Source organism: Festucalex cinctus, chromosome 1, assembly GCF_051991245.1.
Source record: "Festucalex cinctus isolate MCC-2025b chromosome 1, RoL_Fcin_1.0, whole genome shotgun sequence".
NCBI classification, from domain to species: domain Eukaryota; kingdom Metazoa; phylum Chordata; class Actinopteri; order Syngnathiformes; family Syngnathidae; genus Festucalex; species Festucalex cinctus.
In genome coordinates, this window is record NC_135411.1 from 57,009,330 (window position 1) to 57,126,266 (window position 116,937).

Consider the following 116,937-nt stretch of genomic DNA (forward strand, 5'->3'; position numbering starts at 1 on the left):
GCGACGCAATAATATTATTTTATTATGTATTTATTTTGGCAAACATATCATAATGGAATTGGCGTCCCTGCCACAAAGTGTAAAACTAAAATAAGCCGATTCAGAATGATGACCATAAAGCAGTTTGGCTCTTTCTTTATACGCCAAAATAAAAGAACAAAACGTTTACAGTTCTCGTGTATATATTTTATTTCCAAGCAGTACCGGAAGTGTACGTATTACTCACGGCTGGCTTGACGCTGGCTCGCCTCCCGGCCACTAGGAGGAACAAGGGATCCCAGCCAGGTTCCCAGCGTGGACTGGGAGGAGGGGGGAGGAGGAGGAGGAGGAAGAAGCGCTCTTTCTGGTTCTCTTTCCCTTTCGCCTTCCACACCACAAAAACAAATACCATCGGACGGGACGGGAGTGAAAGTACCAGAGTCCCCCCGCTCGTCTTCGACGAGTTACTGTTACATGGGGACACGCCATGACGTCCACAGCAAGCGAAAGGCGGGCGTTTGCTCACAAAATCAACCGGTGAGAAGTTATTGTTTAGCTGTGGTGCCGCCGTCTAACGCGCGTTCGTAAAGGTTAGCTCAAGCTTATTATCGTCATGACTTAATTGAACGGGACAGTGTTTGGCGTTAGCGTTAAATAAAATGATTTAATGAGCTGTTAAATTGTGATTAGTGGTGTCTCGTGCAAGTGTCATCCCACTGTACAACTAAAGCTAAGCCGCTAGTGTGACGTCATTTGCTAGTGGCTAATTGTGACAGCGTTGTGTTTTCCACTCGTCTGCATAGACGGGCATGACACCTAGCAATCGAGCTGTCAACAAACACTAGTAGTGTGTTTTAAGCTATTTAAAGCTTCAGCTTCCTGTTTGCCAACTTCTTATTGAGGGGTTTACCTGCAAATCACCTTACCTTCGTTCTTAATTGAAGGGTTTGTCTTAGGGCCCCAGCTTAAGCTTGCAGTCTTTCCACACAACTCAACAGGAAGCGTCACTATTGATCTCGCCACTCATTCCCGAGGAGTGTTTATCATCTTGCCCCACACGTGATTGCTTTTTGCCTGGCACTGCATAGCAGCACTGAGAGATGTTCCAGTCAGTGTATTGTTTCCCCGACTTCAGTCTCTCCTCAGCTGGAGTATTGTGTCTTGCCGGATGCAGGAAAGGGTGGGAAGTTATGTGCAGACTATTGCCCCTGTGGTTGATAGCTTTTCCCATTTCCTGTTGTATGGAGGTGCTCAGACCGAACTGCAGGAGGCTTTTGCACAACTTTTAAGCCTAGTATTCCACTAAATGGGTCCCCTTTTGTTTTTTTTTGTTTTTATTCTTGTCTTTGTGTACAGGATGACAACTGGCCATGCCAACACAGTAGCCTTTAGGGCTGGGTATTGCCGCCAACCTCACGATACGATACGTATCACGATACAGGGACACGATACGATACGTATCGCGATACAAATGGATCCCTATACATGATCTTAAAGGCGATACGTATCCCGATATTTTACATTAATTTACTTGCATTTTATAATCCCAGTCATATGTATACCTAAAGGATATGTTTATTATGCTGGATGACAAAAATGTTTTTTTGTTAGTAGCTCTTCTGGTTTACCACCAAGCAGCACACCGGGAAAATTTACTAGGCATGAGCCGATATGAGCAAAAATATAAAAGTATTAAAATTACAGCTCTAAAATGTGCTTATTTGAAATATTTGGGGAAATAAAAACAGCATTTTTTTCATGTAACACATTCTATTTAGTTTTTTAAAACAAAATATAGGAAAATTGGTACATTAAAACACGTGCCATGTTAAGTTTATCAGTAAATAAATGTTGATATTCTTCCTCTGCTTTCATTTTTCTTAGCCAAGACACAGTGTCCAATCACCGGTGAGCTATTTTTGCATTAATTGAAGGCAAAGACGCTGCTGTTTTTTTTTTTTTTTAATAGGTACAATGCAAGCTGCAAAGGCAAACATTACCTGCCTATTTAAAGTTAACAAGCAATATCGATTCTGACGCCTGCGTATCGATACGTGTATTATAATGAGGCCCGCAACGATATATTGCCGTATCGATTTTTTTGAGCACACCCCTAGTAGGCTTGTAGTATTTATCACATCAGCCCCAAAGTTTGGCAATGTGAGAGTCGCACAAGTAGAGTTTACATGGCTTTTTGGGCTTCCAAACTCACATCCCCATTATGTGCATGTTGGGCTTAGTGAATACTCTAAATAGGCTGTAGGTGATTGGTTATTAATGGTTGATTGCACCCTCTGATTGGTTGGCAACCCGTCCAAGGGTTTACCCCACCTCTCGTCCAAAGACAAATGGAATGGATGGACTTCAGCTCACCTGTGTTACTAATGAGCACGGTCCTAATAGAAAATGACTGAGTAAATGAATAGTTTGCCGCACCAAATAATTTGAGTGTTGAGAAAAGATTGGTTAACGTATGAGCCATGTCTATGTAATCATGAGGCTTTGCCATTGCAGCTGTCCAAGTGACACACTGACATTTGGTAACTTTCTAGTAGCAGCTGCTTGCCGTCTCATTGAGAGGATTGTGGTGGGGTTGTTTTTTCCCCTCTTCTTAAAGCCTCTCATTTGCTGTTATTCCATCAAAGAGACGAGACGGAGCTTTGGCTCCGTGCCCATAAGCCAGCTCGCCTCCTTTTTTGTGTGAGATGTGCTTGAATGTCCATTGAGAACAGCTGTTGGCTGAGTATCATCTTGTCAAAACTGATGGCAGAAGGCACAGGAAGCACAAGCCTTTTAACTGGAACACTTAAGAGTGAACACATACTATAACTCCAATACTGGCCTCTCTCCACTAGCACTTTAGAGTTCATTTCCAGATTGTGCGATTTGTTTTCCAATCTTGAAATGGTCTCGACTCCTGTCTTAAAGGGATCGTTTGGCTTTTTTGACATGAATCTCTATTTCATCCTCACCTCCAGTGTGTGCGATCAGCACTGACTTACCCCTGACAGCGTTCTGTGACACGAGTTCTGGTCCGGTGTTGGACGAGAGGAAAATAGTCCAGCAAGCTGGCTGGGGTCACTGAAATAAAGCATTTTTCTTCTAAAAACAATTTGTGTTCAAAAGAGTGATACATTTGCATCATTAAACTCCTTTTCTGAAAAAAGTCATACACCATTACCGCCAGCCACTACTTTTCTGTTCGTTTGTATCACTGCGCGTCACCCTGTAGACGGCGAATTGACGCACTGCTGCCAGCTGATCCTTCCGCTAGAAGTTGTTTGTCTTTTCGAAGGCGGAAGGATCAGCTGTCTGCAGCGTGTCGATTAGCTGTCTACAGGGCGACGCGCAGTGATACGAATGAACAGAAACGTAGTGCCTAGCGGTAATGGCGTCTGACTTTTTTCAGAAAAAGAGTCTTGTGATGCAAATGTATCACTCTTTTGAACACTCTTTTGAAATTGTTCTTAGAAGAAAAACGCTTTTATTTCCGACACCCCAGCCAGCTTGCTGGACTATTTTCCTCTCGTCCAACACCGGACCAGAACTCGTGTCACAGAACACTGTCAGGGGTAAGTCAGTGATGATCGCACACACTGGAGGTGAGGATGAAATAGAGATTCATGTCAAAAAAGCCGAACGATCCCTTTAAGTTTTTGAGCTGCACTAACGCCACACTCCTACTTGGTGCCTCAGGTCAGATAGCCAGCTGTTCCTGGTGGTCGGACTCAAGTGGAAGCTCAGCTGGGATATGTTTTTTTTTTTTTCTGTTGCGGCTCCTATGGTATGGAAATGACCTTCTGGTGCACAATAGACAAGCTACTTCGCTGTGTAAAACCTATTTTTATTCCTTGGCTTTCAACACAGCATGTGACCTGAGCCCATATTTTAATGTCTGCTTTGTTTTTATTGTTTTTAATTTGTGTCCAACTATCTCACGTTTTACGTTTGATTTGTATTTACATATTTGTTTCAGCTGCGGTTGGCACTCTATTAATCAAAATTAGTTGCGTTACATTGAGTTTCATCTCTTCTTTCTCAGGACCGTCGCCGCAGAGGTTCGGAAGCAAGTGTCCCGAGAGTACGGCTCACCCCTAATGTCCAAAAAACGAGGAACTGTGTACCATCCCGTGAGTCACCCCATATTTAACTTTGTTTACCTTTGGCTTGAAAGCTGCAATTAGCGAGTCAGTGGGTGGAGCTTTGTTAAACTGCTTCAAAAAGAAAGACCAAAAATTGTGTCACGACAGTTCAGTTTGTGTAGTTTGCTTTTTTTTTTTCTTCAAGAGAGAGAGGATATGCCTGCATGAGCCTTTTTGTTTGATAAGCTTTCTGCATGGACGGATGCATGTCGGGATAACACTGAATGCGGGTTCTTACATAAGATGCCATGTTTACAGAAATATAATAAATGCCCTGATGGAAGGGCAGCACATTTTTTTAAATGAACTTGACTTGCAGAATAGACACACTCTCGAGTCCTACTGTAAGTCTAACGTACAAATACATTGAAACATTGTGGAAAGCACCAGGAAGCTGAATTTTATTGATATCTCTGCTTCAAAGATGACCAGTAATCCATTTTGAGTTTGCCAAAACAAAACAGTCACGTTTAAAAAATGCAACAAAAAACTGCGATGGTAACATTTTGGGGAGACACCGTAAAGAAAGCCCACTGGCGACTACCATGTCGCCATGATGCATCTTCTGTGAACATGAGGTCGCGTGCATTAACAAATATGTGACACTATCATAGGAGAGGGGAGGGGTTGAGAAGTTGGGCACGACTTGAGCCACAAACATAACAGATGGACCAATGAGGCAAGTCCATTAATATCGGCAGATTTCTTTATTATCTGGTTAATCTCTATGACGTCAAATTGGTCGATAAATGCCAATAATTATCGGCCACCAATATTATCTTGCATCCCTAATTTTACACACTTGATTGCGTTCAAGTGATTTATAGACATTTGGCTGACTTCTTGTTTACTCTCTTCGACAGTTACCCCTGACAGAGGTAGTGGAGCCTGTGGATTTTGAGGAGTATGTGAGCAGTCATGCTCCTGGGGTGGACCCCGGCCCACTCAGGCAGCTCATGGAGTTTCCCCAGGATGACCTGGAGCTCCACCACATGGAGAAGGAGTGTACCACGCTGGAACCTCCGCTGCCTGAAGAGGAAGAGTATGCACACTGTCCTTCACGCTCTTACAGTCCCACATCTCCCATTTTTCACTTTAAGCTGTTATTTTTACTGTAGTGGGGGACAAATGTGACATAGATATTGGAACAAAGCATTTCTGGCTGTGACATTGAAGGAACCATAAATATTAAAGGCACACTCTGCTTAATTATTCATGTGTTTTTCTTTCACAGTACGCTGGATCCCAGAGTGAGAGATGCCTTGGCTGTCTACACGGATGACTGGCTTGTCATTCAGAGAAAGTAACTGCCAGACGCACGGGAACCAGTTGAATCCTGTGTTTTAATAGCCTGCAGTGCTTTTTCGCCCCTGTTCAATTGTCACCAGGGTAATCTTGGGTTCTGCTCCCCGTTAGATATCAGCGCTTTAGCACCATGCACAGCCCGCACAGCTCCGAGCGACAACGGGAGAAACAGCGAGGCCTGCTCAAACAGAACTTTGAACTGGATGAATCCGCTGGTGCCGAGCGCCAAGACGACCAGGTAGCTGATGGCCACCCTTAAGTACACACAGAAGCCGAGGCACTTCAGACAGACACCTGTCACTTCATTAGGCAATCTGATGAGATTCAATACAAGAGATTCAATGAAAGAGCAAAACTATGTCCTTACAAATGTGAGAATTCTCACTTTTGAAATGTTAATTTAAAGCACACCTACAAAAGCAAGGCATAATTTTTGATGCAGCACTCATTGAATTGTGCAGGTGTGCCTAATGATGTGATAGACTATACTAATGCTATGTACTGGTCACATGAACTGACTTGAACCTGCATGAATAAAGGAAATGGAATTGGAGCCCAAGCACATTGCTTACCTCATCTTTCAACATCTGCAGCGAGTTGTTGAGCTGGAATGATAACACATGATCTCACCTCTCACCCCCCTCGTCTCTTGCTTCAAGGATGACGCAAAGCGGCGGTCCGCTTCCATCGATGAGACGCCGCGGGGAAGCTGGGCATCCAGTATCTTTGACCTGAAGAACTCGGCCTCTGACATGCTCCTGCCATCCGTGCTGGAGCGCACGGGGCCCGAGGACATGGATTGCCACAACACAGAGGCTCGCCTGCAGCGGCGACATAGTGACCTGTTGGGTCTCTACCCGCCCCCTGATGAGGTTTGTGTCATTGTTGACTTTTGGGTCATTGATCTTGAGGAACATATTTTTCAAAGCAAGACAAGCCTAATTTTTCCCAACACAAAATGGTTGACAGGGTTCCTGCGGGTCTAAAAAAAAAAAAAAGTCTAAAAAAAGTCTAAAATTCAGAAAGTTACATTTTCATCATAGGTCTAAAATTTAATTTACCCAAGTCTAAAATTCTTACATCCGCTCCTTACAATCCGAGAAGTGTCTGCTCTGTAGAAAGAAAGAAAAAGAACAACAAATGTGCGTGTTGCGTTGTTTCTGTTATTTGCGTGCTCAAAGTGAAGGAGACATTTGAAGGGGATGCGTTTGCATTGTAGTTTAATGTAGTTCGGGCGGGCGGGAGCTAAGGCACGTGGGGCGGTGCAAGTGAGATGTGATGCGCGGTGGCGGCTTGTTTTTCCGCGAGATACGACAACAGGAGGGGGAGGAATTATCGTTGCTTTCTGCGGACATCCCGAGCTCAACATGTCAAGCTAACACTACCGGGACAAAAACAAACAGGCAGGGTGGTGGAACGACGAACTTGCGGCACGGGATAGTGTGCGCGCGCGCGTCACAGCGAGTGTCAACTGAAGACAGTAAGCCCGGGCCGTACATCTCGGTATTTCACTTGGCTATCGAGTGCTCTCGGTGCACTTGTATGTCCCGGGCCGGCGTTGGTATTGCGCGCGAGCAAAAAAGAATAACTCCCGTGACGATCCAATGCATGGATTCAAACTTCACACAGGTATGTCCCACAGCCAACACACCAGCTAAGCTAAAAGCACATCTCTTTTTTTTATTTTTTATTTTCACTATAAGTTTTGAATATTTAAATGAATCGTATGTTTTGATAGCCACTGCTGTTGCAGGCAAAACTCATGTTCCAATCAAATATTTTGCAAATATATCGAGTTGCGTATGCCTAAGGTCATGCTACACCTCCACAAAAAATGGTCGACCAAATCCTGTGCTGTGCGAGCAACTAAATATTTTACTCGCATCAGTGCTAGTAGTAGTGGAAAAGTTAGTGTAGAGCCCTGCATGGTTTTGAGAATCAAATATGTGACCAACCCCCCCACCTTATTTTTTTTTTTTTTTTTTTTTTATTTATTTATTTTTTTTAGTTGTGAAGTTGGTCTATAATTTTTCTCTGAGTGGTCTAAAAAGGTCTAAAAAAGGTCTAAAATTTCACTGAGTGATTCCTGCAAGAACCCTGGGTTGATATAGCTGACTGCACAAAAATAAATTTGGATTATGGCGTGTGCAAGAGCAAGAACCTTATTGATTTTGAATGTCGCAGTCAAGATAGTTGCGGAAGTGGCAATCGAACGGCGGACTGTCCCTTATCGCGTGCTTTACCGGTTCATTTTCAACTGGTCATTTGAAGGGGAAATCAAGTCAAACATTTTCAGTATGTTCTGTGCACCCCACAGAATAAGGAATGAGCGCAGAAGCATCCATAGGCGCTTTCGGGGGAGTCCAGTGAACCTCAGCAATTTCCATGGCGGTCATTTTGTTTAGTTGAGAGAAGATAGGCTTCCAGTTTCAAGATATTGCGATTGATTTTGAGAAACGGCTCACCTGTTTTCTTGGTTTGGTCATGGGATGTTGGCAAGATAAGCCCTTAAAGCTGTTCTTTGTAACAATTTGCCCAAAATATCTTTATAATAGCCTTCTTATTTGGCTATTTATGAGTCAATCATCTAATTATCAGATTAACACGATAGTTATTCAAAATGGGTACTCCTGCAAGCATCTGGGCAATCATTTTCATACTGGATTCGGGTTTGAATTTCCCGCCCTTACTCTGCGGATGTGACATCATGTGCACATTGTGTACGTGAAGACGGATGTGTGCAGTTTCATTTTTCGGCAACAGGTGGCAGTAGCAATTTGAAATTGAATTTTAGTATTCATGCCCATTCATTTCGATTGAGGTGTTTATATGGAGCATTTTCATTCCATGTGGCCGTTGGGATTCGTTCTAATCGGAATACATGGCTTGTAAACATGGCCACTGAGGCAATGTAAACCAGCCACACCAGCGTGAAGCCCCTGTCCACACGCATTGTTTTAATTCCCTTCCTCTTGCTCTTATGTCATGTGTGTGCACTGATAGCTGACAATAAGGCGCTTTAAAGCAACCATGCCAGTCCAAAGTTATTAGAAAAAAATAATAGGGATTATTTTTAAAACAGAAGTTTTGAGTTGGCCTTTTGAAAACTATTTTCCCATTTGTTGAATACGTCTGTAATAGGTGTTTGACTTGTTAAACTAAACTACTGAAATAAATATGCTTTTCCATGATATTATTCTAGTTTATTCAGTGTTTTTGTGGCTGGGACCACTGCACAAATTGCAATTTCAAACATCCTCACCACATCTAGTGTCTGCTTTCCGTTGTGTTGTTTTTTTGTTCATTCCAACCACTCTCCTTTTCTTTCATTGCCTGCTAACTTGACACGAGCCTTTGTGTGCGTATGTGTGTGTGCATGCTTTTTTTTTTTCAGGATGAAGCCGTGGAGCGATGCTCTGTCCCTGAAGTGCCCAAAGAACATTGTGGCCAGAGAATCATGGTCAAGTGTCTTTCTCTCAAGTGAGTTGCATTTGCAGTCCAGCAGCTTCACCATCATCATTTATTCATTAAAGCGATATAACAAATCCATTATTTCTTAGAGTTAAAATTGTTGAAATTTTATAAATTGGTAGATTACAGCATTCTTCAAATTATGATAAAGGCACAAAACGATGCCACTGAATATTCAAAGGAGATTTGAAAAAAGAAAACGCAAGTACAAGTTGAAAGGAACGCAGCTCTTAAAAAAACAAAAAAAAAACACCCCCCCCCCACACACACACACACACACACACACAAACAAGATTTAGGACCAGACTGATGTAGCGTTGTGTTTCAGTAAAAGGAATCATTTTATGGAACAATCTTAACAAAGAAGTCAAATAATCCAATCTTATTAAAGAAATATGAACGGGATTAAGTTAGAACATTATGCCATTGTCATTTTTGTTATGAATGTCAGAAATCAGATTGTAAAGAGACTAGCTGTTAAAATTTTATTGTATTTTATTTATTTTTTGCTGCCATTGTTTATGTTGAACTCTTGGGAGAAACAGGGCAGATACAATATGACTTGTCTTCTTTTTGCTCCTTTTCATTAAACAGTGAAGAATATTGTTTTATATTGTATTTTTTTCTTTAACGAATGAAATATTTGTGTTGCAGATTTGAGATTGAAATCGAGCCAATATTTGGGTCACTCGCCTTGTATGATGTCAAGGAAAAGAAAAAGGTACATTTATATTTCATCAGGAGAATTGCATTAATTTTGTAAAACACTGTGCTCATGATGGCCTTATTGAATTTGTCCCTGCTTTATAAGATCCTAAGTGATCTTGTGGTTTAAGTTAGAACTCAATTACATCTCCTCAACGTGCATTTTCATTCCCGTTCTCCCATCTCTTCCCTCCAACCATTCCCTCGATCGCCTCTTCCCCTGACAGATTTCTGAGAATTTCTACTTCGACCTGAACTCTGATCAGATGAAAAGCCTGCTGAAGCCCCATACGCCTCACATTGCCATTTCCACTCTGGCACGCTCGGCCATATTTTCCATCACATACCCATCCACTGATATCTTCTTGGTCATTAAGGTAAGTTACTTAATTACGCAGGCTAATGGGAATTGATATTGACAGTTCTCTCGTGCTTGTGAATGAGCTCATCTACTCTTTTGTGAAGTGTTTGAAGTGTCTCCTCCAATGAAATTAGCTGTGAGTGTTGAATATAAATGCTTCTGCTCTTGCAGCTTGAGAAAGTGCTTCAGCAAGGTGACATCGGAGAGTGCTGTGAACCTTACATGGTCATGAAAGAATCCGACTCTTCTAAGGTAATGTATGCTATACAGAGGTCATAGACTGCAGCCAGCAGCAACGTGGTATGCTTTTACTGTCCTGTTGCTCAATTCGGTGTCTCTGAATGCAATATTTACCTACTGACTGGCCTTGGCAAATACTGTAGGCTTTTTATTGGATCACTTTCCATTTTTTGTTATGTAATGACGACTTGTGTCTGCATACAGCACAAGGAGAAGCTGGAGAAACTGCGTTTGCAGGCAGAGCAGTCTTGCAGTCGTCTTGGATGCTTTCGCATGCCATTCGCATGGACGGCCATTCACCTTGTCAACATCGTCAGTAGTGTGGGAAGTCTGGACCGCTTGGACCCCGACTCTGACTCTGGTACTGCACCAGACATTACGTGATGGGCTCAAATATCCAACATGTGCTCTCTTGCATCATCGAGTTTTCTCTCCCTTCTGCCAGAGCGCAAAGGACACGGCACGTGGAACGAGAGGAAGAAGAAGGGATTTGAACGAATGAGTGTTGGCGACGACATCTGCAACTTTGCCACTTTCCGTCCAGCAACACTGACTGTCACCAACTTCTTCAAACAGGTTCATTAATTTGATTATTTGAGACATACTGCAATGTCACAGTCACGCTGGACTTTTTACAGCAGGTCAATGGTTTACAATGGTTCAAATATTTCAAGGTTACAAAGGCCATGCAGCATAATCAATATGGCATCACACAGCAAGAAGGCACACTTCTTACTATATATAGAATAGCGCTCCTTGCCCACATTCGAGGGATTACAAAACCTAAATTGTATTTTTTATCACTTTAATTGAGTGGAGAAAAAGCTGAAGTATGCTCCTACCTCAAATTTTAGCTTTCAACAAAGCAAAAAGGCTTGTTACTCAAATATCTACCACTGTACTTGGGTGATATTGATATATCTATCAGGATAATGCTAAAGTGAAATTTCCACAACTATAATTAAGTTCCTTATTGAGAGCCAATTTGGTTTATCCATGTTTATTCCTATACATTACGGCTAATTCCCATGGAAGATTTCCATATTTAAAAGTTGCAGATTTTTTTTTTAGCCCTATTAATAATAGACTATGGAGCTTTCCCACTTCAGAACACAAATCTGTGGTAATCCGCAGGCCCACAGTAGTGAGCCATTTTTATTGGCTGTCAGTTTTTCAGACATTACAGTTTGAACACACACACACACACACACACACACACGCAAAAAAAAGAAAACGTATAATCATGTTAATATATTTGTCAATAACTGCAACAGTTAAGTATTACTACCACCATTATCATTAAGGTTGTTTCTTGCCAATGTTCCACCCTGAGTCCCAATTGTGATGCTTAATGAAGGAAGGGGACAGGCTGAGTGATGAAGATTTATACAAGTTTCTGGCAGACATGCGGAGACCGTCCTCTGTCCTGCGGCGACTAAGGCCTGTCACAGGTGAACTTTAAAAGGAGCTTTTATGCAACTATTGCCTGAATGAATTCAGTGAACGAGGTCTCATTTCTCGTTATGTGTCGTTTTTGCACACAGCTCAGTTGAAAATCGACATCTCGCCAGCACCGGACTTGACTCATTACTGCCTGTCACCCGAGCTACTCCATGTAAAGCCCTATCCAGACTTGCGGGTTCGCCCCACCAAAGAAGTGCTGGAATTTCCTGCTCGCTATGTATACACACCACATACCACCTACAGGTGAGCATTGCTTTAGCACAAAGAAGCCACACCACATTCCCCTTTGTATTTAACCAATCAGTCACTTCACTTAGTTATTTTTTGTGTGCGAAGGAGATTCTCAATTTAACACATTAAAATAATCTTTTTGTACTTAAGTAAATAAGAATATTTTAAATATAAAGTTTTTAATAATTAAATGTACTGTATAGCAAGCAAAATACATACTGTAGTGTTGCATGAGAAACAACACCAAATAGCATTGCACTGGTGAACGGGAGTGCTGTGGGTGTTCAGTGCTGATGATGTTGATCATCCTTTGAAATTTCATAGAGCTTCACTCTGGAAGATGAGAAACAAAACAAAATGAAGCCTAATGACAATGCAGCCCCACGCTTGTTTTGCAACTCACCATCCTCTGCAGTGTGGAGAGCTGCTCGTCATGCTTGTCAATCTTCTGCTTTTGAAACTGGGTCAAATGCTGCAGACCTTTCAAGATACTTCCATTAAAGGCGGCTCGCTCCTAAAATCAGTCACATCCCACTTAAAAAATGCTGTCTGGTAAGTGTGACCGGAAAAGTTCAGCTTACCTGCAGCTCTTTGATGCTAGTGGGGAATGTGCTGTTTAGGTAGGCTTCTAAGCTTGTCACTTTTGTCCGAAGCGCCTCCTCTTCCCGCTCAATGTCGGCCAGCTGACCCTCAGTCATCCTGGTCTGAGTCTCTTGCTTGAAAGCCTGGTCCTACCAAGAGAGCATCTGCACGTATTATCCTCAATCGCCACGAGTAGAGCTTGTGAAGCTGCAGAACAATTTATGCCTTCTCACAGTGTTGCATCCATACCTTTCACAACATTAGGAACACCTTCACAATCAAATGACAAACATTCCAAGAGCTATGTCAAATATCCTGCCTTTAAAAAATAGTCAGATGTTGTGGTAAACAATGTATATCATCCCAAGTGATTCTTTTCTAAGTGTATTTGATTGATAAATAGCATAAAGTAGGTATTCAACTGTTCATGAAATCTGCTTGTTCTGTCAATCTTCGATTTAATAAAATCTTGGTTCATTCCCATAAATTCTCAATAATTGTCCAAAGAAGTAAAAAGGGGAAAAAAAGGAATGTTGCTGCCCTATGCATTGTCTGCAATGCATATTTATATATTTTTTAAATACTTAACTCTATTAATTTAGCGAAATAAAATCCATCTATTCCTTTTACAGCATTTCCTCATTAGGGTTGCTGGTGAGCTGGACCCTATCCCAGCTAACCCTGATCTGGTTTTGTGAACCTCATTTATTAGAATCTCAACGTATGATGCGTTGCAACTTTACACCACCGCATAGAGCATCAGTCAGAACTATGGAAGCCCAAAAGTGTCAGAATTCAATAAATAAAAAGGCCTTTTTGAAATAACTATTCTTTTGATAAATAACAGGCAATTATGTAATATGGCCATTAAATTTTAAAATGAGGTGTTAGTATTATTATGAAAAGTGTTATGCTATTCTTTAATATGTAACAAATATTTTATTTAGGTTAAATATTTCATAATTATTTTAACGTCATACTTTAAAAAAAAATAATGACGTTTAATTTTTTTTCAAGGTTTTATAAGATAAGAAAACGTTGTTTTACAAAGTCAGTTTTTATTTCATAATGTCCTTTTCCACAATGGTCTTCTTTTACATAATGGCGTTTTACAGCCGAATGACTTGGTCTGTCAATCAAATGACATGAGGCGGAGCCAGTTACGTGATTGGCTGAGTCCCTTATACAGACATGAGCAGCAGCACTTGCAGTATCGATTCATGCGTGGAGAGTTTAGCGCCTGATGAGGAGCCACGGCGGTCACAGGCTTGCTAAAGCATGGATACTGAAGATAAGTCACTTTCAGAAGTACTCCAAGAAGTAGCAAATCGTTTAGAATCGGATCATAACGTAAAGGCCTTGTTAAACTTCTGCGTCAGGCTACGGTGCAGGGTCACGGCGATCTAGGCTCAAACAAGTGGTCCCACCCACTGACTTTGATTGACCGGCCAAGTCATTCGGCTGTAAAACGCCATTATGTAAAAGAAGACCATTGTGGAAAAGGACATTATGAAATAAAAACTGACTTTGTAAAACAACGTTTTCTCATGTTATAAAACCTTGAAAATAAATTAAATGTCATTATTTTTTAAAAAGTATGATGTTGTTAGAATAATCATTATGAAATATTTAATCAAAATAAAATATTTGTTACATATTAAAGAATAGCATAACACTTTTCATAATAATACTAACTCCTCATTTTAAAATTTAATGTCCATATTACATAATTGTCTGTTATTTATCAAAAGGATAGTTATTTCATAAAGGCTTTTTAATTTTTTTAATTTTGACACTTTTGGGCTTCCATACAGAACTGACCATTAATATCTATGCTAAGGGAGAATTTCTAATACAGCATTTGTATTCGGTCTCATTAAATTGGCTAAGGACCATCCAATGAAGTTCCCGATGAGCTAATGTCTTTTAGTCCAGATTAAGAGTAAACTGCCAAAACACAAATTCAAGAGCGGTAAAGGGACTTTGTTATGTCTACGCAGTAGTCTGATATATGCAACCATTATCTGGCTTTATCTTGAGCGGCATGGTGTTTTGCCGTCTCACATGTGATAATGACCATTTACTGTAAAGGCATGAGCACAATCTTGTGTTTGCTTACCTGCAGCAGCTGTATCACTCCCTTAATCTGTTTTTCCACCTCGCCAGCCTGCGCCGTCTGTTCCGTGAGCCGCTTGAGGGCACCCTCGTGCTCCTTCAAAGTCATCAGGATGTTCGCCACCTTGCCCTCGGTGCTTTCATACACATTGTTGAGCGACTCGCCCAACTGAATGACGCCATATACGAGCACGTTAACGTCCTCCCGGGGGGCGACTATGTTTGCAGTCTTGCCTATCCGCTTGACAGGACCCGCGCGAACGGCTCCGAGTCCCCCGGCCAAATAAAGCAAGCACAGGCTCCAGATCATCCTGTTTGATAGCATTCACCTGCAGACTGAATGAAGCTTAATCTTCGCGTTCGCTTTCTTTCAAAAGGCGGTGACTTTTCTCCCGACTGCAATTCGGCCACTCGGGGACAATGTCCTGATTTCAAAGTGAGACAACCAGTACAATAAACATTCAGCATTTGTGGACATGTCTCACTGGGTTACCAACTGGAAGATGAAGCGTAAGGGCAGCCGACGAGCCTTTTATTTGATGTGTACATGCAGGAATTGGTAAAACATTAACTCACTTGTGGTTCAATCCCAGGTCTTGACCTTGGTCCTAGTGACCTTCTTTATTAAAAGGCAACCTCTCAGATACTAGAGATGGGTCGCAAACATATGACATGTTCTCATTTTTATTCACAAAATGAGATCTAATTTGAAATTAACGTCTAAATTGTGGCTGAGTAAACCTGTGTTGGTAGGGGTGGTACAAAAATCAGCTGTTTTAATATGTGACCTGAAGTTACCTTCCATGTTTGAAGTGGCCCAGTGTAGGGTCACTTTCACCAAGCGCAGTCAATTCTCGGTCACACTTCTGAAGTGTGTTTTGCCGAATGTTGTTGTTTGCATTAGTTAATGTTTTCCAACTTTTCTTTCTAAAAAATGAAAAAACTAAAAACAAATTATTTGCCATCTGCCTTATCTCTCTGCCGATCAGGAACCTGCTCTACGTTTATCCGCAGAGTCTGAACTTCAGCAGCCGCCAGGGCTCGGTGAGGAACATTGCCGTGAAAGTTGAGTTCATGGCGACAGAGGACCCCAGCCGAGCTTTGCCGGTGAGTCATTGCCTTTCTCTGCGACGGGAGAGAACGTAATACCCATGGCAAAGAACAGCCGCTGGCTGGTGAAATATTATATAGACGTCTTTTGTGGAAGATCTTCAAAGCGGAGAAAGAGGGTGGGATGAAGGACCGTTTAGTGACATTTAGTGAGCTGTGTGAAGATGGATTAGTTTGACACACAAACTTATATTTGAACCCCCTTTACTTAGAAGAGGATCTATGTCCTTTCTAAGTATGCACCATTTTAAACCTGTGTAAGAAACTACTTTGTTGGTGTGTTGTTTTAGCTGAAGCTGGCATAATAAAATGGGACGTGCAGGTATAAACTCACTTTTCACACAGTTAGGTATACTGTACTAATGGGATTTCTCTATTTTGGTAACTATTTAGCTCAGGGGTGTCGAGATCCGGTCCTCGAGGGCCGCAGTCCTGCAGGTTTTGGATATTTCCCTTCTTCAACACAGCTGATTCATGATCAACTCATCAGCAAGCTCTGCAGAAGCCTGATAACGAGCCTGTTAATTGGAATCAGGTGCACTACGAGTAGGGAAATCTATAAAACCTGCAGGACTCCGGCCCTTGAGGACCGCAGTTTGCCACCCCTGATTTAGCTAGAAGACGATATATTGGATATGCAATGTGATGTATTGCTGTTTTACAACACTGCAAACAACACAACAAACACGTACTTTTCTGACAGTGAGTTAAGCTGGAGCATGTATTGTTAAGCTGTTTGGCTGATGACGCTGTCTGATGTGTGCCATCGATTGATCTTTATAAGTACTCTGTTGTTGTGTGTTTGAGCAGGTCATCTTCGGGAAGTCGAGTTGTGCTGAGTTCACAAAAGAAGCATTCACTCCTATCATCTACCACAACAAGTAGGATTCCCTTCCTTCCTTTCTTAAACTTCCCTCCTCCAGCCTGCTGAATTCCCTTCAGGGTTTGCTGGTTAAGCTGAGTATTTAACTCTTGCCCCTCCTCCCTCAGGTCTCCTGAGTTCTACGAGGAGATGAAGCTGAAAATTCCTGCCAACCTCACAGACAACCACCATCTTCTCTTTACCTTTTACCACATCAGCTGCCAAACCAAACAGAACACTCCTCTGGAGACTCCCGTGGGCTACACTGTGAGAAACCTCAACCCGCACTCAGTGTACTTTTTAATAGCTCCCTCTGTAGCCCGGCCGCCATTAAGACACGGATCTCCTTCCCTTTCCACCCACAGTGGATCCCTCTGATGCAGCACGGACGACTGCGCACGGGCACCTTTAGTTTGCCCGTCTCTGTGGAGAAGCCCCCGCCCAGCTACTCGGTGCTCACCCCCGACGTGAGGAGATTTGACTAGAATAACGAATGTGACTACAAAAACCCGGTATGCAAGTTGACTGAGTTAAATGGGTCACATGTCACCCTGGCAGGTTCAGCTGCCAGGCATGAAGTGGGTGGATAATCACAAAGGCGTGTTCAACGTGGAGGTGACAGCAACGTCCTCAGTGCACACACAGGTACAGAAACATCTATACCAATGAGCCTTCAACCTTGCATATTTTACTATTCTGTTTCTGTTTTTACTGGGCCCGTGAGCATGAAACATGCATGGGTTTCTAGTCAGCACTTTTGAGGGAAGTTGGCAGCACAATTGAATCTGACTCCTCTCTGAAGCCTTGAAGTTAAGATGACTGCTTATTGCTGGCAAATGTGCGTGGGTGTCACAATTTCCATTTGTTTGTTGAAATGGATCAAACTGAGTATTTGCTTTCGGAATTGTAATCCTCACAGTGTTTTGTTCCTCCGCTCATCGCCTCCTACGTAAAATATTAAATAATAGGTTGAGTAGAAATTAAACTTGCCACATAAAGGACACATAAGGCACATATTAAACGTCAAGGTTTTTGCATTCTCAGTAATAACTTTGTAAATTGCAGATCAAGTGTTGAACATGATGATGTGGTCCATGACATGACTAGATATGAAACATTTCTCTTCTCATACACACGTGGGTGAAAGCACTGTTGGTGAGTGGTTTCTCGACCTAGTGCTAGAGGATTTGATCCAGCCCGCCATCCAGTTCTAAAAACAAGTAAAACCTCAGAAGAACTGTTACACACGTCATTTAGCCCCCAAATGCTCATCATAAAGTATTTGCTTGAATTGATTTGCATCAATCATCCCATTTTCTATTGTGCTTGTCCTGATTAGAGTTGCTAATTTGGCTAAATTTGGGTACAACCTGGACTAGTCGCCAGCCAATAGCAGGGTACATACTAGGGGTGTTAAAAAAAAAATCGATTCGGCGATATATCGCGATACTACATCACGCGATTCTCGAATCGATTCAATTTAAAAAAATCGATTTTTTTTTTATTTTATTTTATTTATTTTTTTAAGAGCTCAGAATTGTTCATTCGGTAGTCTTACCGATTCAACGTCTTATCATCATTGCCTTTTTTTTTTTTTTTTTTTTTTTGTGTGTGTGTGTGAATCGATTTTTAAACTTCCATTTTTAATGGAAAAATATTCAACAAAACGTCTGACTTCGGGTTAGGATTCAGACCTTGAGCATGGAAGAATGTTATATGAACGGAACATTAAGCCTTAATATTTTATTTTAATGCTGTTCAAACATGAAACAGATTACAACCTCTATAAGACTGAAATTTCAGATAAATAAATAATACATTTTCATATAAATCTTACACTCTACAAGCTTACTGATTAGTATTTTCTAAATTTGAATGAAAAAAAATCGCAACAATCAACTTATAAATTTGTATCGGGATTAATCGGTATCGAATCGAATCGTGACCTGTGAATCGTGATACGAATCGAATCGTCAGGTACTAGGCAATTCACACCCCTAGTACATACATACCTCTTTAGACAAGTATTCAGTTCACACTCGCATTCACACTTTGTGGCCAACTTAGAATCTTCAATTAATTTAACAGGCAAGTTCCGCCGCTGACTCAGACACAAAAATCATACATTTATTTTTCAATTGTCAAAGTTGTTTATTTGTGTTTGTTTCAGCATATAAACAATTATGCATCCAAATGTGGGTTTAATTGAGATGTATAAGATTTAAATGTGTCTTCCAAAAATATCTAAACAATAATATATCCCCAGGACCCCCACCTGGACAAGTTCTTTACTTTAGTGTACGTGCTGGAGGAATACTCCTTCCCTTTCCGCCTCAAAGACGTTATCATCACCGAGGCTAACATGGAGGGGGAGCTTAAGGCCAGCATGGCTGCACTTAGGGGGGCACTGCTGGACACCTGTGTCAGATTTCTACACCAGCTGCTCAACAAACTCATTCAGCTCATTGTCTACCCTCCGGTCATCGCCGGTCAAATTGGTGAGCATGTGTTAACTTTGAACTCTGGTTCCACAGATTTAGTTGATTTTTGTTTCCATGTGAGTCATGCATGCAATTTATCACACAGCCACATTAAATATTGTTCTTGGCTCATCCACAGTAAATCTTGGCCGCGCTGCCTTTGAAGCCATGGCTCTTTTGGTCAACCAGATCCACAAAAATCTGGAGGGCAACCAGGACCAGCACGGACGCAACAACCTGCTGGCCTCCTACATCCATTACTGTTTCCGCCTGCCAATTGCTGAGCCAGCAATGCCGCCGCCAAGTAAGCTGTTAAAGCCAAGGGGGAAAAAAATAGCGAGCGTCATATCATTTGGACGCAACTTCCTGCTCTTTCTCATCAGCCCAGTGACACATCTTTTCCCGCCATATCTGCCAGCAGCTGGCACTCTGTCCTATGAGATGCCTTTGCAGTATGCCACCTTCTCCAGAGCGACGGGCCGTCCAAGCAGCCTTAACTTGGCTCGCTCGAAAAGTATCAGCAACTCCGACCCTGACTTGGCCAGCACTCCGGTTTCTCCTGATGAAGAAGTGCAAAGGATCATCGGCAGCAAGGTACTTCACTTTTCTTTGGTCTTTATTTCTTGAGACTCATTTTAAACATTAGTTTGCATTTATTATGTCCCATAGTTTGCTTTGTCTATGACTCATTTCTTTGTTGCCACAATATTTGTTTATACAGGTATGTTTAAAAGAAAACTCTATTTTATGATTGTGTCATGTTTTCAGTGCCTGTTTTTTTTTTTTTTTTTTTTTTTTTGGAATTATGTTATGTTACAATTACTGTTCTGTTTTGCCTCAATTCTTTCCAGCATATCAATTAACAATTGTGAAACTATACTTTGTGCTTATGTGCTTTTTCTTTAACTCCAATGACCAGTCTTTGTTTCCCTCTTCTTTACTTTGAGTTTCTATGTATCATTCCCCAAATTTTGCTTTTATAGCAATTACCAAACAATTATTTACTGTATCCTTGTCTCCTGCCACACTGTCTGCGCGTGTGTATTCTTGTCAGGGCATTGATCGCTCCCACTCCTGGGTAAACTCTGCTTGTGCCCCCGGGGGCTCCAGATCTGTGTTACGCCGGAACCCCAACTCCAGCTGTGAGCTCAAGCAGGTGCAGAGGCCCTCTCAACCTTCCCACCCGCTTCCATCGCGGTTTAGAGCTGCACGACTCTGGGATTTATGATCATTCTGTATAGTGTAGAGTCACATGAACGGCTCTCGTCTGTCCAGCTTGACAAAACAAGTGATCTTATTTAGATTTTTCGTGCAGCCCTTAATCTGGTGGATTATCTCTCAGCAGTGCTTTCCTATTTCTGTGCTCCACAGGTTGCTTCTCATTCTGCATGCTGCAACCCACCTGCCTTTCTTTCTCATCGTTTCTGTCACTTACCGAGCCGCTTATGACTTCTTGCATGCCACGTGTGTCGTTCCATTTGTCACACCCACTGTGTCCTCATCTGTATGTGTGTATGTGTGCGTTCACTTCACCATCACGCCGAGTTAGGCAAACGACCGCAGCAACAATCGCATGTCTGCCTTTCTGGACAGCGTGGCCTCATTTTCGGTCCCTGCGAGGCAGATTACGAAAAAGGTAAAACACGTATACCCAACTAATTCATCAAATCTTTGTGTTTCATCAACCATTCGTGTGATTAACAATCCTCATTATCATTCTTTACACACATATTCTACTTCATGTAAGATTTCTTTGTTTGGCATGAATTCCGGCTCATCAGTTTTCACCTTATATTATCTAAAATTTGCTCTGTCTCGATCCACGTTTAGCTGCTCCATGAAGAGCTGGCTCTGCAGTGGGTCGTCAGTACTAGCAATGTGAGGGAAGCGGCGCTGCAGCAGGCCTGGTTCTTCTTTCAGCTCATGGTCGGCAAGCATTTGGGTTTGTGTTCTTCCCACAGATTGACTGTGACATTATCACAAAGCTCCTGTCATTTGCAGACAAAAAGCATGGCCCAACACTTATTCCTCACCTCAAAATTGGACATTCCCCGACGTCAGCGCTTCCCGGACCGCTTTGTGGACGACATCGCTGCGCTAGTTTGTGCCATAAGCGCAGACATTGCCAGCAGATACCACAAGGTATATGGTCCAGAGTGAATCTAGAAAAATGAACTTACAAAAGTCTTTTATTTTTGTTTATAACTTGTCTACCCTCTTCTTTTTCACTTAGGATGTGGAGCTTGTGGAGAGGTTAAATAGCAGTCTGGCCTTCTTCCTCAATGATCTGCTGTCTCTCATGGACAGAGGCTTTGTGTTCAATCTCATCCGTTCCTATTACAAACAGGTAACCTTCCTTGTTGTGCTTCGTCCTTGTATTTCAATAGAGATGCTCCTGTGCTGTTAGTCATACTGCTTTTGAAACTACCTTGTGTCTCAGATTGGCAACAAGTTCCACATGACTCCAAACCCTAGCACTCTGAGCGCTCTGCGGATGGACTTCATTCGGATCGTTTGCAGTCACGAGCACTACGCCATCCTCAATCTGCCCTGCTCCACTCTTAGCCCTCCAGCGTCGCCTTCCCCCTCCACGTCCTCCGCCACCTCACAGGTATTCGAATTAGGTGCACCTGCATCTTATATAAGACCAAAATTTCTACCTTGGTAAATGTCAATGTGAAGAGACTGCTACAGAAACGTGTATTATTGTTCCTGCTCATTGTATGTGGTGTATGACTAACTCCATTGTACTATACTGTGAGGAAGTCCGGTGCCTCGATTCAAACCCCCAACCTCAGGACTGTGAGGTGGATGTGCAAACCACTAATCCACCCTGCTGGCTATAATAAATAATTTGTTGTATTCCAGCTCTTGTTTGGGACCTCTAAATGTGCGTACTAAGGGGTAGATTCACTAAGAATGCGCTGGGTCCGCTAATAGCGCAAAATATTGCACCCAACTGCACCCGCAGTCTGCGCCCAGTTACCCACCTTTTTACTAAGGATATTGCTCTAATCATATACCGGCGCAAACACGGCCACAAGTTCTGACAACTGGGTGCCAATTTGCACCTGATTTACCACACATGGCAATGGATTTGCGCCAAGAACATGGTAGTATAGTAACAGTTGTGAGAAAGATGACTTCGTCAGAAAGCGAGGTTGGACCGAGAGGTGCAGAAGCGTTTTCCTCATTTAGTGCCATTAAGCTGTACAGAGCAGAGAGGACAACGATGACGTCATTCATTCATAAAGTACAAATTATTGGTGCGATCATTTATTAAAAATATATTTTCAGAGATTGATGTATGCATCTGGCACGCCAAAATGATCGTAAAATGCTCCCCCCCCCAGCCGCCCACCCACCCGGGTTACTTCATATAAAAACAAAACAAACAAACAAACAAATTAGAAAGAGGTACCCCGCCCCAACCCCCCCCCCCCCCCCCCCCCCCCCCCCCACCTCTCTCTGCGTGATCAGCCAGAGAGGGACGTGCACCATGCGTCGCCATATGCACTGCTGTCATGATCCCTGGATCGAGGGTGCAGCAGGTATATACATGCTTTCCATAAACGTTATTTGCGTGACACAAACTCCGTGGAGCTATTAGCACTGGCGTTAGTGAATTAGACATTGTATATCAAAGAGTCTCATTTGCAGACATTGTATATCAAAGAGTCTCATTTGCGTTGGGTTGGCCATATTTTGCGACAAATGTATGCAAATTACCTAATTCACATACGCGCAAATACCGCGGCGCAATCTGGTTGGCAGCGCACTTAGTGACGGATTTCCCCATCTGTGCGTGTGTAGTGAATTAGGCGCTCCCGGATTGCTCCACTTTTACCGGTTACTTTTAGTGAATCTGCCCCTAAGTGACCAATATGTGTGTTTGATAATTATGATAATCTGTCACATTTGCTCTCCTCTCCTTCTTTCCTCCGTCTTGTATGTGTAGAGTTCAGCATTTTCCAGTATGGTGCAAGACCAAGGCGTGGCAACAATGTTTGAGCTCTCTGTCCCATTTCGGCAACAGCACTTCCTATCTGGCCTGCTCCTCACTGAGCTGGCGCTCATACTTGATCCTGAAGGGGAAGGGTAGCCTGTGATTTTCTACCACAACAAGAGCAATTATTATTTGGGTTTAGTTTGAATCTTAAATATGTTGTTTTTACCCCTGCAGAGTTTTTTTCCTTCATAAAAAAGCTATCAGTGCAGTTCACTCGCTGCTGTGCAGCCACGATTCAGATCCACGCTACAGCGACCCTCAAGTCCGAGCCGACATTGCTCAGCTGTACTTGCCACTCCTGCCCATCGTCACGGAGGCCCTGTATCAGCTACATGACTTTTCAGGTCAGCAAACCCATTTTGCACATCCTTTCAAAATGTCCACCTCTTCAAGATTCATGAGTTTTATTGTCAGCACGACGGCACCTGAGAGAGCATCTCAATTTCTTTACAGACTCCACACCGTCTCGAGTCCGCCATGCCCACGCCAATGATGCTGACCTAGACGGTAGCAGCACGATCAGTCAGTCTGTTGCCATGGCGATCGCCGGCTCCCCGTTGCCGCATGCCAAGGTTAACCCATTTGCAATTCCCACAGTGGTGAGGCTACACTCTATAAAGCTCTCATATAACCACAATTACAATTCTATTTTTTCACATGCTTCTTTGTCGGCATCTTTACTCTAATTTGGTTACTACTCTGTGTCCTCAGGCTGGGCGCCAGGGCAGCTCTCTGTCCGCCGAATGTAGCAGAACTCTGCTGGTGTGCTTCCTTTGGGTGCTGAAGAACGCCGACGCCGCTCTCCTGGAGCGCTGGGTGTCAGATCTGTCAGTGCAGCAAATTAACCGCCTGCTGGATCTGCTACATCTCTGCATCTCCTGCTTTGAATACAAGGTTACAAAAAGCAGACTTCAATGACCGAAGCCCCACATCACGACATACATGTGCTTAATGTCTCTGTTGACTTGTGTGTGCAGGGTAAAAAAGCTCTGGAGAGGATCAACAGCTTGACGTTTAAGAAGTCTCAGGACATGAAGGCCCGCCTGGAGGAGGCCATTCTCGGTACCATTGGCGCTCGTCAGGAGATGGTGCGCCGTTGTCGAGGTAAGCAATAGCATGCAAATGCAGCATAGTATGCATATGTGTCAGGAGCGTTTACGAAGTGTGTTTATGGAAATTACGATGTGCATACACGTCTAGAGAGGAGTCCTTATGGCAGCCAGGAGAACGTGAGGTGGAGAAAGAATGTCACACACTGGAGACAAAACACAGACAGGGTCGACAAGTATGTATGTTCTTTACTTACATTAAAAGGGGCTGTCTGCCGGATTCACTCAGGAAAATGCACTTTTTAAATACAGGATGTACACACTTTAACTTTCTCTCAGTCTACACATCTGTGTTTATGTGAATCTTTGGTGGTGATTTTGTCCTAAACCCCCACCCCCCCAGCCTGTATTTTGCCATTTTGTGTTTGTTTTGTAAACAGCGGGACGTTTCTGTGGAAAGACAGTGTTTACACCTCTCCAGCCAATCGCAGAGCGGGGGGGTGGCGTGTCACAAACGGGGCCGGGCGAACGTATCGGCTGCGTGACGTCACTCCCGCGGCAATTTGAAAGCACGCACGGATTTTTTATTATTATTTTTTTTTCACTCACTCACTCACTCACTCACTCACTCACAGAAGCTTACGTGTCTGAATGAGTGAGTGAAGAAAAAAAAAATCCGTGCGTGCTTTCAAATTGCCGCAGGAGTGACGTCACAGCCAACACGTTCGCCCGGCCCCATTTGTGACACGCCACCCCCCTTCTCTGCGATTGGCTGGAAGGGTGTAAACACTGTCTTTCCACTGAAACGTCCCGATGTTTACAAAACAAACACAAAATGGCAAAACACAGGCCTGGGGGGGGGTGGGGGTTTAGGACGAAATCACCACCAAAGATTAACATAAACATAGATGTATAGACTGAGAGAAAGTTAAAATGTGTACATCCTGTATTTAAAAAGTGCATTTTCCTTAGTGAATCTGGCAGACTCCGCCTTTAAAGGGATAGTTCGGATTTTTTTACATGAATCTCTATTTCATCCTCACCTCCAGTGGTGTGCAATCAGCACTGACAGCGTTCTGTGACACGAGTTTTGATCTGGTTTTGCTCTAGAGGAAAATAGTCCGGCAAGCTGGCTGTTATCAAGTTAATAAAGTGTTTTTCTTCTGAAATCAATTTGTGTTCAAAAGAGTGATACATTTGCACCACAAAACTCCCTCCTGAAAAAGACTCAGACTCCATTACCGCCGGGCACTGTTTTTCTGTTCGTTCGTATCACTGCACGGCGCCCCGCGTACAACTGATAGACGCGCACTAATCTACAAGTTGTTTGTCTTTTCGAAGGTGGCAGGCGCGACTATCAGCTGTCTGCAGCGCGTCTTATCAGCTGTACAGGGCGACGCGCAGTGATACGAACGAACAGAAAAATAGTGTCCGGCGGTAATGGAGTCTGACTTTTTTTCAGGAGGGTTAGAGTTTTGTGATGCAAATGTATCACTCTTTTGAACACAAATTGTTTTCAGAAGAAAAATGCTTTATTTACTTGACGACAGCCAACTTGCCGGACTATTTTCCTCTCGAGCAAAACCGGACCAGAACTCTTGTCATAGAACGCTGTCAGGGGTAAGTCAGTGATGATCGCACACAACTGCAGGGGAGGATGAAATACAGATTCATGTCAAAAAATCCGAATCTCTTTAATGAAAAATTTGTATATTCGTATTTTTTTTATTTATTTATTTATTTATTTTATTTAAGGGATCCTAACCTCTATTATCCACTGAAAAACTTGCCCATTTGCTGTTTTTGTGCTCAGAACAAAGCAAAAAAAAAAAAAAATTAGTTTGGTGCCATCTTGTTGATAGATATAATGTATTGTTGGTGAACTTGGTGTGTTTTCATCTATGTTTGAGATGTCATGTTACCTAGTCAGAGGAAAAGTTTGTTTTTGCTTCTCTCACAATGCATCTACTAATCGACTATGTAGTCTAATCTTCCCTTACATTTATTTTTGTTTTAAAATGACAAAAGGAGGATTAATGTTTTTTTTTTTTTGTCATTTTGAAAGCATTTTTTGAATGATTACCAGTGGCCATTTAAACTTGTTAATGCCAGATGTGTGGTGTTGATGCTTTATGATCCTCTTCATTTGAGGTGCTTTACTGCCCTCTTGTGGCATCTGTATGCACTTACACAGCATTTTTGTGGGAATGTCAAATATTTGCCGATTTTCGCTATTCACAGCAGGTTTCTGTTACTATTCCAGATAAATATCATTGTATACATTTTCCTAGGACTAATCATTTGTAACTTTAACTGTACCAGGACAAAGGCCGAGGTGGAGCAGGAGTCTTTAGTGGATGGAAACCTTTCTACAGAGGCGTCTTTGGTAGTACTGGATACCCTGGAGATAGTAGTTAAGGTAAATTGACCTTCAATTGTTTTTAACTTCTCAATGTATGTTTGTGTTAATGTATTTTATTTCCCTTTTCAGACTGTGGTGGCATCAGAGCTGAAAGAAAGTGTGTTAGGTGGCGTGCTTCGAGTTCTTCTCCACAGCATGGCGGGCAACCAGAGCGCCCTCTTTCTGCAGCACTGCTTCACAACACAGAGAGCGCTTGTATTTAAGGTATGTACATCTGCCTGGCAAACGCCTTGTTAATTAAAGCAAATATTTAATTTTAGCTGCATAATTCATCTTAACAAAAAGAATGCTCTTTTGCGTTCAGTTCCCAGAGATGCTGTTTGAAGAGGACACTGAGCTTTGTGCCGACCTTTGCCTTCGTCTACTGCGCCACTGCAGCAGTAGCATCGCCTCTGTGAGGAGTCACGCCTCTGCTTCGCTTTACCTACTCATGAGGCAGAACTTTGAGATAGGAAATGTAAGTATAGATGCTGCGGATTGTAAGTCAGCACAAAGCCGACAAAGAAAACATTTATGCAGCGATCATGTTTGTGGAATTAGAGTCACAACCTGTGTCTTTTTTTGTCTTTGGTGCAGAATTTTGCCCGAGTAAAGATGCAGGTCACAATGTCACTTTCCTCGTTGGTGGGAACCTCACAAAACTTTAATGAGGAACATCTCCGCCGGTCTCTCAAGACCATCCTGACTTATGCCGAGGAGGATGTGGAGCTGCGTGACACCCCCTTCCCTGAACAGGTATGTAAAGAGAGTCATTTTTGAGCATGCTACTGCTTGGTGACATCCATTGAAAACATCACATTGATTGTTCTCATTTTTGCAGGTTCAGGATCTGGTGTTCAACCTGCACATGATTCTCACAGACACTGTGAAGATGAAGGAGCATCAACAGGATCCTGAAATGCTCATTGACCTGATGTACAGGTAATGTGATATACTTTACACACAACTCAGCTTTTTTTTTTCTGGTGTTAATTGTACTCTTGATTGCACCAGGATTGCAAAGGGGTACCAAAACTCCCCAGACCTGCGCCTTACTTGGCTTCAGAACATGGCAGGCAAGCACTCTGAGAGAGGGAACCACGCTGAGGCGGCCCACTGTCTTGTGCACAGCGCTGCGTTGGTGGCGGAATACCTCAACATGTTGGAGGATTGCCGCTACCTGCCGATTGGCTGTGTCACCTTTCAAGTCAGTGCTAAGAAAGAGAGAGAGCGAGAAAAAAAAGAGATAATTGTTCCCCCCAAAAAGCAAAGCTCACTCTGATTTCATGTCCTCCTGCCACACACAGAATATTTCCTCCAACGTGCTAGAGGAGTCAGCCGTATCAGATGATGTCCTATCACCAGAGGAGGAGGGTATTTGTGCTGGAAAATACTTCAGTGAATCAGGCCTGGTGGGCCTCCTGGAGCAAGCAGCTGCTTCTTTTAACATGGTGCGACTGGCATTCTGAAAGGACAGGCTGGCTGGCCAGGCTGTGTGTTAACAACACATGGCCGCATTAATACGGCAAAGGGTAGAATGTGTGCAACCGTGAACTTCCTTTTGTGCTTTAAATCCAGGCTGCTATGTATGAGGCCATAAATGAGGTGTACAAGATTCTTCTGCCCATTCATGAAGCCAACCGAGACTTCAAAAAGCTGGCTACGGTCCATGGGAAGCTGCAGGACGCCTTCAACAAAGTCTACAACCAAGTAAGCGGTAGCATCCCTTTTAAAAAAGAAAAGTCACCTGCAGATTTCTTTTGATGTGTTCTCCTTATTTTTATTTTCTTGCAGAGTTCGGGATGGGAGGTAATGGCTTAATGTAAAACTTCATTGCATACAGAATGTCTGAATTATCTAACAGAAATATGAGTACTTTATTTTGTGTCCAAATGCTTGTCTGTTCATTTATTTTCTATTCACAATATCCTCTGTCCTTTTCTTTGCTTGATCTCGTTCCATCAACTGTGTGATCTACTGGTGAGTGACATCAATGCTTTCACCTTTATTATTTTTCATAATAAAGTTACATACGGTATACAGTATATTCAAATGAATAACTGACTCCTTGCCCTCCCAATGCCCCCAGTGTTCAGAGAATGTTTGGCACGTACTTCCGTGTGGGTTTCTATGGCTCTCGATTTGGGGACCTGGATGAGCAAGAATTTGTCTACAAAGAGCCATCAATTACCAAGCTGGCTGAGATCTCCCATAGACTTGAGGCATGTCCAATCATTAGCAAAACTTATCGAAATTGTGTAGATGCTCAAGATTCATTTCTTTGGCATGCAGGAGTTCTACTCGGAGAGGTATGGGGACGAGGTGGTTGAAATAATCAAGGACTCCAACCCAGTGGACAAAAGCAAACTGGATGTTAACAAGGTAATATGGGCTGCTAATTGGGGTAGACTCTAGGTATAGGTTAAAAACAAACAAAAAACTGCAACAAAACAATTAACTCTCAAATACTCATAATTGTAATACACATTTGTTTGGCCAATGTGTTTTTCACCTAGACTTTGTATATGGGGAAAAACTGAAATAAACCTAAAGCGGGGGGGGGAAAAGGTACCCTACCCCCATGAGTGAACCTACATCAAGTTTGTCGGGGGAAAAAAAAAATATTTTTTTCTTTCTAAGAGATATTGTGTATAAAATTGAGTGATTGCAGAACAATCAAACACTAGTACATTACACAATATGTTTATCACAGTACTCAACAGCTTAAGCGGGGTCAAAGAGTTTCAGTTTGTCAGTCATCCACTTTCTTTACCGCTTGCTCTAATTAGGGTCACGGGGGAGCTGGAGCCTTTTCTGGCTGACTTTTGCACAAGAGGCGTCGTACACCCTGGACTGGGAGATGCCCAATAAATAGCAGCGTATAGAGCCGAACATTTGCACTCACATTTGTTCCTTAATTTAAAGTCTTGAAGGAGAGGTTTGAATTTGAGTTTAATATAAGCTAATTTGTGGCCACTTAGCTGTCAAAAAGGGAACGTTTTCTACTAAATGGGTGTACCGAATCCCAAAGATGAAACGGATCACTGTCTTCCGTTCAGGCCTACCTCCAGATCACCTACGTTGAGCCTTTCTTCGACACCTATGAGCTGAAGGAAAGAATCACCTACTTTGACAAGAACTACAACCTGCGCACCTTCATGTACTGCACGCCCTTCACACTGGATGGCCGTGCCCACGGAGATCTGCATGAGCAATACAAGCGCAAAACCATCCTGACGGCGTCGCACGCATTCCCGTACATCAAGACGCGCGTCAACGTCACGCACAAGGAGGAGGTAGGTGCCAGTTAGTGGACTAGGCCTGCCAAACTGTAGATTGGACAATAGGGGTCTCCAACCTTTTATCTTTTGTGAGCTGCTTTTACACAGTGAACTTGCTGGTGAGTTACTCAAGTTTTAATAGCCTTTGCATTACTATTTTCCATAGCACAACTGAATATTCTTGTTTGGCAAAGAACACGTCTGTAAAAATGGGAATACGGAACTATACAATACTAGCTGTGATTTTAATTAAATAGAAATGGAAATTTTGTTTTACTGAGTAACAATCAATTGAATGCTGTTGTATTTTTGACTTCTTGGTGAGCAACTGAAACACTAAAGATGATTTTTTTTTTTTTTTCCCCAGATCATCCTGGTACCCATCGAGGTTGCCATTGAGGACATGCAGAAGAAGACTCAGGAGCTCGCATTCGCCACAAACCAGGACCCTGCTGACTCCAAGATGCTGCAGATGGTGCTGCAGGGCTGCGTGGGCACCACCGTCAACCAGGTAAGCCGGCCCTAACGCACAGATTGCAGTCACTGTCTATTGTGTGAGTAAAAGTGTCAAATGGCCTACATATCCAAGGAATGTAAAGCCCCCCCCCCTCCCAACCCCACCCTTCTCCATGTGGGGCTTAAAGTCTGGCTCCGGACTTTTACATTCCTTTGCATATATGTAACCACCTTCCCTCCTCCCTTCCTTTCACAGGGCCCCCTGGAGGTGGCGCAAGTCTTTCTCACCGACATTCCAGATGACCCCAAGCTTTTTCGCCATCACAACAAATTGCGACTCTGTTTTAAAGACTTTACCAAGAGGTAACGATGCGCTGCGCATCTCCTTTTTATGTGCCTTTTAAAGGCCTCTGCTTTTCCTATGCATGCAGGTGCGAGGATGCCCTGAGGAAGAACAAGGCTCTGATTGGGCCTGAGCAGAGGGAGTACCACAGAGAGCTGGAGAGGAACTACAATAAACTCAAAGAAGCGCTGGGTCCTCTCATCAACCGCAAGATCCCGCAGCTCTACAAGACCCTGCCAGCTCCGGCTACACAAACACAGCGGTAACATGAGACATGAAACACACATGCACACTGTCATGCCTGTGCAATGACACACACACACGCACACAAAATAAGCTCATACTGCTTTTCCAACCCCATCAGGCCAACACTTGAGAAGGAGAGCTTGAATGTATCACACTCAGGAAATGAAAATTCACATGATGCAACAATGTCACAAAAAGTTAGAGGAGTTGCTGTAGCTTCTCTTTACCTTTTGGAAAGTACCACCATCTTTTTTTGTTTTGTTTATTTCTTCCTCTTGTATCAGCTTGTGTGTATAATGGAGCAGATAGTGACATTGAGCAGCGCTCCTCAGACCGCAATACACGGACACAAGACTAAACTGCTAGTTTGTCACGTTATCAAGGACAAAATGTTCATGTCACATACACGTTAACTGACTAATGACATGACGTTTATGTCCTTAATCCTCATCGCTCTTTGAAAGTTGATACTCTTCTAACTAACTGCAACATTATTGTTCTCATCAGTTCTCTTCCCTGTGCCAGTCACTCATGTTCTTCACCATTTTCTCTATATACTCAACTACGGAGAGAACACATGTCCATTAGAGGCAGGCTTTTACAACCCCTGGCAAAAATGATAGAATCACTAGTCTTGGAGGATGTTCATGATTTACCTTCTTTAAGAAGTTGGATAATCTTCTCTCTTGTTTCAATTGACATCTCTTGTGTTGGAGCCATGATTCATGTCAGTCCATTTGGTGCAACATCTCTTCAAGGTGTGTTCACTCCTGTTTAACTGCAAACTAACGAGCAGATTTAATTTGACGCAAGTGTTAGTTTTGGGAATGGAAATTTACAGGGTGATTCCATAATTTTATTTCCCCAGAATTTTTTTCCTTCGGCTTGGTCTAAAAAACTGTTACTGTTACTATCACATCTTTTTTTCATGATTTCTTTCAGTTGTTTCTCAAAGCCAGAAAGTTGCCATTTAAAATGACTCTGGTTTTGTGTCATGTCTGTGATCTGCTTTATTTATACAAAATGAAACAACTGCATGAACATCCTCCGAGACTAGTGATTCCATAATTTTTGCCAAGGGTTGCACTAGGTGGCACGCCTTTACTTCAATTATATTTAAAAATGTTTTTTTTTTCTCTTTTATTCATTCCACAAATAGATAATGATAGTCTCCTCAGATGTGAGTTTCTAATAGATGAAAATAATCTCCTAAAGAGGATTTTACTTTGTTTTGCATATGTTTGCTGTGTAAATTCTATGTCTCCATTTTTGAGAACCTCCACAACTTATTTCAGCTTCAGCTTTACAGATGCCATGTCTACTCAACAGGCGGTGCGTTTCGTGACATCAACTGCAACCCCAGGGTGAAACAAGGACCAAGTAGAATTACGTCGGTTCATAAACACCGTTGTTCACAACTTCACACGCATACATTAAAGTGTTAACTTCTCAACCTATTTGAAGTTCATTACTAACCAAAACAGTAGCACTTCCCAAAGCACATAAACACTTTCAGATGGATGATATTAAGTCATGTTTAGCGCTCCAGCTCTCACACAATGGCTGCACAATGTTTACAATCCGTGACTGATTAGTTCAGCTTAAGCTTTACAGGTGCCATGCTGTGTCTGCTCTGTAGGTGCTGAGTGTGATGATGTGGCTTATTAAAGTCATGTCTGGTGCTGGGTCTTGTTTACAGTGAGGCATTTATATATAGCTAACAATTAATTGTGCCTTGAGGTCATCTCAGCGAATTCACCTTTCCCTTTTTCCCCGTGGAACCTCTTCATTCATTTGCTTTTTTTGGCATTGTATGGTGCAGATAGAATGAAATGTTGGGGGTTTTGATTACTGTAGTTAATTTTGCAGCAATAAACACTGCTCACTTCCCACTCTGTTTTTCAGGAACTCCTACAGTCGCTCCAGCCTCCGACGAGTCGAAGGCTGACGCCAACGTGACGGCAGTACCACCTTCCCTGTCCTGTCGATATTTTACTATACACTGGCACCCTGTCATGTTACAATCACCCCCGCATCATTATCATACCACACACGTCACTTCGAGCCTCCCCTCCTCCCCTCGCCTCCACTCTCACACCTCAGCTGTTTATACTGGAAGGTTATCTTTCTGCACTGCAAACATCTTTTTTTTTTTTTTTTTTTTTTTTTTTTTTTTTTTTTTTTTTTTTTTTTTTTTAAAGAGAGGCCCTGAGCGACTGCAGCACTGTTGTCACGCTTCAACCCGATGTGTAATAGGATGCTTCGGACAAAGTCTGAACAGAACTGATTTTATCTTTAGATCTAAACTAGTTGGGTTTCACTTCTTTTTCCACCCTTCCTTTTTATTTGCTTTAATTCGTTGCCTTGTTGAGACACAGTGGCAAAGCGCCGTTGGTGGCCGAAGACATTCAATTAAAACCTTCCCAGGAGTTTTCTCTTGCTGTCAACACACCAAATAACTGACATTCCGCCGTCCTCACCACGATTGGGGGAATTGAATTTGTACTGTAGATGGTAGGTGAGTTCTGTTTTTGAGGTCTCAGGTCCCCGGTGTGGTCCCCGGTCTTGCCGGGATTTAATGGTCCAAAGTCGAGCCCCCAGCTACGGAAGGCACTTTATGCCTCACCAAATATGTTTGAACTGTGACTTTGACCTCTTAAGATGTGTTCTGATATTGTAACGGAGATTCCTCTGAATGAATTCCTGAAGAATGATACTGTTCTTACTACTGTCTCAATTACCTTGCACTATTGTAAACTAATACTGTTGTAGCAATATTAGTGCTTTCCTTGTTTTACCAAGACCCGATTTGTTTTTTGTTTGTACCTCTTTGATACATGTTTTATTTATTTACAAGAACTTTTTCTACTACTGCCTTCTATTAAATTACTTTTCCTACAACATAACGACTTTTATTGCCTATGTATTGTTACAGAGTAAGTTTGTATTTGCTTAATTTGTTATACATATTTATATTGGGGGCATTACAGTGCTAATTTTTCCATTGTAGTTCTTTATTAGGTAGCCAAAATGAAGGTTTTACACAAGCTTTAATACGAGGATACACATTTAATTGAGTAATGAAAACACTTAAAATAATTAATCCCAGGTGGGTTGGGGTGCCGGGGTGGGTAAGGGAGTCCATATGTCATTAATGCTACTCCATAAAATGTAATTTGTTTTGTAATAAAGGGACAAAGGAAATCAATAATATACCAATTTCCGAGTGTTGAACCTAACAACTGTTTTTTTTTTATGTAATGAAGATAAAGCTTAACCGTATCAACCTAATTGATCCAATTATCTTGTATTCTTGTGATTTTTAACGCCTTAATCCTGCTAGATTTAAGTCAAAACGACATGGTGCTGTTACAGCAGGATGAGGTTTTTGTTTGTTTTCTTAAATCTTAAATGGCAAATTTAAGATGTGGGAGTCATTTTTACTTATCTAAATGTCACACAATTCCCATGTTTCCTCAAAAATATAATTCAGATTCTTGAAGAAATTCAATTACTTAGAGAGCTTCTTGGTCTGTGAGATTAAGATGCTGACTCAGCTGTTCGTTCATTTAACTCTCAACCCTTTGTGGATCAGGAAGATAATCGTAAAGGGTTTGTCCTCCAAATCCCGAGGTCTCTGCCGCCCTAATTGGCCTGTGAAGGAAAGCCCCCTCTGTTGTTCAAATAAAAGTGTGTCTCCTTTTAGAATGGAAAGATGACTGGTTTCTCCTTCTCTGAGTCCATGGATGTCAGTTGAGGTCGGCTAACGTCATCTTGTGAGGTCCCGCTCCAGAACGCTCTCTTTCTCGTCGTTGAGGTCTTATTCAGGGGTTCAGCAAAGAATAAGACAGGTTGTTTTTGTTTTGTTTTTCCCTCTACATGCATGTGAACAATGTGTGGCTGTTGTAGTGAAAACTGCAATCGAAATGCGATAGTGTATGCTCGCAGGCGCGTGAAATTGGTGCTGCTGGCCCTTTAAGAGGAGCGGGAGGAGGGAGGCGAGCGGAGCATCCTGGCTGCGGTGTTTTTGTCTGTCTGTCAGTGAGCGCTCCCGGGGCCGAGGTGGCTGGAAGGATTTACAAAAACGGGGGGCAGGTAAGAACACCCTCCAAATTCCATTTAATTCGCTGTTTTCAAACGAAGGGGGTTTAAAAAAAACACGGTATTTTTCATTGGTGCAATTGGCACGTGCTGTGCGCCAGCTGCTAGCTTACTTTGACTCCCCCCCCCCCCCCCCCCCCAGAATCAGTCGGTCCTATTTGTTGTATTTTCCAAAAAGTAACTTCACTATAAAGCTTCTTTTTGCTCTCACATAAACACTTTATTTGGCTGATAAAAAAATAAAATAAAATAAAATGTTTAATTAATTTTACGTCATATGCCATGTGATGAATGGGTCTCGCGCTCTCCTCAAGCTAGCCAGGTTTGCATCATGCGCCTTCATAATAATCATTTCGAATAAAAATCAAAATGGTCGTCTCTGGAATGTTTGTTTCTATGCTTGCATCCCGTTTAAAATTGTGTTCATCCGGCTCGCGTGTATAAATTCTCTGTGTCCAGTCCATCAGTTATATTGTGTATTGTTCTAAAGGGCTCCTTGTAAGGGGGTGGTGGTCCTGTGTGCATGTGTGTGTAGTAGGTGTTAATTACAATTTTATTTTTTATTTTTTTGACTGATGAAGTGTCAGCATTACGGCATAACATGTGACGTCCCTCCCCTTCTTGCCTGCCCACATCCATGCAAAAGTCCAATCATCTTTTTACAGTGTCTTTTCTTTCTTTTTTCCCCCTTCTTCTTTTTTTTTTTTTTTTAAATGCGAATGTCCATGCAGCTGCTCAGGGGAGAGGGTGGGTCCGCCCTTTCTGCTGCTCCTCATTACTTCCAGATGTTGGTCCACTTTTTTTCACTCTTGTCCTCTAAATGTGCTGTCTGGCCGGGTTGGAGCTGTCCGGTGGCCACCCGATGATGTGGCGGGGGTCCTTAAAAGATGGACGGAGGAGGGTGCACCCGACACATCCATCTGGCTCCTTTTGGTGCCAATTGCCTTTTACAAATGATGGCAATCTGAGTCTGCAATATATCGTAGTTTTTTTTTTTTTTTTAATTGATAATTTTATTGACTCATTGACTAATCGGATGAAAAATACATATAGTTCAAATCACCCCCCCCCCCCAAAAAAATAAATAAATAAATAAATAAATACTGCTTATTAACCAGTTACTGTTGCTTAATGATGAAACATAAACATCCGTTGAGCAAAACATCACACAAGCGGGAGTTTTGTTGTACTTGCCAATGTTTTTGCATCTGAGAGTTACTTCTTGGGGATTATTATTATTGTTTACTATTTAGGCTATTAGCTATACTACAGTCACAAATAAATATTAGGTTCCTCTTTAACGCAAAAATAATCTGCCTGTTTCATGAAGGCCAACAGAAATCAGAATGCTTTATGTTGAGAGTCTGAAATCAGATGTTTTGGACAATTTAAGTTAAGCATTGGCTCTAATTGATTATTAAAATCCACAGTAAATTTTGCAGAGTAAATTTGACTCTATTAAGAATAGATTTTACTGTATTTAATGTGGGACCAAATCAACTCAGTTTTAGAGTAATATTTACACTTGGAAGAAAGTAAAATAAAGAATTGAAAAAATAAAAGTCACTCAAGGGTTGAGGAACGAACTCACGACTTTCAGCTTGAGAGACTGCCGCACTACCACTTGAGCTATGTCCCTCCTACTGTTTGCTTATATCCTAGAGGAGACTCTTGGAATTACAGATTCCAGTGATAGACCAACACACCGCAGGAGCTTGTCTCTTCCAAGTGTAAATATTACTCTAAAACTGAGTCTATTTGGTCTCACTCTAAATAGAGTCAAGTTTACTCTACAGAATTTACGGTGCAGTTGTTGATTAATTTAGTAGTCAAATAGTTTTTGATTTATCGATTGATTTTAACATTTGTAGAGTATGCACGCAAGCTGTAACTAAAAGAGGTTTGAATTGTAAAATCCGTTTTGACTAAGATGATGTGAGTGCATGAACTAATGAATCGGTCTCAGTATAGTTTGAACTGGTCAAAAACAATTAGAAAGTCATAAATGGTGTGATGGACATGGTGCTTGTTATTTGTAAATGTTTCTTTGAATTTAATGAACTTGATTACAGTCTTTTGGGCTTTTGCAAGCTTTTATATGAGAAAAGCTTAAATGCACTAACTTTCTTTGATTAATCTCTTTGAAGGAATTTTCATACTAACAGTTCTGGCTTGTTAACTTGATATTGTAAAATGATTGCCTTCTTTCAACTAACAACACATTACACTCTCAGGGTGATCCGGTCGAATCAGATCGTTTTGAATGGTAAAAAAATAAATAAATAAATAAATAAATCCAGCAGATTTGAATCGTTCTATTTGAAAAAAAATATATATATATATATCGTCTTTGAATCGTATTGCACCCCATGTATCAAGATACCTATTGAACTGTCTTTATATTTTGGAGGGAGAGATGTACACCCCAGCTAGAAACAGCGTTCAATCTAAGGTGACATGTAAATGCATTTTGACAACATACAAACATGTAAAACTTAAAACGAGTTGAAGCTTATCATAATTATTTATGTACGCATTTTTGTGGCATGCTGTTTCATAACAACTCAGTTGTTGTCTGGGTTCTTAGTGAGCTGATGTCACATGTGTTCTGATGAGAGTTGTGCGGACCGTGGCAAGATGCGGGGGTGCAGTCACGGGCCTCGGTCCGTACAATACGGCACTGTTGGTGCTGCTGTACAACGGGCCGTGTTCCAATGCCAGCGGTCGGCCCTTGGGATGGGCTCCGTCCCGCCAAGTGGTGTGCGGCTCCTCTGTTTGTGTCACACTCGGTGAAGCAAGTGGACCCAAATGCTCCAAAACCACCCATTTTGAAACAGTGGTAACGCGACCCTTAGCTGAATCACGACAAAACATAACTTGTTTCCGTGTTGTTTTTTACTCCTGGGGAGCCCGCGGAATCTCATTACTGGAATGCAACGCATCTCGTTACAACTTTCGAACCCACTCGCCAGGGATTGGAATGCAGGGTTGTAAACCCCATTTGGACACCGGGCCACACGCCGGCAGGACTAATGAAATTATACCCCGGAACCTGCATGACGTTGTCGACTGTCTACTGATTAGCCGCAGAGTGCACGGCTGGATAATGAAGCATCTGTTCTTGTGCAACAATATACTGCATCACTCTAATGTGGAAAGTTTCCTCATGAAAGGACGCTTTTTTCTGTTGTACATGCAATCAAAGTGTCCTCAGAGAGTTCATGGAGGATGACTTTTTAATGGACCTGAGCTGATGAGTGAAACAGTTCATCTTAAAGGGTTCGGTCAGGAGGACAGAGTTAGACGCTCGAACAAAACTGTGTGGAGAAATCTCGGCCCCAAAAGTACCATCCACCTGATGCATGCTCAAAGAAATGTATCCCTTTAAAATCAAGAATTTGAACCACTGAGTAAAAGGTTGAATATGTTCCAAAAAGATGCTTCCAGAAACACACCCCGCAGGAGCAGCCAGATGACACCGAGCGTGATGCTTTCCAAGGGCCGCTCCCAGACTAGCAACAGAAACGCCGCTCCTCATCGAGACAGTGCTCAGAAATTTGCCTCGCCTCGCCGCTTTTGGCCAGCACACTTGCTGTTTGGAGTTGGGACCTGTTGCCAATCCAACCGTCCGATCCTGTTCAGATGCATTTATTAAAAATAAATGTGTTCTTATGGCAACAAATACACTGGCCCAGTGAAAAACATAATCAGATACTGTACTTGCAAAATGAGTTGTTAAAGGGATAGTAAATCAAGTCTAATTGTGCATATGGTCTGATCTGGATGAAGTGGAAAGACCATTCATTAATCCTACTTTTGCTTCCTTAATAGAATAATCGACCTGGAAACCTGAAACTAACAAATATCTCAGAGTAGGTTTTTTTTTTTTTTCTTACACAGTGATCATGCAAAGCGGCCCATCTTCATCCACCTGTGCATTTTACACAGGACAGAGTGAAGGCAGATCATTCCACAACAGTGGTTGCGCTTTTACAGTGACACAGCTTCTCTGAATCAAAAATTAGTTATGTGATGGTATCAACATGCTTGCATGGTGTGACATACAGTATGTTGGACAGCGACACAACAGGTCAAGGAGAAGATTTCTAAATTGTATGGCCATAACAATACACCAACATTAAGATTCCATTTGTATCTTGATTTCTAACCCTCAGTTTGATTCAAGATTATTATCCATCCATTTTCTGAACAACTTATCTTCACTAGGGTTTATTATAAAATTATATATTATTATTATTATTATTATTATTATTATTATTATTACTACACAAATACAGTAGACGCCAAATAATTTGGACACACCTCTTGCAATTTATTGTATTTATTTAATGACTACTTACTTTGTAGATTCTCACTGAAGGCATAAAACTATGAATTTAGAAAAAAGGTGAAATAATTGAAAGCACGTTTTTATATTCTAGTTTCTTCAAACTAGTCAATCTTTGCTCTGATGATTTTTTGCACACTCTTGGCATTCCCTCGATGAGCTTCAAGAGTTGTCACCTGAAATGGTTTTCCAACTCTATTGAAGGAGTTCCCAGAGGTGAGAATGCCAAGAGTGTGAAAAGCGGATATCAGAGCACATGGTGGCTATTTTGAAGAATCTATAATATAAAACATGTTTTCAGTTATTTCACTTTTTTTTTAAGTACATACACTCCACATGTTCATTCAAGCAATTGACACATTGAATGAGGTGTGTCCAAACCTTTGGCCTGTACTGTATATATTCATATTAATTTCCATGAGGAGTGTGCATATCTCCACAAAAGATGGCTCCATACGTCCCTCGATAAATGGAGTACTATATGATTCACAGATATACGACTTTTAAAATGCATGGATTCGATGTGACTCGCTTCATTGGGATTACGATTTGATTCGATACAGTACAGCTGTAGCTTTTTTCATGTGTGTATATGTATTAGGGCTGGGGGAATTAAGGAAAAAGTAATCAGTTATTTTTATTGATATTGAAATCACGATTAATAAACACAACTATTCATTGATTTCAAAACATATTTATTCAAATACCCAAGTTCAACATTAAATCTAGGCTTGAAAGACCATCAATAAAATAAATTTGAAGTAGAATATTTAATATATGAAAATGAATTAAAAAAAACAATAAATACCTGCTTTGCTGCCTTGGCCTCTCAGGGAAGCGTGGGCCATACATAGTACATGGAGATAAATGCCTACATGAAGATAAAAAGAATAGAAAGATAAAGTTGCGATTTAATTTTACTTTTTCACAGATTAGGAAGAATATATGCCTGTAAATTAGGGGTGTTAAAAAAAAATCGATTCGGCGATATATCGCGATACTACATCGCGCGATTCTCGAATCGATTCAATAATTGGCAGAATCGATTTTTTTTTTTTTTTTTTTTTTTTTTTTTTTTTTTTTTTTTTTTTTTAGGATTCACACCTTGAGCATGGAAGAATGTTATATGAACGGCACATTAAGCCTTAATATTTTTATTTTAATGCTGTTCAAACATGAAACAGATTACAACCTCTATAAGACTGAAATTTCAGATAAATAAATAATACATTTTCATATAAATCTTACACTCTACAAGCTTACTGATTAGTATTTTCTAAATATGAATGAAAAAAAATCGCAACAATCGACTTATAAATTCGTATCGGGATTAATCGGTATCGAATCGTGACCATTCGTATCGGGATTAATCGGTATCGAATCGAATCGTGACCTGTGAATCGTGATACGAATCGAATCGTCAGGTACTAGGCAATTCACACCCCTACTGTAAATATTGTTATATTAACTGTCGGTATTTGTTGCTAGAGTTTTTGTGTGTGAATTTTTGTTATTTGAAGCAATTTTACTCCTGGAACACGGTGCTAATTTTCAATTAGTCTGCCATTGACTATTGCCATTAGCATTGTCTTGTATTTAAACATACAATGTGTGTATTTTTTTTTCGGGTGTGTCTGTAGTTTTATGGTAAACTCCAATTGCAGTGTCAATAAACATCTTAAAACACACACAGGGAGGGCAAAATAACATTACACGCTTACTGCACAACCAACACTGGTTAATAGCATTTCAGTTCTTTCAGTGGGGAAAGAGGATTTTTGATACAAGTGTTTTGTGAGCGTGGTGACAGAATAACTAAAAACTTGTAGCCTATAATGTACACACCGGAAGTCAGAAGGCGCATGTCATGGTTCTATTGTGCCATTTCAATGGCAGCACGCTTTGGTATGTAAAGTTTCGTGAGTTTCAGTTTGGAAAGTGTAACGTTACAGGCTTGTTAAATGGGGGAAGGAACCGACAAGATCTGTGGACAAAAATGACTTCCCGTGCTGTGGCATCCAATCTAGGCTGGACCAGAGCTTTTAACCCCATCTCCGCTTTGAACAAGCATCTTCCTTCCGTCTGGTCTTCATCTTCCTCCCCTGACGACCCCCGCCGTCGCCATCACTTTTAATCCCCCCCTCCCCTTCCCATTAAGGCATTTCTCCCAAATAAGCCAACCCATGCGTTTTCTTCTTTTTTTGGGTTGTTTCTTTCCGGTGTGGTGCCTCTCCCTTTCTCAGTTTCCTGTTGGGATGACCCAACAGCCGAGCCGCCGGGCGTTTACTCTGCTCAAGGAGTAATGTGAGCCTCCCGGCCCCTCCCTTTACGGCCAGCGCCAGACCGCTCAGCACGTCGCCATCCGTCCCGCCACGCTTTTTAACACGAGGAGCAGGGATTTTTCCAAAAGGGCTGAGTCCCGGTGGCGACGCCCCATTGGCTCGCCACGACTTCACTGTGTTGCCAGATGCATCACGAGGTCATCAAATTCCAGAATGCTAAGGTCTCCTAATGTTAACAATCTGGCTGTTATACTGTATATACATTTTGCTGACGTATATATATAGTAGACTGAAAGAAGCCATCTGTTTTCCACTTGGAGTAGAGAGGCAAACGTAGACGTTCCAGTGAATAGACATGTCCCTGCTGTTGTGTAACTGCTTTATGCATCTCCATTAAGACTGGTGTCCCCCAAGCTAAGAAAGTCTTGACCATAAATGAGCTTCAGTCAGTAAAGATAAAGTGCTGCCTCTGCTCCTCATGAGCGCGTTCTTTTGTTTGAGTATTTTTAGACCTGGTATGCGCAAATCATGGTTATCCTCAGGGCGAAGACATTTGAAATTACATATTGACTTTTTGTTAGCTGTTCCTGTGATCTTGTGTGTGATCTCCCTCATGGGTGCGCTCGCCCATCTGGGAGTTGACTGGATATTGAATTCGAAGTGATTCACACTGGTGGGCAAAAGTTTCCATTGAACAACTTTTCACTTTTACGTCATCCCGTCTCGTTGATTCTGTTTTCCTGGCTTGGGAGGAAGTGACCCGGTTGTTACCGGGGCCCTTGGGGGTTTCTCCCTTTCCTGTAAAGCCTTCCTCCATCGGAACTCAACACATTAGCACCAATTAGCTGGGAAATGTCATTGCTCCTGACTGATTCGAAGGAGCTAAATCTCGGCTCTTGTGTCATTTACCTGACTACATTGGCGTTAAAGTCGCAGCTGTGTTTGTTGGAGCCGTGTGAGTGGGAAGGCTTTTGGATGGTGGTGGAGTGTCTGGGGATCTGTGAGTTTAAAGTTGCGGTCTGCACCCTAAAATCGCCACATCTTTTGCTGTCTTTAACGTGTGTTTCTTGGCCTTGAGTTTGTACGAACCAGGATTCAAAGTGTTTAGTGGTATGTTTCCTGGACATCAAGACATCAAAACCACTTGAGTGTCAGCATGCGGGTCCCAAACAACACTTCAGCAGCTATTTGTTTGTTTTGAGGTGAACTCTCTTGCCAAACACTCATGCACATGCTGTCTGTCTTGCTCGGAGATGCCCCTCCTCTCTTTCTATTAGAACCAGCTGTGGAACCGGGGGCCCTGCATGAATGGCTCTTTGTGATTTGCAGCCCCGCAAAAAGGTTTGTTGCTACCCAGGCCACTCCGCCCTCTTAGCGCAGTGCCTCTGACGTGACACAATGAGCTCAACAGCGGCAACAACAACAAGGCTTGCTTTGATTTTTTGTAAAGGTCACTCAAATGTTGCTTGAAAAAAACGTCATGCTAGCAGGCCTTAGGGGAAGTTTGACAATCTACAGACACGGTCACACTACTCATCCTCTACAATCCACATACACACACTCCCTACACAGCAAAGGAATGTAAAGCCTTGATAACAACAAACTGTACATTTGGCTTCACTTTGGTACGCACCGTCATCTTATGTGTTTCCACTGTCACGTTAGCACTTGGTGAAGAATCAACTATAACAAGAAATTAGGGGTATCAAAATTAGTGCGTTAATTTTGAGTTAATATAAAGTTCCTTTAATGCCACTAATTTTTTATTTTTTTTAAATGCACAATTAATGACCATCCCTAACTTGAATAGTCTGTACTGGGGGAATTCCAGTTGCAATGCAACAGACATGTCCACGTAAAAATGTAGCAAAAAATGTAAAATTAATAATAAAAATAAAATTAATAATAATGCAAATATCTGGTAGAATTTTTTTTTAATGTACTTACTGTACTGTACTGTCATCTTTTTCATTTTAACTCAGTTCTATGAATTATGAAGTTACTTGATTAATGACTAAAAGATGCAGCCATATTTCTATTATTTTACCATTTTTGTTCCACTTTTATACTAAAAAAAGGTATGAAAATATTGTACATTTTATTGTACATTTAGAACAGATCTACAATTTCCGATTACCAGTAATCGTGAGTTAACTATGGAAGTCATGTGATTAATTATGATTAAAAAAATAATCTCCTGACACCACTACAAGAAATGCAGAGATGATCATCGTGATGTTTCCCGCTGGGAATTTTATGCGTCCCCAGGTTCTTTTACTATACAAATATAATTTTTTGGGAACAATTTGTGCTTTAAGCTTTTTAATGACATCCCAGTTGTATTTTTAAATACAAGACATACTTCTTCTTCTTTTTTTTTTTTTTTTTAATGCGTAGTCAATGTAAAATCCCATTCACCTGCGGAAAGTTAGCATGGAGTTCGAGGAGTGATATTCCCTCACACAAGTGACAAGTAACACTCACAGACAGGTAATATGGAAATACTCGAGCCATAAATTGTTCCTAGCTGGGAAAAACAAATTACATAAATCATTCGAACCTTTGCAACATCCTTCTTCTACACTTGTAATCTTAATGTAAGTGTTCCCTCTGTATGTACAAGACATGCACAACTGGAAGATTTATTTGTTTCTTTTTTTTTTTAATTACTGTCTTTTTTAATCTATTATTTCATTAAATTATTTTTTGTTTTGTTTTTTACTATTTTCTGGGTTTTCTTTTCAGTTATATTTAAAGTTGCATTTTGTGTTGAATAAACTACAAGTTTGGAGATAATTGAACAATCATGTTTATTAATTGTGATTTCAATCTCAATAAAAAAATAATCATGCTTATTATGTTTTTCCATTATTGCATGCATGTGAGCAGCTGGTATTATTTTTGTCCACTTGGGAACGCCATCCTCAAATTTTGCCCAAAGCTGTTCTTTGGCTTTGTGTTTGTGTATTTGATAAAGGCGGGGCCTAGTTTGGTGAGTGACGTGGGTGTCTGCAAATGTGTATAGAATTGGGTGTCTGTTGCTGCGTGTTGAGTGGCTTTAGTTGTGGCCATCAGCAGCTTGTTTATGAATGTGCTTCTGTGTTCTTACTGTTTGTTCAATGAAGCGATTGAAAGCTCATCGTCCACTCCTTTGTTACTATGCTATAAACGGGCAAATTGTCAGGTCGACTAAAGCCCCTCGCCCTCATCCCTCATCTGTACATTACAAGTAGTACTGTCCAGTGAACTATAGGAGAAATCTGTGTGATGAGCAGCCTGTGATGATTACATGTTGAATTAATTTTGGCCGCCTTACCCTGTGTCGCGCTGCTCTGATGTCACTATTTTGCTGTCACACCCCGTGGTGGAGCACGAGGTCAGATTTATCATCTCAAACCATAAGGTGGTAAATTGAAATGTAGCGCTTGGTGAAAATGTGGTTTGCAGCTCATGGTCTTCGCCTGGAGTCTGAAGGTGACTTGTGCAGCTGTTCTACGAAAACATTTCACAATCACACTGCAGGGAGGCTCCCACCCTGAGGGGATGCTCGGTCGACTTCAACCTACTGGCTGCATCACAGGCAGGTCAAACTGTGATCAGCGTCTCGAAGTGGCTTTATTGTTCACATCCGCGGTGTCTCTCAGAACGACTGGAATGTTTTTGCTGGCATTGCAAGAGTGTTGCGGGGGCCGGCCTCTTCCACCCTGACATAAGTCTGTTTTTATCTGTGAGTCAACAACTTTAATGGTGTTGTGAACGGTGCCTATGATGACCACTTGCCACAATCCTACTGACTACCTTCCTTCCCGAGTTTTGCATTTTTCTACCTGTGATGGTAATTTAGACTTCTTGCTTGTTGTTTTCTCACAGGTGCTGGCCAAAAAAAAAGTGAAAGGACGGCAGTGGAAGGAGAGCGGCGACGAGCGGGCCCCCGTCGTTGCTGGTATGAAACGGAAAATGTGGTCTTTCTCTTCTTAATTCAAAAACCATTCCCGAGCTTGGGAATCTTGGTGGAAAAAAACCCTAATAGAAGGTGGTATTTCTGACTTTGCAATACTGAGATTTAATCCTTTGTAATGGCAACAGCAGTGAGGTGACTCAGTTTGAGTGGAAGCGGTGAGTTTGATACTATCTGAGGAGTCACAACCCTGGGAATTTGAAATGACTCTCAGGGGTGGTCCTGCTCTTTTGAAAACAAACTGTACACATATTCTGTGAATCACATCTTATGGATGCCTGAGTGTGGGACTGTCAATGCGCTTTCAGAGGTCAAACGTGTAATGCGTGAAAATCTTGCAGGACGTTCCGCAGATGTGCATTTAGCCCAGGCTGACCTGCATCCTTACAACGCAAGGCTTTTAATCTTAAAGGCAGGCAATGGAGGAGGTAACCTCCATTAACATGGAACACAGATGCACTGGAAGGGATCACCGCGAAGGGGTGGAGCTGCACTTTTGTCCTGCATGAGGCTGTTCTGACAAAGTCGTCTGAAGAATGGTAGGCAGTGGATTATGTCTCCTTGATAGATTATGCACATAGTCATCTACTAATTAATCCACAGCAGGTCCTCTGTTTATGACAGAGTTGTGTTCCTATGACCTGGATTTAGAGGTCATTTGTAAACCGCAACACACTACAGTTGATCACTAGCCTATGCTAATGCAGTAGTAAGTCAATGAAAAACACTTCTAGGAAGAGAAATAAGAGTAAAAATTTCCAGAGTAGGTAATAGCGGAGGTCTGCTAAACGATGTAGCTCAACTTCCTTGAGGCGTCATTTTGTGATTGTAGCTTACAGTAGTTGTGCACTTCATTTGTTTGTGGAGTTTGCATGTTATCGACTTGCTTGTGTGGGGTATAGTACACTCTAAAAACAGTTGGGTCAAAAATTGGACCACTAACTTGCGTTAATTTGACCCAACTTTGGGTAGTTTTTTACAAAACAACCCAAAACAATGGTTTGTTTTATTTTATGCAATACATTTCGGAAAGTTCAAATCAGGAATTTATTTAGGTCAATTGGAACCAACTTTAAACTGGGCTCTTTTATACAAAACGATCCAGAAAGTTAGATCAAATTGACCATCCAAATTTTGATCCAAATTGGGTTGTTCTTGATCCAGCAGCTTTAATATGAATGTACACTCTAAAAACAGTTGGCTCAAAAATAAGCCAAATTGGATCAACATGGACTGACCCAAATTTTGGGGTTATTCATTTGACCCAAAAAGGTGGGTCAAATGATTACCATAATCTTAAAAAAATAAAAAAATAAAAAAATCATACTGTAATTGGCTTACAAGTAAGTTAATTTAACCCAACTTTTTGGGTTAAATAACTCAAAATGTTGGGTTGGTTCTTTTTTGAGCACAATTAACCCAAAAAGTTGGGTCAAATGAATAACCCACAAAACACCCAAAACGATTTGGTTTTGTTGTGGGTTATTAATTTAATTTGGCTCAATGTTTTGTGTTAAATAACACTAAATAACAATAAAAGTTGGGTTGATTCATTTTTGACTCAATTCGAAAGTTGGGTAACCCACAAAACAGTCGTTTGTTGGTTATTTATTTGACCCAACATTTTGGCTCAATGAACTCAAAAAGTTGGGTCAGTCCATTCTTGACCCAATGATATAGATGCCACGGACTTCCGACTTCCGTAAGTCACACACCGACGTTGTTTCCGGTTGGTGTTGCGACATATAGGCCATGTCCCAATACTCCCATACACTTCCGCCCTTGTGCCCCTCAATTGTCCGTTCCCGTTGATGGGTGCGAGTGTGTAGAGGGTCTCAGTTCTCTGAAATGCTTCGGAGAAGTGAGACAAACACACTAGACTACACACTCGCACCCATCGACGGGAACACGTTACCGAGGGGCACAGGGGCTTTAGTGTTCTCATCGTGTAATGTCGCAACATGTAATGCAATTACTGGGCTTATCACATATTTTCAAAGAAAGCAGTTCAGTAAAGTTTGTATTTAACCGTAAATGACTGAATTTGTGGGATAAAGGCTGACAAAATGAGTAAGAACAAGCTGTCTCTGTTAGCTTGTCATCTCAATGGAACTCTCAGTGCGGAGCGTGCACACGGGGGAGTGTGCTACTGCCAGCGAGACAGATGCGGAGGGAGGCTTCTTGCCGTGGGTGTTTTTTCTCTTCTTCCTTCTCAGGCGCTGATGTGGGAAAAAGAGATGAAAACTTTTTGTGTCTCCAAGTTGAATGGAGCCTCAGCCACCAGTCGGCCGGGTTGAGGATGTTTGGTTGCGTAGCTGCACACTCTAATTATATCTCATCAACTGTCCCCTGTCAACTCCGCCCCTCCACACGCACACGCGCACACACTGTCCTGCTCTGTAGAACACGAAACATCAATGTGACACTTTAATTCCACACTGTAGATAAACAGAGCCAAAACCGCTTCGCTTTCATTCTTGATTGTGATTATTCCCACATCACGATTTTGTCTTCATGTATTTCCCATCACCCATTTTCCCGTCTCCATAAATCCTGCTTGTGAAAAGTCATCCATATCACTGCTGGAAAGACAAATTCCCCTCTGATAGTGTGCTCCAATACTCTTGGCTGACTTATCAAACCTATCAAATTCAACATAGGAACTGTCTCTCATTTAAACAGCTTCAAATGTAGCAAGTGTTAAGCTGTGCCTCAATGTCAAATGGCTGCGTTTGTACTGTATGTAGGGGTGTGTGTGTTTGTGTGGCAGTGTTGGTATGAGCGGGTGATGAAGGGCACAGATAAGAGGAATGGCAGTGAGACATTAAACTGACTGTGGGACTTCAAACATACCAAGTGCATTTAGTCAGTGTTTCCAAGTGTCCTACTTTTCACCAGCCAGCGAGCGAGTAGTCACAAAAAGTCAACTTCCCAAACTAGAAAAGTAGCCTTAAAATGATGTGAACTGACAATGCCACACACACACACCCACACACACACACACCCCCCCACACACACACACACACAGAGAAGACACACTTACACACTCAGTCAGTCCTAATAACTATATACAAAATGTTCAAGTGACGCTCATTGACATCCAACTTGTCATCCATTCCAGATCGCTAGTTACTGGCAATATAAGCCTGTTGCTTATACTGTATTATTATATGGCCAGGTATGTTAAAGGTCCCCTCATATGAAATGTTCACTTTTGTTTTTTTGTTTTTGTTTTTTTACATAAGTATGCCTTACCATAGCCCAGTGCTTCTCAATTATGCCCCCCACAGAAGAAGAAAACTTTTTCTTTTGATACAGTATTAGGTCATTTAGAGAATGATTGGTGTAATTGCTGCAAAGTTCATATCAGGGGATCTTTAAGTATGTTAATAGATTGACGCCCTCAACAAGACACAATCCCAACACAACAAATTGAAAATGACACTCATACTTTTGTTAGAGCAACTTTCCTTGTTTGGTCTTTTGTACCTACTCACAAAAAGGAACCACAACTTTCTTTTTACATATTACTCAGTTGTCTTCCAATTATTTAAACTAAACAGACACCAACAATAACATTTACAGAGATCAATAGCCTGGAAAACCAACCAATCAGTCTCAACTTAATTTCAACTCAAAGTCTTGTTCTTGATTTAGGTTGAACTCCAAGATTTGGTCTGGACTTTGTCTCAGGTCAAAGTGTTGTTTTTAATTTAAACTCTTCTAAAAAAAAATCTTGGTTTTGACTCTTGACATTGTTTTTGGTCTTAACTTGGTTTCTAGAAGCCTACTCAAAATCTTGGTGTTAACTCTTAACCTAATTTCAACTCAATGCCTTGGTTTTGACTTGGTCTCAGCTCAAACTGTTGTTCTTAATTGGTCTCTGCTTAAAAAAAATAAAAATCTTGAGCTTGACTTTGTTTCAATTAAGTTCTTGGTCTGACTCTTGACTCAAAATCGTGGTCTTGGCTTATGCCATGTCAGACTACACGAAAACAGCCCGATTTCAGCCCGACCGACAAACGGGGCATGTCGTAAACAATTTTGGGTTGACTTGACATAGCGTCGCCCGCGTAATGTGACATGTTCAACGACTGGTCGCCTGTTGTCCGGGACGGTTCACGACCATCACGACAAAAGTAGAATTTTTGCTCGTCTTGACGCATAATGTGACATACCTACGACGTCGTCCGTTTGGTTCCACAGCATTGACCAATAGCGAGAGGGAGCGAAACGTCAATCACACACTGAACAGCACTTTATAGCTCTTTTTATTTATGTATACATTTGTTTATTTATTCGTTTATGTATTTATTTATGTATCCCCTGGATATTTCCTGGGATGGGGCCAGACAGGTGCATCTCGAGGGGGGAAAAAAAAAGCGCCCCGCTGCAGCGCTGCGGCTGCATGGAGCGCGCACGCATCCGTGCAACCCGTCAGGCAACGGCGACATGAATAGAGGACCAAAAAATATTGTGACTGTTGTTCTAATAATTTCAGAAATTTGGGCATATGAGATGGGCACATATTTAGTGAGGATCGATCACATTTTCATATAGTCGGGCCAGGCCTCGCCGCCTTAACTGTCACCCGCTCTCACTTGAAATTTTCAACCCTCGGAGTGAGTAGGTACTATCCAATGCACTGTACTAAAACAAGTCAAATATGAATAAATGAAGCAGTAAAAAATACTCAAACAATATAATATTTCAGTGTTTGATAAAATAATAAAACAAGATGTCATCCCGCAAATTAATTAACAAAATCAGCGATAATTACCCCGGCGCATATAGGCCTAAATAAATTAAAATACAGTGTTGGCTACTAAATCATATTTTAAACACTATTGAGGAGCAGGGAGAGCAAGCAATGCGCTCACATCACACTTGTCCCATGCGTGCTCCATTCACGCAAACACTCCCTGTCCGTGCCTCTTTTTTTTTTCTTTTTTTTTGTCCCACCTCCCCGACAAACAGTGGCCGACGCGTCTCTCTTGGCAAGACAACACGCGACGATCGGCTGGTGTCTTGTCGCGTTCAGACGTGCAGTGTGACTACACGCCCCGTCCACGACACGGAGCGAATTTGTCGTGTAATGTGACAGCGCAACTGTCGTGTAAGACAAAAAAATCGCGTATTCTGACATTGGCATTAGTTTCACTTCCAAGTGAATCTCCTGGTCTTGACTTGTCTCAACTCAAAATATTGGTCTTAATTTGGTCTTTGCTCAAAATGTTGGTGTTAACTTACTTTAAATTAACCAAAGTTCGATCTCAAGTTAGTCTGCAAGGAAATTTATGGACACAAATGTACTACTTTACTGAGATTGTAATGGGCACACAATTAACACATTGCTATTAATGACTTACATTATTGCGTTACAGCAGAAACTGATAATTTGTTTACCTCTTTGAAGCTATAATTACAACACTGCAACTCATTTGTTGGATTCAGGTTAAATATTACGTCATCTGACTGAGTAAGTTAATTTTTTTCCAAATGGACAAACTGCGATGGGGGGCGAACTTGTGGGCTTCCACAGGGAAGGAACAAGCAGTCATGTGTTTGAGGAAAATGCATCACGGTCCTGTGTAATTAGCGTAGAGCACAGGGAGGCCAGCTGAGAACTCCTGATCATCAGCTGACATTTGGGCAAATGGTGGGGAAAGCAGCGGGGGAAAAAATAAAAAATAAATCAGGGAAAGTTACGTTTGTGCATGTGTGCGTACTCCCAGATTTTGCGAGGCAGAAGTTCGCGTGCGCAGACGATTCCTAATAAGGCTGCAAGTCTCAAACCTCTGTCCTGGAATTAGCTGCCAGGAAACTTTTCCCCCCGTAACTCCTCTGCTGCTCAGACTAAGAAGAGAAACAAACATGCACAGGCAACTGTGACCCGCCACGCACAGAAAAAGGGACGGATAAAATTAGCTGGGGGAGGCAGGAGACGGGAGGAGGAGAATGGGGGGAGGAGGCAAATTGGAGTCGCACAGTAACAATGATGTGCTGAAAAAGTGAAAGTGAGGACTCGTGTGTAAGCACTAATATACTTTTCTCTTTTTGAAGCAGATATAGGGAACATTTGTCACTCGACGGATGTGAAACGTAACGGACTTAAAAAACAAAAAAACAAAAAAACACGATTTGGCATATGTGCTTTTCGATGGGTACAACTATGCAGCAAAGGTTGCTCTCCATTAATGAGGTTAGTAGTGCTGCTAGTGGTAATTCAAAGCCATCCGAGTGCCTTGTACTCATTTAAGGTTGAAGCAGGTGAGCTGGAACCTATCCCAGCTGACTTTGGGCGAGAGAAGCAGGGAACACCCTGGGCAAAGATATACAAAGAAGTACGAGAATGTAAGAAGAAGTTGGAGTACCTGGAGAAAATCCATGCCAGCATGGTACATCAGACAGAGTCCACATAAGCAGACCTAAGATGAGATTCAAACTTTGAACCTCAGAACTTTTTAGCAGACATTCATAGTATAAGTTGCTGCCCAGCTCGTATCACCAGTGACGGGTGCTTTATTTGAAGATTGGAACCATCAATGTTACACAATTATACAAGAATACAATATGACAGCATACAACCGTGCAATTGTCATCATGGAACAGTTTAGAAATATGCGTCAAATAACATGACAAAAACACAACAAAAATAATACTTTTACATTACATTTCTTAAATTACATTCAACTTGTTTTACTCTGACCAAAGAATCAGAGGATGGAAAAATACTGACATTATGGAAGGCCGGTGTTTTGCCCTTTGAGGACGAATTTGAAATCTAATTGGTTAAAGAAACCAAAGGTTGAGATCTGACTGAACAAAAAAAAAATCTGACATCCACGTACACAAAGTGAAAGCAGTGCAACCAAGAGAAATGTTACCAGAACGAAGAGAATAGATGTTTGGGAATCAATTAATCCAATTTTGTGAATCAAATACTGGAATGTTGATAGTGACTGTAATAGTGTTAAGGCCATCTGTTATGGATATGTGTGTGCGTGCGTGCGTGCGTGCGTGTGTGCGTGCGAATAAGGATCCCAGAGCAGCTAATCCGAGACAAACAACAATACTTTAATTTAACAAAGGGCGCATGGAAAAAGTTCCAAGGAAGTAACAACGTACAAAGTAGCAAAACAATAAAACTATACAGTATGAGTACCTAACAACCGAGAGTGCGCAGAAGGGACAAACCGCCGCGAGCGAGAGAACAAAGGAGGGAAACTACTATGCGTCTACAAATAACTAAAAAAAAGCCGAAGAGTAACTAAGGACGCGCGCGTGGACAAAACCGCTGCGGACCGGAGAATGCGTCATAAAAACAAACCGTAGCAAGGCGAGGAACGAGTGGTCGCGTTGGCAGCAAGCAAGGGAGCAATGCAGAATAGCCCGACGTCTCCTGTCTGCCGACACTCGGCTTTTAAACCCCTGCTGATTATAAAGTGACAGCAGGTGCGCCGTGGTAGACACCGCCCTTCTGGCACCATGGCAACTTCAACAGAAAACAAACTCAACAAGATAGTCAAAACATAACACCATCTGAGCACTGAAAGATAAATGAGACAATCCAGTATTGTCGGGGCAACACCAGAGATGCAAGGGACATCTTGTCATTTTTAAACTCGTTTGAATGTTGAAGTAAATTCCAATGTTTCTGTTTCCCTCCCAGGTGAGAGTAAGCGAGTGACGATCTGATAGCAGCCTCTTGCCGAAAATGGCTCAAGTGCTGCATATGGACCCCGGCTTCCCAGGTAGCTTTGATTTGATCTTAATCCCACTTATACTGCTTTATTGCTTGCTGTGATGCCATGAGAAATGAAGCAGGTTAAATCACATACAGCCTGCGTACACAAATAACACCGTGGCCCAGAGTTGATCCCATTTGGTGAAGTCTGAGCCCAAGATTAGACACAGATTTCCGTTTGTTTAAAGTTGCTTTCCTTCCGCTGCAGGGAAGCTCAGCTCACCAGCTCCCCCCTCCCTGCACGGCAAGGAGCAGGAGGCGCCCTACTCAGTGGAGACCCCCTACGGCTACCGTCTGGACCTGGACTTCCTCAAATATGTCAACGACATCGAGAAGGGGAACACCATCAAGAGGGTGCCCATTCAACGCCGGCCGCGCTACGGCTCGCTTCCCCGCGGCGGCTACAGCTACACCGGCTCCTGGTGGACCTCCACAGAATCTCTGTGCTCCAACGCCAGCATGGACAGCCGCCACTCCTCCTTCTCCTACTGCGCTCCGGGCTATCATACCGCACACAGGCCCAACTTCAGCACTGCCCGCGTGGAGAAGACCCTGTTGGATGCGCGCAGGAAGCTGGAGGAGGAGAAAGAAGGAAGGAGGTTCTCCAACCTGGGCAGCATGCACAGCAGCGTGGTGGGCTCCAACACCTCCATCAGCAGCGCGCACAGCTTCAACCGTGCCCACGGTGGAGGAGGAGGAGGAGGAGGAATTTTCACTCCGATGAGCTCTGGCCTGTCCACCCCGGTGACGCCCACCCCGGCCCACCTGCAGCACGTCCGGGAGCAGATGGCGGCCGCCCTAAGGAAGATCCGAGACCTGGAGGAGCAGGTGAAGACCATACCCGTGCTCCAGGTGAAGATCTCCGTGCTGCAGGAAGAGAAGCGACAGCTCAGCGTCCAGCTGAAGAGCCAGAAGTTTCTGGGACACACCATGGGCTTCAGCCGAGGTCGCGGCCGAGGAGAGCTGTACATCGACATTCCGGAGGAAGAGGTAAGCTCAGGCGCGAAGGGGGCGATGTCTCCCACCACACCGGAGGGCTCCAAACAAGACTCGGGATGTGAAATTGAGGACACTGTGATCGTGGCCGGGGCCAGGCCGAACGCCAAGCGGGAGCTGCGCACAATCGGAGTGGGACCGGAGGGTGAGAAGAGCAGCAGGCAGGTGGGGGTGAGTGTCCGCGAGGTGGATCTGGGGCTGCTGCCCGCGGCTGAGGCTCTGAAGAACCAAGTGGTTCATCTGGAGGCTCAGCTGAAACAAATGACGGAGGAGCTGCGGGCCACTTATGCCCAAAAGGACGAGGGCCCTCGGGCCGAGCGCCCGGTGATGGCCACCACCATGGGCTGGCAGGAGCTGCAGGACGGCAACCTGCAGACTGTGGTCAGCTTCACGCGGCAGTCCCCGAGCAGAGAACAGAGAACTGTCGGCATCCAAGTGTACACGCTGGAGCAGCCCACTGTGGTGGAGGTGGGCACTTTGCTCCGAGCGGTCAGCTGCAGCGCCCCCTTGCCGCTATTGGAAGGCCACCACAGAGCACAATCAGATGCCTCGGCAGGTACTGCAATAACTATGAAAAAAAAAAATGAAAAAAAAGGAGTATTGGGCTTTCGGGTATAATTTCAGGATGAGCATAAAATGCATTTGAACCTTTACAGCAGAATTTCAGTAGGACAAGCTTCAAACTTTTGAATTTCTGTTCAGTGCAAAACATTTAGCTGTTTACTGATAAGCAGAGGTGGATAATCCTACTCTAATATCGTTAACTTAATTTAACTTTGCAAATTGAACTGAACGTGTGATTTCAATGGCTTACTCACCTGTAAACTCATAACCTGATATTTTGTGTGTCAACAGAGGGTTCACCCCAACAGAATGAATGTTCTGATTGCATTGTTTTGAAAAAATCAGACATTGTTCAAGCAGTCACTCAGTACTTTAGTCTTCTTTTTAGCGAATACTTTTTTACTTCTACTTGTGTAAATTTTTTAATGACTACTTTTTACTTTTACTTGAGTAATATTATTTTGAAGTAACGCTACTCTTACTTGAGTACAATTTTTGGCTACTCTACCCACTTCTGCTGATAAGGAGCTGAATGGCAAAATTCATAATTGGCATTTGATCCATAAATCAACTACTTTAATACATTTCCTGGTCCAAGTTATCGTTGTAATCTGATTTGTGATTTACGGACATATGTTTACGCTTGTTAGAATTTTGTGAAGTTGGTGGTGGATGCTTAAAAGACTGCATGTGAGTGTTAACATTGCTAATTGAAGTACTGTAGGTAAATTACATTACGTTATTTATTATTATTATGTGGTTCATTTGCTTTATTTTAGTGTAATCCAACTATAAGACCAGCACATTTATGTACAATAAAAAGGGATGTTTGAAACCATTTTTTTTAGACCAACACCAATACAAGTACTCAACTCTTGAGTCACCAATACTACTAGTACTTTCGATACATACCCCCCCCCAAAAAAATAAATAAATAAATAAACATTTTAACAAAAGACCTATATATTCCCATATAGCGTTTTCCCTTAACTCATTCACTGCCAGTCATTATAGAAATTTTTTACATTTCCAATACTCACGTGATATTACATTCAATAATTCTATATAAACCGAATCTACCAAATAACAGAATAGACTCCCTACTTTTTGTCCCGTCCCGTTCTTTTATAATTGACAGCAGAAAAATGTAGGTTTGCCAAAATACAGCCATTTCTCCCATGGACTCTGAAACTGTGTTTATTTCCTATAAAATGGGGCAATGATGTCATCTACCGGTGGTTGGGCATCAATAAAGTTGTTTCCAAGTTTGATATTTACAGTGGAGCATGCTCAGATTCGCCCCCATTTAGCACCGCTCTAAAAAATACAATTGACAAGTATACTTGTCAAAGGCAGTGAATGAGTTTTAAAGGTGTATTCAAGGATTTTTTTGTCTCTCCGTCTTCCGGGTGGATCATCTTAACAATTGGTTCTCGATCCCGTCAATCAATCTGCCGTAACAACCTCGCGCGTGCTCATTCTTAGCTGAGCATGCGCACCCGCCCCCGGCCCCACCCCCGCGGACGAGCAGGAAAGCTGATAGGATGTCTGCCATGCGCATTTTTTAAAAAGTGACAAACGGACGTTTGGCTTCTACTTTTTGAGAAGATCCTTGAATACACCTTTAAACTTGCATGAAATTAATGGCAATTTTCTGTTCTCATAAATTAATTAAATGGCCACAAGAGGGCAGCCGTATGGACTGCTATCCTGAGTATCCATACCTTGAAATAAGGCCAAGTATCGGTCCGATACCAATACCTGGTATTGGTACATGCCAATTTCTAATAATACACTTCACAAATATGGCACTTTACTGTACTTTAATTTAGTTAATTCAATCTCCGGTGTAATAACCTTATTTATTGATTGATTGAATTTGTATTTTTTAGTTTCTTTTCATTATTATTATTATTATTATTATTATTATTATTATTATTATTATTATTATTATTATTATTACTATTAATTCAATCTCTGGTGTAATAACCTTATTTATTGATTGATTGAATTATTATTTTTTATTTTGTTATCTGTTCTTATTGCTGCTGGACATGTAAATTTCCCAGAGGGAGCCATCCCAAAGGGATCAAAAAAGTGAAGTCTAAGTCTTAAGTCTAAAACAAAAAATATATTTTTTTGTTGAGTTACGCATAACGAACACACCACACAGTTCCCGCCCTTCTAAACAGTTGACAACTTAGTAAATTTAAGAGGAAAAATAGCGATAGAAAAAAAAAATACAGTAACTCTGGCGTAGTGGGGGTGGAATAATCTTTCAAAACATGTATTAAAAATACAGGGGAAGAGGATTTTGAAAAACAATCATATTAAATCCCGATCACAATATTGAAGAGAAAAAAAAGATTTGAAGAATATTATTGAATATTTTTCTTTTCAGGGGACTGTTCACATTTTGACATCATGATGAGAGTAAGACAACTCCTAACATTGAATAAAATTAATCGAAGAAATTGACCAACAATACAAGAGTCGTCACTCGTCACACAGTGTCATCTGCAGGTTGCAACACAGAGAGTGGAAGAGTAACAGAAAGGCATAGAAGAGAGAATCCTTGAAAAATTAAGTGGCCGATTCATCGATCAAACATATGTTGTCCTATACATATCCTATACATATCATATACATAACATATCCCAAATTTTTAGTATTTAGAGTATTATATTTGATTCCATTTTCACTTGTTATTGTTATAATAGCCAAGAGCCCCAACACTTTTGTACCTACCTACAACCTGTAATAAAATGTTTCCTTCTCTAGAAGCTGCTGTGGGGTTGCCGATCGCGATCACCTCCAAGCAGGTGCGTGACATCCTCAAAAGCGAGTTGTCCACGTCCGTGCCCGTATCCAACCCTGCCGTCGCTGTTGGCACAGCTGGCAATCAGATTGCCGCCGTTTACTTCAAAGAGGACGAGTTGTGCCTGGAAGTTGGCACGGAGATGCCTCAAGATGACCACGCCACAGGTAAGCTGCTGTTATAGATGCTTCTTTTTGCCCCCCTTCCGCTGTCTTTAAAGGGACTGATTTGAACCTTTTGCATAGATTCGTCTCCCCAATCCTCTCTGAGGTCCATCATGAAGCGGAAAGCAGAGGGGGAGCCTGGCTCTCCATCCACCAAGAAAAACCTGCAGTTCATTGGTGTTAATGGAGGGTAGGGGTCATTTTAACACAACATACAAGGGGGGCCTCATTTTATGACAATATTTATGTTTTTTAAAGACAAAAATATTACAAGAATATTACAACAAAATAGGAAGAAAAATGTATTTGAAAATATATATATATATATTTAACTAAACATTTATTATTTTTAAATATCGTTTTATTTATTTTGAGAAGAGACGCTACAGAAAATGTTTGTACTGTATGAATAAAGGTTGATTCACTGCAAGCATCTTGACAATAATAAACATATTAGTGCTGACAATTATATGCACAGAATATATTATTATTAGGGGTGTCAAAATTAGTGAGTGTTTAAAGTTCCTTTAACGTCACGATTTTTTTCAACGCGTGATTAATGACCGCACCTTACTTGGAAAGCCTCTTCTGGGGGAATTCCAGTCGCAATGCAACAGACATGTCCACGCCAAAATTTGGCAGTAATAATGGACGGCACGGTGTTGAGTGGTTAGAACGTACGCCTCCCAGTACTGAGGACTCGGATTTGAGTCCAGGCTCCGGCCTTCATGGGTGGAATTTGCATGTTCTCCCCGTGTCTGCGTGGGTCTTCTCCGGGTACTCCAATCTCCTCCCACATTCTAAAGACATGCATGGCAGATTAATTGGGCACTCCGAATTGTCCCTAAGTGTGCTTGTGAGTGTGGATGGTTGTTTGTCTCTGTGTGCCCTGCCTACTGCCCATAGCCAGCTGAGATAGGCTCCAGCATCCCCCGCTGTCATGTGCTGAATGTTGGATCCCAAAGCGTAGACACAAATAAGATTTTAACTATTTATTCACATCGAGAAGCATGGAACGCACTTGACTAGACGAGAAACAAAGAGAGTTGCACAGAGAGACAGTGGTAACAGAAGTAATAATCCGACAAAGACACACACTTCTCAGAAGGCTTACATAGAAAAGGAATCTATTTGATTGGTTGTGGCTAGACATGTGGGTAACAGGACTGACATTATCTGATTGGCTGTTGACCATGTAAATGGATTAAGGATTCTTGACAGAGACGCTAAAACCAGTTGAAACTCGATGCTCGTTACATCAGTTCAAAACAGACACTTGTTATATCAGTACATAACAGACACTTGACATCATGGTCATGAACCTAACTTAACAGGTCATGAACTCAAACTTAACCCTGGCGTGACCCCAGACATGACACCCGCGACCCTTGTGAGGAGTAAGCAGTTCAGAGAATGGGTGGATGGATAAATAATAACGTAATAAATTCTAAAAAACAATAATGCATATATTTGTGGAGACTGGGATCAAGTTGGATTTTACAATTTTAAAAATTTGCAGAATTTACTTGATGTTAAAAATTAGAAAGTTCTTAATATGAAACAAAAATGCACTGAGCTGTCACCGTCGTATAAATGCAATTATGCCATCTAGTGGCAGAAAATGACCTCAACACAAATCAATATCACACTCGTTTTTTGCAGTACTTTTTAATTTTAACTCAATTTTATGAATTGTTGTGAAATTACTGAATCAATGACGAAAAGATACAGCCATATTTTTATTAGTTTAAAAATGTTTCCCACTATTATGTTAACAAGAGTATGAAAACTTAGAAACAATATATTATATTGTACATTTATTGTACATTTAGAACAAATATAAAATTTATCATTAATCCCGAGTTAAATATTGAAGTCATGTGATTAATTACAATATACCAATACAATATATCAAGGGATTTGTGTTGTTTTGCCACAGTTACGAGTCGACGTCATCCGACGACAGCAGCAGCTCGGACGACGAGAGCGACTCCAGCGAGTATCACGAAGCCAGAGAAAAACTCCCTGAGTCCATAGCCGAGCACCAGCAACTCTCCCGGCCTCTAGAGGGCGACGTACCTCGGCAGACAACTGTCCACTCCCCGGCCGACTCTCCGCCTGCAACCGCAGACAAATCTCAACCGTCAGCGGCGACCGAGGCTGCAGCTCCAGAATGTCCCCAGACATCGGCGCCTGGCGCCAGCCCGGTTCCCCCATGTCCAGCAAATGCTTCCGCCTGCCAGGAGACCGTCGACCCGACGTCAGCCACCAGCACTGAATGCAAGTCGCCTGTTACCTCCTCAGCGGCCCCTCAATGTGCCACTCAAAGTCCAGACGTTGCCAAGCAGCAGGCAGACACCGCGAGCCCCTCCGACCAATCGGAATCCGAGCCTACAAAACAAGTCAGGTAAACCCACAAGTGATTTGTGGACCGGCAAAATGACACAATGAGGAATCGTCACCAACCTACTTTGTCATCATTCCAGGTTGGAGCTAAGCGACAGCCTGATGGCGGCTCTTCGTGACCTTCAAAAGGCCCTCGGAGAGCCCAACGCCTTCAGCCAGCAAGGAGCGGTATGCCAAATCCTCATCAGCAATTGTTGAAGCAGCTGTGTGTCTTAAAGACAACACATTGGGCATTTGTTTCAAATGTGTTCATTCAAAGGTACATTTTACAAAATAAGTCACCTTGAAAGTGTCCTCATGTTGTCTCGGCTCAGAGGGAGGCGTACACCAGCGTGCTGCAGGAGTGGTTGCGCGTGTCCTGCCACAAGGCGGCGGACGTGGCGGCGGTGCGGGCCTACATGGACGCTTTCGCCGACATCTCGCCGCACTTGCTGCAGTTTGTCATCAACATGGCGGACGGCAACGGCAACACGGCGCTGCACTACACCGTCTCGCACTCCAACTTCCCAGTGGTCAAACTGCTGCTCGACACTGGTGAGTTGTAGAAACACTAGATGGCGCTGTGGTGGAAAACGAACATTTAATTGCATTACATTATTTACAGATGTCACAAATTATCCCTCCTATGGGGCCCTATACCTTGGTTGCCAAGGAAACAGCATAGTGAGACTGATGAACATTTTTTGAAACCACAAATTCTCCCTAGCAACAAGTGGCATCCTTGCATGCACTTTCTATTGCATTTGACCTCGTTAGGGTCACGGTTGAACTGGATCCTCTCCCAGATGACATAGTCTGTGAGATATGTAGTCAGGGAACATTCACAACTGGTCGCCAGCCAATCACAGTACACAAAAGAACCATTCCCATTCACAACCGGCAATTTAGAGTCTTCAAATAACGTAACAATGCAAATCTAATATATATTTTTTAAATATTTTCCAATTATTTTCTTTGATTTGTGTGTTTTTTTTTCATGTTTTAGTATTTTTTTCTACTGCTGTAGTTGTGTGGATTTTGTTTGTTTGTTTTTGGAAGATAAAATGAGTTGTAGTAAGGTGCAGCCTAACCTGAATTTGAGCCATAGGTAGGGTACATCAGACCACTTACAGATTGGCTGTGATCGAGAGCGTACTTTTTTTTTTTGTACTATTTTGCACTGAAGTCTGATCGTCCTTGATTTTTTTTTGATTTTTTTTTTAACCATTTTCCCAACAGGTCTGTGTAATGCTGATAAGCAGAACAAGGCGGGCTACACGGCCATTATGCTCACCGCTCTGGCTGCCTTCCACTCAGACAGCGACCTTCAAACTGTCCTACAGCTGCTCCGAACTGGCGACGTCAACGCCAAGGCCAGCCAGGTGCGCCCTCTCCTGTCTGCTTGCTGTTACTGCGAGATCATATACATGTACTTCGCAAAGCAGGCTTGGGAACCAATCAACAAACAAACCCAGTCACACTCACATTCAACAAACAAGAAGAGATGCCTTGATTCAACCTTTGCAGATTACTTTGACTTGGATAAATGAGAATGAAGAAATTTTTTTAATGACGTTGTGACAGTAAGTTAAAAATGACTTGGGAACTGATGCTATTAGCGTCACAGTATATGGATTGGCACACCAGTAAAACTACGGAGGACCAAAACTGCCAAAATTCAAAATAAATAAATGACGAAATAGATAAATGACTAAAAGTGAAAATAAAAACGGATATAAAATACAAATATCATTTGAAAATTAAATAAAAAAAAATATATATAAATAATGTAGCTATAAAATTTATGAATGTTTGAACATTGAGAATGTTTTAAAAAGAGAGAAATGTGAGAAAATTTAAATGCCTCAATGAGAAAAGTGTACAAATTGTGTGGAAGGCGGTTTGAGAGCCTTAAAGCATTGTAATAATAAATGTAAAACATAAAGCTAACTACTTTGCGGATTTCATTTATTGCGGGTATTTTTTGGAACCTCACTTCAGCGGATCACAAGGGAACACTGTATACATGAAAAAATTGTATTTAATTTAGAGCTGTCAAACGATTACATTTTTTAATCAGATTAATCAAATCTTGAAATTTTGATTAATCACGATTAATTGCTTTTTATCAACATTTTTTGCCTGCCAAATTTAAAATGCACCTCTTATGTGTTAATTTTTTCGGCATTTAATGTTAAGAGGACGTCTCATCCTCTTCTTTTTCTAATCAGTTACATTACTTGCATAATTTAAAGTGGAAAAAAAAAACCCGACCCCAATAGTTTGACATGAACAAATATTCTGAATGTCACATGCAAACATTTATTAAATGCTTCACTTTAATGCATGTTATGTTTATTGTTCATACACAACCTATGCTACCTTTAACGTAGCCATCCGCTGTCAAGCTAAAGGATCATTTGCAGTCAAAATTAATAGTGCGATTAATCTGCGTTAATGCATGATTAATGCGATAATTTTTTGTGATTAATTAATTAGTTAACGCTTAACTTTGACAGCACTAATTTAATTTTTAAATTATATATATATTTTTTTTTTACTTTTATTTATTTATTTATTTATTTATTTGGTCATTCATTTGTTTTTAATTCGGGCAGTTTTGGTCCATACTGCTCGGATGAAATGTTATTCAAAGGAGGGGGCGGTCCTAAGCGTGTCTTGGGTTGGACTCTGCCATTGCATTTTTTTGTATTTATTTCCATTTATATATACATTTTTTTTATTTAATTTTAGAATTGTATTTTTTAATATCCGTTTTTATTTTCACTTTTAGTAATTTATTTATTTATTTATCCATTTCTTAATTGTTATTTTAATTCTTCTTCTTCTTATTATTATTATTATTATTATTATTATTATTATTATTATTATTTATTTTATATTTTTTATATCCGTTTTTATTTTCATTCATTTATCTATTTAGCCATTTATGAATTGTTATTTTAATTCTTATTATAATTATTAATGATTAATTTTGGCAGTTTTGTTCCTCCATATAAAACAAGCATAATAAGCCAACGACTGCTTCCGCTTTGAGCCAATGTAAAACTCTGAGTTAATTTTTGATCTATCGTCACATAAATATGTTCTTGCTGATTTTCAATGTGTCTGTCAGGCCGGCCAGACGGCGCTGATGCTGGCGGTAAGCCACGGGCGGGGGGACATGGTGCGAGCCCTTCTGTCCTGCGGGGCCCACGTCAACATCCGCGATGAAGACGGCTCCACGGCGCTCATGTGCGCGTGCGAGCACGGTCACGTGGACATCGTGCGACAGCTCCTGTCTGTGCCCGGCTGTGACGCCACCCTCACTGATAATGTGAGCGCCTTCTTTTCTGTACCAACTATACGTTTTTTTACGTTTTTGCCAAGTTGTCTTAAGAAAAGTCAACATACACAGTTGAAGTTTTGGGTGAAAACTGTGCTGATGTTTTCCAGGATGGCAGCACTGCGCTGTCCATCGCCCTGGAGGCCAGCCAGAACGACATCGCCGTGCTTCTCTACGCTCACCTCAACTTTGCCAAGCCTCCTTCCCCTGTGAGTAAACTCCCAAACCTCCATTAGGGCGGGGCAATCCATCGTGATTCGGATTTTAGCTTCTCACCAACATAAAAATAATTTAGAAAAAAGATGAATATCCCGAACAGTGCAGTGCTTGTATGCAAATTCCTATGTTGTGAAAGTACCTGAATGCATCGTGTCGCTTGCGCATTACGCCTGTGACTTATGTTATATTCTCCACTCCATTTGTGTGCTTGAATGTGGAATGACACCCTGAACGGTTTCATGGTGCCCCAGTTGGAGATTACTGTAAAAGTAAACGCACAACAAAAAGAGTTCTTTACATTGGATACTGAAATACAAGGTATACTTTGTTTTAGAAAGATTGCCAGCCAATGTATGTTCCCACAACAAGCTAATTGAAAATTAACATCAACTTCAGAGAGTGATATTCCTTCAAATAATGAATATTCACACAAAAACGCTGTAGGAACGCATACACACAGCTAATAATAATGATGAAAAAAAACAAAAAGCAAAGGATATATTCTGAAAAATAAGATATATTAATAAAACTCAATCACATTTTTTCTTTTGAATGTAGCTGTGTACTCCATGCATGTGTGGTACATGTACAGTTTTTTTAATTTAATTTAATTTTTTTTAATTGCTATTATTTATTATTTTGCTGTTTTTCCATTTGTTCTCTCAAGTTATATTTAAAGTTGAGTTTTGGTCACTGAATAAATACCAATTATGATTTCAATGTCAATAGAAATAATCGTGATTGTTATTTTTGTACATAACAGTACATCATAATTAAAAGAAGTTAACATAACTTAAACCTGTTAAACAGTTACAATCACTCATTCAAACAAAAATTTATCTGACTCAAAAATAACTTATTGTAATCATAACTCTGTTAGGAGGAAACAAAATATCTGGGAGCATTATAAGTAGGCCTACTGATCATTTAATATATATTTATTCTAGTGCTGTCAAACTATTAACACATCCACTGCCAGCCCAGCAAAAAAAAAAGCATCATTTGACGTCTTCTTCCGTCAATGGCAGTGAATGTGTTAACAGTTTGGCACTAATTAATTGCACAACATTCCGCAATTAATCGCGATTAATCGTAATTAATCTTTTCTCCTTCTTCATCTACTTTTTTTTTTCCGACAAAGCTTGTGACAGATATTTACTTGAGTAAAATCTTGAATTAATGTTAAAGCATCTATTCGAAAGTATATTTAGAATCAAAGACTGTTCTAATAGCTTTCTTGAATCAAATACTTCTCCTGTAAAATACAACTGTTTTACAAAATGATCAAAATGGACTCATAGAAACAATTCTCAGAACTTCTTGCTTGTAGGTTCACTTCTGCTCATGAGCACTGCATTCCAGCAGCACTGGCTTGCGAGGCCACACGGAAGTTAACTTGCTCTGAGATGATGCGCCAAAGTTGTGCCAATCCAAATACTGTGATGCTAATAGCATCAGTTCCCAAGTCATTTTTAACTTACTGTCACAACGTCATTAAAAAAAAAATTCTTCATTCTCAGTTATCCAGGTCAATACTTTTTCAGTTTGGCTCTGCAAAATGCACAAATTACTTTAGAGTTTTCCAAAAAGCATCAAGCAAGTAACTGAGTTAAGCTTTTTACACGTGAATTCATCTAAATTAATCTCCAGAGTTAATGCTTTAATTTTAATTTTGACAGTCCCAAATAACTCTTTTTGTTGTTGTTGTTGTTGTTGATGAAAATGCGATAAGTCCATTCCAGACTCCCCTAAAAAATATTGTAATGGAAAACACCACTCGATAACATTGTACATCATCAAGATGAAATAAATCATTGTGGGGCCTTCGGGTGTGCACATCTTGGCCACTAGGGGCAGCATAATACAGTTATGCAGACACAAAACTAATGATTTGCTCAACTACGATAAATAACTTAGTAAGCTGTATTAATATTAGGTACGTTTCTCACACATATTTATTTTTATATTATGTAGAGAGCTGTTAAATCATTATTTTTTTAAAATCAGATTAATCACCTCTTAGAATTTTGATTAATCATGATTAATCACTTAATTAAAGGCATTTTATCAATATTTTTTGCCCACCAAATTTGAAGAGCACCTGTTATGTGTTAATTCTTTCTACATCTAATGTTATGAGGACATCTTCAACATTTTTTTTAACCACTGCACACTCTTATCCTCCTCTCTTTCTAATAAGTTATTTACTTGCATAATTTAAAATAAAAAAAGACCACAGTAGTTTGACATGAACAAATATTCTGAATGTAATACGCAAACATTTATTAAATGCTTCACTTTAATGCATGTAATGCTTTATATTACTTCATGTAGTTATGGTTATTGCTCAAACACAACCTGTGCTACCTTTAACGTAACCATCCGCTGTCAGCTAAGAGATCATTTGCGGTCAAAATGAATACTGTGATTAATGCGCGTTAATACATGATTAATGCGATAATTTTTTGTGATTAATTAATTAGTTAGCGCTTTAACTTTGACAGCACTAAATATGTGTTGTAATGCATTTCAGTGGGCATCAATTATATGCTGGCGAGTTGTGGTTGGGCCCACCCGCGGGTTCAGTGTAGTTGACAAAGCACATTTGCACCAGTTTGTTCACAACTTCCTCTCATCTTTTAGGTTTCTCCCAAATCTCCTCTGCTGGGCTCGTCTCCTCCTGCCGGTGAAACAAAATGAAATCTGCCCCGTTATCTAAGCACATGACGATGGCGTGATGGTCACATGACCCACCAACGCCGCCGATGTCAGCCTGTCACAGCCGTGTTTTTGTTTGTTCTTGTGTATTATGAGCGACTGAAGTCCACTAAATAAGACGGGTGTTTGGAAGAAGATGATGCCAGCCATGTGGAATAACAAGAGCCACCCTCTCATGTTTGAAGAAGTGTCCTTGATCGGTTGCGTCCACTTTCTCACCACCGCAACTCTTTTATCCGTATTTATACACCAAATGTTATGTATTCTATTTTTGATAGCTTTTCCAACCTAATTCTGATTTACCTCAGGACCTCGGCGGATGACTATTTTTATTTTATTCACACCAGCCAACAAATGAATACGTGTGATAAGGTACTACAATGTTTTTGTTTTTATACATGAAGGTTGACAAAATTGAACTGTATTTGTACGTGTTCAGCGGGAGAAGCCAGCAAGCTGAGCAGTCAGCTGTGGTCACCAACGAAAGAATAGAAATAGAAAGTGACTGATGAGGATCAGCTGTGTAAGTTATGGAAATAATATATGTCCCTCTCAACTGGTAGCCATCCCACGAAAATCCAAGTGCATTGGCCATTGATGTCTACATTTCAAAGACTTTTTAGGCCCACTAAACTTTCATATTCACTTTGGAGCAAGTCACGTTTTATAATGGTGTTTAATTTAAGCATCTTTTTTTTTTATATATATACACATTTGGGTTTTTAAGCTCACGCCTGTTTTATGTAACCGCACAGCTCTTAATTCAGCTCTTTTTCTTATGAAGGGTTATGTACAATTTTTAGACTGTGTTTCTTCTGTAATTTGTGCATTTCTTGGAAGAACTATTAATAAATAAGGACCACACTGTCTCTGCGTGTTTATTTAATTGATACGACACTTGTTGCAATCGCACTTAAAAATATATATATATATTTTTTTTTAATCATTTTGGGATTTTTGGTAAAACTACTGCATAGAGGAGAGTGCTACAACTACTAATGCTCTGAACTGGTTTCAAGTCCTTGTGCATTGTGTTATGTTAGCAACTATCCATCAGAGGGCGCCACAGTCCAGCGTAAATACCTGCCAACTAAATCTTATCTTGGCACTTGGAACTTCATTTCTATAGCGCTTTTCCGCCTTACAAAGGCCCTCAAAGCGCTTTACATTTTTGACTACCCATTCACCTACTGATGACGCAGCATCAGGAGCAATTGGGGGTTCAGTATCTTGCTCAAGGATACTTTGACGTGGTCACTGATAACGGTTGTTTAAATGTTCAGCCACAGCAAAATAAAACGGATTGGAAACAAAAAGAAGAAGAAGAAACAAAATCTCCGTGGAAATCTGCAAATTTATGTACAAAGCTGGACTCCCTTCCAAAAGCATTGAAACAGCAAGGTCACTTTTGTTAAGCTACTGAAGACGGCGTTTCAGATCAAAAGACGAACACGAGACAAAAGTTCAGAATTCCAGGTTTCATTTCATGGCATTTACATCGAAAAATACAACTCAGGAAAGAGCACCTTTTGTTTCAACCCACCCACTTTTCAAGTGAACATTAGCGAACGTATTGGAATGTGACTAATTTGTTCAGGTGTAGCCTTTTAGATTGATCGACATGGGGCTTTGGGTTTCACCTGCGAAAACTGCATTTGAAGGTCAGAGTGTCATCTTTGGGAAAAAAGCAAACGATTTTGATCTTAAGATGGGAGCTGGGCTTTTTATGTCTGTGAAAAGCGCTATACAAATAATATACTAACTAGCATTTTTGTCATATATCTGGTATGGAGGTACGTGGTTCTATACGTGTACCACAGTAGCACTGATGGCTTTTGGCAGCAGTGACATAAAAATAGGGGGGAGAAATACACATGGACAGACACGGCGCTCCGCATACGCTTACCACGCACTGCGCGTAGGGCACCAACTGCCTAAGGGGGCACCAAAAAACAAATCAAGCCCGTAAAAATAATCATATTAGTAATTATAATATCAGTGTCTAATATTTAAAATAAAAGCTTGTAAAGCGTGTTAATAAATACAAATAATAACGTAGCATTATTTACTCGACGAGCGGTATCGCTGGTCTACGTTGGTGCCCCCCCTCCCCTAGTAGTTTGTTCCTATTAGGGAAAGGGGGAGGGGGGCGGGGTGCACTTTTGCTCCAACGAAGAAAACTACTCGGTAAAGGGGACTTTATGCTTCAATCGCAAATTTGGCAGAAGTTTATTCTTGGCTATCTGGACATGTCATCAAAAAGGCATCACGAATTGGGGGCGGAAAAGAAAAAACAATGAGATGATGCTCGCGCCTCACTTGCAGGTATGACAATGACAATTTGTTTATTTTGTAGCAGCTACGTTTACATGACCACAGTTAGCAAAAAAAAAAAAAAAACACTCATTCATTATACGGTATGTTAAATGGAATGTGACGAGACAATATTGTTTCATATGGAACGGCCAAGAGCGGCATGTACTGGTAAAAGTGTAATTTGAAAATAATAATAATAATTATCTTAAGGCTAAGTAGATTTCCTCATTTCATATTCATAGTTTTAACATTATGTTCAGAATTTTTACATAGTGCCCTATCAGTCCTTGTCTAAAAAGGTAGATTATTAAAATTTTCATGTACCTGTGTTTTAAATATAGGCCTGCACAATACCATAATCCTAATCAATTTAGAAAATGTTTGTACCATGGTTGGTTCAAAACCATATTTCATTGTAGAATCCCTGAATATTGTCTTGTATTTCTGAATACAGGATCAATGCTTCAATATGTTCAAGGAGCATTTCATAAATGCGGAAATTGCACAAAAGCTGTCATATGATGACCTGATAGCCGATTTTGCAGCCCAGAAATGGAGACATGTGCCTCTGTAGGGCCTCTACTAACTTGCTTGCACTTTGTTTATTTCCAGATGTTTATTTGTTAATAGTAGTGGCATTGAGTTTTATTTTTAATTCCATCCATCCATCCATCCATTTTCTTGACCGCTTATTCCTCACAAGGGTCGCGGGGGTTGCTGGCGCCTATCTCAGCTGGCTCTGGGCAGTAGGCGGGGGACACCCTGGACTGGTTGCCAACCAATCGCAGGGCACACAGAGACAAACAACCATCCACACTCACACGCACACCTAGGGACAATTCGGAGCGCCCAATTAACCTGCCATGCATGTCTTTGGAATGTGGGAGGAGACCGGAGTACCCGGAGAAGACCCACGCGGGCACGGGGAGAACATGCAAACTCCACCCAGGAGGGTCCGAGCCTGGACTCGAACCGGAGACCTCAGAACCGGGAAGCGGACGTGCTAACCACTCGACTACCGTGCCGCCCTTATTTTTAATTCATTTAGCTTTATTTATTTGAGTATTTGGTGTCATTGTTAGTTTTATAAAGACTTATTATTTATCACTTATTTTTGTGAACATTTTTAAAACTTCAATATTGACACTTACAAGTAGGGCTGGGTATCGATTCAGATTTCCAAAATCGATTTAATTCGATTCACAAGGGCCCGATTCAATTCATGATTCACAACGATTTTCGATTCAGTTGAGAAATTCAGGCAGCACATATTTTAGACAGTCAAAAGTACCAATGCTGCAAAGAGTAGAAACTTCTTGCTCTAATTTAATGCATTATTAAGAATATGAATATTTACATTAGGAATTGAATCCATTGCAGTTACATTAATCTGTTTCATTTAACATGGCCTTATAAAAACAATAAATAATAATTTTAATAAATTACAACCACAGCACAGGCTGTGTAAATAAATTGACAAAAATGGGGGGGGGGTCGATATATCGATACATGGTTTTATGTATCGATATTGGGATATGAAAAGGTGTATCGATATGATAGCAATATATCGATATTTCAAACCCAGCCCTACTTACAAGTTATTTTGTTTAATAAAGCAAAACGGACAAATACTCAGATATTGTTCATTTCTACCAGGGGAGGGGTGATGGGGTGTGCGGACGGAGTGTTTGGGGGGGGGCACCACAAAACATTTATGCTTAGGGCACCAAAATGGCTAGCGCATGCACATGGATTTATGTTTCCATTGAGGCTGGAAAAATGTACGGCGTTACCAGTCAGCAAATACCCTGCTCCATTCTTATTTATTTTGAAAAATTCCAATGTGTCGCATCCGTTCAACATAACAACGACAAAATGAGCCACGTATGCTTTTATGGCAAGTACAAGGTGAGAAATGACGCTGCTTATACAACTTTAGTGCATACGCAAAACGACAGCGGCATTCGTTTAAAAGTGAATTAACAAAAAAAAAAATAGCATATACAAATTATGCATAACATACATCGACTTGTACTAGTATAGTAGATACTTTGATGTCATTCCAGCTGGTGTGTGTCCAAACTGGCCAGCTGACCAGAAGGTGGCGTTGCACTACAACTTTTTACTAGCAGTCATCCTCATCACTGATGCTTTTATGTCATCAATGCAAGAAGCGCCTCAACGAAGCAGCATGTAGTCATCATTGTCCACCTGCTCAATGTTTCAGTACTTTTTCAAACAAGAAGCTGAAGGGCAAAATTCACTTATTCAATCCACTTATCTGCCTTTCTGGGACTCTTCCGGTCTCTCTCTAGGTCCACTGAGCTTAAATGTGTCATCAGCATGTTGTTCCAGAGAGACTGGAGGAGCCATAGAAAGGCAGGCTCATCCTGAAATTCCCCTCGTGGAATCTTTCCTCACAAGAAGTCGGCGCGTCTGGTGTGGCGGTGCCCTAAAGCAGCGGGTAATCGTCCAGGAAGTCTGTGGCGAAGACGCCCTCGGCCGCCGACACGCTCAGGTCCAGCCAGTCCATGCCGTTGAGGTCGGACTCAGCGTCCACGGCATCGCCCAGCTCTGTCTCCAGGGCGACCAGGGGTAGAGGAAGCTCGTCGGCGGGCATGTGCGCCACCTGGACACGAGGCGGAGGGCGAGACAGGACGGTGTTGACGGGCAGGAGGGTGACGCTGGGCATGATGGGAACACGCTTGTTGGCGTCCGGAGGCTCCGCTTTCAGGAAGGGAGACATCTCTGAAGGAAACATGATGGCCAAATTGACATGCAGTGGCCCGATACGAAATTGATTTTTTTTTGCAATGAGATGAATGATAAGTCTTACCACCGCTTTCAATGAGGATGTCAAACAAGTCGTCCATCTGCTGGCTCGCGGCACACAAACCCTGGAGGAAACATTTACATGACGTTTCCATTCTGTGAAATTGTTGATTGACTCCATAAATGCACACAGACAAGCATTTATCTTTAAGGTGAAGTTCTCTCCGTGCTCAACACAGCCAACAAGTTATTTGATCAGTTTGCCACAAATGTGATCATGTTTCCGTCACCTGAATAGCGGGCAGCATACGCATGTGCTTCACGGCGTCTTCATAGCGAGGAGGCTCTCGCAAGATTTTACATTTGGGCGGCGGCATGAAGGCTGGAGGATGGCCTTGATGGACGTGCTAGAGACAACCAAGAAGATGATCTGCATGCTTGACGACGGCAGATAGCAGACATGGCAGGAGGACATGTTGTACCTCACTCACGGGTGCTTTAGTGACACCTGATGGGAACGGGTCCAGTACACTTGGCGCTGTCTTCTGCCCCGTCCACGTCTGCACACAAAAAGGAAACGTATGAAGAGGAGAAACCCAAACACGTCATTCAAAATCATATACACACATAATTATTCTTACATTGAAGATGAAACTTGATTGAGTTGAGGTCCTTCTTTTTAGCATCATATCATAACTACATTGCACTACAAACTGAATATATACAAAGACACATTTTATTTATTTTTTTTACATAGACTACTACTATCGATTTTTTCTTTTCACAAATATAAAAATAGATGTGGAAAATTTGTTTCTAATATACTGTAAATATTTTCTTAAGGGTAATGAATGAAGAATATATATATATATATATATATATATATATATATATATATATATATATATATATATATATATATATATATATATATATATATATATATAATAGAAATGTATTTTTATTTTTGTTTTATTTTGATACATACAGTATTTAATATTTTCTTTAATACCTTTTTGAATTATATAAATATACAGAAAATAAAGTGTTTGTTTTTTTATATAGAGAATTAGATATTTTCTATACCCATTATTTTTTTCTATAAACAATTGAGGAAAAAAAAGGATGTTGAAAAACATTTTCTTTAAAGGTGCATTGTGGAGTTTTTCCATTTTTTTTCCTGACAACTGCCACCTCTGGTCTAAAGCGCAACTGCAGCCTCTGTGACAAGCCCGTGCGTGGTGAACGTGCGAGTATGTGCATTCGAATAAACTCTTCATTTATTCCTTTTTCTTGTAGTTCTTGAGTATTGGCTCCAAACACTCCAAATTGGTGGGAATATACAAGTTGATAGGTGCAGTCTTTATTAAAAAATTAAAAAGTCAGAGCTCTTTTTAGTCATCTGGGCATTGGTGGAGCATACATTCTGTAGAAAAAGCTTCAATATTAACAAATTAAAATCCGAGATGCACCTTTAAAAACACATTTTATTAATAAAACAATATTAAGTAGATGGAAAAAATATTTTTAAAAAATAATAACATAAAACTACATTGCCAATGAATGACACAACTGAGACAAAAACGCAACCCATGGCTCAGTGTAAGAATGCATGTCTACTGGAGTAATGAATACCTGTATGAGTGTCAGTCAAAGTTGAACAGGTCATTTGATTATGCTGATTTCCCAAATGAATTGTTTTTTTTCTTCTCTTCTCACCTTGCTCAGAGTTGTTGAGTCATCCCTTTCTGCCAGCTGCAATTTGTGATGCATCTGCATTGTGAGCATTGCGGCAGGAGGCGTTGCAAGGCTCCTCTCCGTGTCCTCCTCGCGTTTGACCTCCACTCGCTGCTCCTCGAGGCCGGGAGGCGAGCACTCTCCCGGCTGCTGACTCCTCTTCTCCACCTCCAGCTGCAGCTTGAGCTCCTCCACCAGCCTCTGCTCGCGCTCCAACCTCCTCTTCAGCTCCTCGATCTGACGTTCCTTCTCGTGGAGACGCCGGTCCTTCTCGCGGGACCGGGTCTCATCCGGAAGGGGCGGCGCGGGACCGTCCGCCGCGCCGTTGTCCTCCGCGCCCACGCCGCACACTTTGGGGGACAGCGGCGGGGTGTTTTCGGGAGCTTTGGTCTCCACGGCGACGACATTTTCGTGATACAACTTGAGCCGCTCGATCAGATCCATTTTGGTTCCAGAGACGGGAAGCGAACGCAGTTTGAGTTCCACTTTCAGCTCAGCTACCTGGAAGCGCACACACAACACTGAAGCTGTCATTTTTTATACTAGAGCCCACTAGATGGAACTGTGCTAAATAAAACTGATTTATTTTCTCGTGATTTAATTTCAGAACAAAAACAGCTCATTTACTTTGTATAGACCAAATAAGCGTGAGTCTCCCTTTCCTTGCTTGCTAAGGAAATACAGTGGCTAGTTCATCATTTCTAAATATTGGGCTTTGGGGCACAAGTGGTTTTGCCCCTAGAATTCTGGCTGGCATCATTTTTAAAACTTTTCTAATGGGCTTTGGGATAATACAGCGTGATTCATAAAGAATGACCCTATTTCATGATCATATATTTCCTAAGTAAATATATGAATCAGAATGAGGGAGTGATTGTTTAAAAGATTTCCCAGTTTTCTATAATTGTCACGTGACACTGACACTCATGCGTCTGGCAGTGACAGCAAAAAAAATGCTCTTTGTGCTTGGCCTCGTAGATCTTCTGACCTCACAGTTTGTGATTTTTTTTCTCTGTGGGTTTGTAAAAGATAAAATCTTTGTCCGCCATTACCAACTGACCTGGAAAACTTAAAACATCGAATAACAACAGCGATCAATTCAACTGTGCTTCAACGTGTTTGGGAAGAATTCTCATATCGTATTGATGTTGATCGTGCTGCAAGTGGAGGCACTTGTAACGTGAAATAAAACTTGACTGTAAGTAGAATACTTTTATTATAAATGTGAATATTTGATCATGAAATAGGGTCAATCTTTTTGAATCACCCTGTAAATGGAGCATCCGCCCCAGCCCCCCAATTCTGCCTAGCAACAAAGGACCAGAAAAAAAAATAATGCAACAAATTCATATTTGCATTCTGCAACACATTTTGAACAGAAATGTTGGGATTGTATTTCCTTGCCACATCACTTGACTTGTTTGTTCACTTGTTGTCGGGCAGAGTTCAAAGGGCTCAACTGTAACTGCCATATAGGCCAATAAGAAATGTCCAAACTTTTAGCATATGGATGAGTTTTTTACTACTGTATATTAAATATTCAATGCCCCACCCTCTCCCAGTGTGCAATAATGGCTAACAATGGATCATGGTTTTTTTTTTTTTATGTTGTTGTTTTTTTCCTATCAAAAATAAAATCACCTTCATCTCTTCCACATTGGCCGGCAACTGAACCGGCTTGCAGTTTTTTCTCGGGAGCTTGGCGGAACAGCTGGTTTGGAAGTCGCCTGTTGAGCTGTCGCAACGAAGAACAGAAGGTGAGTCACAGTCAGTCTTCAATTTTCACTGCCATGAAGAAAGATGTGAGCGGTAGAAGCAAAGCAGCTGTTGATTACAAAATGTCATCGCCATACTTGAGCACCGCCTACTGGTGGCCGAAAAGCAAATTCTGCCTTGCCACAACAAACTGAACAAGGAATATGAGCATTTCTGTTCATCTATGATCTTATTTGCTTTTTTTTTTTTTTTTTTTAAAGACAAATCATTTGTATGATTTTATTTACAATCCAGTGGTATAATTTTGTGTGTGTGTGTGTGTGTTCATGGTCTTTGGGATCCTGATGCCCCTCCAAATTCTACATAGCAACAAGCGTGGAAAAACAACAAACGAGCATGGCTGCTGTTCATGTTGTTGTTTTGTTGTGTGATTTTGAAATGGCTTCAGTTTTTTTTTTTTTTTTTTTTTTATTGTTTTAATGGTCTTCGGGGCACACGTGACTCTGCCCCATTAATTCTGCCTAGCAACAAGCCACTGGGCAGTGGCTGAGACCCTCGTGACGATAAATAATATGGAAAATGGATGGATGGATAAAGTAGAAGAAGCCAAAATCCGTACTTGAGCGCCGCCTGCTGGTGGCCCAAGTGCTGCTGGCTGAGGATCTGCAGCTGCAGAAAGTGCTGCTGCTGCTGCAGGATGCGCACGTAAGCGGCGTCCACGTGCGTGGCCGCGGCCGCCGGCGACGGCTTGAGCTCGTGTTTGTGGTGGTCCGGGGGAATGTACTGATGATACTTGAGCTTGCGTATCCTCGGCTTGGCCTCTCGGCTCTTCTTGCTGCGGCTTTTCTCGCCCGGCGGCTTTGGCGAGCTCTGCTGTGGAGTGGAGCACACGCATGCACACACAGGACAGCAAATGTGAAAGCAGACATTTGGGTGGATGCCACTGGAGAGACAGTTGACGAAAACGAGGAAGTGGAAATGTGACCCTCATTGTTTTAACACCTGCAGGAAGAGAATGGCAGACGAGTGATGAAAAGTGGCACCCACTGTATGACTACATAAACGGCCACAGGTTCGATCCTCCCTACTTGGAATACAGACTCCGACTGCACCACTAAGTGCTTACTACGTTGGTTTATTTATTGATTGATTGATTTATTTACTTTTACTTATTGTGGCAGCATGGCAAGGAAATTAAAAATGCAAACCCATCAACAGATTTTGAATTTGAACCCAGAACCTCAAAACTGTGGGGCAGACCTGCTAACCACCCTCCCAATTAATTTGAGTGTGAAAACATGAGGCTGACCTTTGTGCGCACAGCGGAGATTGGCTGAGATGAAGTTGCAGGTTGCTCACTGGTGGAGGACAAATCAGATGAGGAGTTAGATGGTGAAGGATCCTGAGTCGAGAAGAATACATGACAATATCATTTGTATTTTATTTTTTAGTTTCAAGACCAAATGGAAAACAACTGGGTCTGGGTTCAGACCTGCAGACCATGAATGGCACAGATGGCATTTTAGTCATTCAAGTGGTCGGCCAACATGACAATAGTTGACATTAATCAATGATTTTCCTTCGCCATCTGGCCTCACCTGCACGGAGGCGCTGGAACAGGAAAGCGACGCGGCCTCGTTCGGAGTGGGCGAGACCGACTCGGTGCCAGGAGATGGTTGGCGACACGTGCGTGGTGATAAAGTGTCACTGTTGTCCTCGTTGAAAGTGTACACGTCTGCTGTCTCGCTGCGGGCTGCACCATCACCTGGAGGACAAACGTATCCAAATTGCGATCATAGCATTCAACAAGTAAAGATTTAGTGTGCTGCTTTCTTTTTTATGATATATTTCTTCTTGTTTAGGATAGAAAACCACACACACATTTTGTCTTACGGCTATTTCTTTGGGCATTCCTCTTTAATAATGTCAATTTGTTTTGGTTGCTTCCTTCAGCTTGCAAACTCCCTTGAGGTCAAACTAAAACAAAACAACCCCCCACCCCACCCACAATAATGATAAGAAATGAGAAGGAATGAGTATTGCACATCTATTTTTGTATTACTGCAATGTGAGGTCAGAACAGTTTAAGTATCCATTGCTGACCAATGAAATAATGTGTGAAAAATGTATTTTTATCTGACAGGCCAAGAAAAATCATCATTTTTTATTTCTACACTGACATCCTGTTTAAGTTGGTAGTAACTATATTTACTACATTCTACCAATTTCCACAATACAGGAAGTCCTCGAGTTACGGACGAGTTCCATTCCTACGCTCATGATGTAACTTGAATTTCGACTTAAGTCGGATTTCACCACTAAAGTCGATATTTACACCAAAATACAGTAATTAAAAAATATATAATCGGTTAAGAAAATGGATAGATGGCTATTTGCGCCACCTGGAAGATGCTGGAACCAATATTTCGTGTTTCCGCACGGACATTCATTGCGGACGGACGGCAAAGCGGAGCTAATGGAGACTTGTAATGCACCTGATGGCGAGCCGACCTGCTCGATGGACGCCCGTTGCTGGAGGTAACAACAACACAACTTTGAAGAACTTAAAAATGGAGTGATTAGTGTGGGAAATTAACGAAAAAGGTCAAGATAGACCAATCCGACATCGGCCAAATGTGACCGAGGCCTCCCCCTGTGGCGTCGGCCCATACGTCGGCACGCCGCGTAGAAAAATGACGTAAATACACACCACACCGACCCCGAAAAGAAATTCCCCTCCATACCATCAGTGGCGGTAGTCATTATTCCAAAAGGCAACCGGAAATCTCTTTACGGGGGCCGGAAATAAAAACGTAAACAATGCATATTTTTATTTTGTTTTGTCTAATGGTGTCAGGCGATGAAAAGTTTTTATCGTAATTAATGTCATGACTTCAATAGCTAACTCACATTTAATCTCAAATTTTATATCTGCTCTATCTCTAAATGTACAATAAAATCCATCCATCCACTTTTGTGAACGCTTATATATCACAATGTGTCATTGGGGGTGCTGGCGCCTATCTCAGCTGGCTCTGGGCAGTAGGCGGGGTACACCCTGAAATGGTTGCCAGCCAATCACGACACACAGAGACAAACAACCACTCACCCTCACCTAGGGACAATTTGGAGCACCCAGTTAACCTGCCATGCATGTCTTTGGAATGTGGGAGGAGACTGGCGTGCCCTGAGAAAACCCACGCAGGCATGGGGAGAACATGCAAACTCCACCCAGGAAGGCAGAAGCCCGGACTCAGTCTTATGCACTGGGAGGCAGACGTGCTTGTACAATCATTTTTTTCATAAGTTTTCATACTCTTGTTAACATGAAAAAATGTTAAACTAATAAAAATATGGTTGCATCTTTTCGTCATTGATACAATAATCTCATAATAATACATAAAATTGAGTTAAAATTAAAAAGATGTACTATACTGTAAAAAATAAATGTGATGTTGATTTGTGTTGGTCATTTTTCTGCCACGAGATGGCATAATTGCATTTGTAAGATGTGACAGCTCAGTACATTTTTCTTTTTATACTAAGAGCTATCTAATCATTAACATGAAGTAACTTGTGAAATTCTGCACATTTTTTAAATTGTAAAATACAACTTGACCCCAGTTTCCACAAATATATGAATTAGAATTAAATCTAAATTTGGATGTGGACATGTCTGCTGCGTTGTGAGTGGAATTACCCCAGTACAGTCTTTCCAAGTAATCGTGCGTTAAAAAAAAAAAAAAAATAGTCCCGTTAAAGGAACTTTTAAGTAAGTCAAAATGACCACACTAATTTTTGACACCCCTAGTTTTGTCATTTTGACAAATACACACAGCTTGATGCCGTTGTGGGTGTGAACACAGACAAGTCCTTTACATAGTGGAAGCAGAATTTGATTTGCTGGAGGTCATGCAGGACATCGAAACGTGCAAATTATGCAAGCTGGCCTTCAGGGCGGTTGTTGTAAAAGTTGTTCATGTTCGGGTGGGACAATGAGCACCTGGTTTACATCTACTAGCGTCATGGTTCTTGTTGACGCCGCCATCCACAGGCAGGATTTTCTTCTCCACCAGCTCCATGGGTCCCGGCCTGTGGCCAATCTTCTGGTTGAGATCGTCCGCCAGCCGGGCCCTCTTCAGCTTCAGCTGGGCGGCCTGCAAGGAAGCGTCGGCCTCGCTCTCTGTGTGAGAAAGTCACCGTCAGTTAGCCTCTTAGCATCATGCAGGAATCGAGAGAAGAGACTTGAAGCACCTTGTAGGATGTGCATGCGGACCAGCTCGGAGCGAGCGGGTCTGTGGCAAAGCTTTTGCTTCAGTAAGTTCCCCTTCTGATGGGAGAATAATCAACAAAATGGCAGGTCAGATGAAGGACAAATGGACTGATGATCTGCATCGAGTGAGACAGAATCCAATCCATGTCTTTTACCCTTGCTCTGTCCAGACTGCGAATGCGCTCGTGGAAGGCAGCAGGGGCTTTCAGAGCTGAAAGAAAGAAATGGAATCTTGAAAATGTGTTGTTTTATTACTTGTATACAAATAGTTGGGTCTCCGGAGTGCCAACCCACCCGTGAAAATAAACAATCAAGCACATCTCGTTATTTCTGATTTCACTTCCTAAAACACAGAACAGTTTTAAACTCTGTTTCCTTTAACCAATGTTGCCATTTGAAATGACAATACAAATAATTGACTAAATCTCACACCGCCTGGGTGGAGTTCACCGAGCACAGTCACCTCCGCCATGAGCAACACCATTTGATTTAACGGACCCATGAGGCAGGAGGAAACCAAAACAGTCATCACAAAGCCTGGCCGCATACCTACTGCACCAAGAGGACGCTTCGGCGCTCGGCCTGGGGGAGGTTTTGTTTGAGTCCAAGGAAGTGAGTGACCTCCAGCAAAGGCCCAGCCTGTGACTCATGAAGCTATGTGGAGCCAGGGAGGAGCTCACTGAGGGGGACTTCTACTTCTCCGCAGAGATAGCAACAAATGAAATGACTTTTATCAGCATGATTCTCTCACTAATACCATGGTCGTAAAACTAGAAAAAAAACGTTTTCACAGTTTAACTATTCTCTAGTGTCTTAAAATGTGTTCAAACAAGCCAAGGATCAAGAACTACATCCCATTTTACACAAGGGATGCACACATGTTGATAGTCGATACTCACAAGTGTGCTGATCCTTTATCCCAATATGCATCGCAAAATGAATTGGAACTCGATTTCAAGATTTCAAGGTACGAGGTAATATGGTTCAGTGGGTCACACTTTGACCTCTTTCATCGACTGAATGCATCATTGTCATGAAATATACAGTGTAAAATGTTCACGAGTTGTATTTTGTAAAAGGTAGTCAACAAAGAAATCAATAATTATCTCAAACTATTTGAAAACAATCGCTCCTTATCTTGCGTCCATTTCGTTTTTGAAGATATCCATGTGGGGAATCTCTAACATAAATAAGCGTATCAATATAAAGCTGACGGTTGCCTTTTGCTAATTTTGTATACTCATCAGCTAATTTCTTACTCATTTGAATAATTGTAAAATGGTAGTACTGCACTTGTGCGCGTAGCCTCCCATTCACACATTTACACACACATGGGTGGCTACTGTCACGCAGGACACTGCCAGGTCCACTGGGAGCAAATTAGGGTTCAGTGTCTTGCTCAAGGACATGTGGACATGGTCACAAGGGTTGAGGATCAAACCCACAACTTACCTATTTCTGTGTCATCATGAGCTAAAATTAGACCAGGAATCTGCAGGATTTTTCATAAACACAGGTTATTGCTATACTGGCCTCTGATTGGTTAGTTTTATAAATAGATACCGTATTTTCGCGACTATAACCCGGGATTTACACCGGTTGTGTGTGCGGTGCGGCTGCGGTGTGTCTTGACTGCGTGCTCCCGACGCGTCAATTTTTTGGCCAATCCACACCGGCTCCGCACAGCTGCGGTCCGGCAGCTCCGTCGCCGACCACTTCCCGCCGTGTCTCGCGTGACCGCGCGCGATCATGTGCCATTCAAAACAACGACAAACACACCTGAAATTTAGTTTGAAATTGCGTTGGTCTTCCTGTCCCGCTCGATGTGTTTTGAGCCAGCTTGCCATTTGGCGGAGGCCGACGGATGCGGCATCCGTCAAAAATAGAAAATAGGTCTATATCCATGTGGCTCGCCGCAGCTGAGACGCAGTCGACACGAAACGCACACGCAAGCGGTGTAAACTGCACCATTCGAATGAATGGAATCTAATTGGTTGCGTCTCCGGAACGCACCGCAGCCGCACCGCAGTCGCATCCGGTGTAAATACCAGGTGAGACACACTTAAAACGTGTGTGCTCCCTGTTGGTGTGGGACATGAGACACCCATAATACAGCAGTAGCTGGACATTTCTCCTCCTCCGTTCCCAAAATGTCGAGGACCATCGTAAACCAATGTGAAGCGTGAGATTCGAACTCACGGGGGAAATAATGCCTTGCTCTACATGTTGCTCTCGACTTGGTCTGAGCTGCAGCAAGAGCTGAGGAGCTGCGAGAGTGCACAGACAGAAGCAAGCTTAACAATTTGAATTCAGGAGGCGTCAAGGCAGCCAGCTCAGATGTCACACTGCGAACGGCCGCAGAGTTTTTTGCCCACTGTCATGTTTTGTAATAAACACCGAAGGTTAAAGAAGTAAAATTTACTTCCTGTATTCAGCCATAAGGGAAGTGGGGGAGAAACCACACGTGGGACTTGAGCAGCGATGGTGCTGAACAAGACACGTTGGCCAAAGTAAACAGTGAGTAGAACAGAATCCAAACTGCACTCTATAAGCTTGTTAATGAGTAAAGCTGCAGTCAGACAGGACACCACCGAGAGCACCGTGAGTCATGTCTGCTCCATAAGTTAATCAAGTGGCGCTAATAAATGGAGTCATCAGGAAATGTGGACACAAAAGTATTGGGACACCCGGCCAAGTGAAAATGGAAGAAAACATGAACTCGGTCTGGAATTTTGCAGTAATAACAGCTTGCACTATTCTGGGAAGACTTTCAACAAGATGTCGATGTGTCTGGATCGTAGTTCATTCCAAATTTGTTGTCATTTGAATTTTTCGACACCAAATACAAGAACGCTTTCATGGACTTTGCTTCTCCAAACTTCCCACACATAAGCCTACAGTTGTCCAAAATGTTTTGTTAAGAAAAAAAAATTCAGATTCAGGTGAAGCCCCCTTCCAAGAGAACGTCACAACTTCTCTTGATTAAAAGGTGTGTCCTGACACCTTTTATGACGTATCACATCCGGTGAAATAAAATTTCACAGTTGCTCCAGGAAAAATGAGGATGCCCAACCCTGGACTGATTGTCCAACTTTGTGAGAGGTGTGCCTCAATACAGCAGCACACTGTTAGCACGACTGATGCTGCTAGCTTGAATGTTCCCTTTGTGAGCCCCCACTTTGACTTTGCAGATGTTTTAAACGTCAAACCACTCATCTCGGTCATGTGATATGGCAGGGAAAAAAGTAAGACCGCAAGCAAGCAAAAATTAGCAACAAAAAAAAATGGTGGAGAGCTAGAAAGGAGAAACAGTGAAATTATCAGACCGACACATAGCCTACAACCCCCAATCAAAACAAAGCTGCATTTAAGGGAGTCAAATTCCAAAATTGTCTTTACAATGATATGTTCTATGTGGCCTAGTCTAAACATGACGTTCTGATTAGTTGCATTTGTGGAATATGACTTAAGCAGAAGAATTCTCCATCTCAGGGGGCGGCCATTTTGCCACTCGCTGTCAACTGAAAATGACATCACAGTCCTTACCTAATGGCTCAGTAAAGAAGTCACTCAGAAGTCTAACAAATGTCACATGATCAAACCCAGAAAACAGGTGAGCTGTGACAGTTGTTTGGCCGTATGATGTCATTGTCAGTAACAGCAAGTCACAAAATGGCCGCCCCTGGAGATGAATACTATACAACAAACACATTTAGCTTAAAGCTACTGTATGGAGGATTTCCCCAAAAAATATCTTAACAATAGCTTTTTTATTTGACCATTTATGACTGAAACATATTCTAATTAGTAAATCAAAATCTTAGCTGTTCACAATGGGTACTCCTACAAGCCTCTGGCCAATATTATTTAGGAAGCGTCCGGTCCGAATCCTTCGAATTTCCCGCCCTCTGTCTGCGGGATGTGACGTCATGCGCGTCATCGTCAGTTGTTTCCTGTCACGCGAAGACGGAACTAGTACAGATTTTCGCTGCCCCAGACACCCGCTGTTACTCCGCGGAAGGCTGCTTAAAAAAAAATAAAAATAAAAATGAAAACAATGTCAAGTGCCAAGAAAAAAAAAATCTAAACTTGATAGTGACCGACGCCGGGCAAGACCGAGAGTGAACATTGGTTTGACATTTCAGCGGTGGAGAGAGTTGAGATCGGACTTGGATTAGAAAACTGATTCACAGCTGGCTTTCTTTCTACTCCAAAAGGTAAGAAGCGAGTATCTTGACATTTAGAAGAAAATGTGTTGTTTTCAAATAGCAGTAACCTCAAGATCGATCACTTCTCGGTCGTAACTATTGGGGTGAAAGTGAGGTGGACGGCAACATTTAGCGTGAAAGGGGCGGCAAAGTTGAATGTAATAGAACAGAATGACTTCATGAAGAACAGACGTTCCATTCCGCGGCGTTTCAATCAGGCTAAATGTCGCCTTATTTTCCTCCGTGAAAACAGCCTATTGTAGCTACATTATGCTAACGGAATGTGAACGGTACTACTGAATGGCGATAACATTCACGGCCACATCACACTAAGTAGTGAATGGGTCTATATGTTTTTCACAATCGTCAATTTCCATAAATGACAGCCCACCTTTCGGCTCATGCACAATGACGCTAGCCTGGGGACGACATACACTAATAATGACGAGAATCAGGTTGACGTCCGTCGAGCGGGGTGACTACAATATGTAACTGCATATTAACATCGGAATGAGGTCCAATTAATTGACGTAATTTGCACATCGTTTTGGAGTACAGCACAGGACTGGACTTCGACCGACTAAAGCAATATGATCTGCATGTCACGTGGACATCAATTGTTTAGTGGGGATCGAGAGTCTCATTCCGTGAAGTGGCCAGCTTTGTATAACATTATAAAACTTCTTACCTCTGAAAACATTTTAATTGGATATGAAGAGCCCAGTCTTCAGTAACGAGGTCGTGCACGTACGAGTGCGCGCAGCGTGTACGAGTCGTGCAGTTTGTTTTCGGCCACAGGTGGCAGTAGAGATTTGAAATTTTAAATCTTCCATATAGCTGCTTTAATGTTGAGTTGGATTCATTTTAGGTGAAACCAAGGTTATTTTAGTTTACTAAAACTAATGAAAAAAATAAAACTAAAATTCAAAAAATTATTTCGTTAACGGGATAAAATAAAAACAAAAATTATTTTTTAAGAAAAAAAAAAAAGAAAACTAACTGAACCTACATTTTAAATTTACAAAACTAACTAAACTAACTATAATTATAGCAAAAATGTCGTTCGTTTTCATCTTTGGGAATTAATTTAATGCATGAGCTTTGGGGGATGATTTTAAATGTGATTTTGAGTAGATTTATTTTGATATTAACCAGAATAAGGATGACTGAAAAAGTGTCACACGGAAGTGATGTCATCTAGCAGCAGCCAATAGAAAAGCACCTTCAGATGACGTTGCTCCCCAGGATGTTTTTGAAAATTGTGCACAAGTAACACACATTTCTTTAAAAAACTAAAACTAATACTGAAACTCTTACTTAACTAAACTAAGCATTTATTAAATAACTAAAACTAATTTAAAAAAAAAATAACAAACCCACCCTGAAAACTAATTAAAACTAACTAAAAAATAAAATTTAATTAAAAATAAATAAAAACTAACTAAAATGAAAAATTCCAAAACTCTAATAACCCTGGGTGAAACCAATCCATGGCCCATCAAAAAGTTGGGCGCCACGACTCTAGATAAATTGTGACCCTAATGGACGGTGTCTCAATACTTTTAGACATCAGGTGTGGACCCAAGTGGGCGTAAAGTGGCTGTTGGCGATGGTGGATGATGGCCGTACCTCGGTCACCTCTGCGATCTGATGACATTTGCTTAGCGACATCTCCAGAATGACTCACAGCAGGCAAATCCTCCCCATTCACATACACTCACACACAAGGCAGACCTGAACAGCTCTCCCGGGAAATGTGTTGAACAGGCCCCTCTGACTCAAGCAAGCAAAAATAAACGGGGCAGCTGTGAGAACAAGGCCTGGGAACCATGACATGTCGGGTGTAGTTTAAGGGGGCGGGACCTGCTGTTGGTTGCAGAATTACACGACCAATCAACTCAGGAAGGTTGCAAAGAGGACTCCCGGAATCAAAGCAGGTCAAAGGAAACTCAAAGGTGTTGCTGCTTTCTTTTAAGAGAGCAGATTGGGAAAAGCGTCCTTTAAGTGTTTATAGTCACTGTGACCTGGAAAGAATGCTCCAAGCAATAAAATATGCGAGCGCCGATCAATAAACATTTAATATAAGGGGACACGATCCACGCCCTGGGGTGCTCCTGACAGCGTGAGCTGAACCCTGGCTCACCTCCCCGTCACGTCAGCCGCCTCGGAGCATAACCAGAGGTTGCTCCTGCGACGTCATCTGTAATCTCCCGGCCACGTCGTCCCACGCCAAGGCTCCCGTTTGATTCCCATTTGATTGGATTCTTTGCGAAAGAGAGCAAATACTTTGCCGTGGGTACGTCTTTGCCAAGACAAAGATGAATGCGCTTTCGAAAGGGGATGACGGTGATTTATGTTGACTTTATTGGTTATAAATATCCAAAGAGGGCTTCAGATGCACTCTGATGCACTCTCCATCTTTTAGCGAAGATGGAGACCCTTGTATCGTATTGAGTCAGTTTGCGATATCACAAACACAACTTGCGACTCAGATGCATTTTTGTACACTTAAAACAGTAATGTTGATCTGACGTCAAGCTGCATTTTTTTTGGCACCTGAATTATGGAACATTTGAGAGCAATTAGATGTAATTTGGGCAGCATGGTGCAATAGCGGTTTGAACGTCTGCCTCAGTCTGCAGCAGTGGTTCTCAAACTTTCACACCAAGTATCACCTAAAAAAAATACTTAGCTCTCCAAGCACAACCTCAAAAAACACTTTTTTCTCCAAGTATCACCATCGTGAACAAAATATAAACAAAGGAGCGTAGCAGGCCTAACTGTTCATGAAAAACGAGACAGAGGTAAGCCATTGTGCACAGTTTGAACATTAACATTATACTTAAAGAGGAAAATAATTAAAAAAAAAAAATGTAGTGTAGCCCGAATCAATCTGAGAAACTGTATTGTGTTTATAATTTACGCAAATTTTACCTGTAAACGTTAAAAACAAACTGTTGTTTAACTCATTGACTCCCAGCCATTTTCACAGAAGCAATCCCGTTCGCTCCCGACTGTTTTACTGAATTTTGACTGATTTTGCAAGGCCCACAGAATATTGTGTTCAATTGCTATAAAAGCATGGAACCCATCAAAAGAAAGATTAAAGTCTCTTTTTTCATCAGGAAAAAAAGTATGTTTCTATCTGTTTCCGTTCTGCAGCAATTAGCATTAGAAGAGAGCTAAGTTTCATCAGTTTTCACAAATCTATTTAAAATTCAAAGTAATTTAGCTTTTTTTCTAGATGGCTGGTTGATCTCCTTTGCGCTGCTGCGACCTGCTGGCCGTTTGTGTAATAACTACCATTTCTGCAACCGTTCTTTGCAGTTGAGAGACTGCATCAAAGCCTTCTGTATGCTCTAGCATAAAAAAAAACAACAACAACAACAAAAAAACGTATATATACGTCCTTGGGACACTTAAAACATTAAAAAAAAACGTATTTACACGTTATTGGGAGCAAATGAGTTAAGATTAAATGTAGATGACCTACACTCAAGTTGAATACAACTAAAGTTTAGTTACTAAACTGTACATAGGCAGGGATTCTTTCACGTACCACTTGAGGGAGCATGCGTACCATTAGTAGTAATAGAACCACACATTGAGAATAACCGTTATTTAAAGTCTGGGTTCGAACTAGAGCTCAACTCCTGTTTGGAGCTGGCATGTAGGTTTTTCATCCATCTTCCTCCCACACGCCAATCAAAATATCTTAGGTCCAGTACTTCAGAGGCGTGATTGCAAGTGTAGTTGTTTGTCAATATCAGACTTGCGGGGGGTTGGCATGGCTCAGTGGTAGAGTGGTCACCTTGCACCCCAGAGGTTGCGGGTTCGATTCCATGCCATTGTAACTACATGATGCTGTGTCATCAGAAGGTGAATGAGTAGTCAAATATAAAGTGTTTTGAGGGCCTTCTGAGGTGGAAAAGCGCAATATAAATGAATCACCGTATTTTCCGCACGATAAGGCGCACCTAAAAGCCTTCAATTTTTCAAAAGCTGACCGTGCGCCTTATAATCCAGTGCGCCTTATATATGGATCAATATTGAGCCGCAACAGGTCTCGCTGTCAAGACGCTATCGGGGACCCTGCACGATCGGTGACGCGCATGCGCAGAAGATCCCGCCATCTTGGATCGCTAGCTAATACTCATACTTTACCTCAGAGAAAATAATAAAACAGCTGTTTATTCATTTTGGGAGTGAATGGCGTCAGAAAGCTGGTTTGTAATCTATTAATAAAGTTTGACTGACCTATCTGTTTTGTTGACATTCCCTTTAGCGCAGCACCATCTAATGGATGCATAACGTAACCCCAGCTTCTACTGTAGCGCCTTATGTATGGAAAAAGTTTTAAAATATGTCATTCATTGAAGGTGTGCCTTATAATGCAGTGCGCCTTATAGTGCGGAAAATATGGTACCAAATGCCTCAAAATTCATCTGATATAGGCTCCATCTCACCTACAACCCTAATTAGGGCAAGCGTGATAGATAATAAATAGATATTTGCATTTCTCATGCAATTTCCTAGAGAAAAAAAATCCTTGTGGAAATGCAAATAGGAATCCATCAACAATTACTGTCATGTGAGATTAGATGCACTCCAGTGACAATCCAAAATCTATGAGAGTTTGAGGAAAAATATGCCACAATATTAGACATCACTTTTGAATTTAAGAAAAGGATTTTGTATTTTGAGTGGTTCACTTAATTAATTATCTGCAACACATGGATCACTTTTGCATTACATTTCTCCAATCAGTAGTTAAGCAAGCAGGAAGTTTGTAACTTTTATGAACATGAACATTTTACAGTACTCAAATTCATATTCAGCACATTGTTATATAGTCCCCTGCTGAAGTAAAATTGAAAGTTGAGACACCGTCACATAACAGTCAGTATTGTTATTCTGTTGCCATCCATGTGATGGAAAACATCTAAGCACACGTTCATATATTTGTCTTCCATCCAGACATAACAGTGACAACGATGTCTGCCATGAGTCAGTACAAAGAGTTTGAGCATTGTTTTGTCACTTCCTGGTGGGCTTGCTGAACCTGAGTCATCCCGGCCAGCAACCATCATTCAGTATTGTCATCACAAATATGATCAGGAAGTGAGTAGCAGCACGTTACCTGATTTGAATTTGCCCGTGCAGATGGAGGGGCTCTCCACATGGAGGCAGGCCATCATGGAGGGTGCTGTGCTGGGGGGCCAGCTCTGGAGTCCCATGGAGCGACGACGGCGGCGGCGGCGGCTGCGGCTGCGGCTGTCCGAGATAGACGGGACTCAGCTCTGAGCCGACGACAGCTGGGGCTCGCGGCGACCCCCTCCTCCGTGGCTCAGAAAGTGTGTGCGCGTGTGCGTGTGTGTTAAGATCAGTAGGAGGGATCAGCGCTGCGCGTGTTAACCCTCTCAAGGCTGCTTTGCTGGACTTTATCACATAAACAAGTAAAACATAACTTGGCTGGTCATGACACGCTTTCAGCCGTTTAACACAAAAATGCCAAATCAAAACACTCCCAAGGAACATGGAGCAGATCAAGGGTTATATTAAATAGTTTTGGATTGAATCATTATACAGTGCTCAGCGTATGAGTACACCCCTTCAAAAAAATTAAAGATTTTATTTCATATCTCAATGAACATAAGAACAATTTCCAAAATGTTTTCTGTAGAATATGCACTTAACTCACACCCTGGAAATAAGGTTGAAAATAGAATGCATAGATTACAAAATATTCAGTTTAATCAAATAAACTAATTAATAGTAATAATAATAATAATAATAATAATAATAATAATAATAATAATAATAATAATAATAATAATAATAATAATGCATTTCACAAAAAAATACGACATCTAGTATTTTGTATGAACTCCATGACTTTTATGGACAGCAACATGTCTGCTAGGCCTGGAATGAACAAGTTGTCAGTCTATTTCTTGGGGTCTACTTATTTGTGCAAAAATGTACTTTAATAAATTTAATTTAAAAACGACTTTTTTGTACTACTATTTTTTTTAACACTAATTAACAAATCTTGTTTGCAATTAATGGGCCAAATTTATTTTTATTTTTTATTTTTTATTTTTCAGTATAATATCCCAAATCTTGATTCTGAAAGAAAACTAAAGGTGTTCTTACAACCTGTTGGGGTTTACTCATTTATGCTGAGCACTGTAAGTTCATTTTTATTTTATTTTGACTTTTTTTTTCAATTCAGTTCGCTTTAATTATTTTTTTGAGCAGGTTTACCAAGGTTTTTGTTTTGTTTTTAGTTTTTTTTCCCACAAATGCTTCCTTTTATTTGTTTGTTTTTTAAATATTGAATATTGAATTAGTGTGAATTAACTTACAATTCGCAAATGTGTTTTTGAACATCCTTATTCTGTATGACCTTATAGTAATACTAAAATGAATACAGTACATTTTAAATGAACACAGAAAACACACCAAAAGCTCGATAGTTACCGGTAGTTTAAAAAAAGTAAAATGTAGTTTCAGTTAATGATCTTAAAAAAACACTTTCTGTTTGTTCTTCTTCCTTTTTTATTTTGTTAACAAATATATTATTTATTCAATTTAGTATAACGACAAGTATATAAGGTATAATAACCTCGGAGCAGACTAAGACACAGACTAACCTCTTGGTAAAAATCAACCCAATTGGCATAGAACTAATTAAACTCAATACCACTGCACTTCAATTGTAGCTACTTGAACACAAGTATCTTCCCATGAGAAGTCTTTTGTTTTCTGTTGATGGAGTCCTAAATAACGAGGACATGAGCAAACACACGCAGCCCTCCGGGACACAGAAGCTTATCTTCAAACTTGTTCTCGTTAATTTATGTGCCCGCTAAACATGTTTTATTATATGCTTTTCCCCTTTCTGCTATTTAACTGCTGTTACAACCTACAACAGGGAAGTAAACCCAAACAGGTAAGGTAACGATGATGCTAAACAGGAAATGAGATTTTTAAAAAAGAAAAAAAAAAAACGCTAATTGAGGTGAGTTCTTACAATCTGAGAGGAACCAGGAAGGCTCCACAGACTTCTCACTTGCCTGTTTCATTTTCTTGTGTCAGTGTTCCATGTGAAAGGTACAGCCAACCATTAACCTTCAGTTAAAAGTCTATACATGTAAACAAAGTTCCACGTGTGGCTATCTGACTATGTCGTAACCTCGCTGTCATCTTTGACAGCAGCAGAAATGCCAAAAGGCCGGACATCTTTTAATATTGAATGGATAAAAGAGAACAATTTCCTGGCCAAAAGGAGTGGAGACTCTTTTCACGCTTTCTGCACACTTTGCCGGTGTGATGTGGACGTGAGCAGTCAAGGAAAAGCATCCATGGAACGTCACGGGACGGAGAAGCATAAAGGCAAGAGGCCAGCAGCCGGTGCGTCATCATTGAAGACGTTTTTTCCTTGTTATTTGCTGTTGAAAATAAGTCATGTTTTGTGGCATGTTGCACTTTTACAGAAGCATGTCACTGCTTAGTGGTTTAAAAACATGGTACTGTCAACTAAATAAAGTGTCAAAAGAATTTAAATTTTTATTGATATTTTTTACCATTTAGTTATACAAACATGAGCTATAAACCATACAAAACTTTATTGCTGATCAAGTCTAATGTATTAATTTTTTTAAATATGTCCTCCTTTTTGACCTGATGGAAATGGCCACCCTAGTTGCAATGGAGCATAGCTTAGCTGACTTGAGACGAGAGGTTGTTTACACCTTGAACTGGTCGTGAGATAGCCACAGGGAACATTTTCACAAATGAGCATTCACATCTATAGACAATTTCAAGTCTTCAAGTCATCAAACCATTGCGGTTTCAAACTTGTTCTCTGTAATAACCGACATTGGAAAGAGCTAGCTAGACGCTCTTGCTAGCTGCAGTAGCACTGCTGAGACTGTCAGCTGAGGATGCAGTCAGTAGAAACAAAGTGCAGTGTGACACTAGTTGAGTGACGCGTTTCGTCATGAAGATAAGAGTATTTAGGAAGTTGGTAAACTAATATTAAATGTTGATTAATGTTCTGATCATTCACAGTAAAAGTGCCAATATGATTCACTTGTGGGATAATAATTCTCAGGAAGGATTTTAGGTAGGAGGATTTGAGTTTCAAACATATGAACCCCTGCGATTGGCTGGCAACCAGTTCAGGGTGTACCACGCCTACTGCCAAGAGGCAGCTGAGATAGGCTCCAGCACCCCCCACGACCCTTGTGAGTAATAAGCGGTCAAGAAAATGGATGGATGGATGGATGGATGGATGGATGGATGGATGGATGGAACATATGAACCCCAAATCTGAGAGGCATTTATGCCAACTCTTCAAACTCTTAAAGGGGCTGTCTGCCGGATTCACTCAGGAAAATGCACTTTTTAAATACAGGATGTACACACTTTAACTTTCTCTCAGTCTACACATCTGTGTTTATGTGAATCTTTGGTGGTGATTTTGTCCTAAACCCCCACCCCCCCAGCCTGTATTTTGCCTTTTTGTGTTTGTTTTGTAAACAGCGGGATGTTTCTGGGGTAAGACAGTGTTTACACCCCTCCAGCCAATCGCAGAGCGGGGGGTGGCGTGTCGCAAACGGGGCCGGGCGAACGTATCGGCTGCATGACGTCACTCCCGCGGCAATTTGAAAGCACGCACGGATTTTTATTTTTTATTTTTTTTCACTCACTCACTCACTCACTCACTCACTCACTCACTCACTCACTCACTCACTCACTCACTCACTCACTCACTCACTCACTCACTCACAGAAGCTTCCATGTGTGAATGAGATGAAAAATCCGCGCCTTTAAGCAAAAAGTAAGAACTCTGAGAATCCCCTAATGGGGAGGTCAGACTTATTTTTATAAGAATTGCGGTTTAAATGTAGAATTTTCTCCCGGTGAGTCGTGGTCCACTTACTGTTTCTGCGAAGTGTGTGAACGCGACAACACATGCTGGGCCACCGTTGACCGCTGACTTGAGGACAAATGACGTCGGCTTTCAAGAAACATGCACGTCACACAGCGGGACAGCCGGCCAAGCCAACGGGATTAGAGGAAGTATGAGCAGTCCCTATTTACATGAAATAATGGTTAACAACCTGAGCGCTGCAGGGGGCAATTGGAATGTGGAAAAACATGTCTTATTAATCAGCACGGGAACAAAACTCATGACTGCCTTTTTATACCTGTAGAGGCCAAAAAATAAAAAAAATTAAAAACCTCTGTCTGTCTGTCTTGCTTTTGCCATACAAAATGACTATTTCAGTGTATCCTCTGGCTTGAATTAAGTTTCCAGTTCACTAAATACCCAACCAATAAATGAAGAACAAAGAACCGCGAGCCCGGTGACGTGACAGAACTTTAATCTGCGACTGCAACAAGTCATTTTCGAGCTTTTGATGATTACAACACTCGTTATTGTATGATTGCATCCATCTGCAAGACCACAGGCCAGCTGTTTTCACTAAGGCCTGACTTTGCTGCAGTGAAAACACTCACAGACGTGCAATAGCGCTGATGTTCTGCGGTTTCACAACAAACGAAAATATTTACAGGCAGCCTTCATTTGTTTGCTGTTTAATGAAGTCCAAACATGACATCAGCGATGGGAAGTTGAGCTACACTCACACAGCCAACTGTTGGGAAGACAAATCATCTGGAAATATTATCATCTGTGTGGGAAAAAAAAAAAAAAAAACTCGGCAAAGTATTAGTCGTTTTTCATGTATTTTTTCTTTAGAACCTGTCCTCAACTCAATAATGTTGTTTTCTTTCTATAATGCCCTAAAATGCCAAAAGATGGCGACAAATCCAAGGCCAATAAGAAAGAAGTAATCGGTGTCAAGGAAGTGTTTTAAAGTGATACATCTAAGCTCAGCGATCAAGCTACCGTATTTGCATGTCTGGGAGGAGTTAAAATTAGCCTGAGTCGTTACCATCAGTTTACAGAGTGTCCAAAGTCATCTTTATATCATTCATTTTTAAGGATGCAAGATGCATATGAAAAGTCAGAGTTTGTTTATTGTACATGATATATTTGCGGTTTGAAGTCTTAATAAAGGCAACTGTAAAATGTCATTGTTCATTACTCACACTTTTTTCTATTTTCCAGCAGAGATTATTGAACGGAAATTCACCAGAACAGCACAGCCTTGATTAAACAGCATGTGATTCATTGTCCATTCACCTAAGACCTGTTCAAAGTACCGTAACTTTTCGTTTTTAATCAGTCGGCAGTCTGCAAATAATTTGTTGCAGTAATTTTCTGTGAGAAAAACACCACCAGCAAATGTATCTCAGATTAGCTTTGCCTTTAGACTTGGTGAAGGAGCATGTGGTTCATTGGCCTCATTCTCCTATGCCCTGTTCCATGTACCTGTCATCAAATATGTATGTGACTCAATGTTCAGCTGCTGCCATGTTTGTCGGAAGACCTTGTATACTGAAATTCGAACATGAACTTTCTACGTGTAAAACGGACCAAAACAGGCTCTGTCTTTATCCGTTGCCCATTCTGCACACTAACGTTCAAGAATTATGTTGGTGATTACCAAGCCGCTCGATATTTCGTATCTTGTTTAATACAAACAGCTAACGCGCTCGTGGGAAGACCGCATCCTCTGCATTCTGTGATCTGCACTGTAAAATGTCTCCTCCCTCTTGCCTAGAAAGATCATTCTTGGTGTTTCGCAGTAATATAGATGTAACTTTAATAACCATTGCCCTGCCTTTAAAGCAGCATTTAAAAGCTTTCGCTGCCGTTTTCTGATGGTGCCTGATGATTGGCACACAGTAATCGCATACAGGTGCACCGTAATGAAAGAGTCAGTCCACGCAGCACTCTTAAGCTCACGTTTAAAATAAAAGCCAGACAACCAAATTCCTTCTGGGGTTTGACTGTGTTTGTTCCAAGGTGGATCCCTGAGATGGTTAGGAAGATTCACATTCAAAGAGGACGAACTGCTTGATTGTTGTCTTATTTGTTAAATAACCAACAGTTGACGGTTCGGCTTCGGCTACCTGATTGAAGGGTCATAAAATCGGACCTGTATCTTTGCAGTTATTGACCCAGGTAGTAGAATGTCTGGGTCATCGCCATGGCATTGGAAGCATCATAAAGCACCTGGATGGAATTTTGGTTGAAGATAAGGAAGCAAAAATGTACGAGTGGAAACTTTAACGTTCCATTTTCAGGGAATACTACATCATTTCTTTTCAAGTTAAGCCTGACTGTTTGTTGGTTTTACATTCCACTAACAGTGGTTAACTTCAACAAAATGAAAACAACGGATGTTACTTTGTCTAGCGTCTTTCTTATGCATGAGTTGTGAAAGTAAAGCCAATGAAATCCTGGTGGGTCATCACAGGACTTTTCCACAAGCGCCCTAAAGCAAAGGACGACACATACTGGACACCTTTGTGCATCACTGGACCCCGTTTTAGCCACCAAACCCCGTAAACAAAAGCAAGAAAACTTAAAGGCCGTGTGATTGAAGGTGGAAGAGGAGTTTGCAGTTCCTTTTCAATTTACTTTCCACGCATCAAAATGCCATTCAGATCAAATCTCTGTGCTGAATTTGAAGGGAATGTGGGGAGCCACTTTGATTCACCGGTAGTTGGCTGCATTCCCTCCCACAATGGCGCAAATGCCCACTTCGAGCTGTGCAGTGATAATTTTGTTGATGAAAAATTGTCATCATTTTTCGTCACAAATCTTTTTCAGACATAAAGGAAACAAAAACTAAAATAGAAGCGATTCCTTGAGATGATGACAATGACTAAATTGACTGACAATTCCTTCAGTGAGTAAAATGAAAACAAACTACTTTATTCAATGTTCAAACATGTTTCCGTGAGCGTGGATGGTTGTTCGTCTCTGTGTGCCCTGCGATTGGCTGGCAACCAGTTCAGTGTGTCCCCTGCCTACTGCCCAGAGCCGGCTGAGATAGGCTCCAGCGACCCTTTTGAGGAATAAGCGGTCAAGAAAATGGATGGGTGGATGGATGGAGTTCAAAAACAGAACCACCCTGAAAACTAATAAAAACTAACTAAAATTAAAAATTCCAAAACTATGATAACCCTACTGCATAAAACAAATAACATTTTTATATATAGTAGTATTTTTCTAAATATGCAAAAGCACAAATAAATTATTTGTACAATTTTTAGGACTAAACACAATTTCTCTTCATAACATTATGTGGCCCTTGCGTCCTTCTAATTTTCTGTATGTGGCCCTCAAATTAAAAAGTTTGGAGATCCCTGCTGTAAATATAAACATCGACTAAATTGTCAATTTAGTCGACTAAAATTGCTTTTTGTTGTTGTTGACTAAAATTTAATTAAAACAAATATACAATCAAATAACCAAGGGTTATATTAACTAGTCAAAAGACTAACTAAAACTAAAGTAAAATTTCTTGTCAAAATTAACACTGTATCTGCGTTAGTCTAAGAAAATACCAAAAGAAAGAAAACTCGACCCATGCATGCATTTGTGCTAGACTTGTGCTGGAGACCAAAAAAGGACTAAAGAGTGAAAATCAGTTTCATGCTATAACCTCCACAAGTGAGATTTACATAGTTTACAATCTTGAATTTAAAAAAAAATATGTGTAAATTCATTTTCATGGGTCTTTAACGATTACACTAATACAAACAAGTGTTATAGTAAATGTATGGATTGATTCTTATTTGAAATATTGCCCGATGACCATATAACAGATTTTATTAGGGCCCGAGCAGCGACCGCTGCGAGGTCCCTATTGTTTTTGTAAAAATTATTATTAGGGCCCGAGCAGCGATCGCTGCGAGGTCCCTATTGTTTTTGTAAAAATTATTATTATTATTATTATTAGGGCCCGAGCAGCGATCGCTGCGAGGTCCCTATTGTTTTTGTAAAAATTATTATTATTATTATTATTATTAGGGCCCGAGCAGCGGCGGCGGCGGTGCCGCTGCGAGGCCCTATTGTTTTTGTAGGAATTCTTCTTATTAGGGCCCGAGCAGCGCCGGCACCGGCGGCGGTGCCGCTGCGAGGCCCTATTGTTTTTGTAGGAATTCTTCTTATTCGGGCCCGAGCAGCGACCGCTGCGAGGTCCCTATTGTTTTTGTAAAAATTATTATTATTAGGGCCCGAGCAGCGACCGCTGCGAAGTCCCTATTGTTTTTCGTTCGAATTATTATTAGGGCCCGAGCAGCGACCGCTGCGAGGTCCCTCTTGTTTTTGTAAGAATTCTTCTTCTTCTTCTTCTTCTTCTCCGTAAACGATCGCATTTTTGAGGGTCTAAACATTTACGAAAACTCACCAAACTTTGCACACTCCTCAGGCCCGGCGAAAAATTTGATATTATGAAGTCGTCATAACAGCGCGACTCTATAGCGCCCCCTAACGTAGAAAAATAACAACCAAGCCCGGCACGTTTGAGCTAGAGCAACGAAAATTGGCAGGCACGTGTAGCACCCCGAGACGCACAAAAAAAAGTCTATTGGGACCATGTAGCTAAAATGTACAGGAAGTGAGCTATGAATTTTTTAATGTCTAATTTTGGCCTATTTTGGCACATTCAATGTGGTCATGCTTTTTCCCCCTTTGCAAACATTTTTCATCCAATTGACTTCAAACTTGGCATTTTTTTTTTTTTTTTTTTTTTTTTTCCAAGACCTGAGAGAACAACTGGGCAAAAAATCTTGCCTTTTCGAAATACTATATGACGGGGGCGGGGCATCAAATATTGCCTTTAAAATTTCATTTGTCCAGAAAGAGCAAATGCTTAATAACTCCCATGTTCAAACTCCAAAAAATCTCAAACTTCTCAGGCAACGTAATAGTCACGGCCTGAAAACATCTATATGATAAAATTCAGTTATATATATAACGCCACCTAGTGGTAACAATAAATGTCATACTTTACGTTTTTAGCTACTGTGCTGAGCTCGTTGAAGGGATCCAGTTGAAAATTGGTCAGAAAAGCCTTAAGATGTTGATCATGCCCCACACCGAATATTGTAACTTTTCGCCAAAGGACGTGGCCGCTACGGTGCCGCAAAATCTGAAGATTTTTCGTGACAATAAAAGCAGCATTAACTTGACCGAGATTATCCTATCTTCTCAAAATTTCACACATTTGATGAGAGTCCAGCCCTAAAGACATCTACGAACTTATATTTCATCTTACTGATAGCGCCACCTAGTGGCAATTTTTTTCTTACGAATTTTCTTCTACGTTTTTCTCCAAACACGTTAACTGGACCTACCTCATATTTGCTCAGATGAGGGTTTCGGCCTTCATGATGTCACAACACGAAGTTTGTGAGTTTTTGCGAATCGCTGTGGGCGTGGCTAAGCACTGTTCGCCAAGAAAACAACGCCGGTTTTGAGGGTCTAAACATGCACAGAAACTCATGAAACTTGGCACACACATCTGGTCTGGTAAAATGAGCAATATTTCATTGTTGATTGTGTTATTTTTACAAAAATGACTCAATAGCGCCCCCTAGAAATTTTTAACGAAGCAGCCCCGGTTGTATGTTTAAGCAGGAATGACGAATATTTTTAGGTGTATGAGGGAGCCAAAGACCTACAAAAAAGTCTCTTGAACCCATATGCCAAAATGAACAGGAAGTGAGCTACGAATTTTTGAATGTCCCATTTTTGACGATTTTTGCACATCTACAGGGGGCATACTTTTGCCCACTTCTCCTACACGTTTCATCCGACTGAGTTAAGACTTGACCTGGACCATGTCAAGACCTGAGCCAACGACAGGGGGAAAAATCTTGACTTTTCGAAATACTATATGATGAGGGCGGGGCATCAAAATTTGTGTTTTGCACTGAAAAAGGATATGCTTAATAACTCCCCGGTACATGTTCCAAAAAATCCCAAACTTGACATGTATGTTTAGAGTCAAGGCCTGAAGCTATCTCTATGACAACATTCAGTTATATATGCAGCGCCACCTAGCCCTTGAAGCATGAAAAAAAAAATACCCCACTTACGGTATTTTTACAAAAATTGCAAACTCATTCTCAGTGTGATAACTAAGTCATTTATGAATATTCTTTTACTTTCCACCACTCAAAATGTTCACTGGCATCAGACCTATCCAAACATAAGTATTTTTTATTTAGTTTTATTTATTTTTGATAGCCTCTATGGACGTTAAAAGCAGTATCGTGAATGAAGGATATGCTTAATAACTCCCCGGTACATGCTTCAAAAAATCCCACACTTGACATGTATATTTATAGTCAAGGCGTGAAGGTATCTCTATGACACAATTCAGTTATAAATACAGCGCCACCTAGTCCTTGAGGCATAAAAAAAACAAAAAAAAAAACAACCCCACTTACGGTATTTTGTACAAAATTTGTGAACTGTGAAGTGTAATAACTAAGTCATTTATGAATATTCTTTTACTTTTTCCACTACTCAAGATGTTCACTGGTATCAGACCGATCCAAACATATGTACTTTTTTATTTTGTTTTATTTATTTTTGATAGCCTCTATGGACAATAAAAGCAACATCGTGCAATGAGTACGAGCGATGACAGGTATATATACTTTTGCAAAAAATACCAATCAGGGCAACTCATTCCCTAAAAATAAAAAAGGACGCTGATTTTTGCATATCTTAACAATCACCAAACCCCATTGAGCTTGACACACACATCACACCTGGCAAAAAAAATCCACATGTAAAGGTTTATCATGCCATGTTAAAAGAAATTTTGCTCCTAATGTGCCAGTACCCCAACGTGCAAATACCCCAATGTGGCCCGGGCTGCGAGGGCCCTTTATAGCTGCTCGCATGCAGCTCTAGTTAGGGCCCGAGCAGCGACCGCTGCGAGGTCCCTATTGTTTTTCATTCGAATTATTATTAGGGCCCGAGCAGCGACCGCTGCGAGGTCCCTCTTGTTTTTGTAAGAATTCTTCTTCTTCTTCTTCTTCTCCGTAAACGATCGCATTTTTGAGGGTCTAAACATTTACGAAAACTCACCAAACTTTGCAATCTCTTCGGGCCCGGCGAAAAATTTGATATTATGTAGTTGTCATAACAATGCGACTCTATAGCGCCCCTTAGCGTAGAAAAATAAAACCCAATCCCGGCCCGTTTGACCTAGAGCTACGAAAATTGCCAGGCACGTGTTGCACCCCGAGACGCACAGAAAAGTAATTGGAAGCCATTTCCTAAAATGTACAGGAAGTGAGCTATGAATTTTTGAATGTCCAATTTTGGCCCATTTTGGCACATTCACTGTGGTCATACTTTTTCCCCCTTTGCAAATATTTTTCAGCCAGTTGACTTCAAACTTGCCATCTATCATCTCAAGACCCAAGAAAACAATTGGCCAAAAAATCTTGACTTTTTGAAATACTATATGACGGGGGCGGGGCATCAAATATTGCCTTTAAAATTTCATTTGTCCAGAAAGACAAAATGCTGAATAACACCCATGTACAAGCTCCAAAAAATCTCAAACTTCTCATGCAACTTAATAGTCACGGCCTGAAGACATTTATATGATAAAATTCAGTTATACATATAGCGCCAACTAGTGTTGACAATAAATGTCATACTTTACGTTTTTAGCTACTGTGCCGAGCTCGTTGAAGGGATCCAGTTGAAAATTGGTCAGAAAAGCCTTAAGATGTTGATCATGCCCCACACCGAATATTGTAACTTTTCGCCAAAGGGCGTGGCCGCTACGGTGCCGCAAAGTCTGATAATTTTTCGTGACAGTAAAAGCTGCATTAACTTGACCGAGATGATCCTATCTTCTCAAAATTTCACACATTAAATGAGAGTCCAGCCCTAAAGACATCTACGAAATTATATTTAATCTTACTTATAGCGCCACCTAGTGGCAATTTTTTTTCTTATGAATTTTCTTCAACGTTTTTCTCCAAACACGTTAACTGGACCAACCTCATATTTGCTCAGAAGAACGTTTCGGCCTTCATGATGTCACAACACGAAGTTTGTGAGTTTTCGCGAATCGCTGTGGGCGTGGCTAAGCACTGTTCGCCAAGAAAACAACGCCAATTTTGAGGGTCTAAACATGCACAAAAACTCATGAACCTTGGCACACACGTCTGGCCTGGTAAAATGAGTAATATTTTATCATGTATTGTGCTATTTTTACAAAAATGACTCAATAGCGCCCCCTAGAATTTTTTAACGAAGCAGCCCCGGTTGTAGGTTTAAGCAAGATCTTTGGAAATTTTTAGGTGTATGAGGGAGCCCAAGACCTACAAGAAAGTCTCTTGGACCCATGTGCTAAAATGAACAGGAAGCGAGCTACGAATTTTTGAATGTCCCATTTTTTACGATTTTAGCACATTTACAGGGGGCATAATTTTGCCCACTTCTCCTACATGTTTCATCCGACTGACTTCAGACTTGACCTGGGCCATGTCAAGACCTGAGCCAGCGACAGTGGGAAAACTCTTGACTTTTCGGAATACTATATGATGAGGGCGGAGCATCAAATTTTGTGTTTCGCACTGAAAAAGGATATGCTTAATAACTCCCCGGTACATGTTCCAAAAAATCCCAAACTTGACATGTATGTTTATAGTCAAGGCCTGAAGCTATCTATATGACAACATTCAGTTATATATGCAGCGCCACCTCGCCCTTGAGGCATGAAAAAAATATACCCCACTTACGGTATTTTTACAAAAATTGTAAACTCATTCTCAGTGTGATAACTAAGTCATTTATGAATATTCTTTTACTTTCCACCACTCAAAATGTTCACTGGCATCAGACCTATCCAAACATACGTATTTTTTATTTATTTTTATTTATTTTTGATAGCCTCTATGGACGTTAAAAGCAGTATCGTGAATGAAGGATATGCTTAATAACTCCCCGGTACATGCTTCAAAAAATCCCAAACTTGACATGTATATTTATAGTCACGGCGTGAAGGTATCTCTATGACACAATTCAGTTATAAATACAGCGCCACCTAGTCCTTGAGGCATAAAAAACAAAAAAACAAAAAAAACAAAAAACAACCCCACTTACGGTATTTTGTACAAAATTTGTGAACTCATTGTAAGTGTAATAACTAAGTCATTTATGAATATTCTTTTACTTTTTCCACTACTCAAGATGTTCACTGGTATCAGACCGATCCAAACATATGTACTTTTTTATTTTGTTTTATTTATTTTTGATAGCCTCTATGGACAATAAAAGCAACATCGTGCAATGAGTACGAGCGATGACAGGTATATATACTTTTGCAAAAAATACCAATCAGGTCAACTCATTCCCTAAAAATAAAAAAGGACGCTGATTTTTGCAGATCTTAACAATCACCAAACCCCATTGAGCTTGACACACACATCACACCTGGCAAAAAAAATCCACATGTAAAGGTTTATCATGCCATGTTAAAAGAAATTTTGCTCCTAATGTGCCAGTACCCCAACGTGCAAATACCCCAATGTGGCCCGGGCTGCGAGGGCCCTTTATAGCTGCTCGCAGCTCTAGTTTTCATTATTTCCTGCGGGAGAAACTGTTTGGAACTACAAACAAATCACAGCTCAACCCGTGTGTTCTATTTGATTTTTAACGATGAAAGATAAAATGTATAAAAACAAGGCCACGAAAAGACTATTATAGCACGTGAGGGGGGACTTAGGCTTGAAAGAATCTGTAACTTTTTTTTTATAGTCTTCACACTCAACTCCCATCGCATCCCATGTAAACCCATCGAATGGTGGGAAAGCCAGAAGAAAATCCCTGTGGGCCTTTCACTGTTCTTTGAAGCGGCGCTCCACGCAGCTGCCTGCTATTCATTTCACAACTACCAACAATTTTAGATGTGATAACATAACTTCACACTCTAAAGACCCATTTAAACAAAGACTAGTGCAACTTGGTTGAGCAAGCTTTTATTTTATTTATTTATTTATTTATTTATTTATTTATTTATTTATTTATTTATTTATTTTTGCTTTCCTATTGCCAAACGTGAAGTGTACCCAAAAAAAACAAAAACAAAAAAAAAACGGATTTGTAGTGCAATCATCAGAAAAAATGGTACTTTTGCCAGGCGGAACCACAAGCGGAAGGCCTAGGGGCAGTGTGTCTCAGTGGTAGAGTGGTCGTCCCGCAACCCAGAGGTTGTGGGTTTGATCCCATATCTTTGTGACCACATCAAAGTATCCTTGAGCAAGATACTGAGCCCCTGATGTGAGTCGAGTTTAGCGTGCTGAAGTCGTCTTCAAAAATTCATTTCCCAGATGCGCAAGTGCCAAAGCAGAGCCGCTTTGACTGACAGGCGCTTGAGCACAACCTGATCCACAGGTTCAAACAGGGCTTTAACGACTGTACGGAAAACCGGAGCCAGGGCCGCCCTCGGGGGTTCCGTGTCAGATGGATGGCTAAATACTCATCTGTCACCAAATCTTAAGGACAGGAAATTGTTGTAGTCAACCAACATTGGTGGCCACAATGAGTAGCGTGTGGGGAAGAGACAAATCTTGTACAGACAGTAGCATCTCCAGACATGTGAGTGTCCAAAGGAAGATTCCTACGATGTTTAACAGCTGTAATATACATGCCAAGTCTGGAGTGGCGCTGTAGCGCTGTCATGGAGAGTTAACGGAAAGCGTAGAAGAAGAATCAGCGAAGAAGATGAACCACTGATCTGAATAGCCGATAGGCCAAGACTTTTGGAAACACGAGGCCGACATATTACTCCTCCCAATAAACGTTTCTCGGCATACGATCCCATACATTTACAGTTTCAAAATTAGAGACCATTTGAGATAGATAGTAGAACAGCCTGATTTATGAGGTTTTAAATTAATTAATGTTAAACAAGAGGACTTCAGACATTCTACAACGCCATAAATATATGTATGAAATATGTGATGTTTGCAGGAGGGAAATTGTTTATTTTTTATTGAAGAATTATAACTGTAATTCAACAAAAGCCAAATCTAATATTGGGGTCTAGGAACTGAGCGATTAAAGAAAACTCTTTAGTTTAAACAGTAATCTGCTCGCGAGATGGGAGAAGTAAGATGGCTGCCCTGTAGCTTAAATGGCTTGCACGGGCGTGTATGGGCTATTGCCTATCCAATAATATATACAGATCAGTGAGACGAAGGGAACACAGGAGAAGTGACAATGCCGGGTGATTCAAGTACAACATCATGCAAATCATTTTGCTGTAAAAGCATAAACAAAGTAACGACAACATGGCTATCCGTCATTGTTGTTGACAGACTGGCGAGAGAATTACGTCTTCAACAGGGGAGGAGCTATCCTGCATATGGTGTCCACATTGGAAACATACAGGGTTTTGAAATCTTTCCACTCTGGAGCCTGGTTTCAAAAGTGATCGGTTGCACTGAAAGCGAGCCGCCGTGTGGACGAACTGCCCAAATGGTGAGAAACTTGTGCCAATTCAAGATGATTAGACACCATGATTAGACTGCCCACAATAAAAGGTCACTCTGAAAGGTGCAGTTTTTTTGTTTTTGTTTTTTGGGGGGGACTCAGAATCCCCCCCGTGTGTGTGTTTATCGGTGACCACCTGTAGATAGATTAGTATAGAGAGTATAGATTAGGCTTATTACATTATCAAGTCATTTCACTACAAAAACAAATGGCCATGGTATCGCTGGAACAGTGGCTAAAAAAACAAAACAGCTTTCTCATCAGTCCCCAAACGAAACGCCGATGGCGACAGCAAAGGGCGAGTGACTCCTTCACACTTGTCCAACATTCCCACATTTCAACAGACTGTAGCTTTCCCATAGCCCCAATTAACCCTCGAGGTGCCCTGACTCACAACACGGGCTTGCAAACAAACCAGATGAAAATAACCTCAAATGCTTGTTGGCATGCCTCAACGGTTGCTGTTGATGTTCTTGTTACTGGGTGGGGCAAAATCAGAGAGAGTTGCGGATTTACATAATAAAATGCCAGGTGGACTTTCAAGCAGTTTTCAACTTGACGGAAAGGATATTATAATAGCACTTCTGCTGACTCAAGGGGAAGGTTTACATAAGGCCAGGGGCAGGACTGACGTTACATTTGATATATTGTATGTCTTCTGAGGTTTAAAAATACTGTATATAAATATAAATTACTGTTTCCAGCCCAGCACACCAAGAGTCCATTTTAAATATATATTTTTCACTATCACAAATCTTTAAGGATAGATAATTATGGTGTAAAAAGCTGTCGGAGCGTATAATTAGGGGCTCCATTTTGTTTCAACCCATATTGCTATTCAGGCAGAGGGAAAAGATGGTATCGCTATTAGATGGAAAACAGCATTAACTCAACAACGTCAATCTGGCCAGCTATAATCATAATACAAATAATTCCTAATGGTCGTGTCTTGCTTAAGATAAACTGACAGCTGACGACAAAATGATGTATTCTAAAGTGATTTAGAAGTGTCCCGAATGATCCCTTTGCAAACGATTGCAACGGCAGAATGCAAATCTGGGTGCACGCGTGTACCGACAACCGGGCCAAATTTGAGTATTTTATCTCACTTGTGATGAATGTCAGCAATGGCCCAATTATCAGATGTCGCTGAAAGACTTTCCAGACCAATTATACTCCGGTGTGGCATGTGTTTTTTTCCCCTTCTTATTCTTCTATTACTCTTTCTTCTTCTTTTTATTTTTTGGGCTGTGTGGATGCCCCGTGACAACGTGCTGCGTCTGCACGTCTGCGTTTGGGGGTGAACAATCATCTGCTATATTTGAGAGAAACCAGTATGCATTTTTGGTAACATGGCAAAAAAAAAATGCACAGATTTATTATTTCTTTATTTTTATGGCAAAATACTGTCTACAGTAGGCTATACAGTATATGAATGCATTCTAGCATCGAGACAACAAAATTAACTATTGATGATGAATACCCTGAAAAAACATCATACGAAATGTCCGTTCATCCGAACTTTCCCTCAAACATACTTCAACAGCAGTCACAAGTCACAAGTTTAGTGTGTAGTCGCAACGCCGACCAGGCTTCACTTCTCGGCCCCAAATCACTCATTCAATCAAATGCTTGACAGTCATCAGGAGTGATGGTGTTGCTCAGGTCTGCTGTAGGAGACTCGTGCTTGCCAATGTACGTCGATATAGTAATGCATACTTTGTGTACTATGTCGGCCATCTGAAATACAGCAAACACTAAGAACGCGCATAATTTTTGTTCTCAACATGTGTGGTGGTCTCTTCGAGTTTTAAAGTTGGTTACCATGTTAAAAATCACGATGGATGTATCCCACTTAAGTTGCAATGGGATATAATGGGGTTTCTGACATCAAAAAATTCAAGACCTCAAACATCTACACATTCTTGACATGTTTGCTATGAAGAGGAAAAGATTATTTGGCTCATTGGAAAGCAGGAAATCATCTAACTTTAGACTCTCTGGAGAGATGTTCAAATTCCACATGGGAACTGTCCATTGCACTACAAATTTTACAACAGAATTTTAGAAAATGATTTTTTTATTTTGAGCATACAGAATAGAAGTGAAACGTGGAAGGGCTCATCTCTCCGCTGCCAACCCAGTCCCTGAGCCAGCTATGGGAAAGCGTCAAAGTTCCCCCGATTACAGACATTTCCTTCCTGCGCCATACGCAGCCATGCCAGGAATGGCTGAACTATTTACTCAGGCCCGGAGCAAGTCAAGTCCAGATCCCACACCCACATGGCATTTGCATCACGGCGTGCAAAGGCCACAAGCTTTCCTTGGGGGAGCATTCCCTCACTGTCCACACAGAAGGAAAAAACAAAACAAAACAACATAACTCTTCTTCTGCTTGGTCAGGATGCATTCGGATGATTCAAGCAGGTTATGTCATATGAGTTGGGAGACCGTGGGATCTGAATACTTCGCTTTATATATATATATATATATATATATATATATATATATATATATATATATATATATATATATATATATATATATATATATATATATATATATATATATATATATATATATATCATCATTCATCCATTTTACATTTGTATGCCAAGGTTAAAGGCATGCTGCACGAAGTAACACAAAATAATTACCTAAAAGATTGCCTGTACTTTCATTTAAAAAAAGAAAAAGAAAAAAGAAAAAAAAACTGTTAGACAAAAAATTATTTTATTGGCAACATTGTAGGTTTGAAACCAATCCCATTGATAGCTTATTTTGGATCCAAAGGGGACGTTGTTGTTTTCAAACGGCTCAATGTGATGTTTCCAGGCGCTAATATATCACTGAACCACAAAGTAACCAAAAACATTATCAAAATGAGACCTGGAGAAGAATCCGAAGAACTTCTAATGTGGTTTAGAATACATAAACCAAAAGGGATACATCGTTCCAATCCAGAACATTTATTTTGGGAGCTGCGGGAGTTAATAAAAGACGTGGGGAAGTTAAAATATAACAACACATCCATCACCGTGGAGTATAAAGTGATAAAATAGCTCTCTGAGTAAATAGCTGCTCAAAGTTGACTTTTCATAACTCTAATATAACGTGGTCTGGAAGCCTGAACATGACGATGCACAGACCACTGCTGCCCTCTACTGTCAGATGCTGTATGTGCATATTCAGCCATTGCAATAAACTCCCATCATATCAAATTGTCACCAAAAACAAACAAACAACAACAACAAAACAACAACAATTAGAACGATTAATTACAAAGTCCTCCAATATGTGTAGAAATGACATGTGATTCCTGAAATGTTTACGCTGAACTGAAATGTTGGAGAGTTAAATGAAATGTATGTAGGACATGCGATGTGGAAAAATGATAACATCTGAATTTGGTCCAAATACACTGAGTAGTTTACTAACATGCTAACATTTTTTTGTTTTTTTAACATAATAGAAAGTGACCTAAAGAGAGAAGGTGGTAAGGTCGATTGGTTAAGATTTTACATCTTGCCCGCATTCAGGTACTATTTCTAACTGCAATGGATCAAACGCTAACTTTCTAACAGTTGGAAGGCTATGCTAACATACGGCACGATACTGACAAAAGCATGGCAAGTGCAAATGTCCAGGATCAGCTGAACAGTTCCACATTGGAATTGTTTAAATCCGCCATATATGTGAAAGAAAAAGTGTAGTTTCAATTGATTTGGAAGTCTTCCTTTGGAAAATGTGGACATTTGGAAAATTATGGAATTTTTGGAAAGTAAAACAAAGTTTTCAGGATGTCCTGAATGGGCTGAACATTGCTGAAGTTGAAATAATTTGATTGGTTGAGACTTGGAAGGAGTCGGCGAATTTGTTGAACCTCCTCGTCAGACATTCACACACGAAAGACGTCTGCACGTTGCATTGACGTCTTTGAAAATTTGAGCCCAACAGTTCCCTTTGTTGTGTGAATATGTGCCATTAAATTATATCCAAGTCCATTTCTTTTTATATTACCTTTTCTCTGTCCCAAATATAAAAAGCTTTTTATGAAGCCATCAGAGTGAGATAATTAGATTTTTCCCAGCAATTGTTAAATGTGGAATTATCAAGATGTTCTTAAATCTCTAACCACGTTATTAGAATGGACCATAATAAGGGGCACCTCCATTCAAATTCATATATGCTAGACTTATGAAAAGGATTGGACATGAAAGCTGACACCAGATTGAATTATTACGTAGCATTTGCATTCATCTAATCTATGCAAAAGTCTGGTTTTATAAAGCAAATAATGCTCACTTTGATACTATCCAAAAGATGGAAATAAAATGTGTCACTGTCGATTATGGTGGTGAGCGGTGTACTGCATCTACTGCGATGTACTGTCAGACCAGCAGATATTTATGATGCAATCCACATGATGGAGAATTCAAAAGCATGTGGCATGGATTGCATTATTGCAGAACATCTAAAATACGCCAACTACAGACTTATTCCACTATTATCTATATGCTTTACTGGATTGTTGGTTCATGGTGTCTTACCCAATTCTATTATGTCTGGATTGTTAGTGCCAGTACTTAAAGATAAGGCTGGTAAATTGAATAATATGGACAATTATCGGCCTATTGCTCTAGCTCAGTGGTGTCAAAAATACGGCCCGCGGGCCGAATCATGTTAGTAATGGACTAAGACAAGGAGGAATACTTGCGGGGGGTGCTGGAGCCTATCCCAGCTGGCTTTGGGCAGTAGGCGGGGGACAACCTGAACTGGTTGCCAGCCAATCGCAGGGCACGCAGAGACAAACAAACCAGACGTGCTAACCACTCAATCACCGTGCTGCCCGTTGTACAACCTATTAATGTAAATGCAAAAGTTTTTTACATGTCGCAATTTTACTGAAATTCACTGCTAATTCTACAGATTTTTTTTTTTTTTTTTACAATGTAGTCAGAGATAAATGGTAAAATGGTAAATGGACTGTTTTTTATATAGCACTTTATCGACACCATACGGTGCCCAAAGCGCTTCACAACGCCTCACATTCACCCATTCATGCACACGTTCACACATCAGTGGAGGAGATGTATCTTTTTTTTTTTTGCTCCATCATGAAATGGAAGATGTGTTTCTAATTTCCAGTGCGTGCGTGCGTGTGTGTGTGTGTGTGTGCGTAGTCAGCACAATCTCCCTATTGGAAATATCATTAATTCATTTCAAATGTGTTCATTGGGCTTCCCATGGATCTGCATGCTTTCCGATTCCATTTGGAGGTGATGATGGAAACACCTGCGATTCCTCCCTGAGATCTCATTTAGCCACCCTCCATGTGTTTGTCTCTGAGCATGCGTGTGCGGGTGTGCGTGCGTGTGTGACTGCCCAAATTGTGCTCCCATGCTTGTCAGACAGATCAGTTTTACTCCCGTTGAAAAAAAAAAAGAAAGAAAGAAAAAAAAAGTGGTGGTCTTAAAATAGGTCTGATCGAAGTGTCGTGTTTCACATTACATCGCACAGACTCAAGACTTCTGCGAGACCTCAGCAGTGTCCTCTGTCACTTTCCGAGGCACTCCTAATTTAGAGGACTGTTCAAGGTCAAGTCACATGTACATCACTGCATGCATTCATGGCCTTGTTGGTTTGTGTGTAACTTCATGTCTAGTTTTGGTATATTTCAGCTTTGAATTGTTATGTAGACAGTGCAAAAAATGTATATTTTAGAAGTTCCAGACTAGTACATCAACTAAAAGGGACATATGGAAACGTTTTTAATTGCTTCAATATATAAAAAGTCAACGTCTAAGGCCACTTCAAATGTAAAATGTGCTTTATTATTTTTGACGGATTTCAATATTCTATGTCCTCTGATTGTCAGACAGCCTCCATTGTAAAAATAAATAAATAAATAAATAATAATAATAATAATCATGTTTCTTTAAGGCTTCCTTCATTCACAACAATAAATGAAAGCACATCCAGGCACTTTAGGACTTGGCGAACGGGAGAATCGGGCCTTAATTTAGAAGCCTATTAAGAGCATCCTAAAAAGTCATACGCCACATAGACTGGTCGAGGTGTAGAGCAGGTGGGGTTAGCGGTCATTCACTTTCATGAGACTGCCCCTTAAAACAGGCTAAAAAAGGAAAGCTTAAAAAAGAGGTTTTGCATCTTTGCCATTCTTGATCCTTGGGGTATTTTGAAAAAGGCATGTCACAGGACATGTCATGAAGACTTCAGGAAGCTCTTTTAAAAATGTATGACACTTAAAGTGATCACAAATGGTTCCCACTGCCCATTATAGGGCAAATATTGAAACATCTGTATGCATGTAAAATCAGTCATGGTTAAAACATGTAGCGTCCGTGCAGTCTCCACACAGAGTGCAGACAAGCAGTCTTGTTAGGGCCTGTGAAGCTAACGTCTTTAGAGCGGAAGAGAACTCTCATCTCGCCATAATGAGCCTGACAAAACACCAGAGACTTGCGAAGGCAACAGGACGGGCACAGGAAATAAGCAGAAGCTCTCTGACGGCGTCCTCCGCATTAGGGGAGGAAGGTTTTGGCAGGGTGAAATCGCTTCCACTGTGCAGGTATGACCTAACAGGCAGGATTACTTCTCGGGCATTTGCTTGCAATTTAATGAACATTGCACAAGTGACGAGTGATCATTTGCCATTGTGGTCACCATGGTACACATCAAATAGAATATAATTACATTATGCGATTAAGTCATCATTTTACGAGAATAAAGTTGTGTATTTTCGAGTTAATTAGTCATCTATTTTCAACATTAAAAGTGGTAGTTTTTAGATGAAGAGTTATACATGGTCCAGACAAAAAAAAATGTTCAATATTGTTGAGAAAAAAGTTGTATGTAATTTAGTAAAAAGTCTCATATTCGAGAGAGAGAGAGAAAAATATACAAGTGATTTTTTTTAAAATATTAAATTTGTAATAGTACAAGAATAAAGTTGGATGTTTTCAAGCAAAAAAGTCAAACATTTACTACATTTGAGAATAAAGTTGAATATTCTTAATAAAGAAGTTACATATTTTCAAAAGAGAAACACTTTCTAGAAAAAAAAATTGATCTCAAGGGGGGGAAAAAAATCATGTATTTTTGTGTGTGTTTTACATTCTTTTAGATTGGAGTTAAAAAAAAATTTAAATAATTTTTAAAGGAAAACAATACATATTTTCAAGTCTTTTTTCTTTTTATTTGATTAAAGTTATAATAGTATGAGAATATAGCAATATATTATAAGATGTAGTCTTGGATTTTTCAGATTAAGCTTGTGTATTTTATATATGTATATATATATATATATATATATATATATATATATATATATATATATATATATATATATATATATATATATATATATATATATATATATATATATATGTGTGTGTGTGTGTGTATATATATACACCCACACACACCCACACACACACACACACACACACACACACATTTGTTTTTTGTTTTTTTTTTTGTTTTTTTTTTTTGAAGAGCTCAGAATTGTTCATTCGGTGGTCTTACCGATTCAACGTCTTGTCATCATTGCTCTTTTTTTTTTTTTTTTTTTTTTTTGTGTGTGTATGTGTGCGTGCGTTTGCGTGCGTTTACGTGCGTGCGTTTGCGTGCGTGCGTGCGTTTGCGTGTGTGCGTTTGCGTGCGTTTGCGTGCGTTTGCGTGCGTGCGTGTGCGTGCGTGCAAATACGTATAAATTTATACTCATTCATTCACCTAAAACCTTATAAATATCCCATTACCCTTCGCCTTAACCAGGTACTTCAGAATCTTGCCAGAGTCGTGAGATTTAAATGGTCAGGAGACCAGAGAAAAGGTCAGAAAAAAAAAGAAATAAAGAGAAAAGAAAGGTAAATCAAAGTGACACACACACATTTGTTAGATAAAGTCATGTATTATTACAAAGTGAAACTAAAAATCAGTATTTGGTATGTCAACATCTGTTTAACATTAGGCAAATAGTGAATGATTTGCATTACTGTATTGCCTTTTTTAAAATTCAAATTGTAATATATTTATTGCTCTCACTTTTCCATATTTATGGCAAAAAAATGGAATTCAATTTTATCTTTCACATTGTGGCTTCCAGACAAAAACCTCGATTAACGTCTTAAAAGGTGGCCCACATATTTGAGGAAATTGCCTTTAATAATTAATATTATGAGATTCAGCCTACTATAGTGAAAGATCTCACATCAACAAAATGAAATTTCCACATCTTGTTAGACAATCCATTGCCTGAATTAAAAGCTGTTCTAATTAGAGCCCGCAAATCCACCTGTGACCTTTCCAAGCATATCGGTCCCTTCCTCTCTGAGCTGTCCATCTCATCGTAATGATGCTCAGCTGTGGTAGCAGATCGCGGAAGATCACGGCTGCATGCATCGGTTCTCACGGTCATCATGGCTGTTTCTTCTGTTACTATGACAACGTTTCCCCTGCACTCCACCGCCTCTTTGATTGTGTTCCAACTGAAGAGGAAGACCAAGGGGAAAAATGTCAGTGCACGTAGCATCACCAGCAAACGACTCGCTGCAAAATGTGTCACTGGCTCGCCGAAGCACGTTAGCCATGTTTCATGTTCACTTTTCATTGATCTACTCTGCTTTTAATGTCACTTGATATTAATGGGGCTAATATACATTATAACCAATCCCAAAAGCCATTTTCACTTGGTACGTCCGCACATGGATCTGCTAATAATTTACAGTGTGTACCTCAGCAGCTTGCTGATGAAGTGCTGCCACCACAAGTGAAAATACAGTTGAATCTTTAAAGGATAGACATGGCTAAATGACCCATGCAGGTCCTATTCATTTTTAATTTGAACATGGAGGTGTGAACATCTGCTCGAGGGAGTTTCTGAGACTCCACAAAAAGTCACTTAAATTGTTGCTAGTCGCATTCTTGAAAAGAAGTCACAAGAGGGGGCGAAAAGACAATGAAAATAGCTGTGAAGTCATGAACTTGGTAACACTGAGTCGTCCTTACGTTGTCAAAATACCCTAACACAGTGCCGGGACAAAATTGCTCCTCCAAAAACCGCATGATTTCAGACAGTGTGACAAAAAGTACATTGCAATTCTTTATCCGATGCATACGTTGATGTCAGTTCATTTATGCAGCTGGGAACTGTTTTAAAATTGTGGGGGGAAAAAACATGTCTCCTTTTGTGAGAAACAACCAACTAGTAGCAGCTTATGTAAGTAAATCACTTGTGTAACTCAACAGGCCTCCATCAAGCGCCCCTCTGAAACCCTTTGAAAGTAGAATAATAGCACATGATGCAGTGCAATGGACGGTGACATTTAAAAAGGGAAGTGTTGGTGTGCTAACGGTGTAACCACCCTCTCCAGACAGGAAATTACACTTTGAATAGTAGCTCAAAAACTAGATTTTTTTTTTTTTTTACACAATCCTCAATATCTGTACCATATTTTGACACATTTGTATAATTTAAAAGAAAAGAATAATGTTTCCCAATTTTTAATGAGCTAAGTGCCACACCACCAAACAGAAGTGTCATAAAAAACATATGCACGGAAATAATGATATCGCAATTGAAGAGAAACACACAGCAAGATCTTAAATAATAATTTTAGCACCAATTAAGTGAATTTTCCTCACCACACCTGATGACATCTCATAACACAAGAAGTGTTTTCAAATGATGCTTAAAAATATCACCAAAAAATGCTCCACTATTTGCTACTAATAGTCAACTGTAATTGTGTTAACATTGTTTTTTGGTGGCAGGGTGGCTTACTGATTAACACATTCACCTCCCAGTTTGGAGGTTGGGGTTCAAATTGAGCTTGCGTGGGTTTTCTCTCGTTAGAAGTTGTAAGCTACATATGCAGCGGCTTCTCTTCTTACAAGACACAGGACGATGTTGGGGCGCAGGCGCATCTTGTGCCCACGGTTTAACTGGCGCGAGGAGTAAATCATCACCTTATCGTGGTGGAGGGGTTTGCATGTCCCAATGATCCTAAAAGCTATGTTGTCTGGTGTGACGATTGAGGTGTTGTAGTGGACCCAAGTGCAGGGAAAAAGGGCGAGGAGGAGGTGCAGTCAAGAAAGGGATTTAATTAAGCAAAACAAGGACGTAAACAAGGATCAGGCTGAAAAAAATAACAACATCCAAAAAACAAGTAAGGCAAAACGTGAGGGAGCGTCAGGGCAAAAACGGACACACAATGGGAGGAAAACAACAATGAATCGACACAGACAGAGGGAGACAAGAGACGAAATACACACGCACTGATTGACACAATGAGACACAGCTGGGCAAGACACAAGTGGCAGAGGGTTCTGATAGGTTGACACACGAGGAAGTCAAGCAAACAGAGGTGGGTAAGACAATGCTTGACGAGACAATACGAGACACACAAGGAAAGCAGAACATAACAGATCATAACAGAAACTTAAAGGAACATGATGACAAACTAAAAAAAAAAAAAATCCACTCAAAATTAGCACTCGGACAAAAACAAAAAACAAACCAAAACCCAACCCAAACCGTGACATCTGGGGCTTTATGCCCCTGGAAGGGTCACCCATGTCAAACAGGTTTCTGGTTAGGGACCAGACAAAGCAAGCCTATAATAGGCCTAATGAATACATTTGGATCACAGTTTCCCTCGCCCGGACGCGGGTCACCGGGGCCCCCTCTGTAGCCAGGCCTGGAGGCGGGGCTCGAAGGCGAGCATCTGGTGGCCGGGCCTGTACCCATGGGGCCCGGCTGGGCACAGCCCAAAAAGGGCTCACCACCTGTAGAAAGGGCCAAAGGGGTCAGGTGCGCAGTAAGCTGGGCGGCAGCAAAATTTGGAGACCTTGGCAGTCCGATCGCCGGCTACAGAAGCTAGCTCTTGGGACAAGGAATGTCACCTTTCTGGCAGAGAAGGAGCTGGTATGCAAGGCCGAGAAGTTCCGACTAGATATAGTCGGACTCGCCTCCTCTTGTTCTGTTGGGGCACTTCAATGCTCAAGTGGGCAATGACAGTGAGACCTGGAGGTTTGTTGGATGTTTTCAGGCTTTATGAAATGCTCTACTTACTAAAACACATGAAGGAATGATGCAGTTATTTATGGAGCGGATGTGTATAATCCTGCCTATTATGACCCTGTTCTGTAAATTAACACATTTGAAGTCCTGCTTCCTGTCAACCTTTTCTCTGCGCTGATATTAAAAGCATCCACTTTCAAAGAACAGATAAATATAGCGACACAAATGAGCAGAATTAGATTAGACCGGCTTTGAACGGAAGCAAACTTCAATGCAGATCACAGTAAGTTATGAATATTCCGCATGTCAACGGCGGCATCAAAGTCTTTTGGGGCGTGTCACGACAAGGTTGAACGTTCATGTTATTCACCTTACGTTGTGTACAGCCTTAATTCACCCCACCGTTGTGGACTCATCTATATTAACATGTTTGAACACTCATCTTTTGTCCAACATAAACGACAGGGTCTCTACTGTATGTTTATTCAATGGAGAGCCATTATGTAAAATCCCCACACATGGAATTACACTCGCACCCTCTGTGACAGAGAAGAATTACAGCACCCTGGTCGGCCCACCTGATCCTGCGCTAAAATACGTCGCAGCAGGCGCATTTCATGCAGCTGTCAAGTAGAAGGTAATTGTAGAAAAAAATAAACTCTACAAGTTGATGTAACCCAAATTAGGATGTTAGTTGAAACTTGCTGGAGTCTCTCATTGAGTGACTCATTCGGCTAACACAGTTGCAAAGTCATAATTATAGTAAATACTTGCTAAATATAAAACAAATCAAGTGATAAACATGAAGTACTGAGCATACCTTGACTTAGGAGTACCCCAACTTTTATGTTTTTCAAAATACAAGACTTTGATTGTTCAATTTGTTGCTTTGCGTTGCAGCTTGTGAGCCGAAAGATTTGCTAAGAACGAGCTTCAGCTATGCCACCATGAACACAACGGAGTAGTTAGTTACTGTAATGCTCTCGCATGTGGGCAAGGAGAGCCAGAGTCACTAATGCACTGTCAGCAGTTTATTGAACATCATGTTTGCATTATTTTGTGCGAAATTCAACTTAATTCCGTTGAGAGGATGCCCTGCAACAACAAAAACAGCATAGACGCATGCTTGTAAATGCATGCCATGGGTTCAAGTTTCCAACATGCTGATAAAGCAATGTTTTCGTAAAAAATATAAATATAAATATAAATATGTTGTTGCCTAGCACGTCCGCCTCCCAGTTCTGAGGACTCCGGTTCGAGTCCAGGCTCCGGCCTTCCTGGGTGGAGTTTGCATGTTCTCCCTGTGCCTGTGTGGGTCTTCTCCGGGTCCTCCGGTCTCCTCCCACATTCCAAAGACATGCATGGCAGGTTAATTGGGCGCTCCAAATTGTCCCTAGGTGTGCGTGTGCGTGTGAGTGTGGATGGTTGTTCGTCTCTGTGTGCCCTGCGATTGGTTGGCAACCAGTCCAGGGTGTCCCTCGCCTACTGCCCAGAGCCAGCTGAGATAGGCGCCAGCACCACCCGCGACCCTTGTGAGGAATAAGCGGTCAAGAAAATGGATGGATGGATGGATGGATGTTGTTGCCTTTCCTTTTCTGTCATACAGAAAACATGACAGTGCGAAAATGATTATGCTCATCATGTTTGTTTCTTAGCACCAACGAAAGCCATTAGCGCAGTGGTTCTCAAGCTTTTTTACACCAAGTGCCACCTAAAAAAAATACTTAATTCTCCAAACATCACATTATCATACAGTTGTGTCGTAGCGCTAAGTGTTTATCAACCTCGAGACAGATGTTTTGGTCCTAAGAAAGTCAATTGAAACCGCTGTAGCATTATGCACAGTTTGCACATTAACACAGAGCCCAAATATAGGGAAGAAAACACTATTTAAATAATAATTTCATTTCAAGTTCAATCTACTGAACC

General features: G+C 41.0%; 4 protein-coding genes across 12 annotated transcripts; 2 read left to right on the plus strand and 2 right to left on the minus strand.

Annotated features, from left to right (window-relative positions):
- The first annotated feature begins 248 nt into the window (after nucleotides 1-248).
- On the plus strand, nucleotides 249-33,738 carry dock6 (dedicator of cytokinesis 6). Of its 6 annotated transcripts, none has more exons than XM_077496620.1 (50): nucleotides 262-516; nucleotides 4,022-4,109; nucleotides 4,985-5,163; nucleotides 5,356-5,424; nucleotides 5,538-5,664; nucleotides 6,086-6,298; nucleotides 8,821-8,906; nucleotides 9,552-9,618; nucleotides 9,830-9,979; nucleotides 10,135-10,215; nucleotides 10,408-10,564; nucleotides 10,649-10,779; nucleotides 11,561-11,654; nucleotides 11,748-11,910; nucleotides 15,585-15,702; nucleotides 16,516-16,586; nucleotides 16,696-16,834; nucleotides 16,933-17,034; nucleotides 17,126-17,212; nucleotides 18,834-19,065; nucleotides 19,187-19,351; nucleotides 19,466-19,641; nucleotides 20,102-20,203; nucleotides 20,597-20,683; nucleotides 20,878-20,973; nucleotides 21,049-21,189; nucleotides 21,281-21,394; nucleotides 21,488-21,658; nucleotides 23,006-23,145; nucleotides 23,231-23,400; nucleotides 23,510-23,655; nucleotides 23,768-23,950; nucleotides 24,034-24,160; nucleotides 24,257-24,341; nucleotides 26,428-26,524; nucleotides 26,597-26,731; nucleotides 26,832-26,984; nucleotides 27,104-27,262; nucleotides 27,348-27,448; nucleotides 27,521-27,713; nucleotides 27,814-27,957; nucleotides 28,085-28,216; nucleotides 28,301-28,315; nucleotides 28,603-28,728; nucleotides 28,799-28,888; nucleotides 29,566-29,802; nucleotides 30,155-30,298; nucleotides 30,500-30,606; nucleotides 30,675-30,848; nucleotides 32,738-33,738. In XM_077496620.1, the coding sequence occupies exons 1-50, from the start codon at nucleotides 467-469 to the stop codon at nucleotides 32,778-32,780; spliced, it is 6,357 nt and encodes a 2,118-aa protein (XP_077352746.1). In that variant the 5' UTR covers nucleotides 262-466; the 3' UTR covers nucleotides 32,781-33,738. The 6 variants fall into 6 exon arrangements, with proteins under 6 accessions (XP_077352783.1, XP_077352791.1, XP_077352746.1 ...); XM_077496638.1 differs by having other exon boundaries at nucleotides 23,510-23,628; XM_077496629.1 differs by having other exon boundaries at nucleotides 19,469-19,641.
- angptl8 (angiopoietin like 8) lies at nucleotides 12,134-15,127 on the minus strand. Its single transcript, XM_077496680.1, has 4 exons — nucleotides 14,600-15,127; nucleotides 12,480-12,629; nucleotides 12,302-12,412; nucleotides 12,134-12,231 (listed from the first exon to the last, which is right to left on the minus strand). Exons 1-4 carry the CDS (start codon nucleotides 14,918-14,920, stop codon nucleotides 12,217-12,219), a joined length of 597 nt encoding a protein of 198 aa, XP_077352806.1. The 5' UTR covers nucleotides 14,921-15,127; the 3' UTR covers nucleotides 12,134-12,216.
- A 1,028-nt stretch (nucleotides 33,739-34,766) lies between the features above and the next one.
- Nucleotides 34,767-67,347, plus strand: kank2 (KN motif and ankyrin repeat domains 2). 2 transcript variants are annotated; one of them, XM_077496693.1, is made up of 13 exons: nucleotides 34,767-34,927; nucleotides 45,434-45,506; nucleotides 53,194-53,275; nucleotides 53,477-54,820; nucleotides 57,610-57,813; nucleotides 57,892-58,000; nucleotides 59,750-60,217; nucleotides 60,297-60,384; nucleotides 60,531-60,750; nucleotides 61,435-61,577; nucleotides 63,332-63,532; nucleotides 63,652-63,750; nucleotides 66,404-67,347. In XM_077496693.1, the coding sequence occupies exons 3-13, from the start codon at nucleotides 53,239-53,241 to the stop codon at nucleotides 66,458-66,460; spliced, it is 2,970 nt and encodes a 989-aa protein (XP_077352819.1). In that variant the 5' UTR covers nucleotides 34,767-34,927; nucleotides 45,434-45,506; nucleotides 53,194-53,238; the 3' UTR covers nucleotides 66,461-67,347. The 2 variants fall into 2 exon arrangements, with proteins under 2 accessions (XP_077352819.1, XP_077352831.1); XM_077496705.1 differs by having other exon boundaries at nucleotides 57,613-57,813.
- Nucleotides 67,348-70,598: 3,251 nt separating this feature from the next.
- On the minus strand, nucleotides 70,599-88,832 carry mrtfbb (myocardin related transcription factor Bb). Of its 3 annotated transcripts, none has more exons than XM_077499054.1 (13): nucleotides 88,641-88,832; nucleotides 79,448-79,503; nucleotides 79,274-79,349; nucleotides 79,023-79,202; nucleotides 76,618-76,784; nucleotides 76,329-76,421; nucleotides 75,639-75,889; nucleotides 74,945-75,038; nucleotides 73,286-73,804; nucleotides 72,049-72,126; nucleotides 71,857-71,973; nucleotides 71,631-71,691; nucleotides 70,599-71,542 (listed from the first exon to the last, which is right to left on the minus strand). In XM_077499054.1, exons 1-13 carry the CDS (start codon nucleotides 88,735-88,737, stop codon nucleotides 71,247-71,249), a joined length of 2,085 nt encoding a protein of 694 aa, XP_077355180.1. In that variant the 5' UTR covers nucleotides 88,738-88,832; the 3' UTR covers nucleotides 70,599-71,246. The 3 variants fall into 3 exon arrangements, with proteins under 3 accessions (XP_077355180.1, XP_077355266.1, XP_077355091.1); XM_077499140.1 differs by having other exon boundaries at nucleotides 72,058-72,126; nucleotides 75,639-75,892; XM_077498965.1 differs by having other exon boundaries at nucleotides 75,639-75,892.
- Nucleotides 88,833-116,937: the final 28,105 nt, after the last annotated feature.

What these genes read in the sequence shown, in the direction of transcription:
- dock6 (XM_077496620.1), top strand. Translation starts at nt 467, where the DNA reads ATGACGTCCACAGCAAGCGAAAGGCGGGCGTTTGCTCACAAAATCAAC. An exon ending in CGTCCTCCGCCACCTCACAG is followed by an intron (nt 21,659 to 23,005) that starts GTATTCGAATTA and finishes TTGTATGTGTAG; the next exon opens with AGTTCAGCATTTTCCAGTAT. An exon ending in TTTAAAGACTTTACCAAGAG is followed by an intron (nt 30,607 to 30,674) that starts GTAACGATGCGC and finishes CTATGCATGCAG; the next exon opens with GTGCGAGGATGCCCTGAGGA.
- angptl8 (XM_077496680.1), bottom strand. Translation starts at nt 14,920, where the DNA reads ATGCTATCAAACAGGATGATCTGGAGCCTGTGCTTGCTTTATTTGGCC. An exon ending in GAGTGATACAGCTGCTGCAG is followed by an intron (nt 12,630 to 14,599) that starts GTAAGCAAACAC and finishes CTCTCTTGGTAG; the next exon opens with GACCAGGCTTTCAAGCAAGA. An exon ending in CTAGCATCAAAGAGCTGCAG is followed by an intron (nt 12,413 to 12,479) that starts GTAAGCTGAACT and finishes GACTGATTTTAG; the next exon opens with GAGCGAGCCGCCTTTAATGG.
- kank2 (XM_077496693.1), top strand. Translation starts at nt 53,239, where the DNA reads ATGGCTCAAGTGCTGCATATGGACCCCGGCTTCCCAG. An exon ending in TTCATTGGTGTTAATGGAGG is followed by an intron (nt 58,001 to 59,749) that starts GTAGGGGTCATT and finishes GTTTTGCCACAG; the next exon opens with TTACGAGTCGACGTCATCCG. An exon ending in TTGCCAAGCCTCCTTCCCCT is followed by an intron (nt 63,751 to 66,403) that starts GTGAGTAAACTC and finishes CTCATCTTTTAG; the next exon opens with GTTTCTCCCAAATCTCCTCT.
- mrtfbb (XM_077498965.1), bottom strand. Translation starts at nt 88,737, where the DNA reads ATGGGACTCCAGAGCTGGCCCCCCAGCACAGCACCCTCCATGATGGCC. An exon ending in CACGGGCAAATTCAAATCAG is followed by an intron (nt 79,504 to 88,640) that starts GTAACGTGCTGC and finishes TCTTTCTTTCAG; the next exon opens with CTCTGAAAGCCCCTGCTGCC. An exon ending in TCTCCGCTGTGCGCACAAAG is followed by an intron (nt 75,893 to 76,328) that starts GTCAGCCTCATG and finishes TCCACTCCACAG; the next exon opens with CAGAGCTCGCCAAAGCCGCC.